This window comes from Malus sylvestris, chromosome 5 (assembly GCF_916048215.2).
Source record: "Malus sylvestris chromosome 5, drMalSylv7.2, whole genome shotgun sequence".
Classification (NCBI taxonomy): domain Eukaryota; kingdom Viridiplantae; phylum Streptophyta; class Magnoliopsida; order Rosales; family Rosaceae; genus Malus; species Malus sylvestris.
Window position 1 is genome coordinate 3,680,132 of NC_062264.1, and position 144,179 is coordinate 3,824,310.

General features: G+C 38.8%; 8 protein-coding genes, 3 long non-coding RNA genes, 1 other non-coding gene and 3 pseudogenes across 17 annotated transcripts; 6 read left to right on the top strand and 9 right to left on the bottom strand.

The window, feature by feature from the left end:
* Positions 1-11,631: 11,631 nt before the first annotated feature.
* LOC126621901 (serine decarboxylase-like) lies at positions 11,632-14,217 on the top strand. Its single transcript, XM_050290521.1, has 5 exons — positions 11,632-12,055; positions 12,152-12,383; positions 12,503-12,696; positions 12,814-12,950; positions 13,490-14,217. Exons 1-5 carry the CDS (start codon positions 11,743-11,745, stop codon positions 14,051-14,053), a joined length of 1,440 nt encoding a protein of 479 aa, XP_050146478.1. The 5' UTR covers positions 11,632-11,742; the 3' UTR covers positions 14,054-14,217.
* A 155-nt stretch (positions 14,218-14,372) lies between these two features.
* On the top strand, positions 14,373-14,491 carry LOC126624843 (5S ribosomal RNA). Its single transcript, XR_007624235.1, has one exon. It is a non-coding gene; the product is annotated as a 5S ribosomal RNA (ribosomal RNA).
* A 1,160-nt stretch (positions 14,492-15,651) lies between these two features.
* On the bottom strand, positions 15,652-18,191 carry LOC126621902 (abscisic acid 8'-hydroxylase 3-like). The gene is made up of 8 exons (XM_050290522.1): positions 17,851-18,191; positions 17,312-17,630; positions 17,059-17,211; positions 16,694-16,963; positions 16,442-16,607; positions 16,234-16,340; positions 16,024-16,142; positions 15,652-15,947 (listed from the first exon to the last, which is right to left on the bottom strand). The coding sequence occupies exons 1-8, from the start codon at positions 18,060-18,062 to the stop codon at positions 15,857-15,859; spliced, it is 1,437 nt and encodes a 478-aa protein (XP_050146479.1). The 5' UTR covers positions 18,063-18,191; the 3' UTR covers positions 15,652-15,856.
* Positions 18,192-19,320: 1,129 nt separating this feature from the next.
* Positions 19,321-27,945, bottom strand: LOC126621900 (pentatricopeptide repeat-containing protein At2g20710, mitochondrial-like). Of its 3 annotated transcripts, none has more exons than XM_050290520.1 (3): positions 26,203-27,945; positions 24,613-24,973; positions 19,321-20,358 (listed from the first exon to the last, which is right to left on the bottom strand). In XM_050290520.1, exon 1 carries the CDS (start codon positions 27,771-27,773, stop codon positions 26,328-26,330), a length of 1,446 nt encoding a protein of 481 aa, XP_050146477.1. In that variant the 5' UTR covers positions 27,774-27,945; the 3' UTR covers positions 19,321-20,358; positions 24,613-24,973; positions 26,203-26,327. The 3 variants fall into 3 exon arrangements, with proteins under 3 accessions (XP_050146477.1, XP_050146476.1, XP_050146475.1); XM_050290519.1 differs by having other exon boundaries at positions 24,598-24,973; XM_050290518.1 differs by lacking the exon at positions 19,321-20,358 and having other exon boundaries at positions 24,423-24,973.
* Positions 27,946-29,409: 1,464 nt separating this feature from the next.
* Positions 29,410-32,371, bottom strand: LOC126621905 (pentatricopeptide repeat-containing protein At2g20710, mitochondrial-like). 4 transcript variants are annotated; one of them, XR_007623217.1, is made up of 3 exons: positions 31,595-32,371; positions 29,893-31,336; positions 29,410-29,751 (listed from the first exon to the last, which is right to left on the bottom strand). XR_007623217.1 is itself a non-coding variant. In XM_050290523.1 (2 exons), exon 2 carries the CDS (start codon positions 31,194-31,196, stop codon positions 30,012-30,014), a length of 1,185 nt encoding a protein of 394 aa, XP_050146480.1. In that variant the 5' UTR covers positions 31,197-31,336; positions 31,595-32,371; the 3' UTR covers positions 29,410-30,011. The 4 variants fall into 4 exon arrangements, 1 of the variants encoding a protein (XP_050146480.1); XR_007623219.1 differs by having other exon boundaries at positions 29,410-29,775; XR_007623218.1 differs by having other exon boundaries at positions 29,410-29,775; positions 29,874-31,336.
* Positions 32,372-40,027: 7,656 nt separating this feature from the next.
* LOC126621903 (transcription factor VIP1-like) lies at positions 40,028-44,285 on the bottom strand (annotated as a pseudogene).
* A 15,022-nt stretch (positions 44,286-59,307) lies between these two features.
* On the bottom strand, positions 59,308-61,510 carry LOC126623746 (TMV resistance protein N-like). The gene is made up of 3 exons (XM_050292727.1): positions 60,548-61,510; positions 59,766-60,482; positions 59,308-59,622 (listed from the first exon to the last, which is right to left on the bottom strand). Exons 1-2 carry the CDS (start codon positions 61,424-61,426, stop codon positions 59,817-59,819), a joined length of 1,545 nt encoding a protein of 514 aa, XP_050148684.1. The 5' UTR covers positions 61,427-61,510; the 3' UTR covers positions 59,308-59,622; positions 59,766-59,816.
* Positions 61,511-67,200: 5,690 nt separating this feature from the next.
* Positions 67,201-69,515, bottom strand: LOC126623745 (disease resistance protein RUN1-like). The gene is made up of 3 exons (XM_050292726.1): positions 68,962-69,515; positions 67,771-68,869; positions 67,201-67,666 (listed from the first exon to the last, which is right to left on the bottom strand). The coding sequence occupies exons 1-3, from the start codon at positions 69,513-69,515 to the stop codon at positions 67,286-67,288; spliced, it is 2,034 nt and encodes a 677-aa protein (XP_050148683.1). The 3' UTR covers positions 67,201-67,285.
* A 13,395-nt stretch (positions 69,516-82,910) lies between these two features.
* Positions 82,911-90,908, bottom strand: LOC126621757 (disease resistance protein RPV1-like; annotated as a pseudogene).
* A 1,701-nt stretch (positions 90,909-92,609) lies between these two features.
* LOC126623748 (uncharacterized) lies at positions 92,610-94,203 on the bottom strand. The gene is made up of 3 exons (XR_007623867.1): positions 94,145-94,203; positions 93,468-93,531; positions 92,610-92,696 (listed from the first exon to the last, which is right to left on the bottom strand). It is a non-coding gene; the product is annotated as an uncharacterized LOC126623748 (long non-coding RNA).
* Positions 94,204-97,588: 3,385 nt separating this feature from the next.
* On the top strand, positions 97,589-98,439 carry LOC126621764 (disease resistance protein Roq1-like). Its single transcript, XM_050290342.1, has one exon. It carries the CDS (start codon positions 97,666-97,668, stop codon positions 98,437-98,439), a length of 774 nt encoding a protein of 257 aa, XP_050146299.1. The 5' UTR covers positions 97,589-97,665.
* Positions 98,440-98,500: 61 nt separating this feature from the next.
* LOC126621768 (disease resistance protein RUN1-like) lies at positions 98,501-100,850 on the bottom strand (annotated as a pseudogene).
* Positions 100,851-105,233: 4,383 nt separating this feature from the next.
* LOC126621769 (uncharacterized) lies at positions 105,234-114,269 on the top strand. The gene is given in 9 exon segments (XM_050290347.1): positions 105,234-107,215; positions 107,325-107,600; positions 107,719-108,746; positions 108,748-109,309; positions 109,863-110,503; positions 110,600-111,698; positions 111,800-112,075; positions 112,177-113,268; positions 113,350-114,269. Coding segments are annotated over 9 exon segments (7,275 nt in total). The 5' UTR covers positions 105,234-105,604; the 3' UTR covers positions 114,040-114,269.
* Positions 114,270-126,700: 12,431 nt separating this feature from the next.
* On the top strand, positions 126,701-128,620 carry LOC126623819 (uncharacterized). The gene is made up of 2 exons (XR_007623897.1): positions 126,701-128,082; positions 128,247-128,620. It is a non-coding gene; the product is annotated as an uncharacterized LOC126623819 (long non-coding RNA).
* Positions 128,621-141,345: 12,725 nt separating this feature from the next.
* Positions 141,346-143,202, top strand: LOC126621553 (uncharacterized). Its single transcript, XR_007623086.1, has 2 exons — positions 141,346-141,609; positions 141,920-143,202. It is a non-coding gene; the product is annotated as an uncharacterized LOC126621553 (long non-coding RNA).
* The last annotated feature ends 977 nt before the right edge of the window (positions 143,203-144,179 follow it).

The following is a 144,179-nucleotide window of genomic DNA, read 5'->3' on the forward strand; positions in this document are numbered from 1 at the left end:
CGAGCTCCCCAGAAGGTTGTAGCTGAATATAATTCTTGTCGTAAGAAGTTTGAATCAAACATTGTGCAAGTGGATGAACCAAAGAGTACCAAGATAAAGGTTTATGACTTTTAGGAGGATACTACCCCTATAGAAGATTAGAATCTTAGACATAAACTATTTTCTAGTTGAAATTTAGACAATGGAGCCGAATTCCACCTAGTGGCCGAACCCCCCTTGTTTTTTTGTTTAATTAATTACTACCTTTGAATACTTAAATTATTTTGAATGGATATTTGTTTTAAGAACTTTTATGCATATGACCAATTCAAATTAATTTTATTTCTAGGTGTGACTAGTGGGAAAATTAGTTGTCTGGTAGATAGCGCAACCACGCACACCGTTTTGCGTGAATGCATCAATTTCACTAACTTCATACCTAAGAATGCACCTCTGACAAACCTCTTAGGCCCATCCAACCTGATCGAATGATACGGTAAGGCACATATAATGTTGTCTAATGGTACAATTTTGACCATTGATGATGCACTTTATTCTCCGTGTTTCGGAAGAACATTATTAAGTTTCAATGACATTAGAGATAATAATTACCATGTTGAAACCTGTGTAGAAAATGGAGTTAAATTTATGCGCATCACTTCCTACGAATATGGCCAGAAGCGTATTCTAGTGGTCTATATACTACGACTATATGCCCTATAGAAAGCCACTATGTGGCCAGCCCTACCTCTAGGACCGCGCATGAAATTACACTTTGGCATGATCGTTTGGGACACCCTGGACAAACATCGATGCACTATATCCCCAAATTATCACACTAGCACCCATTAACTCGAAGTTTAGGTTTGATTAAAGGAATCGCTTGTCAAACCTGCTCTATGGAAAAGCTTATTATTAAGCCTTCTTATGACAAGATTCGTTCGAATCTTTCTATTTTTCTACAAAGGATTCAAGGGGATATTGGTGGACATATTCACCCTCACTACGGACCATTTAGTTATTTTATGGTTTTGGTTAACGCTTTCACACGTTCGTCACACGTGTGCTTGTTGTCCACAAGAAACGATGCATTCTCCAAACTGTTGGCTCAAGTTATCAAGCTTAGGTCTCACTATCCTGATTATCTGATCAAATATATTCGATTGGATAACGCTGGAGAATTCACATTTAAAACTTTTGATGACTATTGCATGTCGGTTGGGTTGAAGTTGAACATCTAGTACCTCATGTTCACACTCAGAATGGCTTGGCAGAGGCATTCATTAAGCACTTGCAAATGATTGCTCGATCGTTGGTCATACGTACCAAGCTTCTGATCGCTGCTTGAGGCCATGCAATATTGCACGCAGCCATGTTGGTCCATATGAGGCCTGCTGCGACCCAACCATATAACGCTCTTCAGTTGGTTACTGAATATGAACCTGAAATATCGCATTTGCGAGTTTTTGGTTGTGCGGTCTATGTGCTGATTTAGCTGCCCTTACGTAAAAAAAATGAGGCCTCAACGAAGGATGCGAATCTATGTCGGATATGATTCTCCTTCAATAATTCATTACTTAGAACCTTTAACAGGCAATCTGTTTGCCGTTCGTTTCACGGATTGTCACTTCAATAAGACAATCTTCCTGTCATTAGGGGGAGATAAAAAGGTCAATGTTCCAGAAGAACGACGCAAATTATCGTGGATGACTCCCACTTTGTCTCATTTAGATCCCCGCACCGCTCAGTCAGAAACTGAAGTGCAACACATATTAGATCTTCAGATCATAGCTCAGAGCATGTCATATGCTTTTACCGATCTAACGCAAGTGACAAGATCACATATTCCAACTGCGAATGTGCCTGCAAAGATGGATGTACCAAATGTATGACGAATTTCCTTCTTGGAGGCCCGAAACGCCATTTTGGCCGATCTACGTACATTAGCGGCTAGCCAATCATCTGCCCTTACACAAAAGAATGGCAGGCCTCTTGGTTCCAAGGATTCACACCCCGAAACCCATGACACAGGCACCTGAAGAGCCTTGAGTGAATTCGATTGTCGCCTTCTCATTGTATCTAACTCATGAGGAAATTCTAGATTACGGAAACATCCTTAAATAGACGAATCCACCTCCCAAGAATCGTGAGATTTTGGCCCATTATGTTAGCTTGGATGATGTTTGGCGTAGAAATGAGATGATCGTCGATGATGCATTAGCATATGCAATAGCTACTGAGACCATGTTGAACGATGACATTGAACCCCGTTCCGTTGATGAATGTCAACGTAGAGCAGATTGGTCAAACTAGAAAGAAGCAATCCAAGTCGAACTTGATTCGCTTGTGAAACGTAAGGTGTTTGGACCTATAGCTCATACTCTTCCACATGTGAAGCCCGTTGGCTGCAAATGGGTTTTCGTTTGGAAGCATAATGAGAAGAACAAAATTGTGCGTTACAAAGCTTGTCTTGTTGCACAAGGCTTTTCACAATGCCCCAGGATTGACTATAATGAAACTTATTCACCCGTTATGGTTGTGAGTACTTTATGCTACCTTATCAGTTTGGTAGTTTTCGAAAAACTGAGTATGCAATTGATGGACGTAGTAATTGCGTATCTCTATAAGGATTTTGATACGAAAATTTATATAAAAGTTCCCAAAGGACATACATTGACGAATCAAATATTTCCAAACCCTGGAACACGTTCTCAATTCGGTTGAGGAGTTTACTCTAAGATTTAAAGTAATCTGGAAGAATGTGGTATAACCGTTTGAGTGAGTATTTAACTAGTCAGGGATATGTGAACAATGAACTATGTCCTTGTGTGTTCATTAAGAAGTCATATTCTGGTTTTGCGATTGTTGCAGTATATGTCGATGACATAAATCTCATCGGAACTCCTAAAGAGCTCGTGAGAATTGTTGCGCACCTGAAGTCGGAATTTGAGATGAAAGATCTTGGAAAGACTTGATTCAGTCTCAGTCTTGAGATAAAGCACCATTTGGATGGAATCTTTGTACATCAATCGAACTACACCTAGAAGGTGTTGCACCGCTTTAACGAGGATAAAGTGAAGCCTTCAAGTACTCATATAGTAGTTCGAATGAGGATGATGAAGAGATTTTAGAGCCTGAAGTTATTTATCTAAGTGCGATAGGCACTTTATTGTACTTAACTCAATGCACTAGACCCGACATCTCTTTCATTGTTAATCTTTTAGCAAGATACAGTAACGCACCAACATGTAGACACTTGACTGATGTTAAAGACATTTTTCACTACCTTAAGGGTGCTATAGATTTGGGCTTCTTTTATCTTTACAGATCCTCGAGTGATGCTGCACCTTTCTTATCTCGAGTCGATTCTTGCCTTGTTGGTTATGCTTATGCAGGATACTTATCTGATCCACAAGGCGCATTCTCAAAGGGATTATGTCTTTACCGTTGGAGGCACCACTAAACAAACCTTAGTTTCCATTTGGTCTAACTATGCTGAAATTCTCTCCTTACACGAAGCAACTCGAGAATGATTTTGGTTAAGAGTAGTTGTGGGCTATATTCAAAGCTCATGTGATATTTACCTCGTCGTTGATGTCCCGATAACGATCTATGAAGACAACATAGCATGCATCAAATAGCTCAAGAAGGGTTACATCAAAGGAGACAACACCAAGTACATTGGGCCGAAGTTCTTCTTCTCACATCAACAACAAAAGCATCAGAAGATTGAAGTCATGCAAATCCGTTCACAAGAAAATTTGGCCGACATCTTCACCAAATCACTACTAAAGGCGACATTTCAGAAGCTTGTTCAAGGAATTGGTATACCTAAACTTTCTGAGTTGTAACATTGCTAGTTCTCTTTGGAATTATGTCAAACTCAGGGGGAGTATCCTAAAGTGTACTTGCTTGATCTTAATGTACTTTTTTCCTTACGATTAGGAGCATATCCTTGATGACATCCTATAGATGTTTCATTTGACTTTGCATTTCTCACACATTTTTCCTTAGACTATGGATTTTGTCCCTACTCGGGTTTTTATCATAACCATAGGTTTTTTTGTGAGATTTACGTCCTTATGCAAGTTCCTATCTTATTGAGAATAACGTGTTCCCAGAATCAGTGTCGACGAGTCGACTTCTTCAACCTCTACATGATGCCAAATTTACTTGAGTATTTACACAGTTAAGGGGGAGTGTTATAAACTTCTTATTTAAGTGTGATTGTGTAAATCCTAGATTATATTTGATTCTAGTTATTCTTTCCTATTAAGACTTGTATTCCTTGGAGGAGAATATTTCTTCTCTCTCTTATTACTATAAATAAAGGCACTGCATATAGGGAATAACACATTACAAAACCCTACAAACACATCTTTCTCTATTCTCTCTGTGCCGCCGACCCTCTCTCTCCCTGTCAGTCAAATATAAGCCACAACATATTAATGGTTTATTATTGCTTAGAAGACAGCAATAATAATGACTGTTGATCACAACCCTTTCATCACATTGCCAATGTGGTGTATGAAATTTAAACAAAATATATATAACCCTAAAATCTAACATCGCTAATTAGTTTTGAATATATCCTAAACCCTATATATATATATATATATATATATGTATGTATGTATCATATATGCGATTTATTTGTCATCTTTTAACTCTCCAAACTCCAAATAAGTGAGATCCCACAGCTAACGCACACACAATGAACACAATAACATTATATTAATTAGGGATATCAAAAGATCCACGTACGGACGACAATGTAGAAATAGGAGCAACCAACTTATAAGTGCAGCAATGGTTACATCGTTTCTGTATCTGACATTGAGTTGGAAGTGAATGAGACCAATCAGGAACATAGTTCAGCACCTTGGTGAATAGACGATTATCCCAGTTTTATATATGTGACAAACCCAATGTAAAATGTACCTTCTGTTGGAGAGAGTTAACCTTTGTAATTAGTTAGTTGCCCGTTTGTGTTCTTGTAATCAGGATGTGATTATGGTAGATATTATTTTATGTTTCTCCCTTCTAAATCAATCTTGTACAATATATATTTCCCTCATTGGAGAGAAGAATAATACATAGAATTAAACCCCAAGATAAGTCTTAATTAGCATGGTATCAGAGCAGAGATCCTAGGATTTCTGCTTTGCTCGTTCCCTCAAGCAAACACAGCCTTCCCATGGAGAACCTACCACCACTCCATGCTGAAATCAACAACCCCATCCTAACCGATACTGCCCTTATCCTAAACACTACAACCCTAACCGACCCTCCCATGAAACTTACTCCATATTTACCACAAATTGTTCATCATGATTCTTCTATGGCTTTGATTGGCATCAAACTCAATGATGCCAATTATGGAGTTTGGTCTCAAATTGTTGAGATGTTTGTTGTTGGCAAAGTCAAGTTGGGCTACTTGTTTGGGAGTAATCCCCAACCCTTTACCGACGATCCAGCCTTAACCAAATGGCATACGGAGAATGCCATCATGAAAGGTTGGCTCATCAATTCTATGGAACCCAATTTAATTAGGTATGTTCTTCGACTACCAATGGTGAAAGAAGTGTGGGACGTAGTTGCTCGCACATATTATGACGGTTTCGGTATATCTCAAGTTTACTATCTTACCTAAAGGCCTCTCGTATGAGGCAAGACAGACGGTGGAGACATACCATAGTGATCTTCAATCTTTGTGGCAAGAGATTGATTATTATTGATCCAATTCAATGAAGTGTGGTACTGATATTGAAATTTATAGTAAAATTGTTCAAACGAATCATGTGTATACTTTACTTAATGGATTGGATGAGATGTTTAATAAAATTCATAGTGATATTCTACGAACTAAGCCCTTCAGTTCGTTGAACAAACCTTTGCCTATGTTCACTGAAAGGCAATGCAACATGCTGTTATGAACACTAGAAGATAGCTGCCAAGTGGGACAACGATGGTGGCTCAGCCTATAGCATGAGCCGTGACTCCACCTTGTCTTTATGCCCCCGAGAAGCCGCTTGCACCTAGCCCAGAACTGCAGCGCCAGACTACTACCCTGAGCCTAGCACAGGGCTCGCTTTTTGCTACCAAGACGGCCTCATAGCCTATCATGGGCCTGTTGGAAGTATGCCCACAAAGCCACTCATTTGATGTAATAGCTTTTGGAATACTTATTGTATTAAACTATTATATGTTTAATAAAGGGCAAAACTTATTGTTAATCACTATTTATTGTATCATGTGTTTAAGCAATAAGGGAATCCAAGGAATGTATTTGATATAAGAGATAAGTGATTTAAGTAAGTTAGATTAACGAGACATTTCTCTTATGTTCATTCCTAAAATGTTCCTAGCCATAGGATTGCCAATTGGGCATTGACAATCCGCTAATGTTAGTATGTGTTATGTCAACTCAAGCGTGAGTATGACTAGTCTCAAGTCATTTAGTTTTGGACACTAAGACAAACACATAGGTGCTCGAAAGAGTAATCGAGTACACTGAACAACGATTAAAAGAGAGTTCGAACATACATGTCATGTAAGAACTCGTTAGTTGCAATATGCAAAGTAGTCCTTTAACCTGAGACATCATAGATGTCTAATGGTTAGGTCCTTGATCTTTGATCATGTCAAAGGCATTCCATCGAGAGTGTCCACGGCATTGTTGGGGTCAAGCTATCTAGTCATGTAGGCATATGAATGCACAACAAGGGATCTCTAACCTTCCATGGTGGAAGGAGAATACTCTAAGATATGATTTGGAGTCTTTGGCCAAAGTATACGAATATGACTTAGGAAGTATGTTCCAAATCATATTCAATTGAATCATATAAAGAAGTATCACATTGGATAGTAGACATGAAACAAACTATCACTCAAACAAAGTGATTAAGAGTATTGTATTAGAGAAGGACCATATTGCATTGTAATTATAACTGGATAGGTTCTCCAACCACTTCTACTTAGCTTGGGTAGCCATAACATACTGCTAGGTGTCACTCATGGTTTGTGGAAGCCCTGAAGATTAGCAAACACTAATCTTCAACAAAGGGAGAATTGAAATGTTATTTCAATTCACAATCGATCGTTAAGAGTAACAATCGCCCACTGCCTCGCTAATTGGAACCTAATGGATCGTACACCGAGTAAGGATGAAAGTGAAGAAATAAAAATGAGATGGATAAGCAATTAAATGGTTTAATTGGTCAAGATTAATTAATTAGTTAATTAATTTTACAAAAGGTTCGTATTGGGCTTTTAAGTTAGTTTTGGGCTTCGGGGTCCAGAAGGGTTTGGTCCACTAGGCCCATTATGTTTAAGTTGTATGACAACTAAAACAAATATGGGCAAATAGCCCAATCACTTAAGATGGCCGGCCATAGCAAGGGTAGTGGGAAGTTTTGTTTAATTGCAAGTTTACTACTCACCTAAGAAAAGAGATATAAAAGCATCTTTATAGCTTTTACCTCATTAGGGTTTTCTTGAGATAAAGATGAGAAGCACTTTCTCTCTTTTTCTCTAAAGGAGGCCGGCCACTTAGAGAAGATATAGTTAGCAATCTTTTCTTCTCTAAGTCATCTATTTCATCTTCACACCTCATCCTTGGTGTGGAGACTTAGAGATACCAAATCTTTGGTGTTTTTGGAGATCCTTTCCTCACATCCTCAAGGAGCAAAGGAGCATCAAAAGGTAGAAAATCATAAGGAGGATCCAAGAAGCTAGGAGGTGACTTGAAGGCCCTCCACTTGGGTGAATCCCTTGTGTAAACAAGGATGAGCTTCAAGGGTAATGAATCTCTAAATCCTTCATTCTCTTTAATGTTGTTAAAGAGTCTTGTGGTTCACCATTCACTAGGCTTTGAAAGTCATGGGTTTTAGAATTGTTTTGAATGCATGCCTACTTTAATATGTTAATAGTTTGCATATGTGTTCAAATATTCTCACATGTTCTTAGTTATGACAAATTTTTTCCTTCAAGTGGTATCAAGAGCCTAGGTCTAGTTTATGGTGAATCCTTTTGGGCTTTGTGTTTTTATGGTGAATCATTCTCTTGCTGTTTGCATTCTACTGGCATAATATTGTTATAACAGCATCATGTTAGGTTGAAAAAGAGTCTTCCTCGGTACAACTTTTCAACTCTCAATCTTAATCTTTTATTCTCAACTTCATTCGTTTTGGTCCTGTCAAGCTTAAATAGGGATTACAAACTTGGACGTGCATATATGTATACTTACCATAATTCATTTTTAGTTTCATTTTGGCAATCTTAAATAGGGTTTACAGACTTGGACAATTGGACTATTAATCGGTAGTGGGTACATATGCGTTTCATTTAGTGGTTTGCATTACTAATATCAATTCCCTGTCTACGTTCTCCTCATTTTTTTTTGGTTAAATAGGCTTTGGTGCAGTGAATTAGGAAACAGAAATACAAACAGAATTACTACATTACTAAGGTATTTCCCTCATTTCATTACTGTGTTTAATATTTACTTTGAATGCCGTCAAAGGCATCACCTTTTTATGCCTACTTTAGAACAAAACTCTAATTAATAAAAGTACAAACAAGTTGATGAGAAAATATTATTTTTAACGGATGAAACATAAAATTGACGTTTTGGGAGACTTCACATGAGCTAAGACTTTACATTTTTCGTATTTGAATGATTTCAACGCCATCGTGGTCAATATTAAGCATGTACTTGCTTTTGCTTTCCAAACAGTGTTTCCAAATAAAAGTATCTCCAGTGGTAGGTATCTCCTTCTCTTTCATTTTTAGTTTCATTTTGGATGCAAATTTTTCTTCTTTTTGTTAGATTATGTCATGGAAGCTTCAGGTGGAGTTTTTTTTCCACAGTAAGTAGAATAGAAAAGGAAGGTCATGCCCAAAGAATCTCTTTAAAGACCACAGAAAGCGCATGACTCCCATTTGAAATGATGAGAAAACAGTTTCCAGTGAAATTGAGTTTTGCACTAACTATAAATAAATCACAAGGGCAGACAATACCAAATGTGGGTATTTATCTACCAGATCACGTATTCAGTCATGGAAAATTGTACGTGGCTTTATCAAGAGGAGTATTAGCGTCTACAACAAAAGTCTTGGTAAAGAAAGGAGAATTACACGGTCATGAAGGAGTCTTCACAAAGAATGTTGTGTAAAAAGATATTTTGCTTCCCTCAGATTTAACATAAGGTTATATTCTTTCTTTTAATGTTTAATTCCCGTTTTCAAATTTTAGTGCAATTCAATTACAAATAATGCTAATATTTGATTCTAACCGAACACATTAAATTTTCAACAGGACAGCGATATGAGTTCATGATATGAAGAACCGTCAAGTGTATCAAGGCCAATTGAAGTTCTTGGATTGTTTTTATACTTTTTACTTAGCTTTTAGTTGCAACTAAGTTATAAGGATCTTCTATGTTATTTATTACTTTTTTTTTTTTTTACAAATTCTAGATAAATACTTTAAATTACTACCTGTATTATTAGAGATGATAATCGTCTTTATTTTATGTTTCTATACATTGAACCAATCCTTGCATATAATTACATCTAAAATGCGTAAGTCGCGCGTAGCGCGTCGTGATGAAAAAAGTGTATTTCGCACGCGTGTGAGGATACTGTAATAGGCACTGCTGTGTGTGAGAGAGTATCCATGTTAACAACTTCAAATTTATTGCTTCCTGTTATGTGCAGCCATATCATACTTTCTAAACCATATACATTGACAATTACAATGGAAAAAAAACTAACACAATACACATTGAGGGGCGCGTAGCGCCCGTGATGTAAAATGCCTCTCGCACGCAAGTGCGTGCAGAGAGGCTAGTGTGTGTGTATATATATATATATATATATAGAGAGAGAGAGAGAGAGAGAGAGAGAGAGAGAGAGAGAGAGAGAGAGAGAGAGAGAGAGAGAGAGAGAGAGAGAGAGAGAGAATTGTTATTGTCACTCCAAAAATCTTATTTTTACACTCCAAACTTTCAATATTTGGAAGAAAAAAAAAATACACTTGTGGGGAGTGTCGAATGAGATTTTTGGAGTACCAATAACACTTTCATATATATATATATATATATATATATATATATATATATATATAACTGGTATTGGTACTTCAAAAATCTCATTCTTCACTCCCCACAAATGTACTTTTCCTTCTAAATATAGAAAGTTTAGAGTGCCACTAACAATTCCCTATATTATAACCATTTTTTGTTGTTGAATGTAACACTAGTTGGAGTGATTTTTCAGTGAGAACACGGGGTGGTACCCCACATGTAATTACACAATTTGAGAGACCCTTAAGAAAAATTCACTAATTGTATAATATATGTGGCGTAACGTGACACGAACACTAAAAATTCTTCAATAAATGGTCCAAAAGTTTAAATATTAAATTTTGTATAAATTTTTTTTAACGTTTAAATCTTGCGTATATATAAAGCCCACGACATACTATCACGTGAAATTTCACCGTACCATCATCACATCTTAATTTTGTATAAATTTTTTTTAACGTTTTTTTTTTTTGCTTTAGAAAAGATGAAACTTTTATAATACTTAATTATTTTTTTCATTAAAATTTCAAACAAATAAAAAATCTAAAAAAAATACCTACGCTTTTGTAAATATATTTTAATAAAAAACAATAATATCTTAAATAAATAAATAAACAAAAAGTAAAAACAATAAAAAAATTATAAAAAAAATGGTAGCAATGATCCCTCAACTTTAACTTAATTAGAGCAATGATCCTTTAGCTAAAAATCTATGATCATTGGTCCATTAATTCATCCAAACTTGAAGCTATGGTCATTTTCGTAAATTCTGTTAGAATTTCCATAAAAATAAGTTACGTGTTAGGCATATGCAATAGAATCAAGGGACAAATATAGAAAACCAAATGAAAAAAAAAATTATAGCTATAATTCCTTAATTTTAACCTAATTGGAGAAAATTTTTCTCTACTTTAACTCAATTATAGCAATAGTTATTCCAACCTAAATCATTTTGACGGAGTTGATGAAAAAAACTATAACTGCATGTTTTGATAAGTTAAGGAATGAATTTTTAGTTAAGAGAATATTGCTCAAATTAGATTAGAATTGAGTTATTGTTGCTACAATTTTTTAAAAAACTAATTGGCACACGCGTCCTAGTTTTCTAATTAGCAAAAATAAGAGGGACTTGGATCCTCTCCTTGTATCCTCTCCTGAGCCCAAGGAGAGGATCCTCCTGACCAAAGGATTTGGGCCGTTGGATAAAAATCCAACGGTTATAATTATTATAACTTTAAAGGGATCCCATATTTGTAGCCGTTGGATGAAAATTCAACGGCTATAATTATTATAACTTTAAAATGATCCCCTGTTTGTAACCGTTAAATTTTTATCTAACGGCCCAAGTTCTTTGGTCAGGAGGATGCTCTGATTTGGGCTCATGAGAGGATCCAAGTCCCTCTTATTTTTGCTAATTAGAAAACTAGGACGCGTGTGCCAATTACTTTAAAGAGTACGTAGACTGATTATTTCATACGTGGCAAAATATTACACAACAGATTCTCTAAAATTCCTCGATATTTATTACAAAGCACAACCGCCAATAACGGCTATAAATACTAAACAGAAACCGACGCTCTTCCCTCCCTCCCTCTTTCCAAACTCTCCTCCCCCTCTTCTGGTGTTTCAGCTCCTCCAACTCTCGACCGTTCAATCTTTCAGCATTAGAGGTTGCATGGATCACGAAAATGGAGTTGTGGCGGTGGAGATGTTATCCAAGGATTTCGATCCGACGGCTGTGGTTACGGAGCCTCTGCCTCCGGTCGTAACCAGCACCGCCGACTGCGATCTCATTGGAAAATTGGCTGAGGACCACAAAGGCACCCGGGAGAAACAGATGGTGCTCGGCCGGAACGTGCACACCACTTGCCTCGCCGTGACGGAGCCTGAACCCAACGACGAGTTCACGGGCGACAAGGACGCCTACATGGCCAGCGTCCTCGCTCGCTACCGCAAAACCCTCGTCGAGAGGACCAAGCACCATCTCGGTAAGCTTCGTTTGTGCGATTTTTCGATTTAAATTTTAAAGGAAAGCGAAAGTCTTGAATCTGAATGGTGGGTTTTGGTTGGGATTGGAAATGCAGGTTATCCGTACAATTTGGACTTCGACTATGGTGCTCTGGCGCAGCTTCAGCATTTCTCCATCAACAATTTGGGTGATCCGTTTATCGAGAGCAACTATGGTGTGCATTCGAGGCAGTTCGAGGTCGGTGTTCTCGATTGGTTTGCTCGGTTGTGGGAGATTGAGAAGAATGAGTATTGGGGGTATATCACCAATTGCGGCACGGAAGGCAATCTTCATGGAGTCTTAGTTGGGTATGTTAAGTGTTTAATTAATTGTTTGTGTGAATCTGCTCTTAATTTATTTGCACACTAATCTAATGACAAGGCTAAAGCAGTTGGATGTGATGTACAATGCAATTGAATTCTTGCAGGAGAGAAGTATTTCCAGATGGGATTCTGTATGCCTCTCGAGAATCGCATTATTCAATATTTAAAGCGGCCAGAATGTATAGAATGGAATGCGAAAAGATTGATTGTCTGATCTCTGGTGAGATTGATTGTGCGGATTTTAAAACTAAACTTCTTGCTCACCAGGATAAACCGGCCATCATCAACGTTAATATAGGTATGTGTAAGAGTTGAGACACATGTTGACACAAATTGAACTCAACCGAATATATGCGCGCACATTTGTGACTCTGGTTCGTTGGTTGGTTGATTTATTGGGTTGCTTGATGTGCAGGAACAACTGTCAAAGGAGCTGTTGACGACTTGGATCTTGTCATAAAGACCCTTGAAGAATGTGGCTTCAAGCAAGATCGTTTCTACATCCATTGCGATGGAGCATTATTTGGACTTATGATGCCTTTTGTCAAACTTGTATGTCATCTCATTTCAACTCTTGTTGTTGTTGTTGTAGATAGGAACATGTCTCTTATGCCTTATTCCCATTAATTCCTTTGGTTCCAAACTGTTTGGTGTTTCGTACATTGCAATTTTTGTTGGGGATGTTTTGGTTGCTAGTAATTTATGCTCGTGAAAGCCTGCTCATCCGATTGATCTGCTCTCAGCAATTGAGAATGAGAGCCTTGATTTGGCTCTAATAGTTGATCCTGACAGTTTATAATCCTTTTTCATAGTTTGGCTAGTTGAATGACACTGATATCTTTGATTGGGTAGGATTAATTAATGTTTGCAGTCTACTTTTACTGAATCGTCTTGTGACTTCGAAGATGATTGTTTTTATAAGTTTGTTTCCAACTCGGTTAGTGTATGATGAGATTAGAGTCCGCTTGTATTCAAAAAGCTAGCCTGATATAGCTGTAGTAATATTTTCTTTTGCTTCCTCATTATGATATGCGCATACTTTCTGTTCTGGATCAATGCTTCCCGTTTCTCATATGCTTGGTGATGAGCAGGCACCAAAAGTTTCGTTCAAGAAGCCCATTGGAAGTGTCAGCGTTTCTGGTCACAAGTTGGTGGGATGTCCAATGCCTTGTGGTGTTCAGATAACAAGGCTGGAGCACATTAATGCCCTTTCAAGGAATGTAGAATACCTAGCTTCGAGGGATGCGACAATCATGGGAAGCCGAAACGGTCATGCTCCTATTTTCTTATGGTACACGCTTAACAAAAAGGGTTACACAGGGTTCCAAAAAGAAGTTCAGAAGTGTCTTAGAAATGCTCACTACTTGAAGGGCCGCCTCCGTGATGCTAGAATCAGTGTCATGCTGAATGAGCTAAGTAGCACAGTGGTGTTTGAGCGGCCTAAGGATGAAGAGTTTGTTCGTAAGTGGCAGTTGGCTTGCCAAGGAAATATTGCACATGTTGTGGTGATGCCGAGTGTCAGTATCGAAAAGTTGGACAATTTCTTAAATGAACTAGTTGAAAAGCGCTCAACTTGGTACGACGAGAAAGTTCAGCCTCCATGTCTTGCAGCTGATGTAGGAACTGAGAATTGTTCCTGCAGGCAGCACAAGTGATTAAAGTCTTTGCATTGAGCGATTGTATTGTAGTTTTGATTGAACTTCCGGATCTTGTAGATTGTAGTGTTTTGTTTCAAAGGGGTTCCTCCCCTGGCTCGTAGAACGCTTTACTAGTCATAGCGGATATGAAAATGAAATCCCTGTATCAGGGCATTGCTTTTTATGTTGTTCAACAGTTACTTGACGCGTTAAGCAAGTGCTTTTTGTTGTGAAACCACTTTTTTAGGCACTAAAAAGAACTTCGGCATCTTTCCTCTGCTACATGTTGCATATAGTTCTTCAAGCTGGCTACAGATTGGTTTCCTGTCCTTTACTTGGATGCGATCATACCAACTCACATGCACCGGATCCCATCAGAACTCCGAAGTTAAGCGAGTTTGGGCGAGAGTAGTACTAGGATGGGTAACCTCCTGGGAAGTCCTCGTGTTGCATCCCCCCCCACCTCTTTAAGAGGTCGCACTTGGTGCGATGGCAAGTGTCTTCGCCCATGAGCGGTAGGTCTCGGGTTCGAGACTTGGGAGCAGCCTCTCCATAAATGGGGGTAAGGCTAGCCGACATTCACCTCTCCCAGACCCTGCGTAAAGCGGGAGCCTTGTGCACTGGGTACGACGATCAAATCTTATGGTAAGAAACAAAAGGTTGAGACTGCTGCATCAGTGTTTGCGTTTGTCCTTGTAGTGGGGGCGCTGCGCTGATCCCGTGGCTATTGACGGGACTTTTATAACCAATCCCGCTCCATGAACAGGGAAGCGGAATACCTACTATGGAGCTGGTCCTATATATTTAGACAAATCATATTCTTTAAAAGCATTGTAAAATTGCATGTCTTTGTTAACTGTTAAGTGTTTGGATTAGATTTGCTTGGAACAACTTCCAATAGCTTCAAGGAAATACGATGTCTTTTTAAGTTTTAGGGGTGAAGACACCACGAGGGTTTCGTAAGCGTTTATACCACAAATTGGAATGGCAATCATTTAATGTCTTCAAAGACAGACCATGAACCCGAAAGAGGAATCACCATTTCTAAAAAGCTCTTGAGTGCAATCGAAGAATCGAGGATGACTGTCATTTTTTGCCAAATTATGCTGCTTCCACTTGGTGCTTGGATGAAATTTGAAAGATTCTTGAATGCATGGAACCCAGAAACACAATTTTACCAGTTTTTTTATGGCCTGGATCCTCCCGATATCCGAAGGCAATTATCAAGTTTTGAGGAAGCCCTCAACAAGCACGAAGAAGGGTTTAAAGAAATGATTCTGAACTGATTCTGAACTGGGAGTCTGGAATAAATGATTTGATGCAAGATATGGGAAGGGAAAATTGTTCGTCAAGAGTCTCATTTCATTGGTGGAGATGTGCAGTCTGTTTTGGCGTCAGGAGGACATCATTTTACCATTTTATGTAGTATTTTTGTACAGTACTTGTAGCATATCGGATTATTCTAGTGTTGCGCCCAATGGCCTAATGTGCCTCCACATTACTCAATATATTGTCTACGTATTTGGCTCGAGTGACGTAACAAGTGAAAATGAAACCTTGCATCAGTCTTTGAAAGGTCTTGGGCCTCTCTACCCATTACAAATTTATTTCGGATTGTATGCTCACATTCTAACGTGATATAACATTACCCGGCTCATGCCGTGCACCATTTAAAAGCCAAAAGGAAAATATTTGAAATGGATGAACTAATCAACCAGAACAGCTTCTGGATATTGAAAATTTGAGGCATTATTGCATAACACAGCTAGCTAGGACTAATATAACGATTACTATTGTAATCGGTGCCTTGGGATCCACGTTTTAAAGTCGCTCAGCTACAATTGGATACTTGTTTTTTGGCATCCTCACAAGTGTTGGCTGGACTGAATCATCCTTCTCCAGAGGACTCCACCTGCATTGGATGATTATATATTGTTATCCTATGCATCTTACTAATTGGATATAAAAAAAAAATTTGTGCTTCTTACTTGTATCTGCACACCAGATGATGAATGAACACTGAGATTTCAAGCTTTGCCAGGTTGAGTCCGGGGCACATACGCTGTCCACTACCGAATCCAAGAAAGCTAAAAGGCTTCAGGGGTTGCTGCATTTTGTTCAAAAATTATTTAGCAATGTAATAGTTTCAGGAAGTTATCTATATCAACTACTGATTGGTTATATGGGGACGGACTTACATCAAACCGCGAGGGATCAAACTTTTGAGGATTGGGGAAGACTTCTGGGTCATGGTGAATGGAGACGACATCCAAATTGACAGACCAACCTTTCTCTATTTTGTATCCTGTAATGTGGATTCATGATTTAGAGCCACATATTCAAACTTGTATAGAGAACAATATGGCTGCTTTTGTAATCTGGTTTTTTGGAGTCAAAGTGTTGTACCATCAATCTCGAAATTCTGGGCAGCTTTTCTTGAATACCAAGGCAAAATAGTAGCTCTCCGAAGAGTTTCGCTGATTACTTTTGCAGTGTAAGGCATGTTGTTAACTTCATCCCATGTTAGATTTGCTCCACTGTCTCGGTTTGCTTCGATTCTTTTGTGCTCATCCTGCAAATTTGACAACATTTAGTTTTTAGTCTTCGGCGGAAATCAAATATCAATCAAACGATGCCTAGATGGCAAAGATACATTACCCTTAGTTGTTCCAGAACAGTAGGATTTTCTCCGAGGAATTTAATAAGCCATGTGAGCCCAGCAGTAGTAGTATCATGGCCTGCAACCAGCAGAGTTAATATGTTGTCCTTCAATTGTTGATCAGTGAGTTTATCTTTATTATCCTCATCCCCTTCTCCTTTGCTATGTTTGATAATCAGCGATTCTAAAAAATCTTGCTGAAAGCCACCTCTTCCACTTCTTCTTTTAGAAATGGTCGAGTCTAACATCGCATACATCCTATCCCGTGCCTGATAAAAGAGAACAATGTATTCGAGATGAATTCAAAACTTTCCTTCCATCTTTGACAGTTACAAGTTGTAAAAAACTACATAAGAACTGATACCTGAATGCCGCTATGGAACGCTGTCCCAGGGATCTTAAATGGCAAGGATGCAAAGGAGGAAGAGATGAGTTTAAAATTTGACCGAAATTGCTCCTGCTCCTCACCAGCAGGCTCCAGACTCATGATCATGTTGCCAATCACTTTGAGAGTGAACTGCAAAAACATAAAAGATGAAATGATTATCAATCAAGCCCGAAGTCAAGAGTGTAGAGAAGAAAAATTTGCTTGTTCACTTGGTAACTCGATACTGAACTGTAGAAGCCTCTTCAAGAACCAGTACAGTTCGTCCAGGCCACTGTTCTAGTGTTTCAATTGCCAGAGTATTGATGAACTGGAAATATTTTTTGAGGCCATCAACCGATAGGGGCTCTGCAATCAACCGCCTAAGGCGCTTGTGTTCTTCGCCGGTTGTTTGGAGCAAGCTGGTAGGCCCTAGCACCTGCTGCCCGGTGTAGAATAGGTTTAAGCTAACCATCCCATCTCTTCCTGCTAACAAAATCTTACTGGCTTCCCTCCCAGTCATGAACACTGTAAATCTCCCCAACACAAAACTCTTGAAAACTTTTCCATACCTACATAAAAACCAAGCTTAGTACTTACTGAAATATCACATATAGATTTCTTTCGGATATTTTGGAAAGAGCAAGTGATTTTCACACTCGTGTTTTCTCCTTTTGAATTCTCTCCTTGTTTCTGTCCCTTGATTCCCAAGGAAGCAAAGAGAGTGAAAATCACTTCCCTTTCGGAAATTCATTTTCTCGTTACAGAATTCAAAAAATGTAATCGATTTACCTCTGCTGCCTCTTGTTCATGAAGCTGTATATACCAGATGGACTTGAAAACTCCGAAATAAATGAGAAGCTCTCTCCCACAATAGGCCAACCCAAGCTGCCCGGGATATCCTCCATGCTTTTCGGTGACGAGGTCCAAGATTGCAGCACGAAAAAAGCTGAAAAAACAAAAATGGACATCAATGCCAGGATGATCAAGATGAAGAGCGCCATTGCAAGTTTTGGCTAATCGCAGATGATCGTCTGTCTTTTGACACTAATTACACTCTTAAATCATACTTTGCAATGAAAGATACTTTAACATGGCTTCCATTACTTGTAATTAGCGCCAGCCATTAAGTAAACGTTAGATGTTTGATGAGCTCTTGTTTTAGCATTTTTGTTTCTTCCTTAATTGGTATTTTGGGGAGGCCATTGTTTTTCTTCTTGTTCTTCTATTTTTCTATAATAGGCTGATTATTATTTTTTTAATCAGGCTTTGTGCTAATCTATTTCTTAATTTAATCACTAATCCGTGACAATGGGACATAAAAAGAATCGGAAGTTTAATTTGTCTTCATTTGTGAGTGATAGTGAAAATTACAATGCCGGCCCTTGCTAGCTTATATGTATTATTCTTACAAAATCTCCATATTTTATTAAGACAATTATTGTATATTAGCACTTGTATTTTGGTTCAGTATTAAGAGTATGAATTTCGCATCGGAGAAAGAAATGACTTTGCATGCGTTATGAGTAATTGGGCTACTTCTCATATTGCCAATTGGTTTTATAGTGAAACCTCAACTTTCTTCATGACATTAGAGCAGATTGTCCCACGTGTGAAGCTCAACGGCTGCACATGCTCCACGGTACACAATTTGTGTTGTCTACGTGTTAGGTTTGAAATATATCACTCGTGAAAGAGTGTGTTGAGAGTATGAATCCCACATCTGAGAAAGAAGGAATCTTACTTGTGCTTATGAGTAATTTGGCTACTTTTCATATTGACAATTGATTTTAGAGAGTTTTAACAAAACACTCTCGGTATTGTTCACTTTTAACGAAAAACCACATTTTACCTTTCCCTGGTACTATTCACTACACCTTTATTTGTCATTTTTCGTTAAAACAAAAGTTTTTTTTGGACTTTTCGTCAGTTTTCCTTTGATTTTATGGTGAATCTCAATTTCCTTCACGGTACCAGAGTAAGTTGTCATGCATGTGAAGTCTAACGGCCACACATGCTCTACGTCACCCAACTTGTGTTGTCTACATGTTAGGCTTAAAAATTCGCCAATTGATTTTACGGTAAAACCTTCACTGAGGTAATGAAGAACGAAAAATTGGCAATTGATTTTATAGTGGAACCTCCACTGAGGCAATTGATTTGCTGTCATGTTTGATTAGTAATTTAATTTGCATATTAATTTAGACATAATAGATTAACGACTCAAAAATAAAGAGTCTGTTCTCGGTGACAACCATCGGATATGTTAATATGGGGCCTAGAAATTGGATTGCATCGGATTGGAGAGCATAGCACTAATCCAATGGTTGAATAATTGAAAAAAAAAACTAATCCAATGGTTCAATTAAATCACAAGTCTTGGTGTCGAGCAACATATCCGGTTAACTTGCGTCGGGTCACGAATCAAGCTCCCGATCTAGGTCTTGTGCCCATTTCACCGAGTGTCGAAGTTTCTGAGTTGGACCGATGTCTCCATTCAGTTCCCGGACATCAAAAGTTCTCTAACCAGGTCCTTTGATTTCGATGTCCCTAGTCCAAGTCTACAAGTGTCAAGTTCTCTAGGCTAGGTACTGAGCCCCGGAAGTCCCAGTCTGTGTCTCAGGTGTCCAAGTTCCCTGTTCGAGTCCTGAACCTCCGAGTTCTTGACCCCAGTCAAGCTCAACCCTGAGATCTCTAATAGTCGAGTTCCATGGTCTGGGTCCTAGGCGTCTATGTCACTGCGTCGTGACCTAAAGAGTTGGGATTCCTGGGCCTTGACTCGGCGATCAGGGTTCTAGTCTACGCACATTGAGCCACTGAGCCGAAACCTGTTCACCAACTACAAGTTATCTCAATTGTTTTGAATGGATTAGTTTTCCTAGGTAAACACAAATTCTCTTCACTTTTGAGTACCAAATATCGGATTGATTTAACACTTATCCTACCTACCAAACAAAGCCAAAAGAAGTAGAATGCCGGTCACAATAAGCCATGATAGATTCCCACTGATACTTCTACGTTCATTCTTCTTTCCCCCACTTTCTTGTCCTTTTGAGATTTGTACACAAGGTAAGTGCTGTACCTGGTCACTGCCACCTATGTTCTATATTATATAAGAAAAATGACTTGGATATATATGCTTTGATGAATCGAGATCCGGCAATCCGAAGCCAAAGGATCGAGTAATCTTGACCGCTCATTTCAGATCTTACGGCCCCCATCAGTCCATCACACTACGTCAATTCATCCTTTGACATTCCTTAGATTGTGGGTAGTGAAAGAGTAAAACTAAAAGGTTACCTTCAAAAAAGAGGAAAACTAAAAGAATAAGGACACTAAGCAAAAAAACAGCAGCAGCAGATCCAATTACTATATACCAAACGACATAGACTACTTTCCCAAATTCCCAATTGAGAGAGTTCTTACGCATGTCAGACACATAGGTTACTCCAAAGTTATTCACGCAATGCATGCATTATATAAAAATGATATCATTGTGATGGTAATCAAGTGGCTAAACAACAACAACAACAACAAAGCCTTTTCCCACTAAGTGGGGTCGGCTATATGAATCCTAGAACGCCATTGCGCTCGGTTTTGTGTCATGTCCTCTGTTAGATCCAAGTACTCTAAGTCTTTTCTTAGGGTATCTTCCAAAGTTTTCATAGGTCTTCCTCTACCCCTTCGGCCCCGAACCTCTGTTCCGTAGTCACATCTTCGAACCGGAGCGTCAGTAGGCCTTCTTTGCAATGTCCAAACCACCGTAACCGATTTTCTCTCATCTTTCCTTCAACTTCGGCTACTCCTACTTTACCTCGGATATCCTCATTCACAATCTTCTCTTTTCTCGTGTGCCCACACATCCCACGAAGCATCCCACGAAGCATCCTTATCTCCGCTACACCCATTTTGTGTACGTGTTGATGCTTCACCGCCCAACATTCTGTGCCATACAACATCGCTGGCCTTATTGCCGTCCTATAAAATTTTCCCTTGAGCTTCAGTGACCTACGACGATCACACAACACGCCGGATGCACTCTTACACTTCATCCATCCAGCTTGTATTCTATGGTTGAGATCCCATCTAATTCTCCGTTCTCTTGCAAGATAGATCCTAGGTAGTGAAAACGGTCGCTTTTTGTGATCGTCGCTAGATTGCTCCGGTCATTAGTGTGGATAAGTATATAAATGGATAGAGATAGGAAAGCAAACACCAGATGTACGTGGTTCACCCATATTGGCTACGTCCACGAAATAGAGGAGTTCTCATTAATTGTGAAGGGTTTACACAAATACATAGGTTCAAGCTCTCTTTTAGTGAGTACAAGTGAATGATTTAGTACAAATGACATTAGGAAATATTGTGGGAGAATGATCTCGTAATCACGAAACTTCTAAGTTCCAGAGTGTGGTATCGTCTTGACTTGCCTTATCTGTCTCGTAGGTAGATGTGGCATCTTCTCTGGAAGTACTCTTCCTCCATCCAAGGGTGGTATCTTTAACTGGTGGAGATGCACAAGGTAATGTATCAATTTCACTTGAAGCTTACTTGTAGTTTCAGGCTTGGTCAAGCGCGATACAAACCATGTAGTAGGAGTCCTCCAAGTCGCCCAGCTAGGGGATCTGCTGAAAGAGGTGACAGACAAGGTAAGCAATCAGTCCCAGATCAGAACTTTGATTTCGAGTTCCGGCTGATTGTTCACATTCTCCCTATCTTGCAGACAGCATGAAGGATAAAGAGAAGAAAAATGGGAAGAGATGATATGGGATACTTTTGCTTTTGAAGAAGTAATTTTCCACAGGCTTATTCTTGAACTGGGCTGGAGGGTTTTCTGGTTTCCTCCAGAGTATAAGGCCGACTGAAGAATTTGAGGGTCAAAACAAGTCCATCAAATCTATAGTACGTTCGACCCTGCTGATATGGGATACTTTTGCTTTTGACAGAGTAGTGGATGTATCGGCACGTGTGCTGTTACGCTTGTCTCCACATGCTTCCTTGTATCCTTCTCACTTGCCCTATATGTTCCTCAGGCAGATGCGGTATCTTCCCTGGAAGCATAAGATGTTGAAGATGAGTACTCGAGAGCAATGCCAGGTAAGTAATCAAGTAAGGGGTTCCAGGCAGTCAGTTCCTGACTGGAAGCTTGATTCCAAGTGCTGACTGATTGCTCTCTTTCTCATAGTCTTGCAGGTAAGAACAAGGCCAAAGGAAAAGACAGGGAAAAAACATGATATGGGATACTCTTGCTTTTAACCCTGATGATATAAGATATTCTTGCTCTAGTATAGCTTGTTTGCAGAGGTATTATCGGGGGGAAAGAAAGCTGAATATTTCGAAAGGCTTCTTTGGGAGTGCCCTCTCAGATATGAGGAAGGGTTGAACATTTTTGCAGGTCTGCCTGTCTGTTGGGGATGGAAGTCAACATATATAGGAGTCTCCCTACCAACAAGTAGTAATGCTATTCCTTTACCCTGCTTGGTCATAACACGGTAGTGGGAGCTGCCAGCTTCACATGTTTTAACTTTGTCAGAGCACTTTGAAAAAAGGGTTTGTGGTATCTGGAAAGCTGATGTTGCGTGTAAAGATTACAGACAAGCTTTATCCAAGGAGATCCGGCTCTTGAAGTTGGGAAAGTGGTGCCTCTTCGGTTTTCGAACAAGCAATCATGTCGGAGATCTGGCTCTCGAGATTCGGAGAACGATGCCTTTTCGATTTTTGAGAAAGCAATCCTGCTAGGGGTCTGGCTCTCGAGATTCGAAGAGCGGTGTCTCTTCGATTTTTGAGAAAGTAATCATGTTGGGAGTCTGACTTTCGAGATTCGGAGGGCGGTGCCTCTTCGATTTTGGAGCAAGCAATCTTGTTGGGAGTGTTTTCTCGAATGTGAGAAAAGGTTGGCCATGTTTGCTAGTCTATCTTGCCACGAAGCACAGAGGTTGACACACAGGGACTTTCCAATTATCCAGCAGTGGTACTGTTCCTTTACCCTTGTGGGTAATAATATGGTAGCTAGACCTTCAAAATTTATGTGTCTAAACTTTGTTAGTGCTGTTTCTTTGCTATTCTTTTACCCTTCTTGGTCAGAGCGGTGTAGTGGGAGCTGCAAGCTTCACGTGCCTCAACTTTGTCAGAGAACTTTGGCAAAGTTATCTGTGGTACCCATGAGCTAATGTTGCGTGTGGGAAGTGGGTGATTGAACAGTAAGATTCATGTGCTTTCTACTTCACCAGAAATCTTCGACATAATGCCCATAATTTCCGCAAAGCTGACAGGTGCTGACAAGGCTGGAAAAGTAGGTGCCTCTTCGATTTCTGAGATCGGCCCTCGTGGTCTCTGAGCAGCCCAGCTTTTGAGAAAGCAAGCGCCTCTTCGATTTCTGAGATCGGCCTTCGTGGTCTTTGAGCAGCCCAACTTTTGAGAAAGCAAACGTCTCGTGGTCTCTGAGCAGCCCAGCTTTTGAGAAAGCAAACGCCTCTTCGATTTCTGAAGCTCCGTCGAGTGCAGATTTTTATAGAGGCTGGCATTAAGTTCCAAAGCACACTTGAATCTCCACCAGTAGAAGCTCCATTCTTGCACTTCTAAGATCTTGATTTGTCCGACCTCTTCTCTCTTCAACACCTTAGAAAATGTCTGGCCCCTCCGACCGTCGTTTTGACTTGAACCTTGTTGAAGAGGCAGCCACACCTTCTTCAGACAACATATGGCGCCCATCCTTCGTCTCCCCTACTGGTCCTCTTACTGTTGGGGATTCCGTGATGAAGAATGATATGACCGCTGCGGTAGTGGCCAGGAACCTTCTCACTCCCAAAGATAACAGACTACTTTCCAAACGGTCTGATGAGTTGGCTGTTAAGGATTCTCTGGCTCTCAGTGTTCAGTGTGCAGGTTCAGTGTCTAACATGGCCCAACGCCTATTTGCTCGAACCCGCCAAGTTGAATCATTGGCGGCTGAAGTGATGAGTCTCAAACAGGAGATTAGAGGGCTCAAGCATGAGAATAAACAGTTGCACCGGCTCGCACATGACTATGCTACAAACATGAAGAGGAAGCTTGACCAGATGAAGGAATCTGATGGTCGGGTTTTACTTGATCATCAGAGATTTGTGGGTTTGTTCCAAAGGCATTTATTGCCTTCGTCTTCTAGGGCTGTACCGCGTAATGAAGCTCCAAATGATCAACCTTTGCTGCCTCCTCCTTCTAGGGTTCTGTCCAGTACTGAGGCTCCAAATGATCCCCCTCCAGTGCCTGCTCTTTCTGGGGCTCTACCGACTGCTGAGACTTCTCCTAAGCAACCTTTGTGAAGGCTCCCTCTTGTTTGTTTATTTTGACTCATGTATATGTACATATTTGTGACTTATCGGGGATATCAATAAATAGCTTTCCTTCATTTCAACGTATTGTGTTGAATACACCAAAGCCTTCAATTTCCAATTTTACTAACATACCGCAAATTTACAAACCATGCCCTGGTCTGTGCTGTATAGCATTTTGCTAACCATGTACTTACAGAAGCTAAAGCATTTAGATAGAACAAAGTACCTTTCACAGACTTACATATCATTTTAGCTGCTACCTGCGACTTGCTTCTCTTCATCCCAAATTTGTGAATACCTTCCACATAATTAGCCCCTTCACCTTCTCAAGAACCCAAGAACCTGCGGTTCACCACCGTCTATTATTTTACAAACTACTGCACAAAGATGTTGGTAAATGACCCTTTTGCTCAATAATCGTCAAAATCTTTTGTATCACTTTCATATCTCCCTTCTCTTTCAAGTACTCCAGAAATGCAGCCAAAGAAGAAAAATTATTCAACTTCCAGCAGGGTTCACATGTAAAGTCGGCTGCCTTTTTCATTGATTCCTCTCCTGTCTGACCATCTGTACGGTAACCATTGCCAAAAAGCCTACTGCACCTGCATAACCTTTCCACTTTTCAATTTCCATGGCTGTGTATGCCTTTCACATCCGTTGTTAGTATAAAACGCAGCATCTAAGTATCTTATACATTTTAATGTTGAAGTGTTCACGGTTGTACATAATGATTAAATTGGAAAAGATCTTGAAGTTCTTTCTACTTGTTCAGCTGGTAAAAAGAAGAGCACTTTCACAAAGGTTTAATGAATTTTTACTAAAGATATTTTTGTGAACATCATGTGAAAAATGTGACTAAGTTGTCTGCTTGTTTAGTCAATTAAAACATAAAAATTAACATATCGGGAAAAAAATAAACCTCTAGCCACTCTGAATGTGTGAGACTGAAACTTTCGGAAGTCTAAACATCACTTCCTACTACACTCTCTCACACATGAGGAGTGCATGTGGTTTAACATGTGGTTTAAGGGTGATTTTGGACTGACAAAATCATCGCTTTTGCTATCGCATGTAACTAGCACCTACCAAGATTTTAACTGCAGTACACTATCAAAACGTAAAGTGAAACCAAATAAGAAGAGACTATCCTGGACTGATATAACAACCAGGAGCAAGGGTAATATTGGGGGTTGAAGGTTTCAACAGAATAGAGCATAAACTGCAGAAGCATAGTATGCAGTTTCTATCTTTCCAAATATAACGAACAGAACACCAAACATAGTATATAAGATTGTGCGACTAAGAAAAAGCATACAAGGAAATAAGCTGAGACATGACACAGAATTTCCTACACCACCATATTTGAGCATCGCATAAGGGCACTCAAAGAACAGGAGATTTACGGATTCTTGACATCCATGGAAAAGCACACCCATAAATAAGGAGAATTGACCAATTTCAATCTGTTGGCAAAAGCAACAACCAGATATATACATGCAGCAAAAACAACAGCAGCCCCGAACCACACAAACAAGAAACAGAACTTAGCCATTGTTAGCAAATAAGACTCTTACTACCAAGTTTTTTCAGCTTTTGCATTTGTGTTTTTTTTTGTTTTTTTTTCAAAAATGAGATCTCCACATTGTTTTTCAAGATATTGCAGTGGTAGATTTCAATCTAACATCATAAACGATGCCCTGGTAACCTGTCGTTCTTTATGTCACTTTTCTCAAGAAAATGTGTAATTTGAAGCTACCAATTACAGAGTCATCTGGAGCATTAAGAAGATGATAAAACCATTGTAAAAAGATGCTATACTACAGATAAATACCTCTTCACAATGTTAGATAAATATTTGTCTTCCACCCTTGTCGTTGACTTGTACTGTCCGTCTATTGCATGCATCCCTCCATCCTGAACTTTATGAATTCGTTCCATATGATATCCCCCTTCACCTTACTCCAGAACAGCGAGGTCACCACCATCAATATAATTTTCAACCCTATCACACAAATCTGTTGGAAGATGACCCCTTTCTCTCAATAATCCCAATATCTTATGTGCCACTTCCACATCTCCCTTCTCTTTCAAGTACTCAAAACATGCAGCCAAAGTTAAATTATGGAACTTCCACCCTGGTTGACATGCCATGTTTGCTGCCGTTTTCAATGATTCCACTGCCTCTGCCATCTGACCATTCGTACAGTATCCAGTAGCCAAAAGGGACCATGTTCTACAATCCTCCTTTCCTCCATCTGAAAGTTTGTTTGCCCATGATTTGGCCTTCTCCAACAGACCTTTCCCGCAGTAAGCATTGATCAGCAAGTTTGGTATTTGGATGTCAAAGGATTGGTTCCCTGATTCCCATTCCTCCAGAATCTTCTCGGCACCATCAAAGTCATCCATCTTCATCAACGAACTTAACATACACCGATACCCATTATTGTAGAATCCTACAATACTTTTGTACAATCCCCAAATTCGATAAACCTCATCCTTATTACCTATAACAGCATATGAAGTCATCAGGTATTCATATGCAATTTTCCTTGTTTTAATGTTGATGCGTTGCTCCGCTCTCCTCAGCAATGTCGATGTCTTCTCCAATAGTCCAACCTTCAAGAATGCTTCGGCTGCACTAACATAACCATGCCAGTCGACAGACACCAGAGGATCAGCTTCCATCTTCATCAAAAGCTTCTCCATTCGATTGATATCAGAAGTGGCGGCATAGGAAAATAACCGAATGTTCAACGTGTGAATGTTATAATCAACGCCTCTCTTTTCCATGTCTTTAACTAGAATATCTACCATTCCATGTTTACCCATTCGAGAATATAGTGTCAACATTGTATTATAAGGCAATGGCCCTCTTATACCCGAATGCTTCATCTTTTCGAAAAGAGCCTCGGCCTTTTCCAAGCAATTATGCTCTGCATAGCAGGACAAGAGAGCACCACACACCTGAACCACTCTCAATAACTCCGGGATGCTATAGAAATACTTCTCCGCTTCTTCGAGGCCGCGGACCTTCGAAATCAACTCCAACCGAATTGCAATGTCTCCGGGATGCAGATCATGGTTCAGCTCATCGCTCATCCACTCTGAAATCTGCAGGGCTTGGGTGTAGCGACGGAATTTTCGGAGCTGCTTGATGAAATCTTGGAGTTCTGATCGCTCAACGTTTCTCCCTTCTTCCAGCCACTGATGGAGCACCGGCAGAATGGAAACCCTAGGGTTTCCGGACCGCAAAATCCTACGGCGCAGAGGCACAAATGGGTGTGGTGCGGAGGCAAAGACGGAGGCTGAAGCGGTGGCCAGAGCCTCAGTTGAGGTGAATAGCGTGCCGAAAACCCTAGAAATGGCATTGCCACGCCATGGATTCGAACCAATAAGCTTCATCTTTCAACCCTAATTAATTTCACAGAGAACCGTAGATAAATTTTGGGGTTCGACGCTTTTTTGTTCGAGGGGAGTGAACTTGAACGACAATTTAGGGTTTAGGGTTTTGAATTTCTTTCCATTTTCTTCTTTTAGTTCTGAAGGAATTTTCATTGGAGCCCAAAAAATGGAACAAAGTAAAGTGATCCATAATATATTGGCAGCCCATTCACAAAGAACACACGAGAGAAAATGAGCTTTTGATTTCTAATTTTGGCTTTTTTTTTTTTTTTTGCCATGACACTTATTTTTCACCAAATTTTACTTTATCTCCTTTACTCTATTGGCTTGTTTGAAAATGCCTTCAAAATGACCAAAAACGTTTTTGATGAAACTAATTTTGGGTTCCAAAAGCACTTTAAATGCTTTTTGGAAGAAGCATCAAATATGTGCAAATGCCTTTTGGAAATGCTTCTTGCGGAAGGCACCAAATATGTGCTTCTTGCGGAAAGTACTTAGAGTGTTTTTTCATGATTTATTTAGATTTTTGCTATGGATTGGTTTAAAAAACATTTCCACCAAAATCACTTTCAATCATTTTAAAAATAGTTCCAAACGATTCTCATATTTACTCACTTTACCGTGTACACTCTTCCTCCATGTTCCACTTTACCTCCTACACTCTATATTGTCTCACTTTAACACCTCCATTCTTTCTCAATGTCTCACTTTACCCTATTTCTTCAAATAAGTTAAAAATAGCCGTTAATTATGCTAATGTGGCATGAATAATTTAGTAGTTTCAACTGTGTTAGTAAGACCCATGATTGTAAGGATGTGGGTTAAACTCACACCAGTATGTGATTTCTCCGAACTAATAAAAAATAAAGAAGAGGAAAGCGATAAAGGTAGACATTCTCATGACAGAACCCTAGGAATCTTTGCAAAAGGATTCGAAAACATTGAAATTAATTCGTGAATCTTGAAATTCAACCTTCTTTTCTTATATATATTTTTTCTTTTAATATGGAGGAATCAAATCCTAGTTTGAATTTAACTCACCTCCCATTACCCATGAGTTACAGTAACATGCCATGTCACATGCCACAAAACCAACATGGTTGAAAAGACAAAATTGTCCTTTCCATATAAGCACAATGAACAATTGTCTTAACTTATACGACGACATAGGGTAAATTGAGTTATTGATAAAGAGTACATGTGTTAAAGTGAGACAATATAGAGTGAAGTAGGTAAAGTGGGACACGAAAGAAGAGTGTAGGTGGTAAAATGAGACAAAATAAAGAGGAAGAAGTAAAGTGAGATTTGGTGAAGGGTACAAGTGCCATAACAAAAAATAAGCCTTTTATTTTTTTAAGATAATACTTCCTCATTTTCTTTTTCCCTCTACTTGTCACTTTTCCTTTTACAAACAATAAAATATCTATATTAAACTACAGAGAGGAGATTCAAACAGAAGATCTCGATTTTAAAAGTGAATATGCTTAATAAATTGAGCTATAAGCCACTTGCCTTCTACTTGTCACTTTACTTTATCGTGCAAAATTGCAAATATCATAATTAGAACTGATTATATTTTTTGTTATCATCTCTAAAAAAAAATCCGCTGTCATAATAACAAGTTACAACATCACAATGAATCATCAAATTTCTTTTAATTAATTGAAATTTCAAGAATGAGTTTGCAACGCTTCAAAACTCATGCAAGTTACATCGTCATACGCTGGTTACGTGACTGTTGTAAAGGTTGAACAAAATACAGTGGCAAAATGAAACCTCCGGTTCCAGCTCTATCTTATTATCCATCGGCCTTCTCGGCGTGAGGCTCTTCGACACTCAGGCATAACTTCCTCAAAAACTCTTGTCGGGATCATAAAACTATCGCTCGAGAAGTAAGCAAGCTGCGCCTTGTTCGGTCATAAGGATAATCGAATACAATCCTTAAGTAATATAAAAGGCTCGTGTGAATTTCGTGCTCCTATTTTCGCATCAATAAACATTACTGAACTACGAAACATTTACGTGAAGTGCATATGGAAGGTAATAAACACAAAACTGTCAATGCATAAAGTGAAACCACGAAAGCAGATTTAGAAGCACAACTTTTAAGCTTACTCACAATAGCTAGAGCATAATCTGCAGCTGGTAGCCCTCACACAGTGCAGCCGCGACACCACCAAAACAAGACACACTACCCTTCAGACGTAACACATATTTGGCTGCTACCACATTGTTGAGCTAAACTGTCGAATCCATCCCGCGATCCTGAACTTTATCAATCCTTTCCATAGGAGGTTCACCACCATCCATATAACTTCCAATTTTATCAAACAAATCTGTTGGAAGATGACCCATTTCTCTGAACAATCTCAACAATTCATGTGCTGCTTCCACATCCCCCTTCTCTCTCAAGTAATCAAAACATGCAGACACAGTTGAACGATCAAACTTCCACCCTGGTCGACATGCCAAGCTTGCTGCCGTTTTCAATGTTTCCACTGCCTCTGCCATCTGACCATTCATATGATATCCAGTAGCCAATATGCCCCAAGTTCTACAATCCTCCTTCCCGCCCTCTGAAAACTTCTTTGCGTATGATCTGGCCTTCTCCAAAAGACCTTTCTTGCAGTAAGCATTCATTAACAAGTTGGGTGTTTGAATGTCAAATAGTTTGTTTCCACATTCCCATTCCTCCACAATTTTTTCAGCACCTTCAATGTCATCCAATTTCACCAACGAACTTATCATACAGCGATACCCACTATTGTAGAATCCTACGACATCTTTGTACAATTCCCAAATTCGATAAACCTCGTGCTTATTACCAACAGCAGCATGTGAAGTCATCAAGAATTCGTAACCAGACTTTCTTGTTTTACTTGTAATGAGTCGCTCCGATTTCCTCAGCAATGCCGATGTCTTCTCCAATTCTCCAGCCTTCAAGAAAGCGTCTGCCGCAACAGCATAAGCATGCCAGTCCACAATAACCGTCGGATCAGCTTCCATCTTCATCAAAAGCTTCTCCATTCGGCCTACATCCGAAGTGGCTGCATACGAATGCAACCGGTTGTTCAACGTCCTAATATCATACTCAATGCCCTTCTCCTCCATCTCGTTCACTAAGATATCAACCTTTCCATATTTTCCCACCTCAGTATACAGATTCATCATTACATTATAAGTAAATGGCCTTTTCACAAACTCCAAATCCTTCATCTTTTCGAAAAGAGCTTCGGCTTTTTCCAAACATTTATGCTCTACATAGGATAACAAGAGAGAACCGTACACTTTAACAACTCTTAATTCATTGGGAATGCAATCGAAATACCTCTCGGCTCGTTCGTTTCCGTGGACTCTCGAGATCAAATCCAGCCGAATCGCAATGTCTCCAGGGTGCAAATCGAAATTCATTTCGTCGCCCATCCACTCTGAGATCTCCAGGGCGAGGTTGTAGCAGCGGGACTGACGGAGCTTACTGATGAAATCTCGAAGCTCTGACTGCTCCACGTCTATCCCTTCTTTCAGCCATTGATGGAGTACAGGGAGAACGGAAACCCTCGGGCCTTTAGGGTGCGTTTGGTACGTGGGACGGGACGAGATGGAACGGGACGAGGCGTTCCGTTGCGTTTGGTGCGCCAAAAATGGGTGGAACGGGCTGTTCCACGGGACAGATTTTAGGTGTTTTTGCGTCCCACCTGCCCCTGGAACGGGTTTGTTCCACGTCTGTGGAACACAATGTTTTACCATTTTAAGACAAATATACCCCATATCTTTTTCAAAAATTACACCTTCATTCCGTCCCGTCTGCGTACCAAACGCACCCTTATAGAACAGAATCCTATGGTGCAGAGACTAAAATGTGGGAGATGTGGTGGAGGAGGAGGCCAGAGTATTGGTTGAGTAGTTCAGGGAACCAAAAACCCTAGAAATGGCAGTGCCACGCCATGGATTTGAACGGAGAAGCTTCATCGCCGAACGCTAATTAATTGCAGGTAGAATTAAACGGAAATGTTTAGGATTCAAAACTTTTCTTATTTTATTTTGAGAAATAAAAAAAATTGAAGAAATTATAATCATTTTGGTGATTTGAAGATGATTTTCCTAGAAGCCCAAAGAACTGCACAATTCAAGTAAAATATGGTCCGTAACAAATTGAGAGAAGAAAAACGGTAAGAAATGTTTAGGATTCAAAACTGTTCTTATTTTATATTGAGAACTTCAAAAAAATAAATTTTGAAGAAAATTATAATCTTTTTGGGGATTTGAAGATGATTTCCTAGAAGCCCAAAAGAACTGCACAAAACAATTAAAATATGGCCCATAACAATAATTTAGAGGAGTTGCTTTGAATTCGAAACATATTAGTAAAAATTCAACGTCCTATTCATTAGAATATTAAATCACATGTAAAATTTAATAAAGTAAAAAAGAATGATTGAGCAAAAATATGATGAGGTGCAAAAGAAAAAAGTGAGAGTGTGAGAATCACTACCAATCCGTAAAACACAAGCAAACCAGAATGATCGTAAAAATAATGTTGAACTATGCAAAACTTGTTAATTTGGTCTTCCAATCTCAAAATCGCTTCATGCCATCCTCGTGTCACGGGATGACTCTTTAAGCCTTCCGCCCGTGCGGCACTTAGACTTGAATACCTCGATGAACAAGCTAAGTAAGCCTTCGAAACCTCGCTTCCCCGGATCGAATCACAAAGAAAGCTAAGATAGCTTGGAGAATGCTAAAATCACTTAGATGATGATGGGAGAAAGGAAGCTTTGTATTGAAACTTAAGAGAACTTTACAATTGCTTACAACTCTTGGATGCCTTGGCCAAATGGCCTTGCCTCCTATTTATAGGCCTAAGTCACCTCCTCAATGGAGGGTTCTAGAATTCCCTACTTTCATCCAAAAATATCTAGCATAGTTCTAGATACAACTTGCCTAATCTAGATTGTTCTAGGTGAGGCTTAAATTTGTACACTTGTGTGGAATGTTCCGGAATACCCTAGATTATCTTGAACGCTCCGCCATGTTCTTGATTTTTCCGGGATGTTCCAGAAGCTTCCATGAAGACAAGGCTTTATGGGCTTAGATATATGATGTCTTGGGCGATTTCTTTGTTTTTAACATATGGCCCGTGACATCCTCCCCCACTTAAGCCGTCGACGTCCTCGTCGACTCTTGCCTCTCGAATGTCTGAATCAAGTCCTTATATTGCCATAAGGACGTCTCTTTCTCCCATGTTGCTTCGGAGTATGGTAGCCCCTTCCATTTGACAAAGTACTCCACATGCTTTGGCTGTCTTGGTCGCACCACGACACGCTTGGCTTCAATGCTCTCCGCTTCTTTGTCAAATGCCTCCGTCATCAAAGGGGGTGCTCGATGAGACTCACCTCGGCTTGGTTCCTCATCGTCTGCATGATAAGGCTTCAAGTTGCTCACATGGAACACCGGGTGAAACTTGAGGAGGGGTGGGAGTTCCACAACATACGCGGCTTTGCCAACCTTCTTAATGATAGGGAATGGTCCCTCATATTTCCGCAACAAGCTCTTATGCAAGCCACGAGTACTCTTGTGTTGGGACGCATTGAGCTTCACAAAGACTTGGTCGCCAGTTTGGAACTCCACATTCCTTCGCTTGCGATCCGCCCATTTCTTCATCTTCTTTGAAGCCTTCTCCAAATGAGCTCGAGCAAGTTCGTGGGCTAATTGCCACTCCTTAGCGGTTTTGAAAGCGACTGGACTATTCCCCGTGTAGCCAGTCATGACCGTGTTCGGGGTCAAGGGTTGTTGCCCTATAGCCAACTCGAATGGACTTTTCCCCGTCGACTCCGAACGTTGCAAGTTATAAGAGAATTGGGCAACATCAAGTAACTTAGCCTAATCTCGTTGATTGGCACTAACATAGTGCCGCAAATAAGTCTCCAACAATGCATTAACCCGCTCCGTTTGTCCATCAGTTTGGGGATGAAAAGCTGTGGAGAAGTCTAACTTTGAGCCAAGTAGTTTGAAAAGCTCCTTCCAAAATCTACCCGTTAAGCGAGCATCTTGATCACTGACTATGCTCCTCGGAACACCCCAATACTTCACCATGTGCTTTAGAAACAAGCGTGCAGCTACTTCGGCTGTGCACTCCACAGGTGCGGGTATGAAAGTGGCATACTTGGTGAATCTATCGACCACGACGAAGATAGATCCACATCCATCAGACTTGGGCAAATGTGTGATGAAATCCATGGTTAAACACTCCCATGGTCTTGATGGGGTGGGAAGCGGTTCCAACAGTCCTCCCGGTTGCCTTTGTTCCCCTTTGTCTTGTTGGCACACAAGACAAGTCTTCACGTATGAATCTACATCATCCCGCATTTGTGGCCAATAATAAGCATCGCTCACCAAAGCCAACGTGCGGTGAGTGCTAGGATGTCCTGCCCACATTGAGTCATGGCACTCCTTAAGGATTTCTTTCCTTAAGCTTCCCCATTTTGGGACGTAGATTCGCTTGCCCTTGGTGTATAGCAAGCCGTCCTCAAGCCAAAACCTTCTTGTCTTCCCATCCTTGACAAACTCCACAATGTTCTTGGCTTGGACGTCATGTGATAAACCTTCTCGGACACGGCCCAAGAGATGGCTTTGCGGCTTGAGTACCGTAGCCATTAACTCTACTCGTCTACTTAGAGCATCGGCCACCACGTTCTCCTTTCCTTGCTTGTACTCTAGCTTGTAATCAAACTCCGCTAAGAACTCTTGCCACCTTGCTTGCTTAGGTGTGAGCTTTTGTTGGGTTTGAAAGTAACTAGTGGCAACGTTGTCCGTCTTGATGATGAATGGGGTACCAAGCAAGTAATGCCTCCAAACTCTAAGGCAATGGACGATGGCGGTCATCTCCTTTTCATGGGTCGTGTACCTCTTCTCGGCATTGTTTAGCTTGCGACTTTCATAGGCTATCGGATGTCCCTCTTGCATCAACACTCCTCCTATGGCAAAGTCGGAAGCATCAGTGTGCAACTCGAATGGCTTACTAAGGTCGGGCAACCTTAGTACAGGCTCCTCCATTAGGGCCTTCTTCAACCTCTCAAAGGCCTATTGACATCGGTCCGTCCATTCCCATGCCTTGTTCTTCTTAAGAAGGTCTGTTAAGGGTGCCGCTATGGTTGAATACCCTTTAATGAATCTCCGATAGTAGTTGGCTAGCCCCAAAAAGGATCGTAGTGTTGGTACCTTGGTCGGCGGTTCCCACTCTTGAATGGCCTTGATCTTGCCTTTTTCCATCATAAGTTTCCCCTCCTTTATCTTGTGGCCAAGAAATTCTACTTCGTTTGTGGCAAAGGAGCATTTCTCCTTCTTGACATAGAGTTCATGCTCCCGAAGGGTATTGAACACTATGCGCAAGTGCTTGACGTGCTCCTCCAATGTCTTGCTATAGACAACGATATCATCAATGTAAACTACGACAAACTTGTCAAGATAAGGATGGAATACCTTGTTCATCAATGTGCAGAATGTTGCAGGGGCATTGGTCAGACTAAATGGCATGACTTTATACTCGAATGATCCATATCTGGTCACCATCGCCGTCTTCGATTCGTCTCCAGGGGCTATCCTCACTTGGTAGTATCCCGATCGAAGATCTAACTTTGTGAAGTACCTTGCTTCACCAAGTTGATCGAATAAGTCGGTGATCAACGGAAGTGGGTACTTGTTCTTGATGGTAATCTTGTTCAATGCTCTATAGTCGATGCACAACCTTAGGCTACCTTCTTTCTTGCGTTGGAACAAGACGGGTGCACTATATGGGGACTTGGAGGGTTGGATGTAGCCAGCATCAAGTAGCTCGTTGAGTTGCTTCCTCAATTCCTCCAACTCGGGTGGCGACATCCTATAAGGTGATTTGGAGGGAGGCTTAGCACCAGGCTCCAATTCAATCGCATGGTCGACCTCTCTCCTTGGTGGCAACTTCTTTGGTAATTCCTTAGGCATCACGTCCGCAAACTCCACAAGGACGTCTTCCACTTGTTTCGGCAAAGGCCCGTACTTCTCTTCCCCTTCATTCAACATTAGGGTTGCAAGAAATGTGGCCTCGCCTTTCTTCCAAGACTTGGCAAATTGAATTGCCGACAAGTGTTGGGTACACTTCTTGGCTTGCCTTTCCAATGGCACCAGGCAAGGTTGTCTTCCGTCGGCCAGGATACAAAAAATATTGTAGAAGGGAATGGGAAAGGCTCGTACCTTGTCCATGAACTCTAACCCAATGACTACGCCATAGTCGTCCATCTTGACTACGGTGAAGTCGATCTTTCCCTTCCATGTGCCAATGTCTACTTGTACATTGCGCGCAACTCCAACAATGGGGGTGGCAGCGGAATTTACCGTCTTCACGCTACCGGGCTCCTTTGTGACTCGGAGGCCAAGCCTTGTGGCTTCCTCCGACGTCATGAAGTTGTGGGTTGCTCCCGTGTCCACCAACACACGCGTCGTCTTGTCACCAGTCTTGACGTCGACGAACAATGATCCTCCCCCAACTTGAGCCTTAGGTTGTGGGAGGGTTGTCTGGATGGCATTCAGTAGACGGATGCATCCCATACTTGCATCGTTACTCTCCTCGGCCTTGTCCTTCTTGAAAGCCATGGCCTTAAGGGCCTTCTTTTGTGGGCAATCTCGCATAATGTGAGGGCCGTCGCATAGGTAACAAGTGGGTTGCCAAGACTTACCCTTGCTTTTGTCATGCTTATCGGCTTTCTTCTCCTTCGGTTTGCTTGTCTCGGCCTTATCCTTCGGCTTATGTTCTCCCCCACTTCTCTCATGGTTACCCCTCTTCCCCGTGGACTTGGAATCACCTTGGTGGCTTGATTTAAACTCAATCAAGGATTCGGCGGCGGCAATGGCATCAGACAATGTTTGCACGTGTCTCCTTTGTAGTTCGAGTTTTGCCCAATTTTGCAGTCCACTCATGAAGTACATGAGCTTGTCTTCCTCTAACATGTTGGGCACCTCGAATAACAAGCTCACGAATGCGTTGACATAGTCTTTGACGCTCCCCGTTTGCTTGAGCCACCTTAGTTTCTCCTTGGCTTCGTACTTGGCATTTTGGGGATAGAAGTGCAACATAAGATCTTTCTTAAATTCATCCCAAGTGGTGAGGGAGAACGTACCTTGCTCAATCTCCATGCTCCGGCGACGCCACCACATAAGGGCATTGTCAGCTAAGAACATGGTTGCCGTTGAGATTTTGGACTCGTCAACTTCAAGCTTCAGGTACTTGAAGTATTGCTCCACGTTCCACACGAATGTGTCGAACTCCTTTGCTTCCCTCTTCCCATTATAGGATTTGGGTTTAAAGGAGTCGATTACCTTGGAGTCCAAAGCCTTGATTTCCCTCGGCCTTTGCACGAATTGCTTCACGACTGCTTCTTTACAAAACGCCACATCTCCACTTGCCATATCCTACTTTCCTTCAAGTGATTCACGAGCTAGGCTCTGATACCAGCTGCCACGGGATGACTCTTTAAGCCTTCCGCCCGTGCGGCACTTAGACTTGAATACCTCGATGAACAAGCTAAGTAAGCCTTCGAAGCCTCGCTTCCCCGGATCGAATCACAAAGAAAGCTAAGATAGCTTGGAGAATGCTAAAATCACTTAGATGATGATGGGAGAAAGGAAGCTTTGTATTGAAACTTAAGAGAACTTTACAATTGCTTACAACTCTTGGATGCCTTGGCCAAATGGCCTTGCCTCCTATTTATAGGCCTAAGTCACCTTCTCAATGGAGGGTTCAAGAATTCCCTACTTTCATCCAAAAATATCTAGCATAGTTCTAGGTACAACTTGCCTAATCTAGATTGTTCTAGGTGAGGCTTAAATTTGTACACTTGTGTGGAATGTTCCGGAATACCCTAGATTATCTTGAACGCTCCGCCATGTTCTTGATTTTTCCGGGATGTTCCAGAAGCTTCCATGAAGACAAGGCTTTATGGGCTTAGATATATGATGTCTTGGGCGATTTCTTTGTTTTTAACATATGGCCCGTGACACTCGTTTCTTGTACTACACATTCCGCTCCATTTTGCAGAAAAGTTGATAGATGGCCACTAATGTCAATTTTGCAAGTTTTTGCGTGAGCATTGAGATTTTAAAATGGCAGGACCACATCAACAATGATGTGCGTTTGAAAAAAAAAATATTGGTAACATGTCACACACATTATCAATTTTGACAAAGTTCAATACAGTGATGACATTAGAAACCACATTGAGAACGAGGATAATATTGAGGTCTCGTTAGATTATGTGATAAAATTGAGAAAGAAACTTGGACATAATATGTCAAAATTGATATTTTCAATTCTTGATATGATAAATTTCCAGGAATTTTTTTTTGAATGTGATGTTATTGCAGGTATATTGAATTTCCCCCTTTTTCCAACACTAACTAGTATTTATTACATATCTTTTCTTTTACTTACTAAATACGAGAAAGAAATTGATTTCTCATTTTTAAGCCCATTTTTGCCCTGGTAATACGATTTTCAGTTCACCAAAAATAAATAAATAAAATAAATAAAACCAGCCCCGGTGTCTTTAAAATTTTAGGGATTAAATTGTTATTTTATGGGGCACTACTGTGAAAAATCCTCAATTGAACTCAACCCAAATCCAACTAGTAACAAACTGCATAGTGGGTTACCTAAACTGATGGAGCTGGGTTTAAATACTCTTAGCTCGCACCATGGCTTAAAAAGATTGAACTTGCAAAAATGTGCATGAGCATGTTTATTTTTTGACACTGCGGTAAAATGTCACCAGATTTAAAGAATTAGTGCACTGTTCAAGATAACATAACAACATTCCTTTGGAAACCAAAAGGAAGAATTTATTCGAGGGGGAAATGAGAGATATTTTGTTCCACCACAAAGTTATTTTATTTTTGCATTTAAAAGAATTTGCATGATACATCAGTACAATCATTTTTAGGATTCCTAAGAGTGCATTTATCCTTTATGTATGAAAAATAAATAAATAAAAGAAAGTGCTAGAATCTACATCTACACATTGATTCTTTTTTTTTTTCGTGATTTTTGTTGAACCGTATGCATCAAAAGGTGCATGTACGGTTTCTAAGGGATACAACTTTATCCCAATCAACCGACTTTATCGAGAAAGATTACTCGAATCAACTTATTGGTCTTATGGTTTATCTCATTATAGAGGATGAAATAAATAATAAAAAATGAATTTTTGTTCAAGAAAGAAATCTTATTGGAACTGTCCATATCCAATTCATCCTTCGGAACCATATCACATGCATATTACATATTATCTAGTCTATTTATTGTGCAATATTTTTGTCAATATAAGCGGCATTTTAACCACTAGAGCAATTCACCACTTGCTTTTTATTTTAAGTTATGCAAAGGATAGTGTGTGGAAAGAAATCAAATCTAGAACCTCGGTTGAGAGGAACATAACTAGTACTATATTATATACGATAACATAATGAGTGACTAATCTACATATGATTTTTGTATATAATAATAGTAATAATTGTTTTCTTGTCTAGTAATTTGCGTACATTATACAATATACTAAGTTATATAATTGGAATTTTGTTAATGAAATATAGAAGAAGGTACCCCTACCTAACTTGCATGTGATATTTCTCCTTCTCCATCATTATTAATGGACTTAGTACATATGATAACGACACAAATCATTCTTTAGCCATCAACTAACACCAAATAATTTCTTTCTTTGACAAGAAGCACAATTATTGTTATCCTTCCTTTTATCACACAACAAATTGCCCTTATTTTCTACCCTCCACTCATACATGGAGAAATTCTCAGGTCCGACAGTCAAGACTCTGCCAGCAATACAACCAAACCCAAAACCCTCCATCGGCGTTTATGGCCCACCCGCCCCACCCGCCCCACCCTTCGATCCCACCGCCACTCTCGGAGGCAGTCCACCCGGGCGAAGAGAAGGATTGCTCCATAAATAAGGTGTTTTTGTTCCATCCCGACCCGGGCTATGACAGTGGCGGTATCCAAACGAATTATACGTCATAATGTAGTAGGCTTGGATACGGCAACTGTGGCACCCCATGTACAAGAAATGTTTTCTAAAGAGGCGACGAAATGAGATAAGACTCGCCACTTGTAAGCATATCTTGCAGCGATGACAACCTTAAAAAGTGGAAATGTAAAAAACCACAAAAAAAGAGAAGAAAATAAAATCAATAAACAATTTCAGAATCAACCATAACAGAAGGAAGACAGATTGACATTGCTTAGCAAAGGGGACCAACGCAACATTTGGTGTTATAAACTTATAAGCAATGCATAGCCAACCGTTTAAACCCTGGAGGTTGCTTGTTCGATAAGTACAACGACGGTAAAAAGGTGATCCGGTAAGTTTTGGACTCTAAGATGATATTCTAATCCGCTAGAAATAATAACATAAGAGTAGATCTGTAGTTTTTAATTAACTGATACAGGGTACTGTGGGGTTCTGTGTGTACTGGTGAGCAGCAATCTTCACAGCCTTCAGCCTGTACCACATACATATACATTACCTGTATGTATGTAGTCTGTACAAGAAGCTATCTGATGAGATTTACTACCCTCTTCTAATTCAAAAAAACATTATGAAATACCTAAACTGTGGTTAATGACTTCTTCGAGAGTTTCTATGCCCTCCCGTTGAAGTCCATAAAGCTCGGGTGAGCCTGCCCATTGGCGACATTCTGGTTGTGATGCTGCTGGTGCTGGTTCTGCTGGTTGTGGTTCTGGTGGTGCTGGGTCTGACCATATTGAGGGGGAAGCCCTCGGTAGAAAGGGTTTCCATTCCCAGCCCCGGGTGGGATTTGGTTGGTTTCAATCTTAAGCCGCTGCACTTCCTCCTTAAGTTTCTCATTCAAAGCTGTATGTGTAAAATAAAGCAAACGGAAACTATAACATAATTTTAAAAGAACTGATGGTTAAAATTTAGCACAATCTTATGAAATGAAATTTATACCATCTCTAAGCTGTGCTTGTTGCTCCAGAGCCTGTAGGCGAAGTTTGAGCTCCTTATTCTCAGCAGTTATGACAGTAGTGTCTCTCTGCACAATAGATAAGTTGTATAAGCACAACAACAACGTTTTGTTTTGTGATTGTAACCTTTGCTTTATTTACCTTTCTAGTTAATTTTTTGTGTCGACTCCAACATCCAACTAACATAATAATTTGGGAAGACACAACATGAAAAACTCTGGTTTTAAGGTTGTACAGGTAAACTACTAAAGCTCGTGAAGAAATCAAATCACTTATGACTATTTACAGAAACAAGGGCTGAAGTAGGAATACAATAAGAGGCTACTACCAGAAACATTGAACACCTAACATTAACAATCAAACAATTATTAAAGGGCAGAGACATGAAATATGCAGTCAAGTGGCATGTCCAAAGTGTTTGCAAATCAAAGTAGATATGAATAGTTCCCGTAACCAAAGAATACAGCACATGTAAATACTAAATAATAGAGACGACGAAAAATGCAAGATTACCTACTTTTCTACACATGGAAAACTAAAGCAATAGCAGATACAAATTTCCATCATTTAGACAGCCGCACAAACACGCATATCATTTACTGCATCTTCAGGAACCATGGTGACAATGGCTAATTTGTAGAAGAATATATAATTCAAGAAAATGTCAAATTTGACCATCTTGGTTAGTACCCTTTCTCCCTGCTAAATCGACCAATAAGGATGCCAAGATATTGTTAGGTGTTAAACTAAAAACATTCACCTGTATTTAGGGAAAAAGAAAAAAAAAATCACTTTGATATCGGATCTGACACTCCGACAAAAATCCTAAACTGAGACATCTGAATTACCTGAACTATGTGCTATACAAACTTGCTGTGTGTTACAAGGTCACACAACAAAGTCCCTTTAAAAACAGCTTAGTTTTAAACTCTGCAAAAAGCAAGGGTCCAAAACCAGACAACGACCCTTAAAATGCTGTTGAACTGTGGCAAGCTTGTTTGCTTTCTTCCCAATCAAACAAATTAAGAAAAACATCCCAAGACATCTACGAGGGCTCAAGTGTGATTGTAACTTATGACTTTTCAATTCTCCTCGGCTAGTATGCATCTATTACTGCATTCATGGTTCAATACCATGCCATTGGTGACAAAGTTTCTTATGTTCCTGGAACCTACGTTCTAATATTAAGCTTTGAATCGTTTAAGAAACCTACCAAGGAAGCCTGCATCATCTAATATAGAGGCCTGTTAGGTCTGGATATGAGTTGGATACAGCTCACTAGTTGAAAAGACTTGCAGAGAGAACAGGCCAATGCACTTACCTTATTCCCAACTTGATTAATGAACCACAAGAACTCGGGTTTCCGGTAACTAAAGATGTTTAACATCCTTCAACAGAAAAGTGAATCCTGGTTTAAACTTTAAAGTAAAGTACTTGTTGTAGGTTATAACACCGTTTTCCCTTAATAATGTCTCCCTATTTACATCCTTCTAAATATGTAGCCGGTTCCATTTTGGATACACCAAAATATAATGCAATCAGAAGCAGACACCCAAAAAGAGAGAAAACACAAAAAAATTAACAACCGTGGCAACAGCATACACAAATAGTTAGCATGTAATGGTGGTTCTTGTAGGTGATTATTCGCACCATGAACACATGATTAAAAAATAAGTTTCTTTGCATGTTAGGATTAAGCATGTCAAGCTTAGGGTTTATTGGAAAGATAATTACATGGAAGCATGCAATGACGTAGATTTTAACATAAGCAACTTACCACCACTGAAACTCAATGAACACACATTATTAAAGTGCACAGTGTACCTTTCCTTCTTGGGTTGTCAATGTAAGTTCAAAATCATACCAAAATAAGGATTGATCAAAGTTAAACTATCACTTAAACAAATCACATTCTAAAAACAAGAATGGCTCATTTTTGTATCCTGGATCATTCCAAAATCACACCAAAACATTATCAAATCAACCATGCACCCAAACCAAACCAGACACAAATAAACAATGAAAATAACTTCATGGCAAAAATAGCAAAGCAGAAAATACCATTTTTGCAACGACCATGCGTAAAATATCCGTTTCATAACAAGCCAAGCTGTGGGATCCATTGGTTTAGCATGTAGTACCGAAAAAGTCTTGCCCAAATGATACTTCTCATACTACAAAGCTACAAAAGTCAAGGTCTTAGGTATTATACCTGTAACAGAGTGACCTGTGCTGAGAGGGTGGTTGCTTCCGTCTGAAGCGTCTGCACCTTCCTCTCCAGCTCATTCGTATACCTCACCTTCCTCTCCTTTGACCTCGCAGCCGATTGCCTATTAGCTAATATCCTACAAAACCAAATAATTATAAAGCATCAATTTCTCATTTAATTAAATAATATCCACAAAAATAGCCCAAAAATTCTACAAACACACACAAATAAAGATAAAACTTGAAAAATCTTTCCTTTCCCAACACAAACTTCAACCACAAAATTTAAGCAAATGTAATTTCTAACAAAAAATTTGGAGAATAGAAATACCAATTTATTTACGATAATTACAAAATAATTCAATTGCAAGCAATTTGATCGAAATTTGCAGAGTAAAAAACCCTAAAAAAAACAGCAGAAAGCAAAAACATGATCCAGTAGAGGAAAAGGGGCAACCTTTTGGCTCTCTTAGGGTCAATCAGAGAGAGCTCAGCAAGTCTCTCAGGAGCAACGGACTTCTTGAAGCCGTTCAGCGTCATCACCGACGAGTCCGCATCGAAAGACGAGCCGTCCATCGAGCTGCTGTGCCTGTGGTGGGACCCAGACCTCTGCCCCCCGCTCACTTCCCTGCCGGAATCCCCCAGGCCCAGGCCGTCGAAGAAGTCGGAATCGACGGAGAGGCTCCGGAGGTGGGCAGCGGTGGCCGTGGAGCCGGAGGAAGCGGCAGGCTTGGGGGTGGAGGAGAAGGGGTTGGGTGGTTGGCCCTCCGAGGAGTCGTCGGAGTCGAGGGACATGGGGATGTTGTTGTTGCTGCTGTTGCCGCCACGTGGCAGGAGGGTTGGGGAGGGGAGGCAGGAGAGGTCGAGGTCGGAAGGGTCGAAGAGGAGGAGGTCGTCGAAGTTGGGGATGCGGAAGGAGGTGTCGGAGTGGGCCCGGCGGTGGTGGGACCCGCGCTGAGGGGTCTCCGACATCTGCTCCATGTCAGTCGATGATGTCGGGGACGGTCTGGAAGCAGCGCCGAAGTTGTTGATGTTGTTGGAATCCATTTTTTTTGTCTTTTGGTCCTTTTTTTCGGTTTGAGGTGGCAAGTGGTGGCGGAGGGCGGTGGCCGGAGTTCAGGTTGTTGAAAGCAAAGGAGGAGAAGGGAGAAGGTTGGTAAAAGTGAGAAAAGTGCTTTTGGTTTTGGTTTTGGTTTTGGGTGGTAGGGTGGACCTGGAGAAGCAGCAGCTGCTGAGTAGCAAGTGGAGAGAAGGGGGGCCATTTTAGTTGTATTTATATCACAAACGCCATGCCTGTGGTGTAGGTTGAGAAAGAAGTTGAAGTTGTGTACTTGAACTGCAAATATTTGTAACTTTTTTTGTGTGATTTATTTTTATTTATTTTTTACCATTATTATTCTCATTAGGCAAAGGAATGCTCTCTTGATAAGATATTATCTATATTCTACTTCAAACTAATTTAAATTTCATGAAAGAAGAATTTAGAGTCTTAGACGTAGAAAAACTACATCTGTTATAATAAATGTAACTACGTTTACGTGTGCAATATTTGTTGAGTTACATACTAACATTTGAATGCAACAAAAAACTACATTTTAAGAGAAATGTGTTATATTCATCAAATTGATAAATAGAGACATCGTACAAGATACAAATAATTGAATGTAACCATGTGAAGTGAGCAATGCATAATCCTTTAATTAACACTATTTGTTGAGCGGTAAGTTAAACTCTATCCTTTTAAGAGAAATGTGTTATATTTATCAAATTGATAAAAAAAAAAAAAAAAAAAAAAAAGACATCGTACAAGATACAAATAATGGGTTTGCGTATAAAAACTTGTCGGATCTTTCAACCCAATCTATAACAGAAGGAGAAAAAAAAAAACATCATACACCAAAACTAAGCACGAGAGTTATCCTATAAAAGTAAATCCTCGATCAATTGGGTGGTTTTTCAAATCCATGTTAACGGCAAGGATCAATGCTGCAAGTTTTATTAACTTCAGGGATCTTGATTGACAAGCTTTTGATTGAGGAACCAATTCCAGGCTAGAGTAAAAATTGAGGGACTAAATCTAAATTTTTCTTCCATGAAATGAATGTTAGGTTAGAAGCATCCTAGTGTAGATATGCATTCCATAAAAAATCTCCCTTGAATAGCTTTCCACTCTTGCATAATTACTTTCTCAATAACTTCCAAACTCTTTTCCATTAGGGATTTGGGTTGAATAACTTTCCATTCTTTTAAAATTACTCTTAATAAATTCCAAACTCTTCCCATAAGGGATTTGTGTTGAATAGATTTCCCTTCTTGGAATAATCCTACTTGATTAGGTTATAATTGCTTATTGGGACTAACTTTCCATCCTTGAAGATAAATTAAGAACTTATATTACAAGCTACTTTAGAACATCATGGAAACAATAATCCTTACTTAAAATATCACAATTATTTAATTATTGGCCAAAGGGACACAAATCAATAAATGGACAATTTTAAGCCCAAATGCATAGAATCCAACCATTAAAAATTTCAGTCCATACGCTTACTCAACCCAAAAGACATGCAAAATAAATAAAAATGATTCTACTAAAATATCAGCCGAAACATCTAATCAGAAAACGAATAAATTGTTTACACAATAATTTATTTCATTTTGGATTGTAAGGCCTTTAACTAAATTATAATTTATTTGTTAGGTTTTGGTTGCATGCAATTTGAGTAGTTTGCTAGTATAGTAATTTGTTATCCTAAATTTCTACTGATAATGAACTCTAACTCGTGCCAATTTTAGGAAGCAAGGTGGTAAACACCTATCCGGATATCCAGGAGGATACCCAAAATTGAAGCGTGCTAACCGACGCCTGAAAATTAACGAAGCTATAAATGATAAATTATGTGTAAAAAGTATGAATAAATATTTAAAACCAAAGTTTAATACTAATTAAAACTAATAGTGAGAGTGCGCGCAGTGCGGATGAACCCGTATTATAGAGTATGTAATGTCAGAGCACAATGCAAGTGTAGTAAAAGTGAGTATTCACATCCTAGGTAAAATGGATAATGCTACAAACTATAGGAATAAGAATTCCTACATTGATTGGCTGGAGAACCCTCACTCGCCACATAAATCCAGCCATAAGAGCATAAAATAGAAAGTTGTGAGTGGGTAAAAAAAGGTTTAATAAAACTTTTGTCTTCCATAAAATACTAATCTCTTGATGTAAGGCCATCTCCAACCGATGGCTGGCTAGAGGGCTCGTTTTAGCCCTCTGGCCTTCCAAAATTCTCCAAGATATTAATATTTTAATGAACAGTACAGGGCCATATTTGCCTCTGTCTCCAATCGAGGGCCAAATGGCTCGTTTTAGCCCTTTCACAAAAAACCGTTTCCAACCGAGGGCCAAACATAATTTATTATTTATAAACTACAACTTAAATTCAAAGGAAATTATTGAAAAAATATTGAAGGAAATTATTGAAAAATTGAAACAAATATTATAGATGAAGGAAATATTGGAAAATATATTGAAGGAAATATTGAGAAATATATTGAAGGAAATATTGAAGAAGGAAATATTGAAGAAGGAAATATTGAAGTGAAGAATTGAAAGAACTTCACCATATTTATAGAAGAAAAGAAATGTTTAAATTAAAAAAAAAAAAAAACCCAACGGCTAGCTACAACAGCTAGTCGTTATATTTATTTGTACCATACTTGACCAATCCCGAAACTACTGAGCACCGGTCAATGTTATACCGTCAAGGACCCAGAAGAGTTTCCCTCCAACCAGGAGGCCAATCACAACACGACACATGTCGACATCAGAAGCCAATCATAACGCGACAAGTGTTAACATCAGAAGCCAATCACAACACGACACGTGTCAATGTCAGAATGAAACTAGAAATTCTCTTCTATAAATAGAGATCATTCTCTCACAATATTTCCTAATGTCATTTGTACTAAATCATTCACTTGTACTCACTAAAGGAGAGCTTGAACCTATGTACTTGTGTAAATCCTTCACAATTAATGAGAACTCCTCTACTTCGTGGACGTAGCCAATCTGAGTGAACCACGTACATCTTATGTTTGTTTCCCTATCTCTATCCATTTACATACTTATCCATACTAGTGACTGGAGCAATCTAGCGAAGGTCACAAACTTAACACTTTCTATTATACCAAAATCCCCTCCGATTTTGTGCATTAACATTTGGCGCCGTCTGTGGGAACGACACTTATTCTCACTCTCTTCAGCTTTGCTAAGTTGGTTTCCACCATTCGTACACTCTCTTTTGACCAGGCATCCTTCTCCAACATAGGGAGCGAAGGAAGCCACAACATACAGAATGACACCCCTCTTGCACCTAGTGCGAAGCAACAAAAAAAGGAAGGAAAGAGGGTTGCTCTTCAAGCTAAAGTCGATGAGATAGAATCTCAAAACAACAAGATAGCAATGAAGAATGAGGTTCTCCAAGAGTAGTATGAGAAGCTCTTTGAGATGCTCCACGAAACTAGGTTTACTCAAACACGTGAATGTGTTACCCTTGTGGACATCAGCCATCATCTAGATGCCTCCCAACAAGGAGGGTCACCTTCCTTCGACATGGGTATCCCTGATGAGGAGCGAGCTAATCATCAAAACATTGATCAACATGATACTTCTCTTAACTCAGCTGCTTCGACCCAAAGCAGGAGAAATGGAGGAAGACACCTCCTTGCAGAAAGGTTGGAAGGATCGAAAGCCGTTTATCGTGACTGCCGATACTTCCTAAAGCAACGTCGAGAGAATCCCCTCCACATAAGCTCGAAGATCAATGACCTAAGGGTTTCTGAAAGACTCGGTCCCCTCCCACGTCCCAGGCTGGCTACCAATTTGGGGAAGGGGCAACAAGTCCTAGAGAAACACGAAGGTATAGGGGACTCAGAGATGTTTCGACAGACATACCTTGAAAGTCAGAACGGCGAGTCTAAGGAAAAATCACATGCTCTTGATCAAACCTTCCTACTTCCAAGAGGAGATGGAGATTTACGAAAGAAAGCTCCAGTGGTACATGACTCCACTCAGGACCCTTTTGTCCTACAACTTCTTAAAGAAGTAAACAAGTTGAAGATCGAACGACAAACTGAGATACCTGATTGGAACCAACCTAGGCATGGCCCTCTTATAAGGAGGATCATCGACACCCTCTACAAGTAAAGACAAAGCAGAAGTTTGGCTTGCAACTCTATACTGGAAAGGAGGACCCGATTAAACACCTTAACCTCTTTGAGTCCACCATGGCATACCGGATGCACACCGACGAAGAGTGATGTCTTCTTTTCCCCTCCACCCTCTCTGGTAGAGCTTTAAACTGGTATTGCCGTCTTCCACCTGAGACGGTAGACTCATTTGAGGAATTGAGGAAACTGTTTGTTTTTCAACACATTTTCCAGACCGGTCGCTTGCATTCTGCAGATGACTTGTACACTATTCGCCAGAAGCCGGACGAGTCACTACGAGAGTATGCCGGTCGCTTCAGCCATGAGTATTCTCGCTGCACTGAGGCAGATGACAAGACCGCTCTCAAGGCCTTCACGACAGGCCTACATGATTGTTTCTTCAAGTACATGATCAATGCCAACACTTGGAAGACTTACTCTGAGGTGATGGCACAGGTTTACAACCATGCCTCTGCCGAGGCAAGGACATATCAAGGGAAACCCCCCACACCCACCCCTTATCAGCAAGTCGGTAGTGGAAGCTGGATCCAACCAAATGAGAAGACCTCGACCTTCTAAACGGCAACGGTGCCTCCCCCTGCCTTACTTAATACTTTGCCAAGTCAACAGACATATCAATCTCAGGGCAAAAGGAAAGATTTCCATCCTCACCAGTCTTATTTTAGTAAAATGAGCAAGAGACACAACCGCGATAACCAAGGGTATCACCATGATAATCCCCGACCCCAGGCAGTCAACACAGTGGGTCAAGCACATGTCAGGACAGCCCCTACCCCGAGGTATGAGACATACACACCTTTGAACGCCACATGCGTGGCCATTTACCCCAGCATAACACACCTAATACTAAAGCCAAAGCCGAGGCACTTGGATTACAAGTCCACGAAGAACACGGGCACGTTTTCCTGCTACCACAAGTATAACGGCCATGACGGCGAGAAGTGTATCACCCTTCGTGATCATATTGAAGCTTTGGCACGTGAAGGAAAAATTGATCAATTCCTCCTTCACCCTCCAAAGGGTAATCGTAACCAACGCCAGGTGAATGGGATATATTCCATAAGTGGTGGCACACCCATATCTAAATCTTTCAACAGGGCCATGAAAAATAGTGAACGAGCTTTAAGGTTTGGCCACCAAGTGTTTCACGTGGAAGACATCAGGGGAGGCAAGCATCAAAAGCCTAACTAGGATCCAATATGTTTCTACCTTGAGGAAGAAAGAGGTATAATCTACCCTCACAACGACCCACTGATTATGGAAGCTCACATAGCCAACTTTGAAGTACGACGAATCTTAGTAGACACGGGGGCTTCGATCAATATCATGTTTGCCGAAGCTTTCAGCGCACTTAATGTAGCTGAACACTTGCTCGATCACTCGATTTCCCTTCTGATAAGCTTCTCCGGTGATATCGTGCAACCTTTGGGGAGCATACACTTACCTTTCACCATTGGTATATGCTCTTACACAGCTACCATTACCACTAACTTCCTGGTGGTTGATTGCCCAACGGCATACAATGTCATCTTGGGATGCACATGCATCAATGATCTCAAGGCCATGGTATCCACACATATGTTGTTGATGAAATTTCCAACCCCTTATGGCAATGGTTACATCATAGGAGATTAACTTAGTGCACGATCATGTTACAACACTTCGATCAAACAACAACACTTGCCTGCGCCCAAGGAAACCCTTTCTATACATGACTAAGTCATAAAGACTAGCCTAGACGAAGCCAACTTGGATCTTCACGGTGGCAACAGTCAACCCGACGATCCTCGAGATGACTCTTTCACCCAGCAAGCCCAACCCGTTGAAGAGTTGGAGAAGGTCTTTATCTCAAAAGATTATCCGGATCGCATGGTGAAGATTGGCACCACCTTGTCACCATTCATTCGGTTGTCATTGATCTCTTTTTTGCAAGAGAACACTGAGGTCTTCGCCTGGTCATACGAGGACATACCAGACATCTCTCCCAATATCATCTGTCATCGCTTAAGTATTGACCCCAAGACCAAGCCAATAAGATAGAAGTGAAGATCCTATGACGCTGAACGGTACAAGGCAATGAAGGCAGAAGTTGAAAAACTTAAAGGCATAGGCTTTGTCCGCGAAGTCAATTATCCAACGTGGGTAGCAAATGTTGTCCTTGTTAAGAAGAATCCGACCAAGGAAAGTCTCTTGCTCCAAAAGGTCTTGTGGAGAATGTGTGTCGATTACACCGACCTAAACAAAGGATGCCTGAATGATAGCTTTCATTTTCCTCTCATAAACAGACTTATAGACTATACAGCAGGGTGTGAACTCCTGAGCTTCATGGATGCTTACTCAGGATCACTAACTTATCTGAAACTTTCACCATTCTGAAGAGGTATCGAATGAGGTTGAACCCCAACAAATGTGCCTTCGACGTAGGCTCTGGAAAATTTTTAGGCTTCATGATAAGTCAACGAGGCATTGAGGCTAATCCCGAGAAGATCAAAGCAATCCTCGACATGAAGGAACCGGTAACTTCAAAAGACATCCAAAGCCTTACTGGCAAGGTGGCAGCCTTAACTAGGTTCATCTCTAAGGCCATAGACAGATGTGCTCCTTTCTTCAAAGCACTTAAGGGAAGTAAGAAGTACATTACATGGATTGATGAATGTGCTGAGGCATTCAAGAACCTCAAAGACAACATGAGTAAAGCATCTCTGCTCTCCAAACCTGAGGTTAGTGACACTCTCATTATCTATCTGTCGGTATCAGCTTCAGCAGTAAGTTCTGTTCTCATTCGAAATGATGGTAATGTCGAACGGCCTGTCTACTACGCTAGTAAGGCCTTACAAGATGCGGAGACACGATACTCCAACATTGAGAAATTGGCTTTAGCATTGGTCATGTCTGCTCGAAAACTTCACCCTTACTTCCATGCACACTCCATCATCGTGCTTACTAATCATCCTCTTCGACAGATACTCCAAAGTCCTGACACTTCCCGGTGAATGATCAAATGGGCGATAGCATTGGGTGAGTTTGACATCTTCTACCAACTAAAGCCAGCTGATAAGGGCCAAGCAGTGGCATAATTCATCGCCGACTTCACATATTCTGTTGACATTGTTTCTACGCTTAAAGAAGCGGTTTCATTACCCTCAGAAGCTCAGAAAACAGAACCAACAGCCTCATCATGGAGCCTATATGTTGATGGCTCGTCCAATCAACAGGGTTGTGGAGCAGGACTAGTCCTTACGACCCCTGACAAAGTGGCAATGGAGTATGCTCTTCGTTTCAAATTCAAGGCGTCGAACAATGAATTGATATCTTCAGTGACTCCCAATTGGTGGTTAACCAGGTCACCAACAACTTTGATGCTCAGGATAGCTCCATGGCAGCATATCTGGCACAAACACAATTGTTGCTCAAGCACTTCCACTACCAGATCACCCAAATTCCTCGAGCGACAAACAGTCATGCAGATGCTTTGGCTCGCCTCGCCTCAGCGGTGGAAGACAAGATTGGGAGAAAAATTCAGGTCGAATTGTTGGCAGTACCAAGCACCATGGTTGAGGAAGTGTGCAACTTACAACAGGAAGTGTACAACCCGTACTGTAATATCATTTGGCAACTTGCCACTCATGCCACCAACCAGGTGAAGAAGGAACTCATCTTCATGCCACCAACTAGGTGATGAAATGTACAACCCGTACTCTCCTTCATGCCATCAACTAGGTGATGAAATGTACAACCTGTACTCTAATATCATTTGGCAACTTGCCACTCATGCCACCAACTAGGTGAAGAAGGAACTCATCTTCATGCCACCAACCAGGTGATGAAATGTACAACCCGTACTCTTTTTCATGCCACCAACCAGGTGATGAAATGTACAACCCGTACTCTAATATCATTTTGTAACTTGCCATTCATGCCATCAACCAGGTGATGAAATGTACAACCCGTACTCTCCTTCATGCCACCAACCAGGTGATGAAATGTACAACCCGTACTCTAAATGTGATGAAGGAACTCACTTTCGTACCACCAACCAAGTGATGAAAGCAACTCACCATTCATTCCACCTACCAGAAGACGAGTGGTACAACTTGTACATATGAACTCCTATCATTCACAAATTATAAAAAACCCTCAAGCTTGACAACTCAATTAGGGGAGCACTTATGCCCAACAAGAGTTATAGTCACCAACAAAGTTTTATTGCAAGCCAACAACAACTTCAGTGCATGGCATACGAAGATCAAGCTATTCAGCTCTCTTGCATCTGCTTCAAACATTTCCTCTCTGTAACAATGCAAACACTATAACTCGTAAAAAGCTTCACACACTCTTGATCAAGACAATGTGAAGCAAAACCAATTTATAGTGCCAACAAGAGCTTCATCAAAGGAGTTCAACCACAATTCTCAAAAGCTTCACACACTCTTGACCAAGACAGTGTGAAGCAAAGCCAATTTATGGTTCCAACAAGAGATTCATCAATGGAGGGCAACCACAATTCTCAAAAGCTTCACACACTCTTGATAAAGACAGTGTGAAGCAAAACCAATTTCTGGTGTCAACAAGAGCTTCATCAATAGAGGCCAACCACAATTCTCAAAAGCTTCACACACTCTTGATCAAGATAGTGTAAAGCAAAACCAATTTATGGTGCCAACAAGAGCTTCATCAAAGGAGTTCAACCACAATTCTCAAAAGCTTCACACATTCTTGATCAAGACAGTGTGAAGCAAAATCAATTTATGGTGCCAACAAGAGCTTCATCAATGGAGGGCAACCACAATTCTCAAAAGCTTCACACACTCTTGATCAAGACAGTGTGAAGCAAAACCAATTTATGGTGCCAACAAAAGCTTCATCAAAGGAGTTCAACCACAATTCTCAAAAGCTTCACACACTCTTGATCAAGACAGTGTGAAGTAAAACCAATTTATGGTGCCAACAAAAGCTTCATCAATGGAGGGCAACTACAATTCTCAAACCTTCGAAGCAAATTCAATTTATATGGTTCATCCAAACCTTTGACTACTACAAGGTGTGGCTTGCATCATAATCTCTTGCTCAACAGTGTGGAAGCAAAATTTGTACATGTTGTCTCTCCCACATTTTCAAATTTCTAGTATCCCAAAAAAAAAAAAAAAAAAAAAAGGGAAATTCAACAAAGCTTCATCAATGGAGGACAACTACAAATTCTCAAAAGCTTCACACTATCTTGATCAAGATAGTGTGAAGCAAAATCAATTCATGGTACCCAACAAAAGCTTCAACTCCAAAGCTTCACCTACAAAAGCTTCAACACAAAAGCTTCAACACAAAAGCTTCACCCACAAAAGCTTCACCAACAAAAACTTCATCAATGGAGGACAACTACAAATTCTCAAAAGCTTCACACTATCTTGATCAAGATAATGTGAAGCAAAATCAATTCATGGTACCCAACAAAAGCTTCAACTCCAAAGCTTCACCTATAAAGCTTCAACTCCAAAGCTTCACCTACAAAAGCTTCAACTCCAAAGCTTCACCTACAAAAGCTTCAACACAAAAGCTTCACCCATAAAAGCTTCACCAACAAAAGCTTCATCAATGGAGGACCACTACAAATTCTCAAAAGCTTCACACTATCTTGATCAAGATAGTGTGAAGCAAAATCAATTCATGGTACCCAACAAAAGCTTCAACTCTAAAGCTTCACCTACAAAGCTTCAACTCCAAAGCTTCACCTCCAAAGCTTCAACTCCAAAGCTTCACCTACAAAAGCTTCGACACAAAAGCTTCACCCACAAAAGCTTCAACATAAAAGCTTAACCCACAAAAGCTTGACCCACAAAAGCTTCACCTACAAAAGCTTGACCCACAAAAGCTTGACCCATAAAAGCTTCACCTTAAAAAGCTTGACCCACAAAAGCTTGATCCACAAAAGCTTGACCCACAAAAGCTTTACCTACAAAGCTTCAACACAAAAGTTTCACCTACAAAAGCTTCAACACCAAAGCTTCACCTATAAAGCTTTAATATATATATATATATATATATATATATATATATATATATATATATATATATATATATTCGGAAATTCAAAAATTCAAAAATTCAAAAATTCGAAAAAAAAACTTCAAAAATTCGGAAAAAAAAAATAAAATTGCCTAGGCCTTCTCTTCTTTGGGCCTAACAACTTTCATAACAAATATATATGAAGGAGGAGTTTTGGGCTACCACTTAGAAAGGAAATGCCTCATTCGTCAACTCCCTCGACCGGAGACTTGGGGGACACCTACCATATGCTACTGCACCTTTATACTCAGAAGTCTCACGACCACTCAGTGACTTGGATTTTTCAAGTCTCCAACCGAGAAGTTTTCCCCACTTGGGAAATTAAGGGAGCACTACCTCAACATACATGCTTCACTCTCAAAGGTTCAACATACAAGCTTCAACAAAAGAAAAAATTCAAAGAACTTAGTGAAGAAGGCCTTGGTGTATTTAACACAATACGTTGAAATGAAGCAAAGCTTGTTTATTGATATATCCGATAAGTTACAAATACGTACATATACATGAATCAAAATAAACAAACAAGAGGGAGCCTTCACAAAGGTTGCTCATGAGAAGTCTCAGCAGTCGGCAGAGCCCCAGAAAGAGTAGGCACCATAGGATGATCATTCAGAGCCTCAGTACTGGGCAGAACCCCAGAAGGAGAAGACACCGAAGGTTGATCATTCAGAGCTTCATTACGCGGTACAGCCCTAAAAGATGAAGGCAATAAATGCCTTTGGAACAAACCCACAAACCCATAAACCTCTGATGATCAAGCAAAATCTGACCATCAGATTCCTGCAGCTGGTCAAGCTTCATCTTCATGTTTGTAACATAGTCATGTGCGAGCCTGTGCAACTGTTTATTCTCATGCTTGAGCCCTCTGATCTCCTGTTTGAGACTTATCACTTCAGTCGACAATGATTCAACTTGGCAGGTTCAAGTAAATAGGCATTAGGCCATATTAGACACAGAACTTGCACACTGAACTCTGAGAGCCAGAGAATCCTTAACAGCCAACTCATCAGACCGTTTGGAAAGTAGTCTGTTATCTTTGGGAGTGAGAAGGTTCCTGCCCACCACCGTAGTGGTCATATCATTCTTCATCACAGAGTCCCTAACGGTAAGAAAACCAGTAGGGGATAAGAAGGATGGGCATCATATGTTGTCTTGAGAAGGCATGACTGCCTCTTCACCAAAGTTCAAGTCAAAACGACGGTCGGATGGGCCAGACATTCTTAGAAATGATGAAGGAGAAATGAGGTGCAATAAATCTCTGAAGTAAAGGGAGAATTCCTACAAGTAATAACTCTCTGAATGTATTTCTGCACACAATTGGTGCCCTTATAAAAGAAAGGGCAACATGGTCGTTGGTTCAAAAATCGAAGAGGCACCACTTTCCACACGTAACATCAGCTCCTCGGGTACCACAGATAACTTTGCTAAAGATCTCTGACAAAGTTTAGACATATAAATTTTGAAGGTCCAGCTACCCTACTATTACCCACAAGGGTAAAGGAACAGCACCACTGCTTGATAACTAGAAAGTCCCAATGTGTGTCAACCTCTGTGCTCCGTGGCAAGGCAGACTGGAAAAAATGCCTAACCTTTTTACATTCGAGAAAACACTCCCAACAAGATTGCTTGCTCAAAAATCGAAGAGGCACTGCCCTCAGAATCTCGAGAGCCAGACTCCCAACAGGATTACTTTCTTAAAAATTGAAGAGACACTGCTATTCGAATCTCAAGAGTCAGACACCCAACATGATTGCTTCAAAAAAATCGAAGAGGCATTGCTCTCCGAATCTCAAGAACCAGACTTCCAATAGGATTACGTACTCAAAAATAGAAGAGGCACCGCCCTCCGAATCTTGAGAGCCAGACTCCCAATAGGATTACTTTCTCAAAAATCAAAGAGACACTGCTCTCCAAATCTCGAGAGCCAGAGTCTCAACAAGATTGCTTTCTCAAAAATAGAAAAGGCACAGTTCTTTGAATCTCGAGAGCCAGATCCCCGACATGATTGCTTGTTCGAAAACCAAAGAGGCACTGCTCTCCGAACTTCGAGAGACAGATTTCCTTGGATAAAGCTTATCTGCAATCTTCATATGCAACATCAGCTTTCCAGATACCACAGGCCACTTTTTCAAAATGTTCTGACAAAGTTAAAACACGTGAAGCTTGCAGCTCCTACTACATTGCTATGACCAAGAAGGGTAAAGGAATAGCACTACTACTTGTTGTTAGAGAGACTCCTATATATGTCGACCTCCATCCTCCACAGCCAGGCAAACCTGCAAATAAAAAAAATACTCAACTTTTCTTCACATTCGAGAGGGCACTCTCAGCAGAGTCTCTCGAAATACTTAGCTTATTTTTCTCCAGATAATACCTCTGCAAACAAGCCACACTAAAGCAAGAGTATCTCATATCATCAGGGTTAAAAGCAAGAGTATCCCATATTATGCCTTTTCCCTGTCTTTTCCTTTGGCCTTGTTCTTACCTGCAAGACAAGGAGAAAGAGAGCAATCAGTCAGCACTTGGAATCAAGCTTCCAGTCAGGAATTGACTGCCTGGAACCCCTTGCCTGATTACTTACCTGGCATTACTCTCGAGTACTCATCTTCAATATCTTATGCTTCCAGAGAAGATACCACATCTGCTTGATGAACATATAGGGCAAGTGAGAAGGATACAAGGAAGTATGTAGAGACAAGCGTAACAGAACACGTGCCAATACATCCACTACTTTGTCAAAAGCAAAAGTATCCCATATCATCAGGGTCGAACGTACTCTAGATTTGATGGACTTGTTTTGATCATCAAATTCTTGAGTCGGCCTTATACTCTGGAGGAAACCAGAAAACCCTCCAGCCCAGTTTAAGAATAAGCCTGTGGAAAGTTACTTCTTCAAAAGCAAAAGTATCTCATATCATCTCTTCTCCATTTGCTTCTCCTTATCCTTGGTGCTATTTACGACACAAGGAGAAGGAGAACAATTAACTGGAAGCCGAAGTCGAACCTCCGATCCAGGTTGCTTGCTTGGAAGTCTGATTGCTTACCTTGTCTGTTACCTCCTTCGGCAAATCTCCTAGCTCGGCGACTTGGGGGACTCCTACTATAGGGTTTGTATCGCACTTGACTAAGCCCGAAACTACAAGTAAGCTTCAAGTGAAATTGATACATTACCTTGTGCATCTTCATCGGTTAAAGATACCACCCATGGATGGAGGAAAAGTACTTCCAGAGAAGATGCCACATCTACATATGAAACAGATAAGGCAAGTGAAAATGATACCACACTTCGGTACTTAGAAGTTTCGTGATTACTCAATGGCTTGGATCTTGCAAGTCCTCAACCGAGGAGCTTCCCTCACTCGGGAACTTAGGGGAGCACTGTTTGTACCATACTTAACCAATCCCGAAACTACTGAGCACCGGTCAATGTTATATCATCAAGGACCCAAAAGAGTTTCCCTCCAACCAGGAGCCAATCAAGGACCCAAAAGAGTTTCCCTCCAACCAGGAGCCAATCACAGCACGACACATGTCGACATCAGAAGCCAATCATAACGCGACACGTGTTAACATCAGAAACCAATCACAACACGACACGTGTCAATGTCAGAATGAAATTAGAAACTCTCTTCTATAAATAGAGATCATTCTCTCACAATATTTCCTAATGTCATTTGTACTAAATCATTCACTTGTACTCACTAAAGGAGAGCTTGAACCTATATACTTGTGTAAACCCTTCACAATTAATGAGAACTCCTTTACTCCGTGAACGTAGCCAATCTGGGTGAACCACGTACATCTTGTGTTTGCTTCCCTATCTCTATCCATTTACATACTTATCCATACTAGTGACTGGAGCAATCTAGCGAATGTCACAAACTTAACACTTTTTGTTGTACCAAAGTCCCCTCCGATTTTATGCATAAAAAATATTCAAAAAAATTCAAACTATTAGTGTCGGTTATAACCGACACTAATAGTAAATAATTTTTTTTTTTTTGCCTATGAATACCTATTACTGTCGGTTATAACCGATAGTATTAAAAAATCATTCTTTAATGTTGTCGGTTATAACCGACAGAAATAGGAAAACTATAAAAAAAAAATAGCCAGCCCTTTGACCCTTTGGCCCTTTGGCCCTTTGAAATTATGTGGGGCCCTCCCAGATTCCCGAGCCCTTTGGCCTAGCCCTCGGTTGGAGACGGTTTTAGGGCTATTTTCGGCCCTTTGGCCCTCTGGACCCTTCAGTTGAAGATGGCCTAAAACCTATATAGTTTTCAAAATTCATACTACGTATGGTATGAAAAACAAGTACTGTAGGAAACAATTATTGTAAAGTTATGATAAACACAAGATCTCAACAATATAACAATCAAATGTACATCTATATATGATGATACACAGGCTCATGCAGGGATATTCTGACATGAAACAAGCTGGGTGTAATAATGATCTAAACTCTACTACATTACAAATGAAGTTGGCGCTAAGCATGTCACATACAACTACAAGACATAACTGCCTAAAGCAGACTAGTATTCTCTTAAATATCAACTAATTTTTTGTCGTCCTTCCATGCGTAGGAGAGCAAAGCTCATCTTTACGATGCCTTGAAGTAGATCCAACTAGCTGATTTTGTATGTCACGAGGTGTAAGTTGGCTCTAACTAGCTGGCCTCACTAATTAAGCCTGTTTTTACTAGAAGCAGAGGTTGTGTTACCTTCTCATATTTTGTATTCGTACGATTCGTTTTGTACAAGTGATGGTGTCTAACCGTAATCTGCAAAGTTTTCTAGACAATTACAGTCGGGTCTCTAGTCAATTTATTTACTCCGACTACAAGGTTTTTAGACACTACTGGCATATCTTGCATCCAACTTGAGTCAAGTTTTTTAAACTCAAAACGCATTTTTGAGTTCAAGTCTTCCTGCTGCGGCCTTGTTTGAATTGAAGAAGATTACTTATAGAGAAAATTCATAATCAATTAAGCCAAACAGTTGCAGCTCATTTCGAATCATGCTACATTTTTCTTAGCAACCAAATTAAATACATTTTGGTAAACGTAATCAAGGTGAGTTGATTTCAACAAAGAAGTTTGGGGTCAAAACTCTTTAATCATGGTCATTATCATGATTATCAATCATATACTGATATACATATACATATATGTGGATGTATGGTTCTCAGTCAATTAGTCAGCAGACAACAGCCAGATTCTGATACCTTTGGCCAGCAACAGCTTCTTTCATGGTTTCACCCTACGCCACAACGCATACTGATTTGATCAGATTCCAAAACAGCAGGAGCCATTCTTCCGAGCTGTGCAATTTTAAGAACAGAGATGATTTGATCTTTCACTTGTTTCAGCCTTTCAGTTTCATTCTAAAACTAAAAGAAAATGGGAAGAAAATAGTTTTATAAAAAGGAAGAAAAGTATTTCTTCCACAGAAAAGTATTCTTACCTTTTCAAGTACCGTTTGAAGGAATTGAATGGTTAACTGGGCATAAGACGGTTAGTCATATTTCAATCCTTTTTGGAGTGATTCGGTGGCAGGGATAGATGAGCTTTCACTTGACCCTGCCCCATCAAAATGTTCAGTTATTTTCTCCATGCTGATCGAACTTTGTACATCTGCTGAGTTGTCGATAGGCTTGTAAAGAGAAATGCTTTCGTAGGGGTCGTTGAGGTCTTGTGCATCTTGTTCAGTCACCAACCGCACCCCACACTTCTTCAGCTTCAAACATTTTTTGGTTTCTCCTCTCGAACAAAAGGTCTTGAATGAAAACTCAAATTTACGAAAAGCACCTTTCCAGTAATTATTAGGATCATAGCCCTTAAAGGAAAGATAAAGTAACCAAAGGTGATCTGACTGAACCTGGCCGGCTTTATAATAAATCCCTTTCACAAGCAAAGATGTTTTCGATCGACCTACTCTTGAAAAGCATTTAATTCCACAAGCATCACATCCTAAACAATCAAGTTCGGGGGCAGTTGGGTTTTCTTGAGGTGCAAAAACAGCACATAAAGCATACCCCTTCAACTTGCTTCTAGTTGGGTGTACATTAAAAGGCAGCTTCACAACTACTGAATCCCCCACTGTTCTATCATTGAACCACTTTGGAATTTCACTTCCAGGAGTTACGATATTGAAACTATGAATGACAAAAGGTGGGGTTCCCTGTAACCCAAGAAACAATTATATCAGCAAAAACAGATTTTTACAGAGAGAGAGAGAGAGAGTACCTGAATGAATTGCTTTAACATTGAAAATATCATGTTATTGCTGGCTTGATTGCCAACCAATCTGTAGCAATTGACTGCTCTGAAAAAAAACCACCTTAATCTTCTTATATTTGGTGGATGTGGCAACACTTTTAAGCTAGTGCAATCATCAGCTGTTACAGTTAACTCTTCATTTGATGGGAGGTCTGGCAATTGTTCAAGCCTTTTGCAACTCTCCAAGTTTAAAAACTTGAGATTATTAAGCCATCGAATACTTGTAGGAAGGCTAACGAAATCGTTACCCTTGAGAGTTAAGTCCTCTAAAGAGGACAAGCAGCCAATATCATCTGGGATTGCTCCTTCACAAAGACTGCAGTCACGTAGATCTAATTTGCTCAAACAATACAAATAATCTAAAGTAGTCAGCACCAAACCCATAGGGTCATGGCTCTTTCCCAAAAATAAGCGTAAACAAAGGAACAAATTCCATGATTTAGGCGAAGGCCCTTTACATCCACGTAAATATAGTACTTTGAGATTCTTCATACGAAAGAGAGATGATGGTGCCTCTCTTATTGCAGTTCCACTCAAATCAAGCTCCTCCAAACACTCAATTTCCTCCAAATTTTCCGGAATTGTCTCAAGTTTTGAGCATCCAGACACGTTGAGATTTTTAAGAGACTTCAGACTACAGATGGCAGTAGGAAGACATAACAGACTTTTACAATCTTTGAGATCCAACGAAATAAGCCCAATCAGATGATCAATTGAAGAAGGTATTTCCTGAATAGCAGTCCCATCTAAAGAAAGCGTTGATAACATTTTCATGTTTCCCACAAATCCAGGAACCCATTTCAGTTTTGAGCAGCCGGAAAGAATAAGAACTTCGAGAGATTCCATTTCTAGCGCTCCGGGAAGACCCCTAATACCATTACAGTTTCTAAAATTCAAAACTTTAAGCCTTTTAAGAACTGTAATGTGTTGGAGTATGTGGCCAAGTGGCCACCTTTTAATTAAACAAATCAAAAGTAAAAAAAGGTGAAAGACATCATGATGATGAGGCATCATGATTATGTTTATTGAAAAGAAAAGTTGATGGTCATGATGATGTTTTTGAATTTTTTATTGGGTGATGATGATGTCTCTTTGGCTTTTTCTTAAAGAAAAGAATAAGGGTTCGGTTGGTGCAATAAGAGAGAGGGAGAGGCTCATTTTGTTTTAGAGAAGAGTGAGGAGAGAGCTGCAGAAAAAGGAGTGCAAGCTGCAAAGCATCAGAAAATAGAGAGGGTGCAGCAACCCTTCGTTGAAGAGAAGAAGAAAGTGCTCTTCTTTTTTTGTTAGCAATCATCCATCATAATTGTTGTTGTAATAGCTTTGAGCTATATGTGTAGAGAAGAAATTATTCATTATATTTCTTCCTCTATTTGTTTCTGTGGTGTGTGAGAGCTATTGGGTGTATTGGGTTATTTGGGTTGTGAGATTGCCAACACTTTGTAAACTCCCATTTGGTTGATAGTGGATTTAGTGGGTGAGCTCCTACTGCTCCGAGGACGTACTCCAGTTACACTGACTGTTGAGGAACCTCGTTAAAATCTTGGTGTTCTTTTATATTTTGTTCTTGCATTTTCATTTGATAAATTTCTTGTGGGTTAGCTTGAGTTGGTTCCAACGGGTTTGGTGCTATCCTAGCACAACAATTGGTATCAGAGCACTAGTTGCTCTTGGGTACTGTCTAGTTGCCAAAGATGTCAGACGGGCAAGATGAGAATCCTTTTGGAAGCACCTCCGGGTTTGCAAGAACTACGGTGCAAAATGCAAAGTTCGAAGTTGAAAAGTTTGATGGCACAAACAACTTTGGGATGTGGCAATGTGAGGTCAAAGATGTGTTGGCTCAACAAGATCTACTTACCGCTTTGGGAGAAAAGCCGGAAGCTATGTCGAAGTCGGAATGGGAAAAATTAAATTTGTGGGCTTGCTCTTCAATTCGGTTGTGCCTTGCAAAAACTCAGAAGTATTTTGTGATGCGGGAGACGGTAGCAAGTGTGTTGTGGCAAAAATTGGAAGACAAGTATATGACGAAGAGTGCAGAGAACCGGCTACACTTGAAGAAAAAACTCTACCGCTTCCAATACAAAGAAGGTACAAAAATGATTAGACACCTTGATGCTTTTAATAAGTTGATTGCCGACTTGTTAAATTTAGATGAGGATATTAAGGATGAAGATAAGGCCTTAATATTGTTGAATTCCTTGCCGGACTCTTACGAGCATTTTGTTACCACTATTATGCATGGTAAAGAAACTGTGAAATTTGAAGATGTGTCAAATGCCTTGATGAATTATGAAATGAGGCATAGAGATAAAAATCATGATAGTACATCTGAAGCTTTATTTGTTAGAGGTAGATCATCGGAGAGGAGGTCATCTTCTAGCAGGAAAAAATCACAGTCTCGACCTAGAGGAAACTCTAAAGGTAGAAAACCTTTGGAAAGGGATGAATGTGCCTTTTGTCGTAATAAGGGCCATTGGAAGAAAGATTGTCCTAAGTTGAAGGCCAAGGGTAAAGAAAGTTCTGAAGCTAATGTTGCTGAAGTTGAAACAGATTTTTCGGATTTTGCTTTAACCACTACCTCATCTTTTGATTGTGCTACTAAATGGGTGTTGGATACGGGTTGTACTCATCATATGACTCCTCACAAGGATTGGTTTTCAAGCTTGAAAGAGTTTGATGGTGGCGTTGTGTTCATGGGAGATGACAATCCTTGCACAACAAAAGGGATTGGTACAGTTCGTTTGAAGTTGCATGATGGCATGGTTAAAGAGTTGACAGGTGTTCGGTATGTACCGAATTTGAAGAAAAATCTTATTTCTTTGGGTACTTTGGAATCCAAGGGTTTCAGGTTTCATTCAGATGGACAGACATTGAAAGTTACTTATGGTGCACTTGTTGTGATGAAAGCTCCTAGATGTGGCCATTTGTATTTATTGCAGGGAAGCACTGTGACAGGTGAAGCATCTGTAGTCTCTGAAAATATGGGCACATCTGATTCAGATACTACTAGATTGTGGCATATGAGATTAGGCCATGCCGGTGAGAAAGCTTTACAAGGGCTTGTGAAACAAGGTCTTCTAAAAGGTGCCACGACTTGTAAGCTTGATTTCTGCGAGCATTGTGTCTTGGGGAAGCAAACTAGAGTGAAGTTTGGTACTGCTGTACATCAGACGAAGGGCATTCTTGATTATGTGCATTCAGATGTTTGGGGTCCTACAAAGACTCCCTCTTTGAGTGGTAGACATTGGTTCGTGACATTTGTTGATGATTATTCAAGAAGGTCTTGGGTCTACACTATGAAGCACAAGAGTGAGGTGTTAAGCATTTTCTTGGGTTGGAAGAAAATGGTTGAAAACCAGACTGGGAGAAAGATTAAGATTTTGAGATCGGATAATGGTGGTGAATACACATCCGATCCTTTCTTTAAAGTTTGCAAAGAGGAAGGAATTGTGAGACATTTCAGTGTTCGGGGAACTCCACAACAAAATGGAGTTGCAGAAAGATTGAATCGAACCTTGCTTGAGAAGGTTAGATGTATGTTGTCTCAGTCGGGTTTAAGCAAGTCATTTTGGGCAGAAGCAGTTAATTATGCATGTCACATCATCAATCGGTTACCCTCAGCTGCTGTTCAGGGTAAGACACCAATGGAGGTATGGACTGGAAAATCTTCTTCTGATTATGACTATATCCGTATTTTTGGTTCACCTGCTTATTTTCATGTGACTGAAAATAAACTTGATCCTAGAGCCAAAAAGGCTATCTTTCTTGGTTTTAGTAGTGGTGTCAAAGGTTACAGGTTATGGTGCCCAGAGATGAAAAAACTTGTAATCAGCAGAGATGTGACATTTGATGAAGAAAGTATGTTCAAAGACTCTGAGAAAAATGTGAAAGATGTCCAACAGGTGGAGCTTGAGAAAGTTGCCTCTGGTACTTCAAATTCTATTTCCGCTGATGTCGAAGCCACTACAAGTGAAGAAGTGGGAGACCATGAGGATGTTGAAGAAGTTGAACTTGAAGATTCTATTCAAGTTGAAGAGCAAGTTTCACCTCAAGAGTCTATTGCCAAAAACAGAGGAAATAGACAAATTACCAAGCCAGCTCGGTATAGTGACTATGTTTCTTTTGTTCTTCCTATTATCACTGATGATATTCCATCTAATTTCGAGGAAGCCATTGAGAGTGAGGAGAAGAAGAGGTGGTGCAATGCCATGGGTGATGAGATGAATTCTCTCTTGAAGAACAAGACGTGGGAGTTAGCTAAATTGCCTAAGGGCAAGAAAGCTATCGGTTGCAAATGGGTGTATGCCAAGAAGGAAGATGCTGATGAGAAAAGCAATGTGAGATTTAAAGCAAGATTAGTTGCTAAAGGGTATGCACAAAAGGAGGGCATTGACTACAATGAAATATTTTCTCCAGTTGTGAAGCACTCCTCAATTCGTATTATGTTAGCTCTTGTTGCACAATATGATCTTGAGCTTGTGCAACTTGATGTGAAGACGGCTTTCCTACATGGTGATTTGAATGAAGAGATTTATATGTGTCAACCGGATGGGTATATAGTGAAAGGGAAGGAAAATTTGTTTTGCAAATTGAAGAAATCACTTTATGGCTTGAAGCAATCTCCAAGGCAATGGTATTTGAGGTTTGATAAATTTATGAGAGGCCAAAATTATTCTAGAAGTCAATATGATCATTGTGTGTACTTCAAGAAGTTGCAAGATGGGTCTTTCATTTATTTATTGATATATGTTGATGATATGTTGATTGCCTCAAAAAATGTTGAAGAGATTGAAAAATTGAAGAAGCAAATGAAGAATGAGTTTGAGATGAAGGATCTTGGTGAAGCGAAGAAGATCCTTGGCATGGAGATCACTAGAGATAGAGAGAAGGGTTTGGTCAGTTTGAATCAAAGACAATACCTTGAGAAGTTGATTCGGAAGTTTGGAGTTCATGATTCAACCAAACCGGTTAGTACCCCTTTGGCTCCTCATTTTAAATTGAGTTCTCTACAATGTCCTAAAAATGATAAAGAGAAGCTGCAAATGAAAAATATACCATATGCAAATTTAGTTGGTAGTTTGATGTATGCAATGGTATGCTCTAGACCGGATATTGCTCATGCAGTTGGCATGGTGAGTCGATATATGCATAATCCAGGTAAAGAGCACTGGCAAGCAGCTAAGTGGATATTGAGATATCTCCATGGTACTCGAGATGTTGGTTTATGCTTTGAGAGAGATGACTCTGGTATTGGTCATTTTGCAGTTGGTTATGTTGATTCAGATTATGCAGGTGATCTGGATGGAAGGAAGTCTACTACAGGCTATGTGTTTACTATGGCTAAAGGACCAGTTTGTTGGAGGTCTATTTTGCAGTCGTCTGTTGCCTTGTCTACTACAGAGGCTGAATATATGGCAGTTGCTGAAGCTATAAAGGAGGCCATTTGGATACATGGGTTGATTAGAGATTTGGGGGTTGATCAGAAGCAGGTGGAGGTACATTGTGATAGTCAGAGTGCCATTTATTTGGCTAAGTATCAAGTTCATCATGCGAGGACCAAGCACATAGATGTGCGTTATCACTTTGTTCGTGAAATTGTTGGTGAAGGGGAAATCATTCTCCAGAAGATTCCAACTAAAGACAACCCCGCTGATATGTTGACTAAGGTTGTTGGTGTAGCCAAGTTTGTTCACTGTTTGAACTTGGCTCACATTATGCCTATATAAAGAAGGCGTTGAGCAGTAGGAGTTTTGGAGTATTTGGCTCGGCATGAGTTGTTCTCTTGCTAGTGTTTGGGAGTGATGTTGTTTGTTAATTGTGTTGGTTGGCTTATCATGGCGTTTTTCGGAACTTGGCCAAGGTGGAGATTGTTGGAGTATGTGGCCAAGTGGCCACCTTTTAATTAAACAAATCAAAAGTAAAAAAAGGTGAAAGACATCATGATGATGAGGCATCATGATTATGTTTATTGAAAAGAAAAGTTGATGGTCATGATGATGTTTTTGAATTTTTTATTGGGTGATGATGATGTCTCTTTGGCTTTTTCTTAAAGAAAAGAATAAGGGTTCGGTTGGTGCAATAAGAGAGAGGGAGAGGCTCATTTTGTTTTAGAGAAGAGTGAGGAGAGAGCTGCAGAAAAAGGAGTGCAAGCTGCAAAGCATCAGAAAATAGAGAGGGTGCAGCAACCCTTCGTTGAAGAGAAGAAGAAAGTGCTCTTCTTTTTTTGTTAGCAATCATCCATCATAATTGTTGTTGTAATAGCTTTGAGCTATATGTGTAGAGAAGAAATTATACCTTATATTTCTTTCTCTATTTGTTTCTGTGGTGTGTGAGAGCTATTGGGTGTATTGGGTTATTTGGGTTGTGAGATTGCCAACACTTTGTAAACTCCCATTTGGTTGATAGTGGATTTAGTGGGTGAGCTCCTACTGCTCCGAGGACGTACTCCAGTTACACTGACTGTTGAGGAACCTCGTTAAAATCTTGGTGTTCTTTTATATTTTGTTCTTGCATTTTCATTTGATAAATTTCTTGTGGGATAGCTTGAGTTGGTTCCAACGGGTTTGGTGCTATCCTAGCACAACATAATGGATAGGTGAATCTCAACTAAATTCGTACAAGATTCAAGCACCAGCCTCTCAAGATTTTGAACACCTGTAAAATCTGGGGTCGCGGTCAAGTTTTGAGAGTAACTAAGATCGATATATTTCAAGCAGGACATGTACTGTACAAAACATAAAAGGTGACATAATCATTAGCTTGAAAACACAAATAAACAAAAAAGTGTGCAATGGGTTTTATCAAGTCTCTTACCTTTATTCCACTCCAAAGTCGATCAATTTTGCTGTGATGCAAACTAAGTTCAGAAAGTTCGTTCGGTTGAAAAGTTGGTGGGAGGGATTTTGAAGGATACCAACTCCAATCAAGCACTCTCAATGCACTGGAAAGATATTTGGGGCCAACAGAAAGGTTCAAATTATGAAGTTGGAGAAACTTTAGTCTACTTATCTTAGAGAAGCTTTCAGGATTCCACTGAGCTTGTTCTAATTCAGGCAAGCGTAAGACGATGCCTTCAATTGCCTCTGTTCCCTAATAAACAACAAGATATGGAAGGTTAATTTCATAAGCAAGTTTTATTTATATATGTTGAAATGAACTACGGTGCTATCCTGGTTGGTATTTCTCGTACTTACCGTATTCCTCATGAATACATGGAAGATGTCCTTATAAAGCCACAACCTACTACGTCGACCGGGCTCTTCAAATGATTCTTGTCGAACAATTTCCCACCCCATTTCTTGTGTCAAATCATGCATCATCACATACCCATCCATAATAGTTAAAAGAGATTTCTCAATGAGAACATCTACCACAATACGAGCGCAAAAGCCACAATTTTCTAGTATTTCAATTACTCGTTCCTTGTCATTCCCAGTATGGAAACATGCAACATCAAGAAAAACTCTCTTCTCCATCTCATCAAGGCCATCATAACTTATTTTAAGTGTTTGGAAAATTGTTGCATTGGGAGCTTTCTTTAGTTTATCCAGCGCACTGCTCCAGGCGTCTTTCCCTCTTTTATACAAAGATGATCCCAAGATAGTAAGAGCTAAGGGATGACCTTTAGCATAATTTACAAAACACTTGGACAGCTCCACATAATCATCATCTGGCCGATCTGTTTTCAAGGCTTTCAAACTAAAGAGATGAAGAGCTTGATCATCATTTAGTCCCAAAACCTCATATCTTTTATACATACCATGCTCGATTAACAAACGCTCATTTCTTGTTGTAACAATGATTCTACTTCCCGGACCAAACCAATCCGTCTTTCCAGCCAATATTTCTAGTTGGTTTAGTTCATCGACATCATCAAGAATGAGAAGAACCTTTTTGTTAGATAACAGGTTCTTTGTCATAGCACTTCCACTATAAACATCCCAAACTTGTGTAGTTTTTTCCTTCAAAATCAGGGAAAGAAGTTGATCTTGTAGATGAGCTAAACCATATTTCGAAGAACGCTCTCTGATATTAGCAAGAAAGCTGCTAACTTGAAACTCATGGGAAATTCTCTCATAAACTAGTCTAGCAAGGGTTGTCTTACCCATCCCGCCCATCCCCCATATCCCTATAAAGCGAACATCATTTGCATGGAAAGATAAAAGCATGTCTAAATAGTTCAGTCTAGAATCAATTCCGACTATGTTCTCTGTTGAACCTGAGAGTGTGTATGTAGGATGCACCTTTCTCCATACGACTTCGACAACCTCTTCAATAAGCTCTGTTTCATACCTACAAGAAATTCAAGTAAAAAACAAAGTCACCAAAGGAGGTTCAAGGAACACGACACCCGAGTATATATTGCTCATGGTAACTTTGCTTACCTATCGTTTGACGTCCACCCTGCGAGATTACTCACGTCCGTTAAATCAGCTCTCCACCGATCCAGCTTCCATTTGCGTATGTCAGTAATGTCTTTTTCATGCTTTGCGAAAGCTTCAGCAAAAGTCCCCCTTTGATGTCGTACGTCAGAGGGATCAACATTGTAAAAGATTGGCAGAATTGTCCCCCTCTTTGTCATGCATTGGAAAATCATTGCGAGTTCACTTAAGCACCAAGTTGAAGAGGCATAGTTTGGCGAAAGAACAACAATAGCAAACTGAGATTCTTGGATTGCACTACGAAGCTCAGGAGAGATCAATGTCCCTCTTTCAAGTGCTTGGTCGTCCTTGAAAGTTTTGATTGCACGCCACTGTAATTTATCATAGAGATGGTCTGTGAAACCCTTGCGCGTGTCTTCACCCCTGAAACTTAAAAACACATCATATTTCCATCTGCGATCTGCACGAGCAGATGCGGAGGCGCTTCCATCGAGCAGCTCCCTTCGAAACCAGGACCGGTCATCCCTCTCCATTCTTTCCTCCTCCAAGAAATTCATTGCTGAGTTACTGACAACTTTTTCGTATTTCTTTAAACGAAGAAAAACCAAAACAATCAACAGAAAAAGGAAGGTAAAGACAGGGTAGCTTCCTGTAAGAGACGAGGGAAATTCCAGTTGTTCTAGGCGTGTTAGGTAAAACCAAGGAAGAAAATATCGGTAGTACGAAAACACGGAAATATCCATGGAAATATCGGGATAATATCGATATCGATAAAAATTACATGGAAACCACGGAAATTGTAAGAAAAACTTGGAATTCCTTGTAGAAGCTACCACTTCTGCTTGATTCGACCTTGTTTGCACTCAAAATATACCCATTTTTACTTATTTGGGCAATTTGGGTAAAATATGGCATTTGGAGGATTAATATGCAAGAAAGCTAACTTGGAAAGATATTTAGATGCAAGTGGAGGGGTTGGACACTATAATATTGTTCTTCCAATTTGTTTTGGTGGTGGAGATTTGTCAAGCATTGTTTAATCAAGATACATGCATGTTTGGCAAGTAGATGGAAAGGCATCAGCAAGCTTTCGGGCAAGGAACATGTGAAAGAAGCCAACTTGCTTCTTTTAAATGTTAGTTTATTACAAGTGGGAAAACATGTGCTAAAAACATGTGGTGGAGATGTAAATCCCCTTTTAATATTGTTTCTACATGCAAGTTGGCAAAAGGAAATGCAAGCAGCTGCCCAAGCTTCTTTCGGGCAGGTACAAAACCTCAGCAGGAGGGTTTCCTCCAGATCTCTATAAAAAGGAGCAGATGCACAAGGATTATGGACACTCAAAACAACCAATCAAAACTCTACTCAAATTAGCTCATCAGCTTCCTTGTAGACATTTATTTTTAGCCAAGCATCCTTTGCTTTTCTTGTTTATTAGCTCTGCTACTCACTTGTAGTATCGATCTCATTTGTAGCTTTTATGTACTCATTTCCATCATATAAATTACAAGCAATCTGCAATATTAGTCACTTTCCTCTGTCATTTACATTTCCAAGCAACCTTGTCATTTACATATTGTTCTATCTCTTCATATAAGTAAAGTCCTTATTTTTAAGGCAAACAAAGAACCTTAATTTGAGCAACTCCCACTCAAATGGCACAATCTCTTGATTTGAAGTCAAAAGGCGCAACCTCAATCATTCAAATCCCGTCTACTAGCGGCATCTAGTAGTGGCACGCCCGCACCCACCAATCTCGTATGTGAAGTAAATCCCCGGCTTGCCCGCAAGGCGCCATGGCGGATTTAGGGAGTGAACAGACCTCATTCCAGGATTCTTATGTTGACTTACCAGAGGCAGCTTGTACGTTTGCTGATTTGTCAAAAATCACAATGGAGATAGTTGCCTTCTTTTACTTTTCATTGTACGTTTGCTGATTTGTCAAAAATCACAATAGAGATAGTAATCGCACGATGTACGATGAACAGATAAAATCACGAGATCTTTAGGACCAAAAAAAAGAATCCGATGACGATCCTTTTCCGGAGATAGTTGCCTTCTTTTACTTTTCATTGTACGTTTGCTGATATGTCAAAAATCACAATGGAGATAGTTGCCTTCTTTTACTTTTCATTTATATTAACACTGTTATAAAAATTCCCGCCTAGTGCCGTCCCGATTAATGCCTAAGTATTTGAAAATTAAGAAAAGATGCCTAGACCTATTGAGACACCCGCCTATCCCGCCCAGACCCGTCTGGACACCTTTCTAGGTTGCAACTCATTTAGATAGAAAATAGATAACTTTCTTTTTGCATTTGATTGTTTCCAATAAATTGTAAGAGACTTATTGAATACTTAAATAAACACACATTACATATGTTTGCTCCCTATATTTTCATTATGTTCCAATATTTAATAATATATATGTCGTTCTATTTTATAATTTACGATGAAATTATATATATTTTAAGTATAAACAGACACTAATTTATCCGAAATACAATAGATTTACTTAAATCCGTCTAGTCCGCCTAGATGCTAGGCCCCAACTAACCACCGACTAGTGCCTAACGTCTTTTAGAATATTGGATAACTATGAATCTGTTCAATTAAAAGAAGACAACTTTTCCAAAGGGAACTGTTATTAGTATTCCAAAAATTTCATTCTACACTCCGTATTTTTCTTTCTAATTATAGAAAGTTTGGAATGACAAATGAAATTTTTGAAATGCAAATAACAATTCTTTTTTCAAAAATAAAAAAAAAAGAAAAAGAAAAATTGGCTGCATCTGCAGCGTTGAAACTGTTTAATTACTGACAAAAGTCTTCTCTTTTATTAACTCCTGCATTTATCTCTATTCTTTTGTTGATTGGTTTGGAGTTTTTTGTTAAAAAAGAAAAAAGATTAAAGAGAGTTGAACCAGTCGAAGTTGTTGGGCTAGGTCCCGGATTATTTGAAAAAAAAAAACAACGGAAGCACATGGTACTTAAATCCGATCATTAAAAATAAAATCATATATAATTAATCTAAGCAAAACTCTTTGAAATTTCAACATTTAACAAACAATATTCTTGCATTTTTTGAAGCAAAATCATTGATTATACCATCAAACTCCAAGTCTTCAACCTCATCAATTATATTATAAAAAAAATTAGCAGCAGACACCATATCAATTAAAGTTTCAACATATATTATAATAAAAAAATTTATATTAGCACCCCACAAAATGTTGAATGCACCCCACATTAAAATTTAATATTAATGACTAATTTACTCTATTATGTAATGACAATTTCGACCTTATTAGGTTTAAAAAATAATAAAAATTTTATAAATACACCCCAAATCACTTTTAGTGTATTATTTATCTATTTCAACTATCAAAACCCCTCACATTCTCCATTGTTGAATAAAACCCTAAGTAATGAAACTACAAACATGTTGATTGAGAAAAATAATTTTTGACGAATGGAACACGAAGTCGATGTTTCGAAAGCTTTGAAATCATTATTATTGTTATTGAAAAACGTTCAAATGAACCTAAACATTTTTTGAAATCATTCGGCAAACTAACGTTTAGATAGTTTGATATCATTCGGCAAAATAAAAAATGAGTTCTATAAGATTTGAGAAATGTGGGGTGTGTATAGAAAATATAAGGTGTATATTAAGAATGTGGGGTGTGAGGGTATTATGGGGAAGAAAGTGGGGTGTATTAAGATAATTTTTAATTGAAAAAGTAAATGTGGGGTATATTAAGTATGTGGGGTTTATTCAACAATTTGTGGGGTGCTAATATAATAAGCCTATAATAATTACTTATTTGCTAGTCACCAATTCAACTTGAAGAAGGATTCTCTCCCCTCCTAATTTCTCTTTCCTTCCCTCCCCTCCTATTTGAACGGTTACGGTTTAGTCATGTCAACATCCTATATTGATTTTTTTATAGAGATAATGTCATGCCCCGATCCCGACATACGTTCAGGACCAACACGTGACGTCATAAAAAACCAGTATATCTAACATACCCCGCCTCCGGAATATGTACCAAGCATAACTCAAGCCCTAACTGGCGTAATGATTTTTCGTATACTTTATGGCTGCATGTAACCTCCTTGTTAGACTGCCTACGTACCCTCAAATAGGGATCAAGTCATTCGTAGTTCACCATATCACTACACTCGAACATTCATCACATAGACCAATATGTCTCAACATAATACCACAATTCAATCATGTAGCACCTCAAGGAACATTTAACAAAACACACTGATAATCTCTAGTCATCTCGTCATTCATCCACACATATGCATTCCAACACCATCCAATTATCACATCAATTAATAACTCATACAATACACCGAAATGTAGGGCTAGAGTGACACAATTCGGCCGAAGCCTACATCTCTGAAGCTGTTTCAAATGAATCAAATGATGCGATTTCGGATCACCCAACGAAATCCATCAACATCGGGTTCCGGACCACTCAATGGAACCAAGACACCAAAGGGGATTCCAGACCACTCAACGGAATTGCAGAGTATAAGGGATTCCGGACCTTTCAACGGAATCTGAGTGGATACGATTCCGGACCACTCAACGAAATCGTGGAGTACAATGCATATCAAACTACTCAATGAAATCCAAGCTGGATACGATTCCGGACCACTCAACGGAATTGCGGAGCACGAGGGATGTGAAATCCCGTTCCTGGATTTCACAGTTATAATCTACGTATTTGTATTATTGAGATTTTTTATTATTTTTTGGGAATTTATATTAATTTATTTGAATTTGGGTTTTAATTAAACTAGTTATGAGGGTTGAAGTTTCGAAATTAATTATTTAAATTCATTGACCTTTCGAGGTCACGATTAATGTTTTCGAATAGATCTCGAACCCACGAGCGCATAGGCCAAAACCGTTTGCGAGTCCAGGTTATAATGGTGTAGTTACGGACATTTGAAGTTGTGATACTATAGATTTTAGGAATTATTTAAACTCTCACTTTGTGGGAAAGAGGCCCAATCAGGTATTTGGGTTAAGGGACCAATCAGTTAGAAGAGGGAAGGGACCAATCAGATTTTAAAATAGAACAGGCATCAGCCAATTAAAAAAAAGGAAGGAAAAAAAGGGGGGGGGACCAATCGAAAAAGAAAAAGGTGGGAAAAAGACCCATTTCCTGTCGACCCACCTAACCAGTTCGACCCGGTTCTAATTTAGGCAATTTCTGCTATTTTTTTTCCATCGAACCACCACCAACCAACACCTGCAACCTCTTCTACAACATCCTCTCTACCATTCCCACCCAAAATCATAGGAAATTTAGTTGTAGTTTGGTGAAAAACCCACCGTGGGTGCCACGGGAAACCTTGCCCGAGATATACCATTTGTGAAACGATCTCCTTCAATTACCACCACCAAAACACTTCTGTAGAGGCTAGGAACAAAGCCTAAACAGTTTTAGGGGCAGTGGTGTTGCGATTGGTTGAATTGAAGAACGCTCACAATCAAGGGTTTCGACGGTTCGAGGGGAATTTGAGGTGTTTTCCGGCCGAATTGGACTTTGGCCCAAGTATGAAAGTTGTTTCTCTTATTGGACTCTACTTGCCTGTAAAATTTGATAATTTTTAGAGTTAGTTGAATTTTCCGGCCAGTCGGGGTGGCCGGCCGTCATGTACGGCAGCGCATGTAGCGGTGGACTGACGATGTCTTTCTAAGTCCAATTAGATGCCCTAATTTCATATTTGATACCTGAGTAATGTGATTTGATTAATTGAACCTAGTTTCATTATGATACATCACTTGATCATTATACGAATCGATGATCCGACCGTTGGATCGTCACTAAACCTTAATGCGTTATAGAACATAATATTTGAGGATAAATGGAACTGACAGATCGGGAATCCAACATACGGATCTTCCCGAATTGGATTTCTAAGTTTGTAAAATAAGTTGTTGACCGTCACCTAATTCTAGCAATTGGTGGAGATCCGACCGTTGGATTGCAATGAGATTTTAGTATATTATTCTTTGAGCATAATGAGGATCTTAGGAAGTTACAGATCTAGATTATGATGTGCGGATCTTCCGGATTAAATTGCTACGGTGTGGACCCCACAGTTGACGTTTGGTCAACAAGTCTTGAACCTTTTGAATTACTAAAATTAGTATTACTAGAGACTCAGTGAAGCTTTGTGGACCTATCTAGGCGAGTGACTTTAATATATGTGATATGGTGATTACCCGATTCGTTATATTAATATCCTTTGTGGATATGACATGGTTTATAAATATGTTTCTTGTTAAAATGTGATTCTTTTATAATTGGCCATTGATCTATTTTTATTAAATGTGATTTGATTTATGGATTGGTAATATTTGTGAAAAAGTTATTTGAATTACATATTTAAATGTTTTGTAAATTGAGGGCCACTAGGGGACTATGATCCTGCTTGGTTAATCCTCGATAGGAGGTCACTAGCGGTCATGCTTGGTTAATCCATGATGGGGGACCATATTATTTATGGATCATGCTTGGTTAAATCCTTATGGCCATACATACTTAGGGGTGATCATGCTTGGTTAATCTGCAATGGGTGATCACTGCTTAATAGATTCGTGTGAATGACTCTGCTTGGTTAATCTGCGATGGGGGGTCGCTACCTACATGGTTACTCAGGGGTGGCTCTGCTTGGTTAATCTGTTATGGGGGCCATTTCCTGTTTGGTTACTTATGTAGGCTTCGGCCAAACTACGTCCCTCTAGCCCTAATTTTTAATATACATATGAATTATGGTTTTTAAGAATCTTGTGGTTTGAATTAGAAAAACCGTGGGATGTCTAGTCCCACGGAGTTTTCAGCGACTTGATTATGATTCCATAAAGCATGATTCTATACTTGATGCTTATAGAATGTGATCGATGGTCTGTTTTGATTGAATATCACATACTTGTATTATTGTCACTTACCTGAGCTTCGCAGCTTATCCGAGTGTCTAATTTGCCCAGCGTGCCATCTCCTTGATGTAAGCATGATTGTACATATAATAGGTCAGGGTAGATTACGAGAAGCAGCTTGGTATTTTAGTTCTGTTGAATGGTCTAGAAACCGAGATTGTTGGATTCCGTTGAGTGGTGCAGAATCCTTGCTCTTGCTCATTTCCATAAGGTTACTCTAGAACCCTAGGTTCGAGTGAATGGGAATTACCCCTAATAGATGTTGTGAATGTAAATTAGAATTACCATGTTTATTACTCATAATCCAAGTAGGGAATTATATAGAGTTCCTTAGTTAAACTAGTGAAATGAGAAGTTATCGCATTGATTGATTAACATAAATAAATGCTAAGATCATGCATTTTGATTCATGAATTGATTAATTGACGGAGTTGTAGAATGACTTTAGATATGGATGTTATTATTGTGATTATTTTAGTTGATCAATGTGGCTTGAGAAGAATATTGTGCTTCGTCATTGGTTCTTTGACATATTGCATGGTAGGGATATATTGTTGAGACATAGTGATTTATGTGATGGATGTTCGAGTGTAGTGAAATGACGAACTACAAATGGCTTGATCCTTATTGAGGGTACTAGACAGTCTAATGGGAGGTTAAATGCAGTCATAAAGTGTACGAAAAATTATTATGCAATTCGAGGCTTGGGATGTGCTTGGTACATATTCCGAAGGCAGGTATGTTAGATATACAGTTATTTGATGATGTCACGTGTCGATCCTGAACGTATGTTGAGATCAGGGCGTGACAAGGGATTCTGGACCACTCAAAGGAATCCAGACGGAGCAGGGAACCAGACCACTCAATGGAACCCCAGTGGATACTTAGTTCTGTATCACTCAATGGAATTGAGTGGAGGGCCAAGGAACATATCAACGGCTCAAAGAAACAAAACATGAATCAAGTGCACAATTTACAAATGCTTAATGAAATGAAACAAAGTACAAGTACTAAATTTAGAATGGTTAACGAAACGAGAAATGAAACAATGGAATGGGATATGAAACAAGCTCCAAAGCAATAAACCCCATGGCAACGGGTTAACGGTCCACTACTAGCTCTCACATTTCATCACATCAAACCAATCATACAAATCAAATCACGCATTCCACAACAAGTTCAATACACAAATCAAATCACATAAAATAAACAAGTATATGACCATATAATGCCATCATTATGTAAATCAAGATGCATGTAAATCAAGGAGACATGTCATCACGAGGAGCCCATCAAACTCCATAAAATCCCAACTACACTTTAAGATCGGCAACACGCTAGAAGAACTCATGCTAGTTGACTAAAAAGTCAATCTTCGATCAAGGTCGAGATTACGGTCCATAACCCTAGAAATCTAAACCGGAAAATCCGCCTACCAAACTCCTAATATGTAACTTCCCAATATCCACATTATGTTTCTAGAATAACATACTAAAACATCATTACGATCCAACGGTCGGATCTCCACCAATTACAAATTCAAGTGGCGGTCACGTTTATTTTATGAACTTACAAATCCAATTCGGGAGGATCTGTACGTCGGATTCCTGATCCGTCAGTTCCTATGGTCCTTATATATTACGTACTATAATTTATCAAAGTTTGGTGACAATCCAACGGTCGGATCATCGAAAACTATAATAATCAAGTAAGGAAACTAAGTTCACAATAATCAAATCACATCATACGTATATCAAATCTGAGATCAAGATATCAATTTAGCGTAAAATAGCATCGGCGTCCCACAGGCCACGCGCCGCTGTAGGTGGCAGTTGGCCACCCTGACTCGCCAGAAAATTCAACTATATCTAAACATTACCAAATTTTACAGACAAGTAGATCTTAGTGAGGGGAGCCATTTTCATACCTGGGCCGAAACCTAGTTCGGCCGGGAAGTGGCCTGAAATCATCAAGAACCACCAAAAAACCCTAAAAGAGTGAACTTCGATTCTTCCATTCCGTCGCTCCGTCGCCCCAAATGTTGATTGGGCTCTGTTCTTGGAATCCAAGGACACCTGAGGATGGTGATGGTTGACGGAAGAGCTCGTAAAAACGGTGAATTCCGTCGCCGTGGCTTTGAGACACCCTCGTTGGTTCTTCATCGAAATACCACCAAATTTCTTCGAATTTTTGGTGAAAATGGAAGAGGGAGGGCCATGGAGTTGTTTAGTGGGGGTGAAGGCCATAATTCACCTGAAAAATGGATGGAAAAACCATTAGGAATGTCGACGGAACTCGGGTCGGGTTGAAATGGAGGACCGGGTAAGGGATTCGGTAAGTCTCTCCTCTCTTCCTTCCCCTCCTTTCTTTTCCTTCTTATTCGTCCCTTCATTTTCCTCTCTCTTCCTCATTGGCCGAGACCTCTCCCCTCTTCTCCTTTTCTTTTCTTTTCCTCCATCCATCTCTCTCCTTTCTCTCCTCAACTCTTCATCTTGGCCACCCACAAGGCATTTCCCCCCAGTGCTCCAAAATTGCTGGAGCCTTCTAGATGAGGGCCAATTTACAATAATACCCCTAAATTTAAATAATATCTCTTTTGTTTTAACTCCGTTTCACTAGCGGTTTGCGCCTACGTATTCGTGAGATCGAGCTCTATTAAAAAATATAAATTGTGACCTCGAAAGGTCTGCGGATTTTAATAATTAATTTCCAAACTTCAAACTTCGTAACTAGTTTAATTAAAATATAAATTCAAATGAATTAATATAAATTCTCAAAAAGAAAATATAAAATCTCAATAATACAAATACGTAGGTTATAACAATGAAATCCAAGAACAGTGTGACAGCCCGTCCTGAATGTGTATTATTTTATCCTCGAGAGCATGGAATTTACTAGAATACCCTTGGACGTTGAGTTATATTGTGTGGTGGTGTGGTTTAAGCTTAGGTTCTAGACCAATCTAGTTTATTCCTAAGTTTTTGAAACTTAAAGTTAATTGTTTTTGTTGTTTTTTGGTAGCCCAAAGCTGGACCACACACACACACACCCAAACTCCCGTTAACGTTGGACCACACACACACACACCCAAACTCTCGTTGACTCTCTCTCTCTTCTCTCTCGGATTTCCTCTATTGTCCTTACAACTTATACGGTCGACTCGTGAAACTACCCTTTCAGGCACGGATCGAGGTTACAAACACCATCATCACATTCCTTGTAACCATACAAACTCATACATACTTTTGGTTGGATGTGAAGACGTCGGGAACTCGAGAACCAAGAAGCTCTGAGGAGGTACACAGTAGCTCAATCGTGATCGCAAACTTTTCTTCGAGTTTTAAGGGTCTAGGGAGCCTTATAATTACTTCGCAAAGCTTAGGGAAGGATTTTGAAAGGTTTTGGACGTCGGGAAGCTCGGGTTTAGTGAGTTGCAGAGTGGTCGGAGTATCGAAGTTTTCCCGGTGAGATTTAGCAGGTTTTAGGTCCCAAAAGTGGTAAGGTTTTGTTCCTCTAGTCCTAAGCTTCATTTTGGTTGAGAAATGAAGAACATTTGACGATTTGAAGTTTTTCCCAGTTTCCGGCGACAGCGACGGAATCCGACGACTCGTAGGAGAAGAAAGCGAACATTCCGTCAAAGTTGACAGAATATTCCTAACAGCATCAGGTATATTTAACGGCATATGATTTTATTTAATGGAATATTCCCTAACGCCGTTAGGGAATCCGTCAGTGTGCCAGGCACTTGCCTGCGCATGGGTCGCGAGTTTGGATGTGCCTTGGCTGGTGCGTGAGGGCGCGTGAGACATCAGAAATTTTTTTCTAAAAATATGGGGATGTTTGTGGGGTTGAGTAGGCCACGTTGGTATATTCAAACACCCCAATTAAGCAATGTATGAGAAGTTATTACCTAGTGTTGGTTATGTGCTTAAAAATAACGTTTGTATAGTTGTTTCGCATATATGTGAGACCTATCCTGAGGAGAAGCGTAGTCAAGCAAGGCTCGGGAGTTACGACCCTTCCACATATCAGTGAGTGGGCTTTTGGTTTTCAGTATATATATACACATACTTGGTATTTTTCCCAGAAAACTTAATTAAATGGTTTGGTACTTTGAAATGCCATGTCAAATGCTCTTTATGTTTAATTGTGCATTATTATGGTTACACATATATTGTTGCTTGATGCTGCGGACTCTCAGGTAAGCTTTAGGTGAGTATATTAATGGTAGTGATGGTAGTGAGTAATTGTGTTGAGATACATTTAGAGATGGTTATCCTGCCCCCGGTGTTAGTGCTCCGCCCGAGGACAGGGCCTAGCCTTCACATGATCATTCACCTCCCGCACCACACGCTCACTTTGGATCCAAGATAGGTGCCAGCCTGTCGTACATACTACTTTAGGTGGTTCCGACTTGTGTGCAGAGAACTAGTTGATGAGTTATAGACTCAGTCGTACAGGTCACGTTAGGTGACTCCAGCTGAAGTACCATCTCATATTGATTCATTTCACCTGATTTACTTATTTCTTGGCTGAGATATTTGACATGGCATGATTATGGTTTTGCTAACTTAAACAGGGTTTTGAGATATTTGCATGTATGCTATTTTCTGGGAATTATACAGGTTTTACGGTGAGGTGTTACTACTTTTGATAAGTGAAATGGTTTTGAAAAGCTTTGTTTTTGCCCACTCACACTTTCTGTTTTGCGCTCCTCCATGTTTTAGGTAGGGGTGCTTGTTGGTGGCTTACGAGGAACTCACGGCAGCTCTGACAAATTATCACCAATGTAGGATCATCTTTGGATGTTGTATAATTAGTATTCGTCCTGCTGGATTGCACTTAGGCTACATATGCTCTGGTTATGCAATCACACTTAATATCGCACTTGCACCTTATCTCATCTAGTGCTCTAGTTGGTTTAGTTTTTGTTTATTCGTATTTCTTTATCATTATTGCTTCTGAACGGTGCACATGGCTACGTCACCCTCACGTGACGGCCATCATGCCTCGATCTAAGTCGGGATGTGTTAAACAGGATTTCACAGACAATAAGACAAAAAGTAATATGTTATAGGATATGAGAGAAGAGGATAAGAATTTGATAGGAGAGAATCCTATTCCATTCAACTTTGCTACTTTTGTAATCTTGATATGACACGCGATTGTTGTACTTTGCGGCTTTTGTAGTTCCGATACGAACTAATTTGTAAAAAGCGAATTGATTGGTAATTTTTTTTTTAAAAGCAAAATTAGGTTGAAATTTTTTTAAGAAAAACTAAATGAAAATCAATTAAAAAAACGAATGAAAAGTGGGCTCTGTCACTATGGCCTAACCGCCCAAATGGGAGTCAAAGTGGGACTTAGGACTGTGCTCAACACCTCAACCTTCAAATTTGCTTATAGTTCTAGGCCATCTGCCACGACGATTGGAGTGGTGGGATGGGAACTGGAAAACCTCAGGATGTGGATTGGACGGAGGACGGGATCACGGGACGACGGAGACTTAGAGGCACAACTCAAGTAGGGAAATAAGGTAATTGATTCAAAATTCTGGAATTCGAAGCCAGCTCGGTTGAGAATTGAAAAATTGCTTCAATTGAAATTATGGGTACTGGGTTCTTAAAGAATTGAGTTATGATTATCCACTTATGATCCTTGGAATAATACAAGGCTTGGAATTTGATCCTTGGAATGCATATTAAAGACTGTAGAGGTTTCGAAGCGTCAATGAAGAACGGAGAGTCGAATTCGCGGGTCACCACCAGAATTTTTTTTCTTTTTATTGGGCCTCGGACCTGGGCCCTCTTTGCACTGGGCTAGGCCCGGCCCTGACCAACTCATCTTTACAATGCCTTGGAAGGCTTGAAAATGGGAAAAACATAGAACACATATGATTTGATCTTTCACTTGTTTCAGACTTTCAGTTCCATTCTAAAACTAAAAGAAAATGGGAAGAAAATAGTTTGAAAAAGAAGAAGAAATGGATTTCAGTATTCTTACCTTTTCAAGTACTGTTTGAAGGAATTGGATGGTTAACTGGGCGTAAGACGGTTAGTCATATTTCAACCCTTTTTGGAGTGATTCGTTGGCAGGGATAGATGAGTTTTCGCTCGATCCTGCCCCATCAAAATGTTCGGTTATTTTCTCCATGTGGATTGAACTTTGCACATCTGCTAAGTTGTCGATAGGCTTGTAAAGAGAGAGGCTTTTGTTGGGGTCGTTGAGGTCTTGTGCATCTTGTTCATTCACCAACCGCACCCCACACTTCTTCTGTTGAGGAAAATTAGAGTACACAACTCTAACACAAGTGTTGGAGGGATAAAACAAGTAATAATTACTTGTATTACACTCACAAAATATTACAACACACAAACTCTCAAGGACACTCTTTAGAAGCTATGATACTCACTCACTTTCTAGAGATAAACTCTAGACCATTCACACTCCTCACAAGACTACTCTTACTTTTCACTCTCACTTGGTTGCCTACTTGCTTCCTACTTAGCTACTTTCTTGATTGGTTACATAGCTTAGCACCTCACCTATTTATAGGCAAGGTTTGCCAACTTTGGCATTGCTAGAACTTTCTAGCTAATGCTTAACAACCACACAATTTTACAAGATTCTAGTTCTTTCTACAAAAGACCTTAGATATTTATGCATGCATTCCACCAACTTGAACTTTGCTAGAATTTTCTAGCATGTGCATGGATCTTTCTTTGTCCATGGGTTAGAGCCATCTTGGGCCAAGGCAAGATTACACTTCAACATAAACACCAATTGGGCTGGTGTTTATCTTCAACACTCCCCCTCAACACCAGCTCATCCTTTCCTCCATGTCGAGTTGATGTCAAAGCTTTTTCTTGCACAACCATTTGCGTGATATGGATTTCACATATCTTCGCTTTGACACTAGATTCCGAGCTTGATTTAGCTCCAGTGTAGTGGCCTTTTTCACCCAACTGTACGCCATATAGATTCAACTACTTCTTTTTCTGTAGCTGCATTCGTGTATTTAGGATTTGACTTTCGTATTCTTGTTGACCTCCTGAGTTGTGATTGTGGAGTTGATACTTCCACTTCACTAGGTCTTTCTTCTTCTGGTTATTGATATATGTCAGCTTGCCAAGGGTTTTGAGGTACTGCTTGCTCAACATCATCACCATCAAGCAATGTTCTAAAAAACGTTAGGCACTAGTCGGGCGGCGGGCAAGGTTCTAAAAAAGTGTATAATGGCTTTTATCAAATCTCTTACCTTTATTCCACTCCAAAGTTGATCAATTTTACTGTGATGCAAACAAAGTTCAGAAAGTTCGTTTGGTTGAAAAGTTGGTGGGAGGGAATTTGAAGGATAACAACCAGAGGCGGATTTATTAAGGGACCAAGGTGGTTCCAGGACCACCCAAAGGCACATAAAAGTGGCTATGAAAATCTCCAGGACCACCCAAATCCAGGCTATGGTGGAGGAGAAGAGCAACCATGGCTGCTGAGCACCTTCTGCAAAACAGAAGGAGAAAGAAGATGACCCTTTTTCTTTCAAATTACTTGGCCAAAACGAGACCATTTTGAGCCAAACCATTAAAAAAATGGAAAGCGTGCATTTTTTATTGTGTTTGGACATCCGATCACATCTCTTTGGTTTAGACTCCACGTGAGGTTTACACACTGGGATTCCTCAACTCTGCCAACCAGTAAAAAACTTTAAACTTACCCTCCTTCTCTATGCTTATTGCTGACTGCAGCCCAATGGGCCTATAATCTTTGTTGGCATTTGGGTTTAGCCTCTAGTTTGCATACATCTTCCATTATTCTCTTCGATCCCAAAACCCTAATTAGAGTTTAGTTATGCAAGTTTTTTTTGGGGTGCCTAGTTTATTTATTAGTGCATGTTGTGAGGACTTGTCACTCAAGTGATCAACACAGTGTTTGTCTTTGTATTAACAGCAAGAGTTTTGATAGTCTCGCATTCACGACAAGAGTTACACATTATGTAGTTATACTTCAAGACAACAAAAATATTTATTTTATTTTGATAGACAGATAGTGACTTTGTCGTTTCTTTTTTCTTTTTTTTTTAATGTTATTTTGGTCTTTTTTTTTTTTGGAGCTTTAAAGTTAGGACCACCCCATACTAAAATCCTGGATCCGCCATTGATAACAACTCCAATCAAGCACTCTCAATGCATTGGAAAGATATTTGGGGCCAACAGAAAGGTTCAAATTATGAAGTTGGAGAAACTTTAGCCTACTTATCTTAGAGAAGCTTTCAGGATTCCACTGAGCTAGAATTCAGGCAAGCGTAAGCCGATGCCTTCAATTGCTTCTGTTCCCTAATAAACAAGAAGTTATGGAAAGTTAATTTCCCAAGCAAGTTACATATATATATATATATATATATATGTTGAAATGAACTACGGTGCTATTCATGGTTGGTATTTCTCGTACTTACTGTGTTCTTCATGAATACATGGAAGATGTCCTTATAAAGCCACAGCCTACTACGTCGACCGGGCTCTTCAAATGATTCTTGTCGAACAATTTCCCATCCCATTTCTTGTGTCAAATCACATACCCATCCATAATAGTTAAAAGAGATTTCTCAATGAGAACATCTATCACAATATGAGCGCAAAATCCACAATTTTCTAGTATTTCAATTACTCGTTCCTTGTCATTCCCAGTATGGAAACATGCAACATCAAGAAAAACTCTCTTCTCCATCTCATCAAGGCCATCATAACTTATTTTAAGTGTTCGGAAAATTGTTGCACTGGGAGCTTTCTTTAGCTTATCCAGTGCACTACTCCAGGCATCTTTCTCTCTTTTATACAAAGATGATCCCAAGATCGTAAGAGCTAAGGGATGACCTTCAGCATAATTTACGAAACACTTGGACAGCTCCACATAAGCGTCTTCTGGCTGATCTGTTTTGAAGGCTTTCAAACTAAAGAGATGAAGAGCTTGATCAACATTTAGTCCCAAAACCTCGTATCTTTTATGTATACCATGCTCGATTAGCAAACTGATAAATTCTGGTGAGTTAGTTTGGTTCCTGGAGGCAGACAAGAAAAATGAAATAGAGAACACAGAATCGGGGGGAATGTGAAAGGTTTCTTATCTGTGAAGTAATCACAGATATTTCAATAAATATCAACTTAGGATATTTCCTTACAAGCTAATCTAGAGCAATCTCAGCCCTTGATTCAAAACAAAGATCTAAAGCATACACTTGTCTTATGAGACTAGACATACACTTTTCTATTGATTTCTTCCTTCTTAAACACTTGAACAAAACTGAATTCTATTTAATTCCAACACTCCCCTTTAAATGAATTCTGGTTTTGATCCCAAGCATTCCTCTGAGATAGACAAACCTTTCCCTCGGTAGAGCTTTGGTGAAGATGTCGGCCATTTGATCCTGTGATTTGCAGTAGATCAGTTCAATGGTATTCTCCTGCAAGGCTTCCCTTATGAAGTGAAACTTCCTTTTGATATGCTTGGTTTTCTGATGAAAAATAGGATTCTTGGTCATAGCTATTGCTGATGTGTTGTCACACATAAGTGGTGAAGCATCCACTTGCATTTCACCAAAATCCTTTAACACAAACCTCAACCATATAGCTTGGGAGGTAGCCATTGCAGCACTCACATACTCTGCTTCAGCCGTAGACAATGCAACACTTTGTTGCTTGACAGAAGCCCAAGAAAATATCCCAGAACCGAATGTAAATGCATATCCTGAGGTACTTCTCATGTCATCTTCACTGCCACCCCAATCGCTGTCACAGAAGCCTACCAGAATTGCTTTTTCTCCCTTTTCATATTTGATTCCATAATCCAAGGTCCCTGAGATATACCTTAGTACTCTCTTAGCAGTTCCCATGTGAATTCTCGTGGGATTATGCATAAACCTTGATAAGAGACTGGCTGCATACATAATGTCAGGTCTTGTAGCAGTCAAATAAAGCAGACTTCCAACCATCCTTCGGTATAAGCATTCATCAGCAGATTCAGAACCATCCACTTTACAAAGTTTCTCATTCGTGATCAATGGTGTTGCCACAGATTTGCATCCTTTCAGATTGAATCTTTCAAGCAGTGATTGTGCATACTTCTGTTGATGTATGAAAATCCCAGTAGTTTCTTGTATTACTCCAATTCCCAAGAAGTGATGCAACAAGCCAAGATCCGACATCTCATATTGTCTCATCATTTCCCTTCTGAATTCTTCAATCATTTCTTCACAATTACCAGTAAAGACCACATCATCAACATATATAGACACAATAAGCATCTCAGAGTTCTCACCAGTTTTTGTATATAATGTTGCTTCACTAGGACTTTTGTTAAATCCACTCTTGCTGAAATAGGAATCTATCTCACTGTACCAAGCCCTGGGGGCTTGTTTGAGTCCATACAGTGCTTTGTTTAACTTGTAGACCTTCTCCTCTTTATTTGGCACTTCAAATCCTTGTGGTTGATCCACATACACTTCTTCCTCCAAAATGCCATTTAGAAAAGCTGATTTGACATCTAACTGGTGAAGTTTCCATCCCTTTTGGGCAGCAAGAGCAATCAAGGTTCTAATGGTGTCTAACCTTGCCACTGGGGCAAAGGTTTCATTGAAATCTACCCCAGGTTGTTGTGAGTAGCCCTTGGCAACTAATCTTGCTTTGTTCTTCTGTATTGATCCATCCAAATTCAGTTTGATCTTGTAAATCCATTTCACACCTATCACAGGTTTATCACTTGGTCTATTTACCAATTTCCAAGTAGAGTTTTTCTCAATCATGGCAATTTCTTCACTCATTGCTTTCTGCCAGGATTGATCCTTCTCAGCTTCTTCAAAACTCTCTGGTTCAACAACACAATAGTTACACACTGCATAGATCTCATTTAAACTCCTCATTCTCGATGGAGTTGATTCAGGGGAGGAATCCTGTAATTCTTGTCCTTCTGCATTTGAAGTAGAGGACTGAGATCCTTGTGTTGGAGTTGAAAAATCAGTTTGACTCTCATCTTGTATAACAGGTTCATTCACATTTTGCACTTCAGCTTGTGCTTCTTCCATTGCTAGTGGAAATGAGATGGTGTCTATGTTATTGGTTTCCCAATTCCATGCTTCATTCTCCTTGAACACCACATCCCTTGAGAGAATCACTTTACGTGACTCAATATTGTAGAGCCTATAGCCCTTTTCACAGCTTCCATAACCTACAAGGACACACTTGACACTATTGATCTCAAGCTTGTGTCGTAGTTGAGATGGTATCTGTGCATAGCAGATTGATCCGAACACCTTCAAGTGCTTCACACTTGGTTTTCTGCCACTAAATGCCTCAAACGGTGTTTTCTTCTCAAGTGCTTTAGTTGGACACCTGTTTAGGAGATACACAGATGTATTGACAGCTTCACCCCAAAAAGAAAGTGGCATTTTCTTATCATGGAGCATTGACTTGGTCATTTCAACCACGGTCCTGTTCTTCCTCTCAGCCACACCATTCTGTTGTGGTGTGTAGGCCACTGTCAATTGCTTCTGTAATCCTGCTCCTTCACAGAATTCTTGGAACTCAAGTGAAGTGAATTCACCACCTCTGTCGCTTCTTAGTCTTTTGATCTTGAGACCACTCTGAAGTTCAACCATCATTTTGAATTTCTTGAAGATTGAAAAGACTTCACTCTTGTTTCTCATAAGATATACCCAAACCATCCTGGTGCAGTCATCAATGAATAGCAGAAAATATCTGTTCCCACTGAGTGTAGGTGTCTTCATTGGACCACACACATCTGTGTGTATGAGTTCTAGAGGTTGACTTGCTCTCCATGCACTTCCAGTTTCAAAAGAGTCCCTGTGATGCTTCCCCAATATGCAACCTTCACACGGTTCTTTAGTCTCTTGTAACTCAGGAAGACCAGTCACCATTTGTAGTTTCTCCAATCTCTTTAAACTGTGAAAGTTGAGATGTCCGTACCTCTTATGCCATAACCAAGAGTTTTCTGCAACACTTGCTTTTAGAGCAATCGAATCATTGTAATCTAGCATAAGTGGAAAGCTTTTGTTTTCTGTCATGCCAACTTGTGTTACCAAGTTTTGGAGGCTTCTGTCATCAAAGATCTCCACCATATTGTCTCCAAAAAGTAAGAAGTAACCATGAGCAATCATCTGTCCCACACTAAGGAGATTCTCATCAAGACCTGGTACAAGTATTACATCCTTGATGAATCTTCTTCCACCCTTTGTCTCTAGAACAAGAGTTCCTTTTCCAGTAGCTTCCACTAGTTGTCCATTCCCCATTTTAACTCTGCAATTGAAGCTTCTGTCAATGTTGATCAGTAAGGATTCATATGCAGTCATGTGATTACTGCATCCACTGTCAATATACCAGATTCCTTTCTTGTTTTCAGTTTTTGCAACACTACAAGCATAAAAGACATTTACTTCCTCTTCTTCTGCTCTATGTGCATAGTTGACAACTTGGTTCCTTCTTGGATTACAATCTTTTGCTAGATGGCCAAATCTGTCACACTTGGTGCATTTGGGTTTTCCCTTGAACCAGCAAACACCATAGTGTAATTTGTCACAGATTTTACACTTGGTTTTGGTAGACTCACTGCTAGATTCTGATTTTGATTGTGAAGTATGGTTGTTGTCCCATTTCTTCCCTTTTCCTTTCCATAATTTCTTTTGATTTGAGTTGCTCCCCTGACCCCTGTAACTGCTATCTCTCTCAGTCACACTTAGGCTAGTAAAAGCCTTTTCAGCTAAGTTTTCAGAATGCATATTTAACCTCTGCTCATAGCCTTTCAATGTACCAATCACTTCTTGAACCTCAATGGAGTCAAGGTCTTTAGTTTCTTCTATAATAGATGCGATGGAATCATAAGATTTAGGCAAGCTAATAAGTATCTTTTGCACTAATCTTTGATTTGTCAGTTCTTCACCAAGAGTTTTCATTTGATTCACAATATCAGTCAATCTTGTTAAATAAACAGATAGAGCTTCACCATCATTCATCCTAGTGTACTCAAAATCTCTTCTTAAACATTGTAGTTTGACAGACCTAACCTTTTTATCACCACGAAATTCTTGTTGAAGAACATCCCATGCAGTCTTGGAGGTTTCAAAGTTTGAGATTCGAGGAAAGATCTCATCAGACACTGCCCCTTGAATGATACCAAGAGCTTTTGCATCTCTTGTTTCATTAACTTTCATTGCTATCTTCCTCACAGACTGTTGATCTTCATCGCTAGAATCATTTTCAGTTTCTACAGTTTCATAACCCTTGTCCACCAAATTCCAGAGATCATGTGATTTGAATATGGTCTTCATCTTGATGGACCAAAAGTCGTAGTTGATCCCATTGAAAATAGGAGCCCTCAGATCTCCTCCACTGCTCGAAGTAACCATGTGAGGCTTTGTAAGAACAGATGAGATTTTCACGATCTGGGTATGTTTTTTTCCCTTTCCTTTTCAGAGATACGAAGCACACACACAAAACGCCCAGTCCTGAATTTGATCAGAACCTAAGCTCTGAGGCCATGATAAATTCTGGTGAGTTAGTTTGGTTCCTGGAGGCAGACAAGAAAAATGAAATAGAGAACACAGAATCGGGGGGAATGTGAAAGGTTTCTTATCTGTGAAGTAATCACAGATATTTCAATAAATATCAACTTAGGATATTTCCTTACAAGCTAATCTAGAGCAATCTCAGCCCTTGATTCAAAACAAAGATCTAAAGCATACACTTGTCTTATGAGACTAGACATACACTTTTCTATTGATTTCTTCCTTCTTAAACACTTGAACAAAACTGAATTCTATTTAATTCCAACACAAACGCCCTCATCTCTTGTTGTAACGATGATTCTGCTTCCCTGACCCAACCAATCTATCTTTCCAGCCAATATTTCAAGTTGGGTTAATTGATCAACATCATCAAGAATGAGAAGAAACTTTTTATTAGATAAAAGTTTCTTTGTCATATCACTTCCACTATAAGCATCCCAGACTTGTGTAGTTTTCTCCTTCAAAACCAAGGAAATAAGTTGGTTTTGTAGATGAGATAAACCAAATTTCGAGGAATGCTCTCTAATATTGGCAACAAAGCTGCTAACTTGAAACTCATGGGAAATTCTCTCATAAATTAGTCTAGCAAGGGTTGTCTTACCCATCCCGCCCATCCCCCATATCCCTATAAAGCGAACATCATTTGCATGGATAGATAAAAGCATGTCTAAATATTTCAGCCTAGAATCAATTCCGACTATGTTCTCTGTTGAACCTGAGAGTGTGTATGTAGGATGCATCTTTTTCCATAAGACTTCGACAACCTCTTTAATACGCTCTGTTTCATACCTACAAGAAATTCAAGTAAGAAAAATAGTCACCAAAGGAGGTTCAAGGAACGCGACGCCCGAGTATACATTACTCATGGTAACTTTGCTTACCTATCGTTTGAAGTCCACCCTGCGAGATTACTCACTTCCGTTAAAGCAGCTCTCCACCGATCCGGCTTCCATTGGCGTATGTTGATAATGTCTTTTTCATGCTTTGCGAAAGCTTCAGCAAAAGTCCCCCTTTGATGTCGTACGTCAGAGGGATCGATATTGTAAAAGATTGGCATAATTGTCTCCCTCTTTGCCATGCACCGGAAAATCACCGCAAGTTCATCTAAGCACCATGTTGTAGAGGCATAGTTTGGCGAAAGAACAACGATAGCATACTGAGATTCTTCGATTGCACTATGAAGCTCAGGAGAGATAAATGTCCCTCTTTCAAGTCCTCGGTCGTCCTTGAAAGCTTTGATTGCATGCCACTGTAATTTATCATAGAGATGGTCTGTGAAACCCTTGCGGGTGTCTTCACCCCTGAAACTTAGAAACACATCATATTTCCATTGACGAACTGAAGGAACATTTATCCTCCTTTGAAAAGGGAACCAATCCCTCTCTTCTATCTTCTCCTCCTCCAAGAAGTTCATTACTACAAGCAGATTTCCACTTTCTTCCTTCTTTTTTTTTAAACAAAAAAATCCAAACCAATCAACAAAAGAATAGAGATAAATGGAGGAGTTAAGGCCATCTTCAACCAAAGGCTGGTCAGAGAACTCGTTTTAGTCATATGACCCTCCAAGATATTAATATTTTAATGAACAGTACATGGTCATATTTGCCTCCATCTCCAACCGAGGGCTAAAAGGCCATAGGGCTCATTTTAGCCCTGTCACAAAAAACCGTCTCCAACCAAGGGCCAAATGGCCATAAGGCCAAACATAATTTATTATTTAAAAACTACAACTTAAATAGAAGTTATAGGAAATTAAGAAAAATATGAAACAAATTTTGTAAAATAGAAGTTATAGGAAAAAAATATAGAATTTAAAAAAAAATATGAAACAAATTTTGTAAATAGAAGTTATAGGAAAAAAATATAATTTAGAAAAAATATAAAACAAATTTTGTAAAATAGAAGTTATAGGAAGTTATAGAAAAAAATAGAAGTTATAGGAAAAAAATTGTGTAAAAAAAAAAAATAAAATAAAACTGTAAAAAACAAAATTAAAAAATAATGGCTAGCTGATGTCAGCTAGCCGTTGCATTTGAAATTTGGCCTAGAATTCCTATCGGTTATGCTAAAATTTCTGGCCTAGCCCGTGGCTGGCTGGCTGGCTGGATTGGTCCAGCCAATTAGCCCTTTGGCCATTTCAGATTTTGTGGGGCCCACGAGTCTCCTGACCTAGTCCTCGGTTGGAGACGGTTTTTGGGCTATTTTCGGCTATCTGGCCCTCTAGACCCTTCAGTTGGAGATGGTCTAATAAAACAAACAGGGAAGTTCCACTTTGTCTTTGGTGTATTAAGTGAAACAGAAATAAGAGAGACGACCTTCGTCAGTCATATTAAACAGATTCAACGCTGCACATGCAGCCAAAATTTTTATTTATTTTCTATTTTTTGGGGAAAGTTGACTTCTTTTGGTTGAACAGATTCATTGTTATCAATGAAAAATAAAAGAAGGCAACTATCTCACACAGTACAGCAAACTAGTCATACATTACTAACCGTACATAATATAATACATGTTTGGATTATAAATAAAAATAAAGCCTGCTATGGGCTTTATTTATTTTTATTGACACAAAAGTTACATAACTTCGATCCACCAACTTCTAAATTCAAACTAAGTTCAGACGATCATTTCATTTCGCTGCAACTTGTCCAAAGCATTGGATAGAAATCTCTCAGAAGCGTGTTTGCGAGGCAAACGACCAAAGACTAAAATATCTTGTCCACTTAAATGCATACGTACACGTCATCTGACACGTTGAGGTCACTATTGCGATTGTCTAATTGCCTCAAGACACAATTGAAGGCCACCTACCAAAAATTACAGTCATTGTTAGCACCACATCAACGATCTACCCATGTTTCAACTTAGTGATATGATCGAGGTTGCTCCTTTTCCATTTGACATGCTCCGACCCTGATATTCTTCGAATACCAAGATAGACACGTGCTACCCGACACCCAAGGGTGACGAAAGTCATTAATTGATTACAAGAGTAATGATTAGAAGAAGATATTCATGAATAAACATCAGAATTTAAGAGTAATTAACAAAGTTCAAGGAAGTGCCTAGAGTGCACAGAACACAATCTAATTCAAGATTTACAAAAAGAAAGATCATTACAAGATATCACACAAGTGGGTGATAGAGTGCTACTGGTAGGGGAATGCTTCGTATGTCGAGTCGTAGTCCTCGTTTCTATAACCTGAATGGTGGCGCAAAACAAAGGTGAATGGACCAAGTTCATATATATATATATATATAATAATAAAACAGTTATCAAGATACTAACTCCCACAGTTTAATAATGAAAACTACTAGCATAATAAGTGATGGATTTAATTAAAATCCTAGCATGCCAAAAATATCTCAAAAGTCATATCGCGGAAACGCATTGCGGAAATCAAAACAGTAAACGTATCATAAATCGTCTCGTTAAATGCGGTGTGCTGCTAGAAAGATCACTGAATAAATAAACTCCCGCCCCAATGCTTGCTCCGTGGTCTCTGCGCCCATAGCCAGAGATTACCAACTCCCGGCCCAATACCTGCTCCATGTTCCTCAACCCGTAGCTAGGGATTATTTCTCCCGGCCTAAATGCCAACACTAGTTCCTCGCCCCAAGCGGCATAGTGTCTACTAGGTACGCACAAATATTTACGCCTCTCATAAATAATCACTTCATAGTATAAAGTAATCCATCGTCTATACTATAAAGAGGGGTTTCGAAAACATGTTCTAGCATTCTATCGTCATCCATCGGATAGTCTACCAGTTCATGGTTTTTATAGAAAATATGATATATATTAAAATATAGCTCAGTATAAGCTAACAATTATTTCCTCACCAAAACACGAGACGAAATCAATAAATTCAGTAAACAGGATTGATATAAATCAATTCACAAAATTCGTAGGCATGCTAATCATTTATGCAATTACTATAAAATCATGTAATTTTAGAAAGGGTCCACTCACAAATATTCCTTAGCAAAAGAGTCGCGCGAATAAGGATATAGAATTTCTCCACTAGCAACTTTACCTAAGCACAAAATTGAAATAAATAAATAAAAGGATTTTTCTAAAAGATTGGGTTTGAACTAAAAGATTGGGTTTGAACTAAATAAAATAGGGGATTTGAGATTGGATGGATTTAGGGTTTTAAAAGATTTTAGGAACCTAGGGTTTTTGGGTTAAAAGGGTTTTAGGGTGGAAAATTGGGGTTTGGGCTTTAGCCCAAACACACACACATGCACGGCATGCATGTGCATGCATACACACACACACACACACACACACACACGGGTAAACACACACACACACAAGGCACAAGGCCTTAAGGCCTCACGAAAACAAACAGGGCTTTAAGCCCTTTAAATTAAACCGGCCCAAGGCCATTTTAAATAAGGCCCGAAGCCTTTAGGGGTTTTAGAAAAACAAAATGAACAAAATTTAAAAACAAAAGGGGGATGGGGTTTTAGGCTAAGACAACACGGGCCTAAGGCCCGAGGGGGAAGGAAAGGAAGGCTGGATGGCCTGTTGCCGAGGAAGAAGAAGGCCGGAGCTGCTACAGCTGCGGTCACTTGAAAACTAGAGCTTCAAGCTCCGATCTAAGTACAACCATGAAGAACAAGGAGAGAGGAAGAGATTTCTACCTTCCAAATACCGTAACTCGGTCGAAGGTGACCGAATAAAGCCTCCAAAGCCCATGGTTTCACCGGAAAACAGGTGTGCTCCACCCAACATGATCTCGAGGCAAAACCTACGTAAAAATGGAAGGATCTTGTTCACAAAACACCACCAAGCATCAAGCGAACAATGAGAAGGAGAAGTTCGAGACTTACCCAACGGAAAAGGAGAAAAGGTTCGTCGGAGCTTTGCTCCGTGCCGTCGAACTCGCAGGGCAGGGATCTTGGGTTCGTTGCGAGCCTCTTCTGTGGGTGACACTGTCCTAGTGAGTCCAGGGGGAGAGAGATGCGAGAGGTTGAGGGAGAGAGAGATACATGGGAGAGCTAAGAGGGAGAGAGCTACGGGAAAGAGAGACGAAGAAGAAGGTCACGGGGGTGGGGGACAAAGAGGGGGAAAAAGGAGAGAGTTTAGATGGCTGACACGTGTCAACTTAGGGTAAAACAACAAATAATATATATGTTTGGGGGTGGTTGTTACACCATTGCTTATAAATAGAACCAAGGACCTTCAAGTTGAGGACCTTCGTCAAATTCAATCTCTACGATTACACAATACCTTGAATTATTCTTCAATCAACCCAATTTCTTTTTAGCAAACCTAATTGCTTTTCAGCAAAACTCTCTTAACTCTTCAGCTACAACCTCAAAGCCTTCTTTTGAAGCAAATACTACATACAATTCATGAGATTTTAAAATTTTACTGCTTTGCCACTTCGTGGAATGATTCGTTTGATGTGCAATTCCAACCACTCTGATTTCCTTGAGGCGCGTGTTTTGCATTGAGTCCAATACAATACGAGTGATCTCGGTGGACTCTTCTAGCATTATTTTTCCCTTCATGACTTGAATCTTGCTAGAGTTTTAATGATTTCTTTACATTTCCAATCACTTTACAATTCAAGTTATGTAGCTCAGCCCATCGGCCTAGACTTTACTTTTGTGAACGTTTTGTAACTTGACTTCATTATGAAATAATTACATTCTTTTTCTCATTTAAGTTTCTATTTCATTTTTATTTATTTTATAGGCAAACATACACAAAGTTACACTAAATATTAAGTCATCGTTCACTTGAGGCACAAAAAGAACTTAATAGAACCAATGTCCACCACTCAATGCACAATATTTTGGTCTAGAATTCATATTAACACGTAGCCTTCACACATGCTCAAACACAAAACACTATCTGTTAGTAGCCTCCAACAATGGTACACCTATTATCTCTTTCTCTCGAGCCATCTCGTGTCACTGAAACTGAAAACAAACTCGAGGCAAATGCATGTTGAACCCCATGCCTAAATTCCGTTAGAGTTTTGGCATTGGCAATAGAATCCCATTATGTTGAAGTTATAGGAGGAGAAGAAGGGGGGGCAAAAAAAAAATAAAAAACCAACCCAAACTCAAAACTAATGACGAATAAGTCTCACCTTGCAAAATCCAGAGTTAATGACGTTATTAGTGAAACTAAAAACTGATCATGAACAAGTTGAATATTAAAGTGCGTGACAAACAAAACTACAAAATAATAAGAATATAATAAATAAACAAGATGCCGAGGCGGCTACATAACCCAAAAAGACTACATTGTGACTAATTTATTTTTCTATAGAGTTACAAGGTATCATATATATAGAAAATTGGCATAACTCTAGTAGGCCTGGAAACAAAAAGGGCTAGGCCAAAAAAAACCAAACAATAAAATAAACCTAAGACTAATATTTTCCAACACCCCACTCATGGCGGTACATGACATGAGTTTGCCACCACCAGATGTGGATGCAAGCTCTGTTAAGTTATTTTTGATGCCAACTCCAATACGAAATTCCATCGATGCAAGTGCAATATTCCAATGTTAGTGCTGATGCAAGATTCCAATGCCAATGCCAATACAAGATTCCAATATCAGTGTAAATTTCGATGCCAGCCAACACAAAATTTCCAATTTGAATTGGTGGAAACTAAGGTTGTCAATGTCAGCTAAGGTTGTCAATGTCAAACTTGGTCTTAATTTATACCCCATTTCCTTAAACATGCTCTTACAACATAGAAAGAAACAAATTGGTGGCAACTAGCAACTGCAATAGTGTAAAACTGAATAGATAGGAAGAGACAAAGTAATTCCTAGGTGGTAATATAGAGGGAAATTCATTGACACTATGTTTGAATGAGAGAAATAAAATTGGAATTTGGATAAAAGTCAGAATTTATAAATTGACATGCATGAATTCCTTTGTTTGGATTCATAAACATAGAAATTTAGAATTTCAGCATGAGAAAAAAACTTGGAATTTGAAACCTCCAATTCCCAAGTTTAAATTCTATGTAAATATGTGTCATTTCACAATTTCTATAAATGAGAGTTTAAAAATAACAATTCTGTATTCAATTCCATTGTTTTTTTATGTTAACCAAACAAAAAATTCACAAATTCTATAAAATAAAAGGAAAACTAATGAAAATGACTTGAAAACTTTGAGTTTTAACGATAAGAACAAAATAAAGGATAAAGTGAATAGTACCATGATTGATTCTTTAGTGTAAAAATATAATTTTTCGTTAAAGGAAACACTACCATGGGCTTTTCGTTAAAACTCTCAATAATAAAATCCTGTCATTTTAATTTCCTGAAGATCCTTAAGAATTTTGCAATTGTGACGGTTCACCGTACATGTACGATAAAAAATCATTTTAAATTTTAAAATTAAATATAAATAACACCTGCACATATACGGTGGGCACTCAGATCGCGGATCTCCAGCGATGCCCTTTTCCAGAACGAACTCGTATTATCTCTCTCTCATCTCCGTTGACGTCGTCTTCTCTCATTTTTCTTTCTTGATTGGTTTAGAGATTGAGAAAAGAAAAAAGAAGTGAAAAACTGCTTGTCATTAATGACCTGCTTGGAGGAGTTGACTGTTGGAAGCGCCTCCGCATCTGATCCGTCAGCTCGTCGATGGAAATACGATGTGTTTTTGAGTTTCAGGGGTGAAGACACCCGCAAGGGTTTTACAGACCATCTCTACGATAAATTGAAGTGGCGTGCAATCAAAACTTTCAGGGACGACCCAGAACTTCAAAGAGGAACTAGTATTCATCCTGAGCTTCTTATGGCAATTCAACAATCACGGTTTGCGATTGTTGTTATTTCGCCAAACTATGCTGCTTCCACATGGTGCTTGGTTGAACTGACAAAGATTCTTCAGTCCATGGACGAGAGTGAGACCATCCTGCCAGTTTTTTACGATGTTGATCCCTCGGATGTCCGACATCAAAAGGGGAGTTTCGCTGAGGCCTTCGTTAAACATGAGGAGAAGTTCAGGGAAGACATAGAGAAGGTGCAAGGGTGGAGAGATGCTTTAGCAAAAGTGGCTAATCTTGCAGGGTGGACTTCAAAGGATTACAGGTACGAAACAGGACTTATCAAAGAAATTGTGGAAGTAGTGTGGAACAAAGTTCATCCTACATTGACAGTGTTAGATTCTTCGGAGATGTTAGTCGGAATTGAATTTAGACTAAAGGAAGTATGCTTGCTTTTGGATATAGCGGAAAATCATGTTTGCTTTATAGGGATATGGGGGATGGGAGGGATTGGTAAGACAACCCTTGCTAGACTTGTTTATGAAAAATGTTCTCATAACTTTGAAGTTAGCATCTTTCTTGCTAACGTCAGAGAAATTTATGCAAAACATGGTTTAGTACATCTACAAAAGCAACTGCTTTCACAAATCTTGAAAGAGAAGGACGTACAAGTTTGGGATGTTTATAGCGGGATTACAATGGTGAAGAGTTTTTTGTGTAACAAAAAGGCTCTTCTCATTCTTGATGACATAGATCAATTAAACCAACTAGAAAAGTTGGTTGGAGAAAAATACTGGTTCGGTTTAGGGAGCAGAATCATCGTGACCACTAGAGATAGACATTTGCTGATCGCACATGGCATAGAGAAACAATATGAAGTTGTAGAATTAGATGAGGATGAAGCTTGTCAGCTCTTTAATTGGAAAGCATTCAAAGAAGATGAGCCTCAGGAAAAATATTTGGAGCTCTCTAAGCAGTTCGTTAAGTATGCTAGAGGTCTTCCATTAGCTCTTAGAACTTTGGGGTCTTTTTTGTATAAAAGAGATCCAGATGCATGGAGTAGTGCATTGAACAAACTGAAGCAAACTCCTAATAGAACAGTTTTTGAAATGCTAAAAATAAGTTATGATGGACTAGATGAGATGGAGAAGAGAATTTTCCTTGATATTGCTTGTTTCCATTAGTGGTCTGACAAAGAGCGAGTAATCGAAGTACTAGACAGTTGTGGATTTTGCGCTCGTATTGTTATAGATGTTGAACTGTGATGGATAGGTGAATCTCAACTAAATTCGTACAAGATTCAAGCACCAGCCTCTCAAGATTTTGAACACCTGTAAAATCTGGGGTCGCGGTCAAGTCTTGAGAGTAACTAAGATCGATATGTTTCAAGCAGGACATGTACTGTACAAAACATAAAAGGTGACATAATCATTAGCTTGAAAACACAAATAAACAAAAATGTGTATAATGGCTTTTATCAAATCTCTTACCTTTATTCCACTCCAAAGTCGATCAATTTTACTGTGATGCAAACAAAGTTCAGAAAGTTCGTCCGTTTGAAAAGTGGGTGGGAGGGAATTTGAAGGATAACAAGTCCAATCAAGCACTCTCAATGCATTGGAAAGATATTTGGGGCCAACAGAAAGGTTCAAATTATGAAGTTGGAGAAACTTTAGTCTACTTATCTTAGAGAAGCTTTCAGGATTCCACTGAGCTTGTTCTAATTCAGGCAAGCGTAAGACGATGCCTTCAATTGCTTCTGTTCCCTAATAAACAAGAAGTTATGGAAAGTTAATTTCCCAAGGAAGTTATATATATATATATATATATATATATATATATGTTGAAATGAACTACGGTGCTATCCATGGTTGGTATTTCTTGTACTTACCGTATTCTTCATGAATACATGGAAGATGTCCTTATAAAGCCACAGCCTACTACGTTGACCGGGCTCTTCAAATGATTCTTGTCAAACAATTTCCCATCCCATTTCTTGTGTCAAATCATGCATCATCACATAGCCATCCATAATAGTTAAAAGAGATTTCTCAATGAGAACATCTATCACAATACGAGCGCAAAATCCACAATTTTCTAGTATTTCAATTACTCTTTCCTTGTCATTCCCAGTATGGAAACATGCAACATCAAGAAAAACTCTCTTCTCCATCTCATCAAGGCCATCATAACTTATTTTAAGTGTTTGGAAAATTGTTGCATTGGGAGCTTTCTTTAGCTTATTCAGTGCACTACTCCAGGCATCTTTCTCTCTTTTATACAAAGATGATCCCAAGATCGTAAGAGCTAAGGGATGACCTTCAGCATAATTTACGAAACACTTGGACAGCTCCACATAAGCGTCTTCTTGCTGATCTGTTTTGAAGGCTTTCAAACTAAAGAGATGAAGAGCTTGATCAACATTTAGTCCCAAAACCTCGTATCTTTTATGTATACCATGCTCGATTAGCAAACGCTCATCTCTTGTTGTAACAATGATTCTGCTTCCCGGACCAAACCAATCCGTCTTTCCAGCCAAAATTTCTAGTTGGTTTAGTTCATCAACATCATCAAGAATGAGAAGAACCTTCTTATTAGATAAAAGGCTCTTTGTCATAGTGCTTCCACTATAAACATCCCAAACCTGTGTAGTTTTCTCCTTCAAAACCAAGGAAATAAGTTGGTTTTGTAGATGAGATAAACCAAATTTCGAGGAATGCTCTCTAATATTGGCGAGAAAGCTGCTAACTTCAAACTCATGGGAAATTCTCTGATCAACTAGTTTAGCAAGGGTTGTCTTACCCATCCCGCCCATCCCCCATATCCCTATAAAGTGAACGTCATTTGCATGGATAGATAAAAGCATGTCTACATATTTCAGTCTAGAATCAATTCCGACTATGTTCTCTGCTGAACCTGAGAGTGTGTGAGTAGGATGCACCTTTTTCCATACGACTTCGACAACCTCTTTAATAAGCTCTGTTTCATCCCTACAAGAAATTCAAGTAAGAAAAATAGTCACCAAAGGAGGTTCAAGGAACACGACACCCGAGTATATATTGCTCATGGTAACTTTGCTTACCTATCGTTTGAAGTCCACCCTGCGAGATTACTCACTTCCGTTAAAGCAGCTCTCCACCGATCCAGCTTCCATTGGCGTATGTTAATAATGTCTTTTTCATGCTTTGCGAAAGCTTCAGCAAAAGTACCCCTTAGATGTCGTACGTAAGAGGGATCGACATTGTAAAAGATTGGCAGAATTGTCTCCCTTTGCCATGCATCGGAAAATCACTGCAAGTTCATCTAAGCACCAAGTTGAAGAGGCATAGTTTGGCGAAAGAACAACGATAGCATACTGAGATTCTTCGATTGCACTATGAAGCTCAGGAGAGATAAATGTAAATGTCCCTCTTTCAAGTCCTTGTTCGTCCTTGAAAGTTTTGATTGCACGCCACTGTAATTTATCATAGAGATGGTCTGTGAAAACCTTGCGGATGCCTTCACCCCTGAAACTCAGAAACACATCATATTTCCATTGACGAACTGAAGGAACATTTATCCTTCTTTGAAAAGGGAACCAATAACTCTCCTCCATCTTCTCCTCCCCCAAGAAGTTCATTAGGGTTTAGGGTTAAAACGTATCCGAAAGGTAGGATGCTCATATCTCAAACAGTAGGCCTGGCATTTTGGACCCAACCCGTTAACCTGATCCAACCCAATCCGTTAATATTTGTATTTGGGTGGATGCTTAACGGGTCGGGTCGCTAACGGGTGAACCCGTTAACAACCCGTTAAATAACGGGTCACTTTGGATCAACCCGTTAGACCCGTTAGGACCCGTTAACACCCGTTAGCACCCGTTAGTTGAGGATATTTTAGTAATTTTAGTAAAGTCTTAATAACAAAAAATAAACTTTATGCAAAAAAAATAATAATAATAATTGTTAATGGGTGATAACGGGTGAAACGGGTGACCCGTTAACTTAATGGGTTGGGTTTGGATGATCTGTTAGCTTAACGGGTTGGGTTCGGGTGACCCGTTAACTTAACGGAACCCAATAAACCCGACCCGTTTACAGGTCTACTCAACAGTAAGGTACGCGTATCCCATCAGTCAACAACGTATCTGTTGACTCGGATACGTATCGATCGCGTATCCGCATGTATCGTCCCGTGTATCCGTATCTCTGCGTGTCAGATACGGGATACGTTTGTCTTCTCCCGTGTACATGCATTGTAGTCTACTAGCAGTTTTCCACTTTCTTCCTTTTTTTTAAAAAAAAAATTTTAAGCGAAAAATCCAAACCAATCAACAAAAGAATAGAGATAAATGCAGGAGTTAATAGAACAAGGGAAATTCCATTTTGTCTTTGGTGTGTAAGGTGAAACTGAAATAGGAGAGAAGACTTTCGTCAGTCAGATTAAACAGATTCAACGCTGCACATGCAGCCAAAATTTTTATTTATTTTCTATTTTTTGGGGAAAGTTCACTTCTTTTGGTTGAACAGATTCATTGTTATCAATGAAAAATAAAAGAAGGCCACTATCTCACACTACAGCAAACTAGTCAAACATTATTGACCGTACATAATATAATACATGTTTGGGTTATAAATGAAAATAAAGCCTGCTATGGGCATTATTTATTTTTATTTACAGAAAAGTTACATAACTTCGGTCAGTGTCGAAGTTAGGAGTTGGCGAGGGGAGGGGTGGATTTAAAAGGGTACAAGGTTAAAAAATAATCGAGTACATACATGTGCTTTGGTCAATTATACATATGTAATGGGTGCATAGATAAGTCGAATATGTAAAAGTGTAACCATATTGATGATGTGCAATTGTTTAAAATTGAGACACATAATGGGTTGAGGAAAAAAAAAAGGAGGTAGATTATCTACCCTTCCACTTCCCGTGCCCTCCTGTTTTGTGTAGTCACAATTAAGCCACGTCAACATTTTATATTATTATTTTTATAGAGATAATAAAACAAAAATGAATAGTAATATAAAATGTTGATGTGGCTTAACCGTGACCACACAAATAGGAGGGCACATGAAGTGAGAGGGCAGAGAATGTGCCTAAAAAAAAAAAACACTATCTACCAAAGCCTATACTAATATTTAACTAGCTAGCATACATAAAGAAAAGAAGACTGCATGCACTAATTAATAATTAATTAACCTTTCTTAATATCTTTGTATGTCTCAACTTCAACAGAGGAGGAGATGAGAACAACAGAGCCAAACATAAGCCCTTGAAAAATCAAAGCCTTGAAAGTTGAAACCTTTCATAATTCTCTACTCTTGGGTTAACTGTCAGTTTCGATTCTAAAATGCTAGCATGAGTTAGAGAATCATAAAAATAAAAAAAAAGTTTAGAATGAAATCAGTTACGACTCAAAAGAAAAATCAAAGCCTTGAAATCAGCTCCTATTCCATATCGAAATTATTAGGAAAATTCCAGCCTTGAAATCTTTAAAAAAATCCCACGAGAAAGAAGACTAGAAGGATGTGAATGATAAGACTTCGACAATCACGTGCTACTAAATGACAAACAAAGCATGATCTCTTGCTATCAGTTTCTACTTAAAACAATTCCTTTGTCTAAAACGACGTCGTTTGGCCTGGGTTTGAAAAATTGAAAACAGAAACATAGCAGCACTGGGCTCTGCTGCATAGCACTAAAAACCAGAGAACTAGACGGGATTGCTCACTTTCGAGTTCCGACGGGACCAGAGGGGGTAACCACTGCTTCTGAGCTTGACTTTCGATGAGATGGGGGGCCGCCCCTCCTTGCCCCTCTGTAGTTTCGCCCTTGACTTTGGTCCACCAACTTCTAAATCCAAACTACGTTCAGACAACCATTTCATTTCGCTCCAACTTGTCTGAGGCATTGGACAGAAATCCCTCAGAAGCGTGTTTGTGAGGCAAACGACCAAAGACTGGAATATCTTGTCCACTTAAATGCATACGTACGCGTTATCTGACACGCTAAGGTCAATACCGCGATCGTCTAACTGCTTCAAGACATAGTTGAAGGCCACCTACCAGGAATTACAGTCATTGTTAGCACCACATGAACGATCTACCCATGTTTCAACTTAGCGATATGATCGAGGTTGCTCCTTCACCATTGCCTATAAATAGAACCAGGGACTTTCAAGTTGAGGACATTCGTCAAATTCAATCTCTACGATTACACAATACCTTGAATGATTCTTCAATCAACCCAATTTCTTTTTAGCACCCAATTGCTCTTCAGCAAAACTCTCATAGCTCTTTAGCTACAACCTTAAAGCCTTCTTTTGAAGCAAACATTGCATACAATCCATGAGATCTTAAAATTTTACCGCTTTGCCACTTTGTGGTATAATTCGTTTGATGTGCAATTCCAACTACTCTGATTTTCTTGAGGTGTGTGTTGTGCACTAAGTCCAATCTAACACCAGTGGTCTCAATGGACTCTTCTACCATTATTTTTCCCTTCATGACTTGAATCTTGTTAGAGTTTTACTGATTTCTTTACATTTCCAATCACTTTACATTTCAAGTTATGTAGCTCAGCCCATCGGCCTAGATTTTACTTTTGTGAACATTTGTAACTTGACTCCTTCAAGAAATAATTACATTCTGTTTCTCGTTTAAATTTCTATTTCATTTTTATTTACTTTATAGGCAAACATACACGACACTGAATATTAAGTCATCGTTTGTTCGAGGCACAAAAAGAACTTAATAGAACTAGCGTCCCCCACTCAATGCACAATATTTTGGTTTAGAAGTCATATTAACACGCAACCTTTGTACATATTCAAACACAAATACTGTTTGTTGGCAACCTCCAGCAGTGGCGTGCCTATTATCTCTTTCTCTCGAGCCATCTCGTGGCACTGAAACTAAAAACAAAACTCAAGGAATACGCATGTTGAACCCCGTGCCTAAGCTCCGTTAGAGTTTTGGCACCAGCAATAGAATCCCATTATGTTGAAGTTGTAGGAGAAGGAAAAAAAAAACAAACTCAAAACTAATGACGAATAAGTCTCACCTTGCAAAATCCAGAGTTAATGACATTATTAGTCAAACTCAAAACTGATCATGAATAAGTTGAATATCAGAGTGTGCGATGAACAAAACTACAAAATAATAAGAATATAATAAATAAACAAGATGCCGAGACAACTACATAACCCAAAGAAACTACTCAATACTAACTTATTCTTCTATAGAGTTACAAGGTGTCATATATATAGAAAATTGGCATAACCCTAATAGGCCCGGAAACAAAACTCTAATACTAAAGGGCTAGGCCCAAAAGACCAAACATTAAAATAAACCTAAGACTAATATTTTCCAACACACCCACTCATGGCGGTACATGATATGAGTTTGCCACTAGATGTGGATGCAAGCTCCGTTATGCTAATTTCTATTGCCAACTCCAATACGAAATTCCATTGATGCAATGCAAGTGCAAGATGCTAGTGCCAATGCAAGATTCCAATGTTAATACTAGTGTAAAATTCTAATGCTAGCCAATGCAAAATTCCAATACCAGTACCAATGCAAAATTTCAATTCGAATTGGTGGCAACTAAGGTTGTCAATGTCGAACTTTGTCTTAATTTATACCTCATTTCCTTGAACATGCACTTACAATATAGAAAGAAACAAATTGGTGGCAACTAGCAACTAGCAACTAGCAACTGCAACAGTACAAAACTGAATAGATAGGAAGATGTTAGTGTTAAAACGAATTTTAACCTTCCCTGCGAGCTGTGACTCACAGGTACGTTCTGTATTATGGAATAAAAATTGTTTACACCAATGAAGAAGATGATGCAGTGAGAGAAAGAGATGAAGAATGCAGAGAATATGACTCTGCAAATGATTTTACTGTTTCATTCCACCGAGAGTGAGTGAGGAGAAAATCCCACTCCTCTTAATTGCAATTACAATTTAAACTTGGCAGTATTCAAATTACATCCAACCAATCCTAGTCATCCATCTTACATCCTATGAGATAAAGACACATATACACTCACTTGTTTAAGACCTATGAAACTTAATACGAAAGCATACACACAATCTTAGCAATATGAGCTAGAAACCAACTGTCACATCAGATCACAATTTACACACTAACAGGAGAGACAAAGTAATTCCCAGGTGGTAAGATAGTAGGAAATTCATTGAAAGAAACGCGTAAAAAACTGTAAGTTGTCAACTTGTCAGGATTATCAAGATTATCTCACTCTCACCTGCATTTATCTCGTCTTCTCTCATTTTTCTTTCTTGATTGGTTTAGAGATTGAGAAAAGAAAAAAGAAGTGAAAAACTGCTTGTCATTAATGACCTGCTTGGAGGAGTTGACCGTTGGAAGCGCCTCCGCATCTGCTCCGTCAGCTTGTCGATGGAAATACGATGTGTTTTTGAGTTTCAGGGGCGAAGATACCCGCAAGGGTTTTACAGACCATCTCTACGATAAATTGAAGTGGCGTGCAATCAAAACTTTCAGGGACGACCCAGAACTTCAAAGAGGAACTAGTATTCATCCTGAGCTTCTTATGGCAATTCAACAATCACGATTTGCAATTGTTGTTATTTCGCCAAACTATGCTGCTTCCACATGGTGCTTGGTTGAACTGACAAAGATTCTTCAGTCCATGGACGAGAGTGAGACCATCCTGCCAGTTTTTTACGATGTTGATCCCTCGGATGTCCGACATCAAAAGGGGAGTTTCGCTGAGGCCTTCTTTAAACATGAGGAGAAGTTCAGGGAAGACATAGAGAAGGTGCAAGGGTGGAGAGATGCTTTAACAAAAGTGGCTAATCTTGCAGGGTGGACGTCAAAGGATTACAGGTACGAAACAGAACTTATCAAAGAAATTGTGGAAGTAGTGTGGAACAAAGTTCATCCTACATTGACACTGATAGATTCTTCGGAGATGTTAGTCGGAATTGAATTTAGATTAAAGGAAATATGTTTCCTTTTGGATATAGCGGAAAATCATGTTTGCTTTATAGGGATATGGGGGATGGGAGGGATTGGTAAGACAACCCTTGCTAGACTTGTTTATGAAAAATGTTCTCATAACTTTGAAGTTAGCATCTTTCTTGCTAACGTCAGAGAAATTTATGCAAAACATGGTTTAGTACATCTACAAAAGCAACTGCTTTCACAAATCTTGAAAGAGAAGGACGTACAAGTTTGGGATGTTTATAGCGGGATTACAATGGCAAAGAGTTTTTTGTGTAACAAAAAGGCTCTTCTCATTCTTGATGATGTAGACCAATTAAACCAACTAGAAAAGTTGGTTGGAGAAAAATACTGGTTCGGTTTAGGGAGCAGAATCATCGTGACCACTAGAGATAGACATTTGCTGGTCGCACATGGCATAGAGAAACAATATGAAGTTGTAGAATTAGATGAGGATGAAGCTTATCAGCTCTTCAATTGGAAAGCATTCAAAGAAGATGAGCCTCAGGAAAAATATTTGGAGCTCTCTAAGCAGTTCGTTAAGTATGCTAGAGGTCTTCCATTAGCTCTTAGAACTTTGGGGTCTTTTTTGTATAAAAGAGATCCAGATGCATGGAGTAGTGCATTGAACAAACTGAAGCAAACTCCTAATAGAACAGTTTTTGAAATGCTAAAAATAAGTTATGATGGACTAGATGAGATGGAGAAGAGAATTTTCCTTGATATTGCTTGTTTCCATAAGTGGTCTGACAAAGAGCGAGTAATTGAAGTACTAGACAGTTGTGGATTTTGCGCTCGTATTGTTATAGATGTTCTTGTTGAGAAGTCTCTCTTAACTATTTCTGGCAAGAGTGTCTGTATGCACGATTTGATACAAGAAATGGCATGGGTGATTGTTCGACGTGAGTCTTTTGAAGAGCCCGGTGCGCGAAGTCGTTTGTGGCTTCGTGATGACATATTTCATGTGCTCACAAAGAATACGGTAAGAAGTTATTCGTAAATATCAAGTTTGGATAGCAGTATAAAACCTTAATGTTACACAGTACTATGAGACTTGTGGAATTAACTTTTCCTTCCTTCCTATTTATTAGGGAACAAAAGCAATTGAAGGCATTGTCTTACGCTTGCGTGAATTTGAAGAGGCACACTGGAATCCTGAAGCCTTCTCTAAGATTTGTAATTTAAAGTTGCTTGACATTGATAATTTGAGACTTTCTGTTGGCCCCAAATATCTTCCTAATGCCTTGAGATTTCTCAAATGGAGTTGGTATCCCTCCAAATTTCTGCCGCCAGGTTTTCAACCAAATGAACTGACTGAACTTAGTTTGCCCCATAGCAAAATTGATTACCTTTGGAATGGAATAAAGGTAAATATATGCATAGAATAGTATTCATTCAGCAATTTTTTCATCTTTTTGGTTAGAATACATTGTAAGGCTTTTTGGACGGTGATCTGATTTTCTAACTTTTTCATGTTTTGTGCAGTACTTCAGAAAGTTGAAATCTATCGATCTTAGCTACTCGCAGAACTTGACAAGGACTCCAGATTTCACAGGTCTTCAAAATCTTGAGAGGCTAGTTCTTGAAGGCTGCACAAATTTAGTTGAGATTCATCCATCCATTGCATCTCTCAAATGTCTCAGAATTTTGAATTTTAGAAACTGCAAAAGTATTAAGATTCTCCCAAATGAAGTAAGGATGGAAACTCTTGAAGTATTTGATCTTTCTTGCTGCTCAAAAGTTAAGAAGATTCCAGAATTCGGTGGACAGATGAAAAATGTATCAAAGCTTTATTTAGGTGGGACTGCTGTTGAGGAGCTGCCTTTATCATTTAAAGGTTTGATTGAGAGTTTAGAAGAACTTGATTTAACGGGAATTTCTATAAGAGAGCCACTTTCCTCGATCGGTCCTATGAAAAATCTCGACCTATCATCCTTTCATGGATGTAACGGTCCACCACCTCAGCCACGGTTCTCATTCCTCCCTTCTGGCTTATTCCCACGGAAGAGTCTTAGCCCTGTGAATCTGGTGTTAGCTTCTTTAAAAGATTTCCGTTCTTTAAAGAAACTAGATCTAAGTGACTGCAACCTTTGTGACGGAGCCCTTCCCGAAGATATTGGCTGTTTGTCCTCTTTAAAAGAATTAAATCTTGGAGGAAACAATTTTGTTAGCCTTCCCACAAGCATTGGTTGTCTCTCTAAGCTTAGTTTTTTCAACTTGAACAACTGCAAAAGGCTTCAACAAATACCAGACCTTCCGTTAAACAACATAATATATTTAAAAACGGACAATTGTACTTCCTTACAAATGTTGCCAGGTCCACCAGAGCTGTGCAGATTACGCCGGTTTGTCTTCTCTTCTGTCAATTGCTTGAGACTAGTTGGTTATCAAGGTTCGAACAATATTATATATTCAATGCTAAAGCGATTCCTACAGGTACTCTCTCTCTCTCTCTCTCTCTCTCTCTCTCTCTCTGCCTCTCTTTATCTTCCTCCATAGTTGTGTGATGTAGTGGTTAATTTGAATCGTACAGGAAATCCCTCATTTTGTTGACCGGTTTAGTATTATAATTCCTGGAAGTGAAATGCCTGAGTGGTTCACTAATCAAAGTGTTGGACACTCACTAACTGAAAAGCTACCTTTGCATGCTGGTAATAGCGAGTGGATGGGGTTTGCTTTATGTGCTGTTTTTGTATCTCACGAGAATCCAGCTGTTGTTCGTGAAGTAGATTATTTGCAAACTTATGCAAATGAAATTTGTTGTCAATGGAAAATTCCTGGTTCTCAGTTTGAGGGTGTGTCTTTTTATAATCGTTTAGACCACGTTGTATCAGATCACCTTTTGTTAGTCCTTTTGTCTAGGCAGCACTATAATTTTTTGGAGGAGAAACACTCTCAGATTAAGTTTGGTTTCAAAACCAGACGTGCTGTTGGAAACAAGAAATGTTTGAAGGTGAAGAAATGTGGAGTCCGTTCAGTGTACGAGCAAGATGTGGAAGACCTCAACAGAACAATGAACCTGTCCAACAACAACAATTCTCTTCATGAGGCTGTGCACATTCCACATTGTGATTTTTGACGTATCAGCAAACATACAAACTGCCTCTGTTAAGTGAACATAAGAATCCAGGAACGAGGCAGGATCGAGCAGAAGTGGTAACTTCGACAAGGAAGGAAGCACTCCGGAAAAGATTAAAAGAAGGGACATGTCTCTGTATCCATTTGGAATCTTTTGTTCTTGTAACTTCGTATGTTATGATCCTATGGCGTGAATCATTCTTTCCCTGATGGCCATCTCGGAATCTCAGTGAACCTATTGCATTTTAGTTTTATCCTTGGATTGATGGTAAAAATGTTAAAATTTGTATTCAACAAATTAAGTGCTAAAGAGTACACAGATTTTATTCATTGATAACAATGAATCTGTTCAACCAAACGAAGTCAACTATCCAACAAAAATAAATAAATTAAAGAAGAAAAGATAATTGGCAGCATGTGATGTGCTTTGGAGCATTGAATCTGTCCAATCTGACTAAAAAAAGTCAAAAGAGCCTCTTTCTCTCCTATTTCAGTTTCACCCAACACACCTAGACCAACTGGAAGTTCCCTTGTCTCTAACACGAAGCTAGCCTCTCTCTACCTTCCTGTTTTTTTTGTTGGTTGTTTTGGTGTTTCTTCGTTTAAAGAAAAACGAAAAAGAAGTTGTCAGTAACTCATCAATGAATTTCTTGGAGGAGGAAAGAATGGAGAGGTGGGACCGGTCCCGGTTTCGAAGGGAGCTGCTCGATGGAAGCGCCTCCGCATCTGCTCCTACATCTCGCAGATGGAAATATGATGTGTTTTTAAGTTTCAGGGGTGAAGACACCCGAAAGGGTTTCACAGACCATCTCTATGATATATTACAGTGGCGTGCAATCAAAACTTTCAAGGACGACCAAGGACTTGAAAGAGGGACATTTATCTCTCCTGAGCTTCATAGTGCAATCAGAGAATCTCAGTTTGCTATTGTTGTTCTTTCGCCAAACTATGCCTCTTCAACTTGGTGCTTAAGTGAACTCGCAATGATTTTCCAATGCATGACAAAGAGGGGGACAATTCTGCCAATCTTTTACAATGTTGATCCCTCTGATGTACGACATCAAAGGGGGACTTTTGCTGAAGCTTTCGCAAAGCATGAAAAAGAGCATAAGGAAAACATGTGGCTGGTGGATCGGTGGAGAGCTTCTTTAACGAACGTGAGTAATCTCGCAGGGTGGACTTCAAACGATCGGTAAGCAAAGTTAACATAAACAATATATACTCGGATGTTGTGTTCCTTTTACCTTCTTTGGTGATTAGTTCATTTATTTACTTTAATTTCTTGTAGGTATGAAACAGAGCTTATTAAAGAGGTAGTCGAAGCCATATGGAAAAAGGTGCATCCTACATACACACTCTCAGGTTCAACAGAGAACTTAGTCGGAATTGATTTTAGATTAAAATATATAGATATGCTTTTATTTGTTCGTGCAAATGATGTTCGCTTTATAGGGATATGGGGGATGGGCGGGATGGGTAAGACAACCCTTGCTAGACTAGTTTATGAGAGAATTTCGCATGAGTTTCAAGTTATTAGCTTTCTTGCTAATATCAGAGAGCGTTCTTCGAAATCTGGTTTAGCTCATCTACAAGATCAACTTCTTTCCCTGATTTTGAAGGAAAAAACTACACAAGTTTGGGATGTTTATAGTGGAAGTGCTATGACAAAGAACCTTTTATCTAACAAAAAGGTTCTTCTCATTCTTGATGATGTTGATGAACTAAACCAACTAGAAATATTGGCGGGAAAGACGGATTGGTTTGGTCCAGGAAGCAGAATCATTGTTACAACAAGAAATGAGCGTTTGTTAATCGAGCATGGTATAGATAAAAGATATGAGGTTTTGGGACTAAATGATGATCAATCTCTTCATCTCTTTAGTTTGAAAGCCTTCAAAACAGATCAGCCAGATGATGATTATGTGGAACTATCGAAGTGTTTTGTAGATTATGCTGGAGGCCATCCATTAGCACTTAAGATTTTGGGATCTTCTTTGTATAAAAGAGGCCAAGATGCTTGGAATAGTGCGTTGGATAAAGTAAAGAAAGCTCCTAACGCAGTAATTTTTGAAACTCTGAAAATAAGCTATGATGGCCTTGATGAGATGGAGAAGAAAGTTTTTCTTGATGTTGCATGTTTTCATACTGGGAATGACAAGGAGCGAGTAATTGAAATACTGGAAACTTGTGGCTTTTGTGCTCGTATTGTGATAGATGTTCTCATTGAGAAATCTCTTTTAAGTATTTTGGACGGGTATGTGATGATGCATGATTTGACACAAGAAATGGGATGGGAAATTGTTCGACAAGAATCGTATCAAGAGCCTGGTCGACGTAGTAGGGTGTGGCTTCATAATGAAATCTTTCACATATTCATGAAGGATACGGTAAGTAAGAGAAATATGCGTTCTGTATAGCAGCCAAATTAATTTGAATATGTATAAAACTTTGTTATGAAATTAACATTCCCTTTCTTCTTGTTTATTAGGGAACAGAAGCAATCGAAGGCATTGCCTTACGCTTGCCTGAATTAGAACAGGCTCAGTGGAATCCTGAAAGCTTTTCTAAGATATGTAATCTAAAGTTTCTCCAACTTCATAATTTGAGCCTTTCTGTCGGCCCCAAATATCTTTCCAACGCCTTGAGATTTATCGACTGGAGTTGGTATCCTTCAGAATCTCTCCCTCAAAATTTTCAACCGGACGAACTTTCTGAACTTAGTTTGCATCATAGCAAAATTGATCGGCTTTGGAGTGGAATGAAGGTTAGAGAATTGAATAAAAGACGTTATACATTTTATGTTTTTTGTTTATTTATATACATCTTGACGGCTAATGATTGTGTCATTTTTTATTTTTTCTACAGAACATGTCCTGCTTGAAATATATCGATCTTAGTCACTCTCAAAACTTGACCGCGACCCCAGATTTTACAGGTATTCAGAATCTTGAGAGGCTGGTGCTTGAATCTTGTACGAATTTAGTTGAGATTCACCCATCCATTGCAGTTCTTAAAAAACTTAAAATTTTGAATTTTAGAAACTGTAATGGTATTAAGAGTCTTCCAAGTGCTCTAGAAATCGAATCTCTTGAAGTTCTTGTTCTTTCTGGCTGCTCAAAACTGAAAAGGGTTCCTGAATTTGTGGGAAACATGAAAAAGTTATCAACTCTTTCTTTAGATGGGACAGCTATTCAGGATGTACCTTCTTCGATTGATCATCTAATTGGGCTGATTTCGTTGGATCTCAAAGATTGTAAAAGTCTGTTATGTCTTCCTACTGCCATTTGTAGTCTGAAGTCTCTTAAAATTCTCAACTTGTCCGGATGCTCAAAACTTGAGACAATTCCGGAAAACTGGGAGAAAATTGAGTGTTTGGAGGAGCTTGATTTCAGTGGAACTGCAATAAGAGATTCACCGTCATCTCTCTTTCTTATGAAGAGTCTCAAAGTACTATCTCTACGTGGATGTAAAGGTCCACCGCTTAAATCATGGCATTCGTTCCTCCATTTTGGCTTATTTCCAACAAAAAACCCTGACCCCATGGGCTTCGTTTTGACTTCTTTAGATTATTTGTATTCTTTGAGTAAATTAGATCTAAGTGACTGCAATCTTTGTGAAGGAGCAATCCCAGATGACATCGGTTGTTTGCCCTCTTTAGAGGACTTGGTTCTTCGGGGTAATGACTTCGTTAGCCTTCCTGCAAGCATTAGGTGGCTTGATAGTCTCAAGTTTTTGAACTTAGACAGTTGCAAAAGTCTTCAAGAATTACCAGACCTCCCATCAAATGAAGAATTAACTGTAACAACTGAAGATTGTACTTGCTTAAAAGTGCTGCCGCATCCACCAAATATAAGTAGATTAAGGTGGTTTTTTTTCAGAGCAGTTAATTGCTACAGATTGGTTGGCAATGAAGCGAGGAATAACATGATATTTTCGATGTTACAGCAATTCCTTCAGGTACTGTCTCGCTCGCTCGCTCTCCATTTATCTTTCTAAAAGTTGTTTTTCCTGATATAATTGTTCCTGTATATGCTACAGGGAACCCCTCCTTTCGTCATTCACAGTTTCAATATCGTGACTCCTGGAAGTGAAATGCCAGAGTGGTTCGATATTCAAAGAGCGGGAGATTCAATAGTTGTGACGCTGCCTGATGATGTACATCCAACTAGAAGCAAGTTGAAGGGATTTGCTTTATGTGCTGTTTTTGCACCACAAGAAAACCCAGCTGCCCTTGAAATTGATTCTTTAGAATGTCATGCATGTGGAATTAAATGTCTTTCGACAGTAACTGGATCGATGAGTGGCAAAACGTCTTTGCTTGTGAAAGGGGTTTATTATCATAAAGCCGGCCAAATTCAGTCAGATCACCTTTGGTTACTCTATCTTTCTTTTAAAGGCTACGATCCTAGGAATTATTGGAAGGGAGGTTTCCATCAAATTGAGTTTTCATTCAAGACCTTTTGTTCGGAGCCAGAAACCAACAAATGCTTGAAGCTGAAGAAGTGTGGGGTGCGCTTGGTGAAAGCAGAAGACCACAACAACTCCAACAATTGCATTTCTCTTTATGAGCCTATGGAAGACCCTCATTGTGCTCTCCCCGAATCAGCAAATGCAGAGAGTGCCATCCATATGAAGCAAACAACTGAACATTTTGATGGTGCGGGATCAAGTGGAAGCTCATCAATCTCTACTAAGGAATCGGTTAACAAAAGATTGAAATATGACTGATCGTCTTGTGCCTATTAAATCATCCGGTTTCTCCAAACAGTGCTTGGAAGGGTAAAATGCTTTTCTCAGAATTCATTTCAGTAAACCATTATCTCACTCCTCGTTGCAGTTATTAGTACTGTACTGAATTTCCTGATTTTTAAATTTAAAAATTCATTTTCTGATTTCACAAGGTGATTTGCTACCCGCCCATTGGGGGCTAGGCAATATATAATTTCATTGTAACTTAAGTAGTGTTTAGTAGCCATATCTTCATGTAATTCAAATACACAACCACACCTTTTCTCCCTCTACCTAATTGCTTGTTGACTTGCTCTGGTGCCCAAAATAAAGCAGCTTCCTTTAACAAACATAATTTCATTGAAAGAATCCCTAAGCAGTACCATTGGATCATGAAACTAAAACCACTGGTAGAGAAAATCATCTATGTTCTTAATGTATGCGAAACAATGTAGAAAATATGGCTCCTAGAGTTTCGGAATTAGATAAAACTAAAATATGTGTGTGGCGTTGTACAAAACCAGTGTCGTAACTTTGAATGACTTCAAAACAATTTGCTCAAGTCTTGGGGAAGAAATCAAAGATCATCCGCATCTTCTCCTTGAACTCTTGGAAATATGATGGGTTCATGGTGTTTTCGAGCCTTAGCATATTTCTCGGTGGAGACTGTAAATGTTTATGTTTGGTCTACAACTTTTTCTGTCAATGCTCAAGTTCAACCATTTTCGATGTTGCAGTTTGCGGAAATGAAGTAACTAAGTGCATTATAGAATAGTTCTACTTGGAACCTGCAACATATTAATGTATGGCCTAGTCCTTTCAATTTTGCCACATTTTTCTTCTTTCCCTCTAGAATTCTCATCTCATGGATGGATATATTGGACCCTAATTTCTTCTCTTTTTTTGTGAGAAATGTGAGTAGGAATTTTGTTGTTATTGCATTTAGATTAGGGTTTGGAGGAAGATCTTGCTTGCTCTTCGGTTGAATTTGTAGAGCTGTTATTCGTTAAACATTCTCAGTTCCTGTCGTCGTCTTATCGTTCCTTCTTGTGAGAAATGTGTTTATCGTTCTAGAGGTCGCACTTGGTGCGATGGCAAGTGCCTTCGTCCATGAGCGGTAGGTCTCGGGTTCGAGACTTGGGAGCAGCCTCTCCATAAAATGAGGGTAAGGCTAGCCGACATTCACCTCTCCCAGACCCTGCGTAAAGCGGGAGCCTTGTGCACTGGGTACGACCTTTATTGTCGTGTTTCATATAACTGAAGAAAAGAATGATGAAATGTGTTCAATTATTCTTCTTTGTTAATTAAGCTTAAGTTGATCTCTTTTAATACGACAAAACTAGCAATATATGGAAGACTAAACAAATTTATTGTTGTTAAATTGGATGAAGTGGAAAATCTTAGTTGGACATCGAAAGATCGAGGAAGACTACTCGAAGATCAGTTATTGAGCAGCAGAAGCGTATGACACTGAATTTGGACTCGTCGAAGTTTTACATGGTGCATCATCGTATTTAATTCAATGATGGTTCATATTTTCATTTAAGTCATGATTAGAGTATTAAATTAAGTTCATGCATAGTTTTCAGTCATGGTTCATGTATGAACTTTAAGAAGGGTAGTTAACCTATTCATGGAAGGTTGTTCCATGCTTAGACTATTTAAAACCCATACTCATGTACGGAAAGGAAATTCAGAAATTAAGAATTACTTTTAAACTTGGTTTATTGACGAGTGTTTTTCTTCCTATCCTTGAACTTTTATCTCTTTGGTGGATTCGTTAGAGTGGCGAGTTGTGAACACTTGTGGTTTCTCTTTGATCTCCATTAACCGGTGTCAATGTTGCGGAAATGAAGTAACAAGTGCATTTTGTAACAGTTCTACTTGGAACCTGCAACGTATTAATGTAAGGTGTAGTCCTTTCTGCTTTGCAACTTTTTTCTTCTTTCCCTCTAGAACTTGGTTCTCATGGATGAATATACATATTGGACCCTAATTTCTTCTTCTTCTTTTTTGTGAGAAATGTGAGTTGGAATTTTGTTGTTGTTGCATTGAGATTAGGGTTTAAATTTCTTCTATTTTTTGTGAGAAATGTGAGTTGGAATTTTGTTGTTATTGCATTTACATTAGGGTATGGGGGAAGATCTTGCCTGCTGTTCGGTTGAATTTGTAGAGCTGTGATTCGTTGGACACGCATTCTCAGTTCCTGTCGTCGTCTTATCGTTCGTTCATTCCATCAATGAAACAAAATCATGGCTGTTGTTGTGTTCCATATATGTGAAGAAAGAATGATGAAATGTGTTTATTCTTCTTTATTATTTAAGCTTAAGTTTATCTCGTTTAATACGAAAAACTAGCACTATTTGAAAGGAAAACTATAATTTACTTTAAATGAGGGCAAATACAAGAAAGACTTACATGTCATAGGTACACTGCTCGATAATCGTTTTGCGTCAATAAATCATCACATGTGTAAGTTTTTGTACATATGTCGGGGCGCTATGGTGGTGGTAACATATGCCATATAAGTTGTTCTCCAGAACTAAGGAGAAAAGGAATGCAATGTTAGTAGGGGTGGGCATTTGAAACCGTACAAGTACCATTCCATACTATTCTGATACGGTTCGATTTTGTTAAACCAAAAATAAAAAATTGATTATAGCAACCCGACTCAATTATACCAACGGTTTTAGTACCAAAATATAGAAACTGGGCATACCGAACAAAAATCGACTTTGTCTGTACAGATTTCTGCATTTGGGATAGAAGTGAGCAGTAAATCTATAATATTTGGAGCAGGGGTCGGGGCAAAAGGTTGGACGGTTACAAACTTAGAAACATGATTTAACCACCGTACCACATTTGTTTTGGGTGATTTTTCCAAAGATGCTAATTGAGAGTTGATACCTATATTGAATACACCTAATCATTAAATTTGATGATCTTTTAACTGTTACAAATTTTTTTTCTAAGTTTGGGAATTTAAAATTTTTTAAGCCTTGCGCGACGAAAATCATATATTTCATAGTGCAAATAGATAAAATTCGTTGGGTCAAATACAAATTTTGTCGGGTAAGGCTCAAATTTTCCAAAAAAATCAAATTTCCCTCTAAATTATGGGTTTACCCGACGAAATGCTTGGAATTTCGTCGGGCAAACTTTATTTCCCACCAAAATTTTCACTTGGTGGCATTTTTTTCTAAAACCCTTACCACTACTACAAAAAAACACTTTGCGCGACGAAATAAGATTTGTTGTGCAAAGTAAGATTTCGTCGCTCAAAACCTTGCATGATGAAAATTTTGTTGCACAAAGTTTTTTTATTTTTTATTTAATTTAATTAATTTAATATTTTGCGCGACGAAATATTTGGTAGTGCAAGATTTTGCGGGACAAAAGTTTTTGGTTTTTATTTAATTAAATTGACCATGTTTTATTATTTCTATTATTTAATTTAATTATAGTAATTGTTTGTGCGACGAAATATTTGGCAGCGCAAGATTTTTTGAATTTTTACTTTTTAATTTAAATTAATTGTATTACTTTAATTTAAATTGACATATTCAAAATAAATTACATATGAAAAATAGTGATCAAATTATCCATAATATATATTTTATTAAAAAAGTAAATATAAATTAACAAATTACAATAATAAAATCCTAATACAAGTCTGTTGTGGTGGTGGCAGCGGGGATATGGTCTGATAGCGTCATAATCCTCAACTCCTCAACTTTCACCGTCAAAGTCCCGACGATTCCTTACAAAAAAAAAACAAACATTAAAAAACATAAAATAATACCAAAAAATGGGCATAACCTCCCCTAAAATCGGCATAACCCAAATCCGACCCCAAAGTCCACCCCTCACCCTATACCCGGCCCAAACCCCATCCAAACCCAAAATTAACTCCAAAAACACATATTAATGAAAACTAAATTAAAATTTAGAGAGAAAATACATTTTGGCAAGATTGAGAGTGAGTGAGAGATAGGGAGAGAGGAGAGAGAGTGAGAAGAGATAGTGAGAGATAGAGAGAGAGAGGAGAGATTGAGTGTGAGAGAGGTGGTCGGATTTGGGGAGAGGGAAAGAGAGGAGAGGTAAGAGAACTAGAGAAATACATTGAGAAAATTGTGGAGGAGTTATTTTGGTTTTAAAAACTGTATCACTTTGCGTGACAAAAGATTGGTTGCGCAAAGTCTTAAAAAAAATTCCCGCACCCTATTTTTGGCACCCTCCCAAATTTTTAGGGTTTTGTGCGACAAAACATTTGTTTGTTGCGCAAAACTTATAGAAATAAATTTTATTAGACAATTTAAAATATAAAATAAAATAAACAAGGTTTATGCGACGAAATATTAGTATTCGTCGCGCAAAGTTTTTAAAAAATAATAAAAAAGAAAATTATTTTATTTTATAATTTAAATATAAATAAAATAAAATAAATAGGGTTTAGGCAACGAAATGTTGATTCGTCGCGCAAAGAAAATAATAAAAAATGAAGAAAATAATTTAGGTTAGCAATATAAAATTAAATAAAATTAAAATAAATAGGGTTTAGGCAATGAAATATTAACATTTGTCGCGCAAAGTTAAAAAAAATAAATAAAAACTATGAAAATAATTTATTTTACAATTTAAAATATAAAATTAAATAAAAAAGAAAATAAATTGGGTTTAGGTGACAAAATATTTGGATTTTGTGGCGCAAAGTTATAAAAAAAAATTTATTTTAATTTTTTTAAAACATATTGCACGACGAAGTCTAAAATTTTGTCACGCAAAGTGACTTTGCGCGACGATGTGTGTTTCGTTGCGCAAGGGGTTTTTTTTACTAGTGATACCTGACAGAATGGTTCGTCATACAAACCATAAGTTAGACAACTGTTAAAAATTAAGACCCTTGTCAAACGACAGAGTGGATTTGGTTTTTATTGTGGTTGACAAGTTGTCCAAGATGGCTCATTTCATTGCATGCAAAAAGACCGATGATGCATCAAACAAGGCCAAACTATTTTTCCAGGGAGGTTGTTCGATTGCATGAAGTACCTTAGTCCATCACTTCTAGTCAAGACACCCAAGTTCTTGAGCTATTTGTAGATATTACCTTGTGGATAATGTTTGGGACCACTTTGAATCGAAGTACTAGTGCACATCCCCAAACTGACGAATAGACAGAGGTTACCAATAGGATTCTTGGCAACATGATTCGAAGCATTTGTGGAGGATCACTGCAAAAAAAAAAAGGCCTTTAGATACAAAATTAAGGGCACAATTATTTATTTTGTGGTATAGAACAAATTTTACACACAAGAAAATTGTAGTTGTTTCCTTTTCTATAAGGGCACCAACTAATGTGCCCATTCTCTACAAAGTTGGCACAAATATTTTTCTCTCATAACTTTTTCAAAACAATGGATTCAAATAGATTATTTGTGTCGATATATTACTTCAAAAGACACAATTATTATTATTTTTCAAAGACTTATGACTCACACCTTTCTCTCTCTCTCTTTAACCCACCAACACCCCACACACGCTCTCTCCCCTTAATCAATCAACACCCCACTTTCTCTTTCTCTCTCCCCCTTCCCTTAACCCACCCACCCACCACACACTTTCTCCCCCCCCCTTAACCCACCCACACCCATGGACGGAGCCAATGAAGGCTCACTGGGGCAGATGCCCCCATTCAAGTAATTCGTTAGTTGCAAATTACAATTATATAATATACACGGGTTATCTTTGAAGAAAATATATGTATCTAATATCCAACATACATTCATTCTACTTATACTCTATATCAAATATTATATGAGCAATAATGCTCTTGTTCTATCATTCAAACCAAAAAAACCCTATCCTGCTTGTCATGTATTTATATTTTTCTCATCACTTTGCCACTTTTCACTACTATATTGAAATTTTTGTAACATTGGAATTGTGATACATCATCATTTGAAACCATCCTTAATGTCATATTGCGTATAACCATACTATAATAAGGTTTTCTTAGTTGTTTTCGGTTGCCCCCACTAGAAGAGATTTCTGGCTCCGTCCCTGCCCACACCCCCACACACTTCTCTCTTCCACCCGTTTCTCTCTTTACCCAACATCTAGGAATTCGCTAACTCTTAAACCAAATGGAGTACTTCAGTCTCACACATATATATATTATGGCCTCGTTTGACAGCTCAGATTGTACTGATTATTTCAGTCGGATAAGATAAATAGTCGTCAGATATTATTGACTAAATTAGTCGGACGTTTGGTGCAGTATCGGACTAAAGATCGACTATTATAACTGCGTTTGGTATCGCACGGTCTAAGTAATACTGCTAAATATCCATATTAGTTTTAAGAGAAAAATTGTTAATAAATGATTGAATAATCCACAAAGGGCACTGCCTTTAATTTGTCGTTCATCTTCTGCATAAAACCCTTTTTGGTTGATCTTCTGTAGACAACATGGATCAGTTAAGGGTGTGTTTCACGAAAAATTGAGGCATTGTAAAGGTGTAACTTCAAGTGGAGACAACGGTCCAGCCACGTTGGCGAGGATTGACAGAGCTTTTGGCTCTTGAAGTTTTCCAGGAATTGATGAGATATGCTCCAGATTCTAGTGTAAGGGCGGTTGCAGGTCATTGGGTTTAAGATCCCTTTAACCAAATCAATTAATTGGATTTCCATTGTGGTGGGTTGGTACACCCAATCGGTCCACAAACAGAGAAAGACAGGAATTGACAGAATAGTGCAGAAATTATAAAGAAGAAAGGAGAAAAACAGAGACAAAAAAAAAGGAAGAAAGAGTAAATTCCATTCATCATAACCATTTTCAGATTACAACACATTGTTTATATTCAATCTGAAAAGGGAACCCTAGCATAAAACAGGCTGGGCCTTGAGCAAAACTTAGTTGAAGGTTGACAAGCATGGGCTCGGAGAAAGAGTTGAAAAGCCTAAACCATGTGGTCCTAACAACTCTCCCTCGCTTAAGAAGAGACCTGTCCTCATGTCTGAAAATCAGGATAACGGGCAATGATGTCGTTGGCTTCTTCCCATGTAGTATCTTCTGTTGGCAGACTCACCCATTTGATTAGCCATTTGGTCACTGAAGTGTTTTTTTTTTTCCTGAAGAGGTCTCTGTCCAAGATTGTTTATGGTTTCCAATGGAAGAACCTAGTGGAGTCGATTGGTGGGAGGGTGGGATGTGGAGAAGCCACTGCACCAACCTTCTTTTTGAGCAAGGACACGTGAAAAACAGGATGGATCTTTGAGTCATGTGGAAGGTGGAGACAATAAGCCACAGAGCCAATGCATTCTTGAATTTGAAATGGTCCATAGAACTTAGGTGTAAGTTTGTTTGAAAGGCGCATGGCGACAGATTGTTGCCGATATGGTTGCAACTTAAGGAAGACCCAAGCACCCACCACAAATTCACGTTATGTTCTACCTTTATCATGGATTTGTTCATGCGGTTTTGAGCGAGCTGCAAGTTGGTCCTTAAAAGATGAAGCAACTGATCACGGTCTTGTAGAGCAGCATCTACCGATTGGACGACAATTGTTCTAGAAAGATAAGTGTGACTAGATGGAGGAGGGACACCATAAAGTGCTTGAAATGGGGACATCTTGATGGCGGATTGGAAGGTTGTGTTGTACCACCATTCGACCCAGGGAAAGAGAGTGGACCACTTGATTGGTTTAACTGCAGAAAAAACAGTGAAGGTAGCGCTCTAAAGTGTGATTGAGTACTTCCGTTTGGCCATCCGACTGAGGGTGGTATGCCGAACTATGGCAAAGTTTGCTACCTTGATGTTTGAAAAATTCTTTCCAAAAGTTACTGAGAAATGTCGGGTCACGGTCAAACACTATAGATTTGAGCATGCCATGTAAACGAAAAATATCCTTGATGAAGGTGGCTACAATGGAAGTTGTAGTGTAGGGATGTTTGATAGGAATGAAGTGACTGTATTTGGTTAAGCAATCCACCACGACCAAGATAACTGTGTAACCACTGGATGAAGGCAACCTGTCGATGAAATCAAGGGCAATATCCTGCCAAATGCCGGCTGGAATTGGTAATGGCTGCAAGAAACCCTGGTGGGTGTATTGTCTCGTGATTTTGTCGCTAGCATTCGGTGCAGTGAGCAACAAATGTCTTGACATCATGTCGTATGCCAGGCTAAAGGAAGCTGCATTTAACTCGGTGATATGTCCGGAGGAACCCCGAATGACCACCTTGTAGAGAAGAATGGAATTATTCGAGTATGTTTGAGCACCATGGCGATGTAGAATGAACGAAAATCCTTTTCTTATAGTGTAGGACGCCATTAATGATTGAAAAGCCGCGAATGGTTGTATCCGGGGATGTCAACAATGCAGGCCAAACATCTTTAATAGATGGGTCTGTGGCGTATGACTGTTGGAAGGCAGGGATGCAGTCGAAGATGGGAGATGAGAGGCCCATAAGTGGCATTGACTCGGCTTGACGGGAAATAGCATCTGGAACGCCATTTTGAGACCACGGTATGTATTCCACCGAATAGTTATACCTCAAAAGTTTGATGAGCCATTTCTGTTGATTTGGGGTTGTGATTCGTTGTTCAAGGAAGTACTTGATTGGCTTGTGGTCTGTAATAATTTGAAATTGTTGGCCAAACAGATAAGGTCTCCAATGCTGGATGGCAAAGACAATCGCTAAAAGCTCTTTGTCATAAGTGGAGAGATTGAGGTTTATTCACGATAAAGCTTTGCTAAGGTAAGCAATTGGGTGGCCCTCTTGACATAACACGGCTCCTATGCGTCTGTTTCCACCACGAATATTTTTGTGAAATCTGGAAGAGCAAGAACTGGAATGGATGGCAATGCTTATTTAAGTTTCTCAAATGCAACAACGGATTTACGGGACCAAGAGAAATTGCCCTGCTGCAGCATAGTGGTTAAGGGATTTACTATCAACCCATAATGTCGAACAAACTTCCGGTAATAGTCGATCAACACCAGAAATCCTCGAAGGCTTTTGATGCAAGTTGGGCGGGGCCATTTGGTGATTGCCTGAATCTTTGAAGTGTACACAGAAACACCATAACCCGAGATGGAGTGGCCCAAGTAATCAATTTTAGTTTGGCCAAAAGAACACTTGCTGAGTTTCACTTTCAAACTGTGTGTTGATAGGATTTGAAAAACAAGCTCCTAATAGGAGATGTGAGTGTTCAAAGAAGGACTATACACTAGTATACCATAAAAAAAAAAAAAAACTAAGACAAACTTACGTAAGTACGGACGGAAGATTAAATTCATTAGAGCTTGAAAGGTTGATGAAGCATTTGATAGCCCAAACGGCATTACCATGAATTTGAAGTGTCCATCATGTGTACGAAAGGCCATCTTGGCGATGTCATCTGTGAACATACGTATCTAGTGATAGCCAGAACGAAGGTCAAGCTTGGAAAAAATGGCTGCACCATGTAACTCATCTAGCAATTAATCTACCACAGGTATTGGAAAAAGATCCTTGATGGTGGCAGCATTAAGAGCCATGTAATCAATACAAATGCACCACGACTCGTCCTTCTTTTTGACCAAGAAAACAGGTGAAGAAAATAGACTGTTGTTGTTTTGAATTACACCGGAATTAAGTAACTCCTGCGATCTTGTGATCAATTTGACGTGGTGGGGGTAGGCCGAAGGGAAGAGTGAAAAGGTTGGAGTATTTGGACAAAAGTGAGGCAATTGCATGATGTGAATTAGGTGGAGGGGAGATGGGGATGTTGGTGGGGTAGGTGGGCGATGGTGGAAGTGGACTATCGATCAGGGAATTGGGTTTGAGTGATGGTGGGGTAGAAAAGTCGGTATATTAGGTTGATTGGCAAAGATGAATTGTGGGTTGGGCTATAGTAAGGCCCTGGAGGGTGTAGGTTGTGCCTTGCACAGTGAAGAACATTGCTTTGTGTTGGAAATGCCAACCTATATAACCGAGAGATTCCAACCATTCTGCTCCCAATATTAAATCATATCCAGGTATGTTTAATAAGAGAAATGATCTAGTAAGGGTGTATTCTTGGAGCTTGATGGTCACATTGTGGGCTCTTATGTCAGTATCGCCGGATATTCCTCAAATGCCACAGAGAATTCAGCTAACTAGGATTTGGAGGGGCGAAAAACAGAAGGGTGAGTGGGCACAAAAATAAAGGTTTATAAAATCCATTTATTTTCTGAACATACTAAGCCCTCACTGTAAAACATGTATAGTTTCCAAAAAAACATTCTACATATATGCATGAAATCAAATGCATGCTAACAATAAATCTAGAAGTATGCCACATCACAATATCACAACAGTAATATGAATAAAATCGGGTGCTTTGCAACCTAGGCTAGCACACCAGTCGGAGTCACCTAATGTGACCTGTACGACTGGACCAATTGCTCATCAATCTATGCTAGCACAGGAGTTGGAGTCGCCTAATGTGGCCTATACAACAAGGCTAGGTGTAATAATATACGCTCTAGTGCTACGATCATGTAAAGGCTAGCGCTATGCGTGGTCACCTACGAGTCGGAGTCGGCTAATGTGACATGTACGACAGGGTTAGCACCTACTTGGATCCAAGGTGAATGTGCGGTGCGGGAGGTGAACATACACGTGAAGGATTGGCCCTAGCCCTGGCCCAGAGCGGGAGCACTAACACCGAGGTGTAGCAATGATAAGCACTACATGAACATATGCATGCCAATATGATTCAATGATTGCAAACAACATAATAAACTTGCCCGAAGTTACCTACGCATCCCGTATGATTATTTTAACATCTTACCATAGTGCAACATTTATGAGCAAGTAAAATGTATATGAATATGCCATAACAATATATAAATCTCAACCATATAATAACATTTTAAAATTAAGTAAATCATGGAATAAAATGCATAAATCAATATAAAAGCATTTGTGGAAACTATAAAGTTTATATATGTATACACACACGAAAACAAATATGCCCACTCATTGATATGTCGATGGATCGTAGTTCCTTAACCTCGCTTGTCCACGTACATCCTCAAGGTAAGTCTCCCCTATATGCGAAACAACTAATAATAACTTAACTAACACGTATATGAAAAAGCTAGGAAAAACTCCCCATAATTTGCTCAAACGAAAGATTTGAATATACGAAAATGTTCTACTCGAAGTCACAGACCTGCACATGAAAAGCACTCGCCAGCCGAAGCTCGCACACGCCCTCATGCGCCGGCTAGCTCACAGCCACACAAGCGCCCACTCGCAGGCCACGCGCTGGCAAAATGACAAACAAAAATGAGGAATATTTCGTCAGAGTTGACGAAATATTCCACTAACGGTAACGGCATCAGTTATATTTAACGGCGTCGAAATATTCGGTCAACTTTGACGGAATATTCGGTCTTCTTCTCCAGTGGAACTTCGGTGCCGTCGCAGTCGTTTGGTTTCGCCGGAATCTGGGGAAATTTTGCCGGTTTATGGAAAAACTTCAAACCTTCATATCTAGCTCATTTCTCAACCATTTTTCATTAAATTTATATGGAAATGAAGCTGGTGAAGAGGAGAATAACGTTTTTCCTCCCAAAAGTCCAAAAAATGAATGGAAAATGGATCAAAATCCACTTGACACTCTCAACCTTCCTTCGTTGTCACAAACCCCGTGTATTCTCACGTCGGCTCCCCTTCAAAACTATGTTAATGGCTTAGTGGAGTCATATAGTGGCTTCCAAAACTCCCAAAACTGTGTGAATCAAACAGAAACACGTCGGAGCAAAACCCACCGAGTCGGACCTTCCGAGTTGACGAGTCAAAACTCGATTATTTGGGAATCGGTTGGAGTGGCTGGGTTCGTGGATTTGAGATGAACACAATGGTGATGTTTTTGGATTCCAACTAGGAGCCTTGATGGTTGTTTCTGTAAGTTGCAGAGAGAAGAGAGAGTGTGTTTATGGGGAAAGAGAGAAGAGAGAGATAGGGAGTTCTGATTGGATGACAGAAAATGGGAGTGGGTTTCTGATTGGCGCAAGGTAAGTGAGGGATGACTTTTGATTGGTGGTGAGGATGGTTTTAAGGAAACGTAATTGGTGAATGTGTGGGATGAAAGGGAGACCGGATGCACTTTTTAAGGAAGGGGATGGATTTCAGATTTTTAAAGAGGGAAAAGAGAGATAGGGTTGTACAATTGAAATCCGACGAAATCTTACGTACCCTATTAAAAAAAGTAGTTTCCTACACCGATAGATTAGCATACCCGTGTTCGCAACAACGAGTACTATTTAATTACGATAGTAAGAAAAATAATTTAAAGCTGCATAATCACATCCGCGTCACTTTGCCAACAAGGGCATAAATGTTAATTTACACATTCGGAAAGAAATTACATAAAAAATTAAGGACGTGTCGTCACATATTGTCCTAGAACATTTACCAGAATAAGAAATAAATTAAGGGTCCGTTTATTTTTAACCAGTAAAGAATTCTCAAGCGGAGAATTAATTACGTGGAACGCACGAGGGACGAGGCCCACTCACACGCAGAGTCGTTGGATTAATGACATTTATTAGGGATCGGTCCCTCTTCTGTACCCCATAAAAAGAAATTTCACGCGGAGACCAAAAGAAATTGATGACAATTTGCTCTTGTTTTTTCATTTACCGTTTTCAAATTCTTTATGTATTCATAGATTTTATGATTTTTTTTTTTGGTGCATTGAAATTGGTTTTAAAAAACTGGAAGTACAGATACAAATTGCTGAATCGAATCGTATTATTATTCGATTTTTATTAATCTATCTATTGTTATTTGTAAAATCTTCAATTCACCTATCTTTTAGTTTTTCAATAGCTTGTGTCTTTGATGAAAGCCTAACTAATTGGCCCTGGCCCCAACATCAATAACTATGTGTACCGAGGAACAGTCTGTCCTGACCATCGTTCCGGATCGTCCATCAGTCAGCCCCGACCTTCATTCTGGATCGTCCGACTGTCATTCTGGATCGTCCATCAGTCAAGTCCGATTGCCAATCTGGATCGTCCATCATTCATGTCTGCTTGCTTCTTCTTTTTTTCCTATTTAAAACATCTCTCTAGGTTTAGGCAAAATCCTACATACATTTTCTCAGACTTTAGAACTCGCTTGAGCTCCCGATTATTTGCATGGTGTGCTGTGCTTCCCGTCCCTTAATCAGAAGCCTTCACTATGCTGCAATGCTTCGCCGGACATTTATTGTTGGAGAAGTAAAACCCCTACCTCCCTGCCTACAACAATCAGATGACCGCTACAACCTTAATTAGAGGGCCGCCTACAAAATCTCAATCAGAGGATCTTAGTAAATCTCCTTTTACTTGAATGTTGTTTTTCATGGAAATTAAGCTCAATATTATTTACAAATTTATCTATCATATAATACCATTTTTAATTTGTTCATAGAAAGTTAAAAATTGATAAAATGTACATTTCTTCAATTTTGTATGATCTAGTTAACATAGACTGATTTGATATGCTATAACTTCTCTTTGATGTTATGAAATTTGCATTTTGTTGAGTATTTTGTAGAACCCCTACCTCCCTGCCTACAACTATCAGAGGGTCGCCTACAACCTCATCTCTCTTGTCTCAATCAAAGGATCTCAGTAATATCTTTGTACTTGTTTTTTGTGCAAATTGAATTCAGTATCATTTACAAATTTATTTGTCATATATTATCATTTTTAAATTGTTCATAGAAAGTTAAAAACTGATTTGGAAATCGATAAAATGTAGATATCTTCAATGTTGTATGATTTAGTTAACATAGACTGATTTGATGTGTTTTAACTTATCTTTGATGTTACAAATTTTGAGTTTTTGCATAATTGGTCCAATAGTGTGCTTATTTTCTCTGTTGCTTTTGTCCGATATTATATTTTATAGAGAATTACAAAGAAACGATTATAATTGTAATAAAGCTTGATAACGGTGATATTCTTATTGTATTTGATTCTAGGAGGACACGATGTGATGAATTGAATACTTATATAGGTAAGGGTTTTCTTTACCACTCTTTCAAATTTAATATAACATTTCTTATTAGTGGTTTTGTAACACTATTTCTTATTTAATTTAACATAGTTTCCAATTCATATTATTACTTTTTCAAATCTGTCAACTTACTATATTTATATGTATTTTTTTTTTATTTTCAGTATAAGATATTGTTAACAAGGTGGATAATTTGAAAAAAAAAAAGTGGTGGTTGCAAGAGCAGGAAATGTGTATTATTTGAAGTTGGAAGTTTTTAAAAGACTTAAGACAACCACACTCGAGTCCCATCTTGTATCTCTCTTCAAGAAGTCGAGAGTCTTCCTCTCTCCTCCATTTCTGCAATGGAAAGCCAAGGTCCCAAAGTTGTACCTGCTCTTATCTGTCGTATAATACCATTTTTAATTTGTTTAAAAACTGATATATGACATTGATAAAATGTATATTTCTTCAATTTTGTATGATCTAGTTAACATAGACTGATTTGATGTGCTGTAACTTCTCTTTGATGTTATGAAATTTGCATTTTTGTTGAGTATTTTGTAGAACCCCTACCTCTCTGCCTACAACTATCGGAAGGCCGCCTACAACCTCGTCTCTCTTGTCTCAATCAGAGGATCTCAGTAATCTCTTTTTACTTGTTTTACGTGCAAATTGAATTCAGTATCATTTACAAATTTATTTGTCATATATTACCATTTTTAAATTGTTCATAGAAAGTTAAAAATTGATTTGGAAATCGATAAAATATAGACATCTTCAATGTTGTTTGATTTAGTTAACATAGATTGATTTGATGTGTTTTGACTTGTTTGATGTTACGAATTTTGATTTTTTGCATAATTGGTCCAATAGTATGCTTATTTCATCTGTTGCTTTTGTCCGATATTATCTTTTACAGAGAATTACAAAGAAACAACCACAATTGTAAGAAAGCTTGATAATGGTGATATGCTTATTGTGTTTGATTCTAGGAGGACACGATGTGATGAATTGAATACTTATATAGGTAAGAGTTTTTTTTATCACCCTTTCAAATTTAATATAACATTTCTTATTAGTGGTTTTGTAACATTGTTTCTTATTTAATTTAACACTGTTTCCAATTTATATGATTACTTTTTCAAATTTGTCAACTTACTGTATTGATATGTAATTTTTTTTCGTTTCAGTATCAGATATTGTTAACAAGGTGGACAATTTGAAAAGAAAAGTGGTGTTTGCAAGAGCAGGAAATGTGTATTATTTGAAGTTGGAAGTTTTTAAAATGCTTAAGGCAAATTTTTCTAAAGGCAATGGTTGTTTAAGCCTTTTAAAAACTTCCAACTTCAAAATAATACACATTTCCTGCTCTTGCAACCACGACTCTTCTTTTCAAATTGTCCACCTTGTTAACAATATCTGATACTGAAAAGAAAAAAAATACATATAACTACAATAAGTTGACAGATTTGAAAAAGTAATAATATAAATTGGAAACAGTATTAAATTAAATAAGAAATGTTATATTAAATTTGAAAGGGTGGTAAAGAAAACTCTTACCTATATAAGTATTCAATTTATCACATCGTGTCCTCCTAGAATCAAACACAATAAGAATATCACCGTTATCAAACTTTATTACAATTATGGTCGTTTCTTTGTAATTCTCTGTAAAAGATAACATCGGATAAAAGCAACGGAGAAAATAAGCATACTATTGGACCAATTATGCAAAAACTCAAAATTCATAACATCAAAGAGAAGTTATAGCACATCAAATCAGTCTATATTAACTAGATCATAAAAAAATGAAGAAATATACATATTATCAATTTCATATATCAGTTTTTGAATAAATTAAAAATGATATTATATGACAAATAAGAGTAGGTACATCTTTGGAACCTTGGGTTTCCATTACAGAAATGGAGGAGAGAGAAAGACTGTCGACTTCTTGAAGAGAGAGAAGATGGGACTCGAGTGTGGATGCGACTCTGGTGTTAGTTGGGTTTGATGAGGAATTTTGGGATGTAATTTTGATCTTGGCAGAGTTGAAGGATGGAACCGCGCTTAGGTTTTCTAAGTAGGAGAAATGAGCATCTGAGCTGCTCCATATTGGTTTATATAGGAATCTATTAGGCCATCTCCAACCGAAGGGTCCAGAGGGTCAGAGGGCCGAAAATAGCCCTAAAATCGTCTCCAACCGAGAGCTAGGCCCGAGGGCTCTGGAATCTGGGAGGGCCCCACGGGATCGGAGAGGGCTGGAGGGCTGGCTATTTTTTTTTTAATGTTTTCCTATTGCTGTCGGTTATAACCGACATCATTAAAGAGTTTTTTTTTTTTTTTAATAGTTCTAGTATTAGTGTCAGTTATAACCGACACTAATGGTTTGAATGTTTTTGAATATAACGGCTAGTAGCCGTTGTATTATTAGGCCTTTTTTTTTTAATGAATTTAAACTTTTTTTTTTCCCTTTTTTTTTCCTTTTCATATGAATCAAATTTTGTTTCATATTTTTTTTCAATTCTATTTTACAAAATTTGTTTCAATTTTTTTTAAATTCTATTTTTTTCCTATAACTTCTATTTTACAAAATTTGATTCATATTTTTTCTATAACTTCTATTTCACAAAATTTGTTTCATAATTTTTTTCAATTCTATTTTTTTCCTAGGCCATTTATACAACATTAAATTAAATTAAGTAACATGAAACAACATTAAACAATATGAAATAACATTAAATAACATTAACCAACATACAAATTATACAACATAAAAAAACATTTAACAACATGAAACTTAATTGGAATTGGATGAGGACCCCTCTTCTTCATCTGACTCCTCATCTTCTCGTCTCATTTGCGCCCATTTTGCTTCCAATTTGGAATTGGATGAGGACCCCCAATTGGAATTGGATGAAGATCCAAAGTTGGAATTCATTGCAAACTTGAATTGAAAGAGATTGAATTACAAGAGATTGAATTACAAGAGATTGAATTGAAATAGATTGAATTTAAAGTTGTGTGAATTATAGCCCAATATCCACCCTATTTATAGCAAAAAAAATTCAAATCCAACGGCTAGCTGACGTCAGCATGATGTCAGCTACCAACGGCTAGCTGACATCATGTTGACGTCACCTAGCCGTTAGATTTGAATTTAAATTGTAGTTTTTAAATAATAAATTATGTTTGGCCCTATGGCCCTTTGACCCTCGATTGGAGACGGTTTTTTGTGACAGGGCTAAAACGAGCCCTTTGGCCCTCTGGCCCTTGGTTGGAGACGGAGGCAAATATGGCCCTGTACTGTTCATTAAAATATTAATATCTTGAGGAATCTTGGAGGGCCAGAGGGCTCAAACGAGCCCACTGGCCAGCCCTCGGTTGGAGATGGCCTTACGGTTCCCATCAAATGGCTTGGCACGTGTACTCCGTGTGGCTTGTATAAAGGGGCGCAATGCCTTTGTTGCTCCTTGAGGCCGAGAGATCGAGCCCCGTGCGTTTTTTTTCTAACAAAAAGAATTTTATTCAAATAGAAAAATGATAGAAAACATCTTGAAATACAAATCGTCAAAGCTTAGTTAAGTTCTCCAAATTGATGCACCATTTCCCTAATGGCTAAATAGCCTTATTTATACTACTAGAAAATAAAATCATTACTAGAAAAGTTCTTCTAAAGACTAGGAAACATAATAGAATAGAATAACTAGGAAATAAGAGGTTCCCTATTTAAACTGAATTTCAGACTTCTTTAAAAAAATAGACTTTTGACCAACCAAATCAACTCCAATTTGGTCCCCAAAAGGTTTCTTTTTAAAGCTTGAGACGTCCTCAATAAATTCTTAGAAGGAATCTAATGCAGGAGGAAGACTTGGTGAAAACAATTTGAAACAATTAATATGCTTTGGAATAACAAAGTTTTTGTATTTTAATTACTTAGGAATTTGTTAAGTTATTTTGGGAGTTGTAAGGGTGTCATGGAAACTTAAGGTCTATTAATTTGTAAACGCTTATAAATATTGTACTAGAAAGCCTTGAATGGCAAACTTGATGAATGAAAATTTATATTTACCTTGTGCATTTGAAGAGAGTGATTTCTTCTTCTAAAATCAAGCATTTGGCTTGGTCGTGTGAGCTCATCCACGATTAGCGACGTTGAGTGATTCTGTTGCCCTTGGTTGAGTGATTCTAGGTATCTATCCCCCGTTCTTTCTATTTCCCTTGGTCATTTGGTTCTCTTTTGCATCAAGTGGTATTAGAGCCTAGTTTTCCGTTGTGTATGAAGATCATGGGTGAGATTTTCCATCCGTTTGAAAATCAATTGGTTGAAGAGACTAGCTCGGTCTATTGGAATTCATCGCCAATTTATGACAAGTACGTTGATGACAACGAAGAAGTCAATGAGAACTTTGTTGATTGGAGTTCTACACCAATCTTGGACGAGAAAAATGATTATTGCAAGTATTTGATTTTAGTGGCTAATCAAGAGTGTTGTAGGCAGCTTGAGGCCACTTGTTCTCCGTATTAGGATTCTGCCCCAATTTTTCTTGACTGACATGTAGACACAGGTAAGAGTTTATGGGTTGAACAACGATATGGACAACTTATAAAGAATGTGAAGTCTCTTGCATTCTGTTTTCATGATTATATTTGGGATGAATTCATTGATCGTGCTTTGGTTAAGAGAAAATGCTTGGATAAGGAACTACCTTTTGCTCATTATTGGAGTTTTCATTTCTCGTTCATGAGTATTTACGGTCTCCCAGAAGCAATAAGTTTGGAAGCCTATATGCATCACAATTCTTTTGGAAGAAAAAGGGGATCAGTCTATACCCGATGGAAACAAAAAATATATTATAAATTTTATGCTTTTTGCAATGTTGTACAAATTGTGATTATCTTACTAAAATCTCTACTATGGTAAACATTGGTTGGGCATCCGAAAAATCGAGGAATACCAAATGAAATTCGAGGACAAATTTTCTTCGAGAAGAGGAGAATGATGCAAGAGGAAGACTTGGAGAAAACAATTTGAAATCATTAATATGCTTTGGAATAACAAAGGTTTTGTATTTTAATTACTTAGGAATTTGTTAAGTTATTTTGGGAGTTGTAAGGGTGTCATGGAAACTTGAGGTCTATTAATTTGTAAACGCTTATAAATATTGTACTAGAAAGTCTTGAATGGCAAACTTGATAAATGAAAATTTATATTTACCTTGTGCATTTGAAGAAAGTGATTTCTTCTTCTAAAATCAAGCATTTGGCTTGGTCGTGTGAGCTCATCCACGATTAGCGACATTGAGTGATTCCGTTGCCCCTAGTTGAGTGATTCCCAAGTATCTATCCCCCGTTCTTTCTATTTCCCTCGGTCCTTTGGTTCTCTTTTGCATCAGAATCTTCCTCAAAATATGTCATCTTAACCTCCAAAATACCCAAAACGTCAATCTGGAAAAGTTGCGTGCTAGGCCTTATTTTCTTCGCCATTTTTTTTAGCAAAAAGAATTTTATTCAAATAGAAAAAGAAAGAATTTTATTCAAATATAAAAAATGATAGAAAGCACTTTGAAATACAAATCGTCAAAGCCTAGCTAAATTCTCCAAATTGATGCACACTTTCCCTAATGTCTAAATAGCCTTATTTATACTACTAGAAAATAAAATCCTTCCTAGAAAAGTTTTTTTAAAAACTAGGAAACATAATAGAATAGGATAACTAGGAAATAAAAGGTTTCCTATTTAAACTGAAATTCAGACTTCTTAAAAAATCAGGCTTTTGACCAACCAAATCAACTCCGATTTGGTCCCAAAAGGTCTCTTTTTAAAGCTTAAGACGTCCCAAACAAATTCTCAGAAGAAATCTTCCTCAAAATATGCCATCTTACCTCAAAAATACCAAAAACGTCTAGAAATGTCAATCTGTGAAAGCTTCGCGCTGGGCCTTATTTTCTTCGCCATGGTCAAACGGCTTGGTAGAAAAATCTGGAATTTTGACACAATCATCTTGAAAGACTCACGAAAATCTTCCAATTTAAATCACTCCAAAATTCATTCTTTTGATCACTTTTTGCTCCAGAGGAAGTCAAATATCCTACATTAAAAATATATAATAAAGTATCCAAAATTTACCAAAATAACCAATAAACTATAACTAAGAATAGGGTAAAATATATGGTATAATATGGACTCATTAGTATTATATGACAGATAAATTTGTAAATAATATTCAGCTTAATTTCCACGAACAACAACATTCAAGTAAAAGGAGATTTACTAAGATCCTCTTATTGGGACATGAGAGATTGTAGGCGGCCCTCTGATTAAGGTTGTAGCGGTCATCTAATTTTTGTAGGCAGGGAGGTAAGGATTCTACTTCTTTAACAATAAATGGTCAGCGGAGCATTGCAGCATAGCAGAGGCTACTGATCAAGGGACAGGAAGCACGGTGCAACATCAAGATGATGGGGAGCACAAGCGAGATCTATTGTCTGTGAAAATGTATGTAGGATTTTGCCTAAACCTAGAGAGATGTTTTAAATAGGAAAAAAGCAAGCGGACATGACTGATGAACGATCCAGAATGACGGTGGGACAATTCGGAATGGAGGTTGAGGCTGACTGATGGACGATTTGGAATGGTGGTCGATTATGTGATGCTGTTGTAAATGGGACGGGGGTGATCTGCTCAATAGGCAAGCCCAACTGCTGCGCTATGTCAACCCACAGCAGGTTGCAAGCGGGTCCCGAATCGATTAAGACCCGGATAGGTGTTGAGTCAATTGAGCCAGTCAAACGCATAGGGTGGCCCATATTGAATCCCGAAATGGTGAATAACTCCAACATGTGGCAATGGGGGTTTCGTCATCGGGGATGCAATCATGGAATTCAGTGTGATCATCCGAGTTCTCAACGTCCAGCAACACAATCATAGGGGTTTTATATTTGTGGCCAGGAAACTAGGGTTCAGTGCAATGGAAACACTCATTCTTTTGTATTTTTTCTTAGACCTCAGCAGGGGTTAGGCATTTGAAATGAGCATTGGGGTTGTGTGGTTGTGGGGTAGGGACATTGCCTGGCAAGGTAATGGTGGGAAATGGGGGTTAGGAAGAAGGTAAGGATTGGAGTTGGCGAGAGAAGCTAGGACGAAGTGAGCGTTTGGCTTGGATTTTTGTTTCAAAAATTTTAGCTAGTTTCTATGCTTGGTGAATGGAGTCAGGTTCAAGGGCGAGGACATCGTGACGGATATCATCGCGTAGGCCACCATGAAAAACATGTTTCAGTTGGTTTTCAGTCCAATCAATCACTCGGCAAAAGAGTTTTGTAAACTTAGCTATGTAATCATCGACTAAGCCTCTTTGTTGGATACGAGTGAGTTGTGATTCGATATTTGCTCGATCACCACCCCCAAATCGCTGAAGTAGTAATTCAACGAAGAGACCCCAGTTATCTCGACCATAGCGCTGCTCGAAACCACATATCTAAATAGAGGCATCGACCCTAAAGTTACAAGTTGCTACCAGAACCCACTGATGTGGTGGGGCCTCATAGTAGTCTAGGTACCTTTCTGCCATTGCTAGCCATCCATAAGGATCATCCCCATTAAATTGAGGTAATTCCTTTTTAATAGACTTAAAATTGGAAGGTTGGTGATATGGGTTGGGAGTTACTGAAAATGGTGTTGTAGAGGGAATGATATGAAAGGAATGAGGATGGATGGGTACGAGAGAGGTGGGGTTGGGGGAATATAGTGAAGAAGAAGTTGCGGTGTGGTGTTGTGGATGGGATGGGCGGCTGGTGATGTTTGTGGGGGATAGGGTGGTGCGAGTTGATGCTAAAAAACGTGGTAAGAGGCCAGACTCGATGAAGGGTGGTTAGAGAGCGCCAGGCCCGAGAACGGTGGGTTGGGGGTGAGAAAAAGCAGCAGAATGAAGTTATGGGAGTCTTTGTGGAGGGTCGACTATTTACCGGGGTTGGGGTGGAGATGGGTGGAGCGGTGGTTTGGGTGGAAGGGAAGCCCGACTTCAGCTGCCGGAGTTCATCGAGCATCAGGGACTAAAAGGCTGCAAACTGGGACAACATTGCATTTTGGAAAGCCAAGGTCGAGCTATGCATACTATCGACCGATTTCTAGAGGGCAGTGTGTTGGTTTTCAAGAGCTACAAAGGAATCACAAACACCCTCGACTTGAGAACGGAGGTGCTCGTGGCGAGAGTCCATGGCGGCGGCTACTACGTTCGGATATGAAGAGGTGGCGGACTGTGTGTTCTTGCCCATCAAGCGACGGCCTCTGATACCAATTGGTACACCTAATCGGTCCACAAACAGAGAAAGACAGGAATGTAAAATTAAACTTATCAAAATATAAGTTAAGAGATTAAGCTCATGAACCACAAATTTATATAAGTATTAAAATCACAATTTGATAAACACAATGACAAACTAACCCGTAAAAGCAGCAGAAGAAGAAGCCAAAGTAGACTTCTAAACAGTGCACCTTCTCCTCTCTTGCAAAACCAAAAGTACTCAAACTAACAATAGGTCTTAGTTCAATATTGAGCATATGTTTTGTGAGAGCAGTGGCTTATGTTTTTATACTAAACATAGATTGCCCTATTACAATCCTACAGGGAATACAAGACCAAATCCTTGTATAAGTATGAGTTCTATTCTCGAGCCAACAATAGAGTTTCAATCCAAACCAAAGTTGAATTAACTCTTATAAACACATTAAGACCTCTTTATACCAATCTAAAATAACAATGATTATTACTAAACTGTAAGAATCACACTCATACTCTAACATTCTCCCACTTGAGTATGATTCACAACAGTAAATAATCATCTCAAATTCAATATAAGGGTGATCACATAAGTCATTCTTCAACCACACTAGTACATAGACACAACCAGCTTACATAAACCAAAACAATGAATTTATAATTGCCTCTGTAACACAATATACAGATTTAACTTACAAATCACAATGTCCAGTTTGTGTTCATAGCAATGTATCTAAGCTCAAAAGTAAACCAAGACGTCTACTCCCACTCATATAGCCACCAAATCTTTTGGATAACAAAAGCTTAACCTCACATACAACTTACCTATGCATTTTAAAGTATTGAACTTAAGAATCTTTTCTGTTACATCGCAGAATTAACTCAAAAGTCACAACATACTTAATTTGCACTTTGTAATTATGTGAACCAATATAGCAAAACCAAACCAATTTGCTCCCACTTATCTAGGCCATACTCAACACAACCAAGTTAAGTAAAAGATGTGGTATAGCAACTATATTAACTAAAAAATCATTCCAACACAATGAATGACTAATCAGAATCCATATGGAAACCAAATTCATTTCCTTTTGAATGCTAACCGACATAATAGGATCCTTCTCATTACTTAAACAAATTAAGTAACACAAATAATTCAACCAAATGAATTATAATGGCCGGCCTAACTCTTAGCCTTATGCTTACATTCGAACATATGATTCTCCCACTTAAGCATAAGCAAAATGTATTGCACAACCAATAAAGAAACCGGAGATATGAACCAATTGGTTCCTGATTCCTCACCAATTGCATAATCTCAGTTTAGTCATATACACCTAAACCATTATGCAAATAGTCTATGTATCAAAAGATAGTCACAATCCATTCGGAAAAACTTATCTCACATAAACCCAACATCACTAGTTTCAACAATGATCAAAATCAGAATAGCAAGCACAATATTTTTGCATTCAATTTGATCCTAACTAGTTCAATATCTAGTTCAATATCCATCGAGTAAGATCGACCAAATTTTGATAATGTCTAGCTAGATATATATCACAACAACATGTCTTGATTAAAACGAGATAATCAAAACCACTATTTGTTCTGGAGAACTCAAAGTTCATCTTCCTCCCTATTTGTGATTTCAACCAAAACATAATAGCGGAAGCATGCATCATAAATGAAATCACAAATATACATATACAACAACCATGCATATTAAACTCCTTGATTTTCACAATACAATATTAAGCACATGCTTTCTTATGAATTCATAAGTTAAATCAATATGCATTCTGCAATGTCAATTTGTGTTGTACATAATAACTAAGGTGACGGTAACCCAAATTAAAATTCCTATCGTGAATTCAATGTCAACACCACAAGAATGTACACCAAACAATTCTATATATGACCCCATAGAGGGTATATAAACTGAAAACCTAATTTATTTATTTTTAAGTATACACCATGAATGATTTAATATGCCAACCATAAATCATGTGCCCAAAATAATGAATAAATCGCATACTCAAAAAGATGCATATATATGTTTACATATACTTTTATAATAATGAGAATGAAATCACGACCATTAGAAAAGCCCAACTTTATAGCTGCAAAAATTCACTTGAGGCAATCAATAAAACATAACAAAAGATGATTTCAAACATCTCACATAAATCACAAGTTGGCATCTATATAGGGATTTCGAGTTTAATCATGCCTTCACAGTATATATAAATAAACAAGCATACTCGAAATAACAAAAGCCCTAATTCATCATGCTCTAACTCATCACACTATAATCATGCATATAAGAGAACAATTAATCATGCATGAAACAGTGGAATGAGTTACCCAAATGCATTACTGGACCCGTATTAGTCAACCCGACTGAGATTCCTCGACTCCACATCAACGAAACAAACTATCCATCAATGCTTGAGAACCATCCATGCAGGTTGCCTTCACTCCGGATTCACATGGATCCCGTAATATTGCAGATTATTGAAGTAAATCTCCAGTGTTACAAGTTTGCCGAACCAAAATCATCGTCAAAAGTTATTGGCCCGTATCTTGTCAACACAAATTCCCGTAAAAAAAAATTATGAACGTTAGTATCTCTTAGAATATGTTAGACAACATATAAATGTCTTCAAACCAAGAAACCTCAAAACCAATATTTCATAATTACAAATACACAAGTTGCATTCAAGATAATCCTTATAAAAATTACAAATAATAGCTTCTTGCCTCAAAACCGATTGTGTCACATGCATTAATGCTTTATTAGTCTAATATCAAACCATTAATTTAATAACCACAACAAATAAAAAGGTTAATGATTAGACTAACCATTAGATGCATCAAGACACAAAACCATGACCTCCAATATGGACATATGCAATTCAATATATTGACATATGTACAATAACAATTCTATTAATCCTAAGATTTATACATGATAACATAAGTTGACAATAATCCAAATTAAAAATCTTCATACCTTTAATTCATTGTCAACACCATCATCAATTATATACATATTTGTAAGCAAGTCATTGGAGAAAATAATGACAGCTACATATCATTAATCTTATGATTTTCCAGTAAGATGACAAAATAATTATTTGCTTTCCGATTCATAATGGAATATACATTTTGTAAATGGCTAAAAGTTTATTGTCGCAAGACTCATTGTAGGCAGTCAATAAAACATCTACCTTATATATTCATTTGTATGTGTTGCTCCATAGCACCCACAAGCTTTCATATTTGACGAAAATTAATATCACGGATTTGAACCGTATAAATAATACATGATATGCAGTCAATTCTATTAATTCCAACCCAAACTTGACATAAATCAATCCAATTGAAAATCAATAATTGACAATAAGAAGCGTGTTGTTCCATAAATTATATATACCAAGATCCCGATATGAAATAATACACTCAACCATTTATACTTACGAAACTTGTGTATAATGCCGCACACCATATTTATAATCGAAGTCTATCAAATTGAATTGATTCATTATCCTTTCATTCGTTTGGCAGTAACATGCCAAAGCTACAAGACTATATGCGGCAAACATGATATTCATTACAAGAAACTCAATTCAAAGTCCAAAATTTCTCACAAACTAAGCTTGAACCCTGCTAATTTACCGTCACGTATTTTGCTCTTTTAATTTAATACTTTCAATTTGAATTCAAGAGCAAAAATCTTAGGCTCTGATACCACATGAAAAATTAAACTTATCAAAATATAAGTTAAGAGATTAAGCTCATGAACCACAAATTTATATAAGTATTAAAATCACAATTTGATAAACACAATGACAAACTAACCCGTAAAAGCAGCAGAAGAAGAAGCCAAAGTAGACTTCTAAACAGTGCACCTTCTCCTCTCTTGCAAAACCAAAAGTACTCAAACTAACAATAGGTCTTAGTTCAATATTGAGCATATGTTTTGTGAGAGCAGTGGCTTATGTTTTTATACTAAACATAGATTGCCCTATTACAATCCTACAGGGAATACAAGACCAAATCCTTGTATAAGTATGAGTTCTATTCTCGAGCCAACAATAGAGTTTCAATCCAAACCAAAGTTGAATTAACTCTTATAAACACATTAAGACCTCTTTATACCAATCTAAAATAACAATGATTATTACTAAACTGTAAGAATCACACTCATACTCTAACAAGGAATTGATAGAATAATGAATAAATTATAAAGAAGAAAGGAGAAAAACAAAAAAAGGAAGGAAGAGTCAATTTCATTCATCATAATCATTTTCAGATTACAACCCATTATTTATATTCAATATGAAAAGGGAACCCTAGCACAAAATAGGCTGGACCTTGAGCAAAACTTAGTTGAAGGTTGACAAGCATGGGTTGAGAGAAAGAGCTGAAAGGCCCAAACCATGTGGTCCTACCACTGGTCGTCGCAAACACAGAAATTGAGCCAATAGATGTAGGAATTTAGCCAAGAAGTTGTCCAACCCTCAGTAATTTCATAGAATTTTATAGAAATTACGGAGTTCTAAATCTTAATTTGAAGGGAACTATAACTTCCCCAATAATTTAGGGCAGAACAGAGAAAAGTAGAAGAAGAATGACGGCTGCTGAACGACGACAACAACAATGAGTCTTGCGAATTATGCGAGAGAGAAGAATGCGACGAGAGAGGGAGAGAGCGAGCGTTGATTCCCACCCGACTAATAATCCTTAGGTTTTAGGGAGTGTGTACCGTATAAATTATGTGGGGCCGGTGTAATTAATCTGGGTACTATTTAGTACGTAACAGCATCAAACACTTGGGTCCGTATTATTTATCATATCCGATCTTTTCTACGGGCTGCAAAACAGGGTCTATATATATATATATATATAATTTTAAAATTATGTGGGTCGTTGGTTTGTTGAGATTAAATCTCAATCGTTGTTTTATAACTAACCCTAGCCTGAGTAACCTCCCTCTGACCTCACCCACTCTCATTGTCACTCTCACCCGACTCGTCTCCTCTGCCCAAAACCAAATCAAGCTCTCCTCCTTCCTCAGTCCTCCCACATTAGAGGGATCACCCAAAGTCGTCGCCTGAATCACGACTCCACCCACACCAGTCCTCAATCCTCATTCCCCACTCGTGAATTCGTCCCCTGAATCGCGATTTCACCCACTGTCCACACCACCGCGCCTGAATCGAGCTCTTGGTCTCAGTCCTCACTCCTCCTCACTGCACAAGGTAAGAAATTCATGCAATAAACTCAACCAAAGTTCATGGATATTGTTTGATTTTGAATTCGGTTAGTGATTTTGAATATGGGTTCTGAATTAAGACTTTTGAAAATGGTCTTTGAATTATGGATTTTGGATTAGGGTCTCTCTATACCTCTCTCTCTCTCTCTCTCTCTCTCTCTCTCTCTCACTCCTCTCATATCTGGATTTTTCCTTTGTTGGTCGACCCGACCCAACTCACTCCTCTCATATCTAGATTAATCCCTCAATATCTTAAGTATTTATTCGTTGTTGACTTTTCTTTTATGGTGTAGCAGCATTGAAAGAAGAGGATTTAGTAATTGGATCTAGGTAGAGATGAAACCAGAAGTGAAATACAAAAAAAATGTATTCAGATGTGAAGTTCTTAAGGTGCTCATGTTTAATCATGTTAGTTTTATTATTTTTATTATTCTTATTCTTATTGGAACCATACGAGTTTCATCATGGAAAATGCAATATTGTTATATTGTCTATACGCTAACTTAAAACAAATATTTACTAGGTATGTGATTAAAATAAGCAACTCACTTTGACCATAAATAATGTGCATACTTATATATTTCTTTGATTCAGGTGACCATGAGCTGAATGCATTATCTCCAATCCAGAAGTCACTTTTACTACCTGAAGTGATTTTAATTAGCTCTTTTTAGGTGTAATTTTGGACTTATTGTGTCTTGAATTCGACTATATTTTTGTTGGCGTCTGATGAATATTGTAGTCTATGTTAGCTGAGTGAGTCTTTTACCCACTGACATCAAGCTAGAGATTATGTCAGTTGGTCTTCAACAGTTTTTAGCCATGGTCGTTGTTAATAGCATTAATTCCATTTGGTCAATTTCTATCGTTTGTTACAAAACTTACCCTGGTCTTTGTGTTTGAATACTGGAATCAAAATGAAGATGATAATATTTCTGCACCAAATCTGAACCTTGAGCAATTAGCCATGTAACCTTATGCAAAGTCTTATGAGTTTGAACAATGTAGTAATGCATAGTTGGTTGTTTTTGGAGGGTGGACTTATTTTTAATACTTGTGAACTTATTTTTGATGAGGAGTACTTGTATACTTTCCGCATCCATTGTTGGTTGATATGGAGGGTGGTGTTGTTATATAAGAATCATCTTAAAGTAAGTGGTGGAAAGACCCTTGAAGCAAATAAGAGTCCTCCCACAAAGGTATTCCCTTCTTACTTTCTTTATCCCTTCATTTTCTTTGCTCTTGTAAATTGTGTGGTTTTTCTTTATCTTTGCATTTGATATTCATGACTTCTGTGGGAATCCATATACTGCATGTCATCTGATTAATTAGTTTCTGGAGCAGCAAAGATTTGATGAGGTGCAAGGCCTGCTGGGGAGGATGCATCTGTCCAAAAATGTTTGCTTTCAAGTTTTTATTTTTTATTTTATTTTTTTGTATTGAGAGAGAAAATATGTAACATTACAATACATGTTTGTGAGATACAGAAAGGGAAAGTTGGTTTCATGGTTGTAGGCTTTCTTCATTTCATGAGAATTTAAATTTTTTCATTTCCTCAATTTAATTTCAATTTTTCAAATTTTGCTTTTTTTTATTAATTAATTCATGTTGGCACAATTATAATATAAGTGCCAGCATGGTTGGAAAAGCTTATCTGACAAAGTTGTCAGAACAGGGCACAAATGGACCGCTATTTGTGCTTGCCTCTCTGGCACAAACACCCTATGCTCTTTCAGCAAAGGCCACGCCCAAAGAGGGCACATATACAATTTTGGTAGCTGCACTGTTGCTATTGATCTATAAGCACATATGTTGGTGTCTTTAGGCCTCAAAGGGCACAAATAACTTTTTGTGCACAATGCCCATATTTTTTGTAGTGAAAAACCAAAACAATGGGAAATTACTATTTTCATTCATTGTTTCCACTGTTGGATTTGGAGAAACTGCCTAGAGGTCTTGGAATTAGTATTGCTGCAGAAAATATGGCTCAAGATGTGGTTGCAGTTTGTGATAATGTCAAACAACGACTTGAGCAAACTAATGCTAAGTATAAAGTTGCAACCGATAAACAAAGGCGAGTTATAGTGTTTCATAAAAGAGATTTTGTCATGTTGTTCTTGAGAAGAGACCGTTTCCTACTGTAACTTACAACAAGCTCAAGCCACGATAGTATGGTCATTTAAAGTTCATAAACGAGTTAATGACAATGCTTATGTTATTAATTTGCCGGATTCTATGGGGATTTCCAACACTTTCAATGTTGCTCATATATGTGAGTTCAATGAGTATCCTGACCATAACTCGGAGCTGAGTTCTTCTGAAATGGGGGGACTGATGTAGAATAAATGGCCGAATGGATTGAAGAGGAAATGGACCGTGAGAAGTCAAAAAGATGTGGTGGGAATTTGCAGAGAAAGGGAATGAAGCCACTATTCAAACTTACAGATGCGAAGAATTTTAGCCATCCGAAACTGTTTCAGCCTCCAAAACAGCATTTCAATTTCCGTAACAAAAATCAGAACTTTGAGTTGCCTTCGATTATGTCGTTTTAATTAC

Excerpts from the sequence above, each read along its gene's own strand:
- LOC126621900 (XM_050290520.1), bottom strand. The coding sequence starts at position 27,773 with ATGAAGCTTATTGGTTCGAATCCATGGCGTGGCAATGCCATTTCTAGG.
- LOC126623746 (XM_050292727.1), bottom strand. The coding sequence starts at position 61,426 with ATGGAATCTCTCGAAGTTCTTATTCTTTCCGGCTGCTCAAAACTGAAA. Across the intron at positions 60,483-60,547 it reads TGTTAAAGCAATTCATTCAG|GGAACCCCACCTTTTGTCAT; the intron begins GTACTCTCTCTC and ends CTTGGGTTACAG.
- LOC126621901 (XM_050290521.1), top strand. The coding sequence starts at position 11,743 with ATGGATCACGAAAATGGAGTTGTGGCGGTGGAGATGTTATCCAAGGAT. Across the intron at positions 12,056-12,151 it reads GAGGACCAAGCACCATCTCG|GTTATCCGTACAATTTGGAC; the intron begins GTAAGCTTCGTT and ends TTGGAAATGCAG. Across the intron at positions 12,384-12,502 it reads CTTCATGGAGTCTTAGTTGG|GAGAGAAGTATTTCCAGATG; the intron begins GTATGTTAAGTG and ends GAATTCTTGCAG.
- LOC126623745 (XM_050292726.1), bottom strand. The coding sequence starts at position 69,515 with ATGAATTTCTTGGAGGAGGAAAGAATGGAGAGGGATGACCGGTCCTGG. Across the intron at positions 68,870-68,961 it reads GGGTGGACGTCAAACGATAG|GTATGAAACAGAGCTTATTG; the intron begins GTAAGCAAAGTT and ends AATTTCTTGTAG. Across the intron at positions 67,667-67,770 it reads ATGTATTCATGAGGAATACG|GGAACAGAGGCAATTGAAGG; the intron begins GTAAGTACGAGA and ends GTTGTTTATTAG.
- LOC126621902 (XM_050290522.1), bottom strand. The coding sequence starts at position 18,062 with ATGGCGCTCTTCATCTTGATCATCCTGGCATTGATGTCCATTTTTGTT. Across the intron at positions 16,341-16,441 it reads CCAGAATTTCGAGATTGATG|GATACAAAATAGAGAAAGGT; the intron begins GTACAACACTTT and ends TCCACATTACAG. Across the intron at positions 16,143-16,233 it reads TTGATCCCTCGCGGTTTGAT|CAACCCCTGAAGCCTTTTAG; the intron begins GTAAGTCCGTCC and ends AACAAAATGCAG.
- LOC126621905 (XM_050290523.1), bottom strand. The coding sequence starts at position 31,196 with ATGGGCGACGAAATGAATTTCGATTTGCACCCTGGAGACATTGCGATT.
- LOC126621764 (XM_050290342.1), top strand. The coding sequence starts at position 97,666 with ATGTTAGTCGGAATTGAATTTAGACTAAAGGAAGTATGCTTGCTTTTG.